The sequence below is a fragment of the Pieris brassicae genome, chromosome 11, assembly GCF_905147105.1.
Source record: "Pieris brassicae chromosome 11, ilPieBrab1.1, whole genome shotgun sequence".
NCBI lineage: Eukaryota > Metazoa > Arthropoda > Insecta > Lepidoptera > Pieridae > Pieris > Pieris brassicae.
Genome location: NC_059675.1, coordinates 7,507,963 through 7,651,212, shown reverse-complemented (window position 1 = coordinate 7,651,212; position 143,250 = coordinate 7,507,963). Strand labels below are relative to the sequence as shown.

Below are 143,250 nucleotides of genomic sequence, written 5' to 3'. Positions count from 1 at the left end.
TATTACGAGTAATGCTTCTTACTCTTGACCTACTTTATCTCCCCTAATAATTTTCCTACCGCAATTTAACGATTGTGTTACTGTTACGACAAGTACTCATTATTACGACGTAGCAAAAACCTAGACTTTAAAGGCGAAGCGCATAAAATATGTACTATTTATATATTAAAACATAGAGCTTACCTTATTATAAAAGAAATCACAAGATTCCAGTCTAACGTGCAACAAAACACATGTTCATAACACCCACACACTCCACTTTGAATAGAGATCTTGAGAATTGAATTAGAGCTGTTATACCAAAAACTCCCAATAGCATCTATTCAATCTGAACTTACGTAAGTTTCCCGTGTTTGAGTCGTTCGCGCGCGCAAGGCTCGCGGCCTAGCTTCGTGACGCTCTACGTCACTCTGAAACCCTGCTTCGGGCTATACTCCGCGCATGCCTCCCGCTGTATAAACCATTCTCACACTGTCTTAGATCCCTAGCTATCTATTTGTTATTGTTACACCTAAACAAAAACCGCGCGAATTTGCTATTTTATGTTTGCGTTGTTCTTATGAAGGAAGACACCTGAATGAAGGTGATTTAATTAAGGAATAGTTTGAAACAGCAACGTTTGGTATCGTTCATGAAATTGATCACATTTTTAAACTAATGGAGGTACGAATTATAGTATCTATTTAAGTTTATTATACCATTAAATGACCTAATGAAATTAAAAATAGATTGAAATTTGATACGGTTGTCTAACATCTTTTTATTTAGATTGTGCTGGCGCGAGATACATACGTGATCAGAATTGAAACACGATGGGCCCAAGTTTTTGCACGTAAATGATGTCACGAGCGAACTAAATGTTCATGTAAACACACCGCTTATTTCCTGCTGCTTTCATGGTACAATTTTACCTGAGGCCTTTCTTAATTAGTTAAAATAGTCAAAATAAACAATTTAAGGAGACGAGAACAGCTTTCACTGTTGACTCCACATCTCTATACGCCAAGGGATCAAGCCGCTCGGTATGGGATTGCTCTTCGACTATTCGAACCGTTCGTCGTTGATTACAGTCACGTGGAAGGGGCATGTGGGGCCGAATTTACGCTTTATATAGTTTCAAGCGACGGCCCGGAGTGAGGTACCGTTCTTGCCTTGCTAAGCACACCAAGCTTCTTGGAGGCTAATTTAGCCGTTTCGCTAGTTAGTTAGTTAGAACGTCACCAAGTATTCCGATGGAATGGAATGTGGAAAACGCGCAAACTGGTGTCTTTTTGGTATTATATTGGACTAGATTTAGTCGACCGGAGTTTGAGACTATACAAAACAGAGTTTCGACTTAAGACACAATTTTGTTCCGAAAAACACTTACACGGCCAGTGCATAGAGTATCTCCTGTGCTGTCCTCCGCATAGCAATTAATGTTGCTAAGTTGTAACATACCATTTATATGCAGAAGAAACACGGGTTTAATTAAGGTCGGATCATGCTTGATGAACTTTCCTAGAGAATAAATTACCTAGTATTTAATATTTAGCATTAAATTGTGGAGAAGACGGAGAGACAATTAGTTATTTTTCCCATATTCAACTGATGGTAAGGTAAGGTCGATACTAAAAAAGGTCACAATCTACAACAACGTACCTACGCAACCTGAGTGACTCAACGAAACCACACCAGTGGCGCTACAACTTTGTAGGTCTGGACTTTATGTATCTGTTTCGTGATCATTTGTTATTTTTAATAGGCAGGGAGGTGATCAGCCTAATGTGTCTGACACACGCCGACTTTTTGGGTCCAAGGCGTGACGGTTAACTTGAGATGTTTTCCTTCACCGTACGAGCGAGTGTTAAATGCTCACAGACAGAAAGGCAATTGGTACACAGACGTAGATCAGACCTAATGGTCGAGAGTCGTACGCTAAAGCCAGGCTAACACTGTTCTAAACGCATTTAACATCTGCTCTTAATATTTATATAAAAACGCGTTCAACTTTTGCCGACTTGCCGATTTTCTTAGGAATGTAAGAACTATATTGAAATCTAAGACCAACAATGGTTGAATGTTAAACAAGGCATTTTATACCTTCGATTCCTGACCAACCATACTTTTTTGAAATAGCTGTTAATTTTAATGTATTCATAGCCAAATCAAAGGTAGACCTATGCGGTCTAGACGTTGTAGGACAAAGTATATTATTAGAAGGAATGTGATAATTAATCCTCGGTAAACTAATCAGCCCTGATAAGTTCAAATCGGGATTGTAAGTAAGACATAATATGTCAATTGTTCCCACAAAAACCTCCAAGGCGGCGGTCGAGCGACCTAATTAATGAGGGCAAACCCCGGGGGCAGATTAATCCGCACATAAAACCTTGCCTCTGTCCATGACATATGCTCCTTGGCTGACCGCTACTCTGCTTTCTTTGCCAAAAAATCTTATTTTCCTAATCACCACCCATATACCTTATATGTGAATTTAAAATAGCTAGTATTACCGTTGATACCGTACGAAATGTATTTTTCAAAATGAACACTGAATATAATGATTTAGAAAAATCTATCTATTTATATATATATTAATGAATCCCTATTTCCCTTGCTCACAGCATCACGCGTGAATGGCTGGACCGATTTCACTAAATTCTTTCTTTGTTGTGATTGTTATTATCAGGAGAAGTCTTATGAAAGAAAAAAATGAGAAAATTACGCGGAAATTTGGAAAAATTAAGAATACTTAACCAGCATATTAAGTAATCCTGTCTTTTGTTACGATAGAAATTTTTTTTTCAGTGCAAGCTCTTCTACAATTCAAACCTTTTTTATGTAACCTTATGGCGTTTGACATAACATTGACAGAATGTAAATTGACGTGCTGCAAATATCGTTAAAGAGGATGTAAGAAAAATGAAACTCGTTAAAAATAAATGCTTCGATTGGAGTTATTATATTGATAAAATACATATAAAATAATTGCAGTCGCTAATTGTTTGTGGCATTAATCTTGAAAATCCATGTTTTTCACATGGTCAGTTATATGTCACCTATTCCAGTGTCGGAATTCCAACAAAACTATTTATATACGCACCAGAAGAACAAACAAAGAGTATGGTACATCATAAAGCATTAGAATAATAAACACTTTGTTTCTGAAATATTTTTTACATAATTATACCAATTAGCAATCAATATTCATTGTATAGGGTCCGCTAGTACTTTATAAAACTACTGTACTTTACAGAAATAGATGTTTTATACCAGGTAATTGTTTAATTCAGTTCTAATTATAATGTTATAAAGGAAAACTTGGCATTTCACACGTTGGCAAACAAAGAAAAATGTCCCTTATGCTTGAGTAATTGTTAATATTCACTACGGAAGGTCAAAATAACAGGGTGAACTTTACGAATTTCAATAGGTTTCACGGTTTGTAGAGGCACAAAGGATAATACGACCATCGCGGTCGTACATAAATATATTATACAAAGAAAACATAAGCCTCCGAGAATTTGAATACACTATAAAAAGACTTAGGCCGTAATGGGATGATCGGCTGGGTTTATTCACAAGGATAACGTGTACGAATCTCTTTTCCTACTCAAAGACATATGTTATTATAATACAATTTTATGTAATAGAAAACTGACAGGGACAAAAAAAAACGAAATACGAACGTACGAAAGCTGCTAAAGTCTTAATCAAATGCATACAACGTAAGTAACAATTGAAGTTAAATGTGTCATTTTACACATAAAAGGAAAACTAGTGTTGTCATCTATTTTATTCATCCCATGTTTCATGTTATTGTAGTGTCCGGCGAATATTTTTTGTTAAAATGCAATAAAATATTTTTATTTAAGTATATTTCAATTCGAGTGTTGTATTGTTGGTCGTTTTCCATGACAATCGCAAGGCTCATTAAAATGCAGTGAGTGAACGCGAACACTCCTCCTGCTGCATCTGTGAAATTTCCAAGCCCATACTCTTTACATACATGAGTGGCTAATATTGCACAAATTTCTTCAATTCTAAGGAGACTTTATAATTTACTTCGTACGTATAAAAGATATAAGAGTTTGATTACCAAGTGGCAGAGTCCTCTTAATGATGGCTACATTTCTGTCTACTTACCAGGCACCAAATTAAATATTTTATTAGCACCTACACACTGTATATAATACACAACTTGATAGTTAAATAAAAACGCCTTCGATTTTTGTATCAACAAAGGACGCGACTATATGTATATAATATTAAAAAATATATAAATATTACTTATTATAAATGCAAAGCTTTAATATCCTCTTCTTCTGTTTATTATTATTATTCTATATTTTCAAAATTCTTCTGAGAAATCAAGTACAGTAGTATGGTAGATATACCATAAAATACAAAAATAGACTGGTTACTAATGGGACCTTAAACTTCAGCCTTGATAAATATATAATCTTTTTTTAAAAGCTTCGAATATTAAAATCTAAACTGAATAACAAAATTCATAACCAAGTTAATAAATGAAGCGTAATAATGCTAGCATCACTTGTTTACGTAGTACATATTATTTATTATTTAATGTTGCGCAGGCTGCATACCAGCTAAACTTGCTGACTGGCAAACTCCTTATTATTCATTGCAACGACGGGTAACTGATAATAAAACTTTGCCGCTCGTCAATTTAAAGCAAGTAATTTATAGTTCCCGTTTGCTATTTCTCGAACACAATATATTCGGATTTTTAATTGAAATACGACGACGTTTCAGATATTGCTACTGAATCGAGCTATACAATTAGTTATTTGGCTACTCAATATTTTACATAACATACCTAATGTAAAGTATTATCTTTATATATACTCCATAGTTTCTCATGCTTTAATTTCGTCGTGGTGTGGTCCTTTAGAATAGAATAGAATATAGGTGTTCCTTTATAAATGATTTGCAATTATATGCTTTTACGTAAGTTTTATAAACCATATCTCACTTTGTGCCTTCCACGTATTAGGAAAAATGTAAATAGCGGCATCATAAACAACTTCCAGATAATCGTTATGTAAAAAAAATATTTATATTTCAATTCAAACTCGAAGTATTTTTCTTCTAAAGGTCTAATAATTTAACGTATTTTCGTGAGGCTAGGACGTGACGTATTGTCGCGGTAGGAACACTTAAGAAAGTAATAATACGCTATTAGGGGATGATGAATAAAAACGAGAGTAATTTCATCATTTGATGTGATAAGAGCTTTATTATAATCTGAATATCTTCGTCCATTATGTAGATAGTAGCTAGGATTTTTACCGCGAATATTAATCCAAGTAAAATGTCCGGGAGAGGTCTTTTATTTGTTCAATTAATTTAAGTCGATGTATTATTTTTATATTATAGCTTTCCGCATTATCTAGTCATACTTACATCTATTTTTGTTTCGTTTAATATTTTCATAATAAAACCTAAATTGAAACCCTGAATTAAAATAAAAGAGTTTTATGAACACTGTAAAATCGGTTAGTCGTAAAAGGAAAACGTGCGATATTTTAACTGGGAGTCATTAACATGACACATTAACCAGTGGCGTGCTCTACGACACAACGGAGGCTGCATTGCTTTGTGCCAACTAGCGAATTAACGGCTATTTGCTCCTCATTCATTAGTTTACTACTGAACTTTACACGCTCTATTACTAGGCTTAGTAGCTTTAAAACTACCTCAAAATATATTGTCCTTATAATTGCCGGAACATATATATTTATACGTGAATACGTATAGCGCAATATAATTATATTTAGTATTTCAACCCTGCTAAGGTAAAAACACAGCCGCATACTATCAGGAAATAAATAGTTACAATAGCAGAATCCAGATCGCTATCATTAAGGTTTTTACAGTGTGGTTTAAAAAGTCCAGTACTCGGAGGAACCGCAGATAAATTCTAGTACGATCGTATCTGGGAGAGCAATTAAGATAAGCGAACATTGTGCTGTCACGGCTCTCCGTACGTTTAGCGGACGTTCCCGATTTATGCTCGCTACGTATTCAACGTATCGCTAGAATATCGTAATTAATATGTTAATTACTAAGTAATAGTACAAATTATATAATCCCAATTAGGATATGTTAGAAAGTCACGCGTCTGCGTTGTTAAATATAAAAAGGATTTGTTGACACTTTCTCCGTAAAGATATTCTCCTTGATATTCAACATCTGTAAAATCAGGAATCTTACATGGTCGTGCGAGTATCTTATTTTTATAAGTTTGAGTTAGAGAATAGTGAAGGCCCGACCTCTGTTATTACGTAGAAAATATAAAAATCGCAATTTTGTAATGAAAATATGTAATAGACTAGTTTTAAGCACCTCTTGAAAAGGACCCAGCTTTTAATATGTTGAAAAAGAAATTAACACTTTACACGCTTAATATTAAGGTTCAAATTTTAAAAAAAATCTGTATCATTCACAATAGCAATTATCGTAGAATGCGCGTCATAAGAGGGCGTGTTAATGCATAGTTTGCACGCAATGTAGAAAATATGAAAAGTTAAAAAACTAATCAAGACCATAATTAAAAAGTCTATCAGAGCTCAGCAACCACCTTTTCATGTTATCTGATCTAATAAATCGGCAACACTGTTTATATACGAATAGAAACCAGGTTAAGTAACGTTTTATAGACATTTTTATCTATCGAAGTATTTTCCTTGAAAACAAAAATATTTTACTATTTTCTAGGGGTTACGGGAATTGTCAACGTAATATACACAATTACACAAAGCTGTATTAGTAGACAAATAGAACGGTTTGCGTAACTTACTTAGTAGTAGTATAATATGCGACAACTTGCGTTACGCGAGAGCAAAGTTCTAACTCAACATCGCTCTAGCTGCCTCCAATCATCGAGTCTGAGAAACAACAACTCGAAACGACCTCACTTCATTCGTGGCTTCACAACTTTGGAGAATAACTTACAAATTCAATTTACAGTGAGTGAACTGTGCAGGCCTGTTATGAGTTGACGTTTGTAAGATTCACTAAGAAATGTTTAGTGACACTGGGTTGTCTAATGACTTGTTTTAACGTAAAACAGAATTGCTTAAGACGAAACATGAATTTAGAATGCACCTTGCATTTACCTTGTATTGTAGCACAAAGGAATTTTTCTCAATACTTTATAAAGCTGTACAAAGGTAGACAAGCTTTTTGATTTTTTTTAATATTATATTTTTCCTTTTATAAATTCACGCCACAGGATTTATAGGAGGGAATTGTGTGGGGTGTTTATTGGGTTGTAAGAAGAAATCTATATAAAATTTAAAAATTACATTGTTATTTTTTGAAACCTCTGATTTTTCATCATATATATAGATCACGATACAACTAAGCAGATTAAGTTAAATAAAAACTTTGTTGTAAATTGAATTATTACCATTATTTATCTCAAACAGTCTGCTTGATAACTCAAATTAATAATTTTCAAACAGTATACAAAGGATACTTGAAAGATAAATAAATGTCAAAAAGGATTATTAATCGTATAATTCAGATAGTGAAGTACAATGAAAACAAAAGAATGTGATTAAAACTCTTATTAATTTACTGGGAATTGTAATATTAATTATCCGTTAGTCCTGTATATTTTTTATTGAAGAGAAGAATCTCTGAACATCAAAGACAAAAAGAAAATTGACTATATAATTATTATATATTATTAAATTAGTTCCAACATCTTTGTTTTAACCAGTAATATTGTTAAGAGTTTAGCATTTAAATCATATTAAGTATAAAATATATATGACAAAAAAATTGCAGCTGGAACACTGAGCTATGAGCACTATATGCTAAATAAATGTGGTTCAAGTTGATGTGAACAACGTTTTTAGACGTAAGACCTAGGAATCTGTAATGAAAACAAACAATTTACTTTAATTTATTTTACGTTTTCACAAATAGATATTTTATTAACTTTCGGTCTTAATTTAAATGCTTGTTGCTGTATTTTTGTAAGACATTAAACAAACTAAAGTAATTATTTTTTATGTTACGTAATTTAGACTCTATTTAAAATCTGCCAATTTCTTAATCTCTTTGATCAATTAATTACGCCGGGTGATTCTGATGAAAAGCAATATAATATTAAAATGAACTGTTTTCTTTAATACCGCCTACGTACTATTCTACGATATTGTTTTATCGGAAAACGTAGTAAGAAAGCTGTCTTACATTAGAGCTCAAGAATATTTATGTGCAAGACGTCGCTACATAAATTATTCAAAATGAACTTAGCCGGTAATTTGAATGGGGTTGAAAAATGTCTCTCACGGGGCACCCGTCCGTGGCCATCTTGAGCAATCTGTCTTGTTTGATGCGTCGTCGTCACAGCTTTGGCACATTGCTGATAATAATTTCCTTCCAATTCAAATTCTTTTCCATGAATTATGATTCAACCGACAAAACTAATTACGTCTCTATTTAACACATTTATATAAAAGTAATAGCAAGTACCTTTCGTAATGATTAGCTTTTAATCTAAACCTAATTTAATCAATATATTTTCTTTTATAAATAATGTATAACAGACAAAGTTATGTTACCGGCTCATATAAATGGAACTTGTTAACATAATAAAGCCTATTGTAGGCTCAAAGGCTGACACAATAGATTATTCTAAATAATTTTCATCTTTCAAAGCTTGGCATAAAAGAAATGATATTAATCTAGTGTTTGCGTAAATCACTCAATGTCGTTGCCATTTTCACGTATTGAGTGTGGGCTCAAGAATTGTGAGCGTTTTGACCCTCCCGTTACAATTTATTACTTCCCAAAGAAAATAATAAATCCGCTGTTTGTGATACACCTACTGCTTTCTTGATAACATAATATACTTCTAGTTGTAGTTGTAGTCTAATTGAATTTGAATCAACTCACTTACAAACAACCTCTTTCGATTTATAATATTAGTATAGATCATCTCCTAATTACAATAAAACATATTAAGTGCGTACAATAACAAAGCATTTTAAATTTTTACATGTATATTTTTACACATCACATTTATTTTGAACTGTAAAAAACCAAAACATATCGTCAAAATTTGTATGCATTACGCATATTTCACAGTCTTAGTCGGTCGAAAGTAGCAAAATAAGAATTCAAATGTTTTTTCTTAAGTTTCTATTATTAAATGACTTTATTTGAATTGCCAAGACAGTAAAATAAATAAGTCTCTGAATAAAGATTCTGTGCGCGCAAAATGTGTTTTCTATTTTTTGTGGACACAAATAAAAACAAAGCTGTAATGTGGAAAGTTGACTCGGGAAACGCTATAAATATTATTTTTCTTGCCCGTAATCGATATTGTCAGCTATTTGCGGAGTAAACCATTTGATGGATGCTATGTTGATGTTTAAGAGATTCGTTTTATATTTTCAGAGCTTCTTTTTACATTAACGTAATAAATATTTATTTTTTTGTTGTGAGAATCACCAAACCGATGGCAAGCTTCCTTCGCCGACTCGTAATAGTACATTTAAATATAAATCATTCACTTATACCTTTGCCTCACAAATTAAGTACTTATATACCGAACTAATTCAATTTCTTTGTAAAATTGCTTTCTTAATATAAATTATTTAATTTAAAAGAATTACTGACGGCGCGTTGTAAATTACGAAAATCGCAAACACACAAGCTTTAACACAGTCGCGATTTCAAACCAATTTCTTTGACAATATCTTTTCTAAATAAACGATTCTAATTTCCCTCGAGCCGTGGTTTATTGGGGCAACAATTTTGTGGCGGGCCTCATTATTACTTGAGGTTACGCTCGCTTCTTGCCAGGATAAAGGTAGCTACAGAAACCTACTAAGGTGATCTTTATGACAAAACTGACAAGTGCCAAAAAGGTAAACTTCAAGGAACTTTACCTGAAAATGTAATAGAGCGTTAAGTTATATACGTACCAACAAAACTCTTATGGTAATAAGTGTAACTTAATAAACTTATTCGGCATTTAATATGGCATCGGTAGTATCCATACTATTATAAAGAGTAAAGATTTGTACATTTGCAAAAACCTATTTAACAGATTCCATACATTCACAATTATAATACTACATTACCTCAAAGTAATAAGTTAGTAGTTTAATCATGTATTTACAAACGAATGCTCAGCCGTCCGGAACTAGAGGAAACGAGACAGGTCACTAGTTACTATAAGTTAATTTCATAGTAATTAATAATATTACCAATTTTAGTCTGTACTCCAAATGCGAAAAAAGAAATTTCCAAAGTAATTCATTTGTTTCTATGATGCTTTGTTACCAAGTAATAGTTCACATTCACTCTAATGTCAAAATGTAAGCTTAGCTTGAGTATAAGCAGTATCCTCAAACGTTAACGGTATGCTAACTTGAAAGTACATTACTCTAAAGGCTACATAACCATTAGCCGTATTACTTAGGGAAGTAGTACTATGGTTGGTTAGGTTCACAAGAAATCTATGCTAGTGCGATTCCCAAGAGTACAAAAGACCTGCTGTGAAAAACTGCCCACATCGCTCTAACACTTAGGATTTATTGTGGGAGTTACATGAGTATTACTTCTTTTGCGAATGCAGGTTAAACAAACAGCTTTTGATAAGTACAGTAATTCAAATCATATCGATTTATCAATGTAGTTACTAATGTTCATATAAAGATGAAAATATCGATTGAACATGTTAGTTTGAACGAATGTGAATTGTATTGTTTTGATACGGGTTCATACATTATTTTTCTGAAGAAATTATTGCAAAAATAATAGGTATAAATCTTGCATATAACATAATAACATACTATCTAAATAGATCTTGGTAATGATGATAACGACGGTTATTTCATTGGAAAGACAGGAGCAATTTATAAGCATAGTACGCGCAGTCTGATGAACTTTAATTACAATCCTGGCAACTAAGCTGGAAACAATTACCATTACTATTAGCATACTCATTAGTCTGCATTAATTAAATACCAGGTTTGATTTTTCAAATGCTAGAGTTTCTTTTGTTATTTTCCAATAATGTAATAGTACCTACTCGTATAATTACGACTGATTATTTATCCTTAGAGAAAGTTGAGACGTTTACCTTTTCAAATAAGCATCTTTAGCACTGATATTTTTTATTAAAGGGTTTTAGGGTAAACCCGAGTTCAAATTAGACATTATTGAAATTTGTTCGTTTTGATCATCTTCAGCAGAGCGTTATAATTTCGAAGTAGGCTTTCAAAATTATATACAAATAATTTCAAACAAATAATATACGATAGAAGTCCCCATAAACGTTAAGCATAATAATTTTCATTTAGAAATTAGATACTATATTAAAGAAAGTTTTAAAAAAATAGCAACGGTATACAGGAAATTTACTTTGTAAGATGAAAGCTAGCTATTGTATTAATAACGTCTTTCTCTGTATCATGTTATAACTTAGATAACTTTACAAGGTAGCAATCTTAAGGTTTAACCTTTATTTCCAATTATCATTTTCCAAAGTTTAATAAAGGCTATATGATAAAGTGAGAATTTATATTGAATTTTGGCCACAGTCACATGTTATGTCATGTCAATATTTCGATTGATACTAGTTATAATTTATTAAGTACGTATCGTATGTTTCCATACATTTTGTCAAACGTATTGCAAATTAAAAAAAACCTCGTCATAGCGCTTGTCTTGAATAAATCTTTAAACAGATTTGCATAAACGCTTTGAAAATTTTCTTCTGAAGTTAAATAAAAACATGCAGTCTGCATGCTGTTTATTTACATACATGCGGTTTAATCTCACATGATTGTCAACCGACTCAGCCAAATAACGTTTTTATGTCACCCTGTCTGCTGACTAGCTTTTCCACGTATTTTTTTGAGATAATCTTCAGCTGTATAATAGCCCATTTGTAGATAGAAATAAACTACATTAATCAATGATGGACCTCGAATCCTTACCGAGGTATCCGAATAGGTGTACCGAGTACAAAAAAATTAAACACAAATGACTGAGAAAATTTACAGAATAAACAGAATGTTGAATTTTGGTTTTATATATAAATAGTTATATTATTGCTATTTTAATGTAGTCTAAAATTACGTTGTGGTAAAATAAATGAGACCACATCGATTACACTGATATAGCACTGTAATTTTATTCAAACTAACTCACAAAGCGAACTCATTAAACTACGGATTGCCTGAGTCTTCGCCTAGAAACGGAAATAAAAAGTAGTCTATGTCACTGTTTAGTTCTCTCACAAGTTTCTCTTGGTTTTATGGCGAAAAATTTATCAAAAATATTTAATTGCAAGCATATGAACACGTTTTTTAATATATTATAGTGGTGTAGTGTTCCCCTATTCTATAGACTTCTCACATGTGTCACCTGCCGCCTTAACTCTCCAATATTAGCCTGCAATTTATAGCACTTGGACGCCGTCTTCGCTGCAATCTACCCCACATTTTATTCTTATCTCAATTCAGTAATACTTGTACCAAATATATCAAATAATGGGGTTAACGTTGCAATAGAGGCATGTACTGTACATTGTCATTGGCGACATTTCAAATAAATTGAGCCATTTAAAATACTTTTAAAAAGAGCATTTTTTTCAAAATGTATTATTTATTACTTCTGTGCATACAATATACAATAGATATTTTTTTTTGCTTAAAGAAGATTTAAACAACGGGTGGCCTTATTTTTCCTAAGCGATCTCTTTCAGACCACCCTAACTAGTAGTGTTTTTGCAGTTTCCTTACTCTTATGTTTCGTGAATAATATTACTAAGCTTATAACAATTCTATTCACGATGTACAAATAAAAATATTTTTTAGCTTTTTAATACTTAGTATTTAAAAAATATATGACAATAAGCTTAATGAAAAAGCCAAAAGGGTGGTCCGAGCTATCTTTTTTTAGCCGCCTGTGCCGACTACGAATAGCACGGATCAATACGACAAACGAAATCTATTTAGCTCGAGTGAATGCAACACATGAGCGGAATATGGTCAAACGTTTTTAAAGAAACAAACAACGTGAAAATTTATACCAAGAATCTGTATGGAAAGTGCGACATTCGAAATGCGAAATACATCTACAATCCGAAAAGATATTATAACCCTCAAATACTATCGCTTTAAATATGTACTTTGATAGCTTACAATCTTTATTTGTGGTATAAATAGGATGTAGGAGGAGGAAAATTATGTGGTATTATATATATATGGCGTTGCTCATAATATATGTAATAAAAATACTGCAAATAAACAATATTATATTTTAATGAATGTACCACATCGTAAGTTGTTTAGGAACAAATATCTATCATTACAAGAGATTACATATTAATTACACTTAAATATATTTAGCTTGGCAACAGGTAAAAAGAAATGTAATCCTTGTATAGTGATTTTATAAAGACATTAAGTAACATAAAGATCTCTATTAGAAAATTACGGGTTAACATGAGGCAAGTAATGCTATTAATTTGCGCTCGTATCAACACTGTATATGTGCTGTCTTAAATTAACGGTATACGGTACGCTATTGTCCTATACGTAATTACAGGTAAGTACATCAGTTTATTGAGGCAGCTCCGCTAACAGTCTCCCGGATGAGTTATTGTAAGCCGTCATGACGATCCCCTAGGTTGCCTCGTTACCTACAATGACAGGTTTTCTTGAGGATAAATTTGCACTCACATATTACTGTGTATTTATGTGAGCCGCTCGTCTTACAAATATTTCATTTAAAAAGATACGCTCTAATAAGGATTTTATAGAAGCTCACTCTTAGATAACGGACGACTGAATTTTCAAAACAGAACTTAAATTAACAAAAGTATAAATGGAAAGCTTCCACAGTGCTATTTATTCATGAAGAATAAAATCGTATTAAACTATTTTAAACTGGAGGTAGCTCAGAAGTTTTAAATGAAGATTTGAAAGTGTATCAGAATTCCATCAATATCCTGTATACTGCAAAGTTACATTGGCTATAGTTTTAAATTCAACGTAAATGAAATTTTATCCGCAGTATCACGTTTAAACATGGGCTATAAGATGTTATTTTAAAGAAATTAATAACTACAAGAATGAATCATTAATTTGTTAATAAACTTGGTATATTGGGCATTTGTTTCAAACAATCAGAAATTAATAAAATTAATCCAAGACAAATATAAAACAACTCAATGCTCAATGTTTTATGAGAAAATAGTCAGAATGGAATCAGATTTTTCTTATATTTTATTAGTATTTCAATATTTATAGGGGTGATAGTAATTGATCGATACAGTCTGGTGTATGCCTAGTCGAGGTAGAAGGCTATTTTCCGCTACGCTAGCTGTATCGCCCCTTGGCTTCTGATTACATATTTCACCGTATAGAACTTACTTTAGAGAAGGATTTTTATCCGAGCTCTTAAATTATTAAATAATACCAATTACAAGTCTCCTTTCTAGCATTTGTATACAATATGATGTATATTGTATGCGGTAACCTTTATTCTGGCGCGTTATATTCCATATCAGGCTCCGTATCAGATTACTACTGGCAAACCTTTAATGCATATTTAATAAAGTATGTAAATTTTTGGTAAGCAAAAAGTTGGTACGCTACGCATGATGTAATAAAATATTGACAGACGAGTTTTCATTAAGAATTAGCAGTTAGTTTAGCCTTTTAAGAATGTTACACTGTGCTACCTCAATCAAGCCGTAAGTTTTGTAGCAAATTTCAATTAGTAATCTACATCGTTGTCATCTTTTGATTTAACATATTATTCCGCATACAAAACATTGATTTTAATGCCGATGCCACATCACAACAGTAAGTACAAAGTTGAAGAGATCACCTCATTAAAAGTTGTGAAATTATTAAATTTTCGAATCCTACAATGGTCTGTGAGTCCACAGTAACAATCCTGTTAAAACAAGAGCTTTACCCACTGAATAATTTATAGCTACAGTAGAAACAGAATAATTAAAATGTAAACTTGCAAATGAATTATGGTAACGCAATAAATTCATTCATGTTACCCATTTTTTTCTAGATCTTCACTGACATAGTAACGTGTTTATAATAGTGTTTTATTGTAAATCATCAGTGTGTAGTGAAGGATACGTGGCCTTATAACCAAAAATTAAAGAGTTTTTATTAGTAAATACATTAAAAAGTTAGTTAATATGAACTAATATGAATAACATAGTGGCGTTATAACCCATTATGTGTTTTGGCCTCAGATTGCAACCTGATTGATTGATTGAATTTTCTTTTATCATTTTTATTTCATAGACAAGATGCCTTTCTTAGAATGCTTTCATAAAAGTCAGCCTTCTGTATGACACAAGGCGTCTTATTAAGGTAATAAATAATATTATTAACATTAATAGAAATAGAACAATAATATCAGATATTTTGTTCCGGCACCAAGGCCCTATAATCAAATAAACCGAGTACAAGGATCGGATTTACGACACCGAGATTTATTATGCCCTATAAAATACTGTATTTCAATCGGGTAGTATAATCCGTCATCACACTACTATCGTCACGTGTAAGGTTTTGGGATAATTTATATGTTGCAATGTTTTTATAACTGTTTTCACTATATAGCACCAGTAAATGTAATGGCCAAAAATCATGTCCATCACGATCTTACACATTTTTATTTTTAAACTTAAATACTACATATACTCAGTAATACTAATAATTAGACATATAAGCTAACTGTTAGGCAGCAACATAATAGCAGTGATTTCCCAGCGGCTTCACATTTTTAAGTGCGTATCTAAGACTTACGATCAAGGAAACCATCTTGAGGAAACCGGCATATATCAAATCCGGCGATGACAGGCGTCAGACAGAAGGCTGATTACCTACTTGTCTGTCAAATATAAATGTACAAAGAAACTTCAGCCAAGACCCCTTTGGGGTTGTATCGCCACAAAATTATATAAAATTATTTACACTATAGGAATCTCTATACATTCATTAAATCAATTTATTAAGTGTCAATTTTATAAACCTCACTAACAGCGTGCTTATGCTCTTGTGAAGTGCATCATGTCCTTGATAGAACATATTTTTAATTAATAACATGACTTGTTATTAATTAAAAATATATTGTAACTATATTATATTCATCGTTATATAACATGACAATGTATTTTGGTGTTTACATTGTGCATTCTCTGTGAATAAAAATGCCATGAAAGATGTGACAAAAAGCTTTAGATTTACCTTCAGGTTATCGTTATTCACTGGAGAGTTGAACATCTTTATTAAGATTTCTAAATCTCCCACTAGGGTATCTCCGCCTGTTTTCTCTAAATTGTATATATTAAAAAAACTAGGGGCGTTTTTCCAGGTCTTGGGCTTAGATGACTACGTGTGTTTCATGATCTGAATTATTTTATTATTTCATACATTTTTAATAGGCATGTAGGGGATCAGTTATTCTCCTCACGATATTTTCCTTCACAGTACGAGCAAGTGTTAAATGCACACAAAAATATCAATTGATGCCGTGACGAACGCGGGGTATCAAGCCAACACTGCTTATAAATCAAAACCATAAAATATTATGAGAAAACTAATTCAAATAAATGTCAAATATATAACATTCCACATTTGCAATACTCAGGTGTTGACATAGGTATAATAACGAAACCGTAACGACTAAATAACAAAATGCGCTTTCGCGTTAATAATATTAGTATGGATATTTCAATCTGCCGGGGTTTTAATGAAGCTCGGGGCCGTGAAATAGGCAGAAAAGCAGTCTAAAATTGTGATTGGTCCGTTGCATATTCAGAGCAGTTGTGCCTATTGCAAACTGAATACTCATTCAATACTAACCTGAATAGGTTCATTATAAAACAAACAGCAAGTCTATAAGAGGATTTTGCACAAAATGAAAATGAAAAATTACCCCAACGCATAATCTACATTCATCTAGATGTTCATATTAATTCTTGACACGTCCCAGCTGTAACTGAGTAAAATTTCCAATATCAGAATCAGACATCTATAATATATCTATATAAATTAATCCCTATTTCTCACGGCATCACGCGTGAACGGTTGGATCGATTTCGCATATTATTTTTTTGTTGTGTTTGTTATTGTCAAGAGAAGGTTCTTTTGAAATAAAAAAAAATAAGAATACTTAACCACCATATTAAGTAATCATAACTTTTGTTACGATAGCAATTTTTTTTTCACTCCATAGCGCTTTTACAAATCAAACTTTTTTCATGTAACGTTATGGCGTTTAACATTGACAGAATGCGTGCTGCAAATATCGTAAAAGAGGATGTAAGAAAAATTAATATAGTTTAAAACTAATACTTCCATCGGATTATTGATATTGAAAATAGATATAAAATAATTACAGTCGCTAATTGTTTGTGGTAATCTTGAACATTTATTTGTCACCTGTTCCCGTGTCGGAATACCAACAAAGCTATTTATATACGCGCCAGAAAAACAAACAAAGAATGTTGAATATCATAAAGCATTTTTAGTTAATTATACCAATTCAAAATCAATATTCATAGACAGGACAACGTCTGACCGCCAGTCATTTTATATTTTAAGTTAATGAAAGCAACTTATGTAATACTAGTACTAATAATGACCTTAAAATTCCGTAACCTCAGAATGGGACTGTTACATGGGTTCACGCTTCATGGATAATTTTTAAGGTAAGTTTTCTTTGTCCACTAACAGAAAACTTCTACTTCGCCGGAAATTGAAACTACACCGACGTCATAGAAACGCAGGAGATTTAATATATTGATATAGAATTACCTAAGTGAATATTATTCTATAAATAGGCGGTTCTTCAACTTTGAGGCGGTTTTTTACCACGACCTACATTATTGAAATTATTTAATAAGAATTTGAAATAATAAAAGCAATCACGTTATTGATCGACTATACAGTTATCTCGTTTGAAAGAATATCAGTAGCTATATAAAAATATTTTAATTGAAAGCAGTGAAAATTATTAACTTATATAGTAGTTTTTTAATACAGTAGTTGGTACTTTGAGTGGACACCGCGCTCATATGGCCAATAAACGTAACATTAAAACTTTTATGACTCTAATGTTATAAGCGCGTTATTTCTTTGAGTACCTATATTAGAGTTTCAGCTCACAACTATTTTATATGCAATAAAAATGATAAATAGACACTCTGCCGTTAAAATGATAAATAGATACAATCAATATAAAATTCTCGTGTCACAATGTTCGTTCCCATACTCCTCCGAAACGGCTCGACCGATTGTTTTGACATTTTTTATGCATATTCAGTAAGTCTGAAAATCGGCTACTATCTATCTTTCAAACCTCATAGTGCTAAGGGGAGTCCACCCCAAATTTTTTTTTTTAATAATCATTTTTTTATATTTTTTTTATGATACTGCATACAAAAATACATACAGCCTTTAATTTTCACCCCTCTACTAACAATCCCTATATTTTATTTGTTAATTTAAAACTTATGACTTGAACTCTGAGGTTTATATAGAGAAATATTCACAGAAAAACCTAAAAAGTTTTCATTCCGGAAAACCGAACAGTCTCTGGGGTAGCATAGGAAAATGTTCCATGTTGGTATGTACTTAGAAGATAGGCTAAGTAAAATCACATTAAAGAGAAACGAAGTTCGCGGGGACAGCTCGTGCTATATATAACCCTCTAAAATATCTTAAAACTTGGTTTTCGTGTGGTTAAAAGGTCAGCTCCACTCGCATTGGGATTATGAGTATACGTATATATTAAAATATTATACGATAATTTTGTTTAGCATTAGTCGTTACAATGATAAATTATTGTTGTCAACTCGATCGCGAAATCTTTTCATACAATTTGTATAGACTACACTAATGCGTTTTCAAATAGTTGTTCGTAATTTTGTTTAGTTTTAAATATGAACATGTAGCGCTAATCAAGTTTTTACACATAAAAATGTATTGTTACATTAAAAGTTTATTACGTTACTTCAATTGCATGTATTATTCTTCCCTAAGCCATTTGCCCTTATACATAATTTTAAATAGAAAAGAAGTTGGTGTGGTGGAAACACAAACTGGACACAGTTTTTCTGTCCACCGAGACGTCGAATATACTTAAATAATTAACTTATATACTAAGGCCAGTGACATCATAACAATTAAACCAATAAACATATACCTTTAAAATATATAATAACTTAAACCAAATTTAAAGTTTTTTCAAATATTTGTTTTCGCTTGATATATATTTGAGTAATTCGTGATCTAAAACGTGGAATAAAGATAAAAACTAATATAAAAAGTCGTAGTTGCCTCGGCACTTTAAAAAAGTTCCCAGCTCAATTGACTTTTGCTGTAAGAAGTGTCCGCATACTTCATTTACTGGTTTGACCTACTTTGGGCGACGAAATGTGGTCGAAACTTGGGTTTCGTTTAGGTCGAGTAACATCGATAATAATAATGGACAGTTAAAATATATTTTTCAAAGCGGTTAAAGAATCTTCTAAAAAACTCCTGCTATTCGCTGTATTGTTCTCTTTAAATTTAAATAAACAAATTTCGAATGTAAATGCTATTATTCTATTTAATTTAATGCATGCATTTAATGATGTTTTAGGATTTGCAATACCAAAATAAAATTATTAAAACCGTCTTATATTTTAATATGTTGTCCTAAGAAAAACACGTTACTTATAGCAACGAAACACAAATGAAATTTAACGAATTATCTTATAATAAAACATAAAAAAGTGATGCCTAGGAATATTTCTGGGTTCAGAAAGCCAGTTTTATCCCAGATACAAAGGCCTGTATCATGATTAATATTAAGAAAAAAAATACATTACTTACATATTTATTTAGTTTAAGTTAAGTTTTATATAATGGTCTATATTTTACTCTTGATTGCCATTGTACGTATTTAAAGGTGCATTTTACTTTAAATATCATCGCATTACCTTCCTGACTTAGCTAAGCTTTTTAAATACTGTCCGTGCACCAAAAGCATAGTGGGATTAAAGTGGAGAATGACGCATATTTATAATATAATTTATTAAAAGCTCAGGCTTTACGTGTCCCCGTTGTATGGCTTGAATAATGAATGCCGCACGAACTGGCAATATTGCCCGCTTTTTAATTTTCCATTACGTATGAATAAGTGAAACAAGATTTTCTGAGCGTTCAGAACTGTAATTAACTTGACCTTAGATATTCATAACGTGTCTAATTAAGCGATTTTTTTTGAGAATAACTAAAAGAGACATGACGAACTATAATTAAAAAAAGTGTATCAGTAAAGGTTGATTAGATTTTTTTGTTCAAATAAAAAAATAAAAGTGTTTTTTAATGATAGAAGGAACATACACCATTTTATTTTACACCTTAAACGTCGCACAATTCCACATTAAGATGGACTCTGATTTAGAATCTAATCCAACAATCAAAGGACAACGTCAATCATTATTATGTTTGTTTCTAAGTAATTAGGTTGAAAGTGGTTCAAGCTACGAGGAGTTTACGGAAGTGTTTTGAAATATTTATTAGTGTACCGTGTCGTCTTTCAAATAAATAAATAACATATACGATTTTTTATTTTGATTTCTTGATTAACAATTTTAATAACTCTATCAACTGTTAATTAAAAAATAATTATACTTTTTTTTAATATAAATTATTTTAAATCATTCCTTTGGTCCCTAGAATGTATTTCGTTGTTATTTTAGGATATTATGTGAAAACCCTGGAATAATGTATCTTTTTTGTAAATACTACATTTTAATAAATGTTGTTTTGAAAGATTTTCATCTTTATTTTTCTTAGTTTATTTTAAAATTTGTATTAAAAAAAATAACTGAAGAAGTTTCTTGGTTGCAAAATCTAATAAGATCTCACAAAAGGTAATAAAATTACTTCGAACAAGATATTAATAGATTTATTTTTACTTAATTTTTGTCAAAATGTCGACAAAACTTTTTTAAAACCGTTTCTCAGTTATAACTACTTGTATATATGTGTATTGCGCTGAAAGTTACTAAATTCTAACTCATTCGCCAGTTAAAAATCTTGCTAATCATCGACATACTTTTAATTACGACTTTTAAGCAACCTTTATATATAATAGCGTACATACAGTGAGAAGTTATGGCTCACCTCGGTCGGAAGTCATTCCTTCGTCGCACGTCGTTCCTGTGCGACGATATCCGGTGAAGCTCAATTTCCTGTTCCCTAGAACTTCTTTTTTATTTGCTTGATTCATTTATTCCTCGTCTTTTATGTCATGTTTTATCTGAGTATGTGCGCTTCAGCATTTTTGATTACGCCGAAACGTGTGCCTAAAATCCCCTTTCCTTTAGCTTCAGCACGAACTTTTAGCCTAATTAAATTTTCTGCAGAATAAACTTTTTATTAAGTAAATTATTTGAAGATTTACTTTACCTTGTTCTCGTTAAATACAATATCATTTTGCGTGTAAATGTACGGATGAAAAATGGAAGAAGATTGTGATGTAGAAATATTTCATTGAAGAACATCACGTCTTCAAATATCCGGCATATACTCACTTGATATTAACATATTTGTTTAGTAATTGTTTCTACACAAATATAAATTTATCATATACGTCCTTTGAGAAACTATTAAACATCGGAGAAGAAAAAAATTGAGCCTTCAAACAAACGTCAGTTCTATGTGTCAACTATTAAAATAATATTTTACGTCTACGTTTTACAAAGCATTAATAAAATCGTTTGATACTTTTGATTTACAATGCCTTGGGGTTGGGAATGTAGGGCGCGACTTGTTAAGCAATCGCCCAGTAAACCGACTGAGCGAAGGGGAAAGCGAGATCTCAAGAGTCCTGGGCCTCAACAATATGAAACGCCTCCAATATTCTGTAATATAATATCATGACTATTATTTTTATTAATTATACCTCAAATTTAAGATTTTTGTAGTAGTGTGCGTGGTGCAGTTTTTAGTAAATTAAGATCAATATTGTTAATACAATGAAATTTTCAATTTTAATGAGCTTAACTACGAGTGCATCTCAATAAAACGGTAGCGCGAATAATGCTTGAGCTTTTATGTATAACTTATATGAAGCCTTTCTAAAGTTGCCAAGTGCTTCAAGCGTTATAATAAACGTGTAATGTATTCTCGTGATCATAAGGTTAGAAAACATGGCTGCTTTTTATATATTATTTTAAGAAGATGATAATTTTGTAGTGTCGGCGTGGCGGCAAATTAGGCATCAACACTGTCAAACAAAACAGTAATTTAGCGCTATTGCGACTTAATTTCTTAAATCCTTCAATCCACACAGATTCTATATACATCAGAGGATAAAGGCAATAATTGTCACCTTTCGCTCTTCCTTTTAATATCGTCTTGAAATTATCTTTATCCTATGTTTTATTCAAATTAAAAATTGTTTTTCAATATAGCTTTATATTTAATCCTCGGCGTCTCCTTTCAAAGGAATAATGAATTCCTAAAAAACACTTAAGTTGAAGTTTGTAGGTGGCAAGGGTTACTCGAGGATACAGCGTGCTCCGGCGTATACTTTTGGTCACAAGACACCTGTAAACTTTAACAAACAGATTCTTACAGCGAAAGCGCCAGTTTTAGATATCTCGGGACATAGTAAAAAAGGTACTTTCATTCATGATGGAACTTAAAAGAGCAAGTGAACGTATCTATTACGAAACTGCCTCGTTTATAATAACATCACTGTTGTTCATATTGCACTCTATCTCTACTCCAATACTTAGTAGTAAATTTATTCGGGTATAGAAAAATTAATGAAGATTTTTACAGTCATTTTTAAGCTGATTATGATCGGCAACTTTGTGATTCAGCGATTTATTTTTAACTTATTTTTGTGAAAGCTGTAATTGGAAGTCAGCAAGCAGTGTAATATTTAATACCGATGAACAGGGTAGGGTCGGTAACAACGACGTACCGAATATCTTTAAAAGTTTAAGCCAGGATGCAACTTGAAGGCGTAACTACAATATTCTAAAATTAAATCAAACAAAGCCTTTAAGGTTATTTCAATTATTTATTAAACCAACTGTTTCAGGAACCTATAGAATACCTCTCGGTGTAGTTTCACCCAGATTAGATCCGATACAGTGTAAAGGTAAAACACCAGGCCCTGACAGATATGTTCCAAAAAGCCGAGTGATTTTTAAAAGACCTCCAGTGTACTCGATGCGCCTAGCCGCAAAGCCTCCATATCAACCTTGGGACATGTGGACCCCTCCCCCAAATATGTATTTGCCTACTATACATTTCAAGTAAGTAAATTAATAATTACTATTCAGATTTACTAATTATCATATCAAATAATAGGATGCACAATACTTCCGATGACAATATAGGGGAAGTGTCCAAAGAAAAAAAATAACTGCAATAGTTTCAATGCGTCCAGCCGTAGCTTAAAATGTATCCCTAATGAAATTATGTAATCCTTTGTCATATAGGAAGCCACCCGCGTATACACTCGGATATGCAGTACGAGAACTAACAGCACAAAATCTTCCCGGTCCCGGAGAACATGATCCCAACTTTGACTTTGTGAAGCTACGAAAGCCCGCATTTTCCTTTGGTGCGCCTTTCAAAAGCACACCGCCCAAAAAGACGCCACCTCCAAATACTTATTGCGAGAAAAAGGTTATTTAATCTCAACTAATACTAATTAAAAAAATACGCAGATGTGCTGTAAATTTAGAAAGATAAATTATTTAAACCATTCGAAATTAATAAATATAGTAATGAATGTGAATATTACAGTTTATGTATCCCAAACGTACTATACCAGCGCCAACCTTTGGGATTCGCCACTCGCCATACTTGGGGAAGCAAGAAGAATATCTTACCCCATCAAACTTATGTATCGTTGTTAGTGGTGAAGACTAGAACGTAGTTTTTTTGAAATTTTAGTTCTCAATTTGAATTAATAATTTATTATTATTTCCGAATTATATTACTACAGAATATATTAATTTTTTCATTTTTCACTTCCGGATTATTCCGTCATGTACAAGATTTCTTACTGAACTAAAATAAATATAAAAGTTATTAAATTATTCGTTATAAATGACAAACATACGTATATATAATCATAAAATAAAAAGTTATTCTTTATCCTGCACAAATTAACGGGTGTAAGTTAACATACAAATTATCATGACGTGACTCAAATGTAGACAATGAAGGCTATTCAATGTTTCACTAAATATCACGAATCAATGTTAATTCCAACAAGTTGTATTGGAAGTGGGCTAGTGTGCCGATTTGTATGCCACGAATGTGTTTCACCGACCACCGCGTCCCCAGTGCCACTTAAAAGTTTTCCTTTTTATGCATCCCGTATTGTTGTCAACATTTTCCATTACTCAAAGAGAATGAATACATATGCAAATTTAAAAATACAAAGATTCGCCTAATTTTTCTTTACTGTGCGCGCCTACATCTTGAGTCGTGCTCCACATTCAAAATGGTGCGCTTAATTTCTGTTAGAATTAATATTTTTCTTAAATTAACTATCATGTATACATATCAATCAATGAAATATCTAAAGCTCACCCTGCTCTATTTTTGTAGAAAGTAGCAGTTTTATTGTCTTGGACTTGTGTCAATGAACTGTAACCCACACTTTAATATTGAACCAATAAAATTAAATTAAATCATCTTCTTTCGTTTGGAGTTCAAACGAAATTTTGAAATTTTACTCCAGTCTTAGCTCAAACTAACACCAATTAGTTTATTTAAGCACACATGCAGTGCCATACATTACACTTGCTAAAAGTTTAAGCCGCAGCGTGAAAACAAACACAAGAGAGTTGGACGCTGCAAGGCAAACACATCGTGAAATGGCCAAGTCCGTCTGCTGTTGGTTTTCGATGATTGGGTTTACGTTCTCGATTGCTCCATTCATTTTCAAGAAAGTCAACTTTAACCATTCACGACGAGCTTCCAAGAATACTTATTTGCTCATTGAATCTTACTGTCTTTTGTTCCGGAGGTTCTAAAGTTTTGTTATACGATTGTGTAGTAAATTTTCTGTTTGTTTGCATAAGAGATGGGATAAAAACAGAACTAGTAAATTTATATAATATCGAGACCCTAAATTAAACTAAGTAAATAAAAATCTTTATGTTACTCTAACATCTGTTTCGATACTATAGCAATTTTTAATTGCTATTACATGCATTCAGTTATGCTGTTATAATTTGTCGCTAAGCGGGGCTGCCTCTAGTGCGTTAAATTAGTGTAGTGCCTATAAAGTAAGCTCGAAGTTTAGACCTCGGTACTTCGCCAACTTAATACTACCAACATTTAATACCTGTTTATGCGGATTGTTTAACGCGTAGATTCGTTTACGAAAATCCAAGTTATATATAGTTATATATATATTGATACGGAGATAACACCGCCGTATCTCATTTGTTGAGGAATTGGTTTATGCAAAACGTTTATATTTAAAGAAAGAAGTAAAATTTGCGCCATTTACATGAACTTTCTCATTAGTATATCAGCATTTCTCATTATCATCGAAATAGCAAGCTGAGAACTGATTAATGAGTTCTATTATAATAATTAACAAAAAGTAACAACCAAAAGTGATATCTTCTCATATTGTAAATAAATAATATATGAAGCAAAATAATCTCAACAGGATAAGCCAGTTTACCGAAACTAATGCCGCCGGAAGGGGGATACATTAATAAACTATTTATAACCAAACTCAGGTAATATGCAACATACTATTTCACACTATTGTAGTGCTTATTACAATTACATAAAATTGTTTATCGCATAATACATTAATAGTGGACAACGCTTTAATATTTTGGTGTAGAGTTAGGAATATAACGGGTATTTCGAATAAATAATAAAGGGTCCAAGGAGGTCGGTAATCTGGCTACATATTTATAATCTGCGTCGAATGTAAGTGCGGCAAGTTTAACACCTGTGCGACAATTTCTCTAGTTAGGTATTCTGAATTGTAAATAAACCTGAAAGAATAATCCAGATTAAGGAATACTCTTACTAGCACATATGTTTTGGATGTCTATGGCCAGCCAAGCCTTCGCCGCAAAATCGACAAATGAATATTTTATTATCTGTTTCATTATTTAGATAACATTATTAAAAACAAATTTTAATCCGGGTAAGCGAGGAAGACATTAATATTTTTGCTCAAACTTTCTATATGATTCTTTATAATTTACGAAAACAAATCAGACAACTTTAATAGACAATAGCATAACTTAATATTCTATTTTTTACTTACATATAAAATGTACACGTGCAAATTCGTGAGCAGAATATAGCATTTCCCAGTTGGATGAATTTATTTATCTTTCTTAAATTCTGATATTTTATTCAGAGCTCCTATTAATTATGAAGCCAATTGATCTTCTTTGAAATCAATCCCGTACAATCTTTGATAAAACAGAAGTGATCGGCTCTAACTCGGCACTCAGTAGAGTTTAAAGACAACACTGCTCATCATAAAATTGTACATAGACCAGTACCAGGTTTTCTGGTATGTAGGCGTATGTGTACGTGTATGTAGGCAATTTACACCACTTTTTCTATTTTTTTTAGATTTTTATTTAGTTTTACATTTAAACACGTTTTGGTACGGTAAACATATATTTACACAACACGATGGAGGCAGAACTATTTCATCAGGTTTTTATACGTTTTAATAAACTGTTATTCCTAACCAACTTATTCTGTTTTTACTAAATAGTAAAATCGAAGTACTATTCACTTTATTTCGATTTCCGCTGCTTACATTTGACATTTTCCGGAATGTGAGAAGTCCTTTTTGTGTAAGCCGGAAATTGGAATTTGACGAAATCTAATGTCATAGTCACGTACATTGCCAATGACTTACGATAAGGAAAAATTCTTAACGATAAATTTTTATGCGAAAAATATTATGTGAAGCCAAATTATATTATTTTAGAGGACTAAAAAATTACAAAAAAAATTATGAGAAATATGTAATTACAAAATTGTTTAGTTTACGCCTCGTAGTAAATAAAATAGTAATATTTTATTTACTACGAGGCTTCCCCAAGAATATTAAGTAATGTATCAGATCACACTACACACTGAACAGAAAAGAATAGCAATAAAATTCCTATTTATTTGAGAGCCAACAAGGCTCGCAATAATGAAATTCCTCGGAAAATATTAGCGTATATTTTTCCAACAAATCTCCTACTTATTATCATTGTGGTCTAGCATATTATTATCATCAAAAACACATTTATAAAAATTTTAATAGCCTTAATTTGAATCGAAAATAATGAAGTTTTTTAGGCAGAATAACAATCGCGAAAAGCTGCGCATTCGTACGCAAATGTACGTAAAATCCGTTCAGTAAACGTACAACATTTATTCATCGGAATCCCTACAAATTACACGGGATGTAACAACGTCGAAACAATCACAGCCGATGATCCCAGTCGTGCTATGCTAATCTAGGCTTTACGTCTAACAATTGATTGTTGTGTTCCGCCCTTCGTGCGAATTACACTGGCGCCTACCCGTCTTAACGGTTTGACTATAGCTGTGGGTAACTAAGTCGTCAGTTGATTCTTTCCAGAATAAAATCGAACGAAAAATACGATGGAAATTAATCGGTTATAAAGCCTTGTTTAAAAGTCGGTAAAATGTAGACATTCAAAATGGAGCCTGTATGGCGCGTGGATTCTTACAGCGACCTGGAGCCCCGCTAGCCAAGACAATACATGGCTGGTTGCAGGAATACTGCCGTTTATCTTTATTATGACCAACGACTATACATTATACACCACTTAGTTATATATACCTTAATATTCAGTCATCTAAATAAAGCATAATTTTAAACAGAACATAGTAACGAGTTTCCAATAGTCTTAAAAACCAGAGGCATATACATTTCACACAGAGTGCACACCAAACACGTCTACTATAAGAATACTCAATGGAGACGTTTTTCAAATATAAAACATTTCTCGCATTTAGAACATGACACAAATTGTTATATGCCTTCAACGCATCCGTAAAGGCTGCAAAAATCTAGATATAAGAGCATTTTTATTACTTTACTGAAGTCAGTCAGGTTTTTCCTTGTTTAGTTTTCCCAAGTTTGGTTTAAATAAATGTTTAGTTTTGTTATTTATATTAAAATTAAATCAGACAATTGACAGTCAATGTTTAATCTAAAACATAGTTTTAACTACAAAGGACTGTGCTAATCGGCCTTAGAATCTATAGGTAGTTAAGTAGTCTCAATTATTATTAATAGAAGCCAGACATAATTAAGCTTTGAAGCTTGTTATTGTTGTCATTTCAATGAAAAGAGACATTGAAATTACTTATTAAACATTAAGAAAAACGATGATTTAAAATGCGTCAATGTGTCAGTAAAAATGATGGTGCTTCATAAGCATTATTTCCTCAATTTACATACTCAGTTTTTGTCTATCAACATTATCATAATATTCCCGCATTACGATCCATTTTACACCTGTTTACGTAAACATGCTAAGCTTTGAGACAAGTTTAGGCGTACGGGGATCATTAAATGCTATTACAATAGTGTTTACAAAAGACCCTTCGTACATTAGAGATTACGACGCAGTAAGCTCTCATTTTATTAGCTATAATCAAATAAATGTACATTATTACGCATTTAGATTTTTGTCGTATCGTAGCTCCTTAAAAACAAAATAAAAATGAAAATTAGATTAGACTTGTTTAATAATGTAAGAGATATGCAAATAAGAGATATTTTTCATTAAAATAAATTAAATTAGATCTTCTTTTATATAACATAGGGCAAACGGGTAGGAGGCACCTGATGTTTAGTGATACGTTGACTCTCTAGAAGGCTCAAAAGTGCGTTACCGGACTTTAGGGGATTGGTACGCGCTTATCTAAGACTCAAAGTTGATTTGGTAATAGATAAACATATTTAATTAATTATCATTTCTTATTTCTCTACATAGATTATATAGTTTTTATATACCTCTACAAATACTAAAACCATAATTATGTATAGCCCAGCAAGAGGTATTGGTATGCAAATGCCCACATTGGCAAGCCGGTCATATTGACAGAATTCTCGTGAAATTGCTTATCATGAAATAACTATAAATACAACAGTAATAAACTGTCGGTCATTTATAATTAAAAATGATGACATTTTACCGGTTTAAATTGATATTTCTCCTCCTGGACTAAGTATAAAAAAGGCTAACATTTATAGTCATAAAATAAGTATTGGGATATACGAATCCTCAGCACATATAAAGTGTATTGTGTAGTCCAGTATTTGATAAAATCTATAATAAATTTTCTGAAACCTTTATATTGAATGAAGTGTTTACTGTTTTATTACAGTATTTCAATTATTAGCGTTGTGCCGTGACTACAGCTGCACTCCGCTAAATTGGTCTGACAGATATTTCGTCTCAAGTTTTTTCTCAAGAGCGAAGCTTCTCGTATCACGTATACTATAGAGTTGACGGCACACAGCGTACTTGTGATTTGTGGAAGAGTGACGAGCTCTTATGAGCTCTCTGGCAGGCGACCCTCAACACCCCATTGTTGACTTACGTACAATAGACGTAAGTAACATTACAAGTGTGTTTAGTGCACATCTTTTCTGTTCATAGGGGTTTATGTGTAAATACAGAAGTCAGGATTTGTAGGTATTGGTGTATTGAGATATGATTCTATACAATACTAACATTTTCACACACAAAACTTGGCAATTAACAGAGTGACGAACTAGTAGTATTATTATTACTTTATATCTTCCTTTTTTTAATAATGAAACACTTAGGGTTTGGATCACTATGATTGAACAAGTTTTGATATGCTCATTTCAATTCAATTAAATAGGTTTTAGTTATATTTAAAGAAATAAAATAATAATTAATAAAGTTTGAGAACACCTGGGCACCTATATCTAATTTAAAGTTTCTTCAGAAGTGTTAAGCTGAGCGGCCATCCGGACTGCTAGCGGAACTTTTGCGGATATTATTGTGATACGGTAAGCCAACTAAATCAACTGCAAAGCTCACGACTCTATAAGTTATGTGTTCAACTCACGCTGTTCAGACACAGAAGCCTTGTTATACTACTGTATTAACATTTATGCAAACCTTTGGTAGAAATGCGTTAACATTTATGACTTCAATCTGCACCAAATCATGACACTCACTAATCACTAAGTTTCAAACTCAAAATAACTTTATTAATACAGGTAACCGATAACAGTCAACAGAAAAGATGTTAAATTGTTTCTAAATTTTCATTTACTAACATTTCGCAAGTCAAAGTCGTAGAGTGGGCAAGAGGAACTGGCAAGAAACTCTCCGCCACTCCTTTTAATCGCCAAGTTTTGAGTCGTACATATTGTTTGTTAAGCAGAGCAGCCAGTAGCATATTCGAACTGGAGCAAATCAATTCCAACGATTAGGATCATTTAAATAATCGCCAAATTTATAAAAAGCTTTATTGATTAATTTACGTTTAACGAAAGTTTTGAATTTATTTAGTGGTCATTCTCTTATTTCGCTTGGGAGTTTGTTGTAAAAACGAATACAATATCCATATAAGAAGTGTTTTAGTAGTTGCATCTGGAGTCTGGTTGTTCGAACGCTTATTTTTGAGAGTGATTCACTAGCCATAAAAAGATCTCGCGTTTCAATCGACAACTCTTTACTAAACAAACGTTTTAACGCCTAAAATATAAAGTTTAAGAATAATTGATAGACTGTAACAGGATAACATTGAATAAGTTGCTAAAATGAAAAATATTGTGTAACTTTCAATTTTACAGAGAAAGATTTCTAAACCCATGTTTTCTCATCAGAGTCGTGGTCACATCTGCTACTGTCAATCAATAAAAGCTAATTGTTAGCTTATTGAAGAAAACTAGATAAAATATTAATCATATTATAAGTACTACACGTAGATTTAGCTTTAAAATTGAATATCGTTTACATTAATGAAAATGTTATATATGGGTATATTACACACAAATTACAGGTTAAGTATGCTTCAATATAAAACTATAATATTCCAACGAGCGTATTGACACGAGAGTACTTAATTTACGTAACCTGAATTTACTGCGAAAAGTTTTATTAAACATTTGTTGTCTTCTAATTTAAGGGTCAAAACAGGATGGAAAAAGTTATTGGTCAGTTTTCCTCGGCGCTTTGAAATACCTGCGTCACGTTAACTGCTCTCATAAATCTCTGAGAATTCCGAGGATATTTCTCCTCGGGACGCCTCTCAGAAACTTTTAGTATCTACGTGTGTTCCAGACACTGGCCTCATATTTTCAAGTACTAAGTATTTTCTTGAAATATAAACACATCTTTTGTGTATGTCTTTATATGTGTGTGTGTGGGGTGAATTCGCAGTTATTTTATAGTCTTTTATTTTGTGCAATAAATGACTTGAATATTGGGTTGTATCTTAACCAATAATAAGGTTCCCGAAAACGACAAACCATTCAATTTTAGCATGATTTTAGTGAAGCTGCCTTATCTAGCACGTATTTAACAAACAACAAAGCAGCTTCTAATCATATTTTTTTTAGTTTCTAGAAAAAAAGGTTTAATCTAGTTTCTAATGAAACCAAAGTTCAGATAATGTACTACAAATGCCATATTTGATCGTAAATAATTAAATTAATTCGTGTCAATATTTATTTTCCACAGAATAATATTCCGGCAACAAAATCTACACGCGTTTAGTATTCGACCTATTTACATTGTTAAACAACGCTTTCGAGATCTTTGTGATTTCAATATCAAAGGAAACAGGTAAGAGCGTGTGAACGCTATAGAATCTATTAATAAAGTTTATATACTATTAATCATTACCCCCTTTATAGAGTAAAGACAATAAACTACTTTTTTACTAAAGTGTATAGTATAGTACAATATATTTGTATCTATCCATCCAGTGATGCTACAAGACGTGGCCTCTGATTACTACACCTATTTCTGTGATTAATATTTTTACTATAGGCAAGTTTATCAGCTTTCTTTGGCTTTTCTTCTTTGTTCTTCGCTTCAATTTTCATTTTTCATTATCGGTGAAACCCTTCAGCGTAATAATAAGTCTAACTTTGCAAAAATATACTCGTAATACATTTGTACATAGACAAAATATAGAATATAATAGATATAATAGATAATAGAATTCAGTTTGAGGATTGAATCCTGAGGGCGGTAGAGTAATTCACTATCTGCAAAAAAGGCCATCCGTTAACTGAAGATGTTTACTTCATTTTCTCATTGGTCACCTCAGTTTTTTTTTATTTGCTACTATTTTATAGCGACACAATTATATATACGGGTTTAGGATTTCCTTCAACTATTTTATAAAATTCTTTACAATAGTTATCTAAATAGTAAAAGAAAAGAAAACAACAAATCCATAAAAAAATTGGATACGTTTTTTGCAATAAATACAGATCCTTATCGAAATAGCTATCCATTTTGTCTGATTGTCTAGGCTTAACGTTCCGTCTTCTGTGTCCGGAAAGAATTTATCTTAAGCTTCATTAGAATTGCGTGTTGGTGAAAATATTTTCGCTACTTATACATTTACATTATTTATAAATTTACTGAACATCATACTACGTTCTAAGTCTATTTTTATTTTACGAATAAAATAACATTCTAGTACTTCTACACTAGTTGGTTGTAAAATACAGTTATCTCATTTAATATACATTTAATTATTTCTATGCTTTAAACCTGAGCGCATATCAAACAAACTTATTCCGTCGTGTATATAATAGTTATGAATTTTTTGACACGTAACATATTAGAATAAAATATTTTTGTGAAGTTGGAAACAAAACTATTTGCAAACTTTTTATGTATTACGAATTTTCCTGCCCATTGCCGCCAAACATTTCCATTTGGTACATTGTTTGAAATTATTTCGAGATCATTACCCTTTAAGGACGCTGTCATAATGGAATACAGATAGTTTACGATGAAATAAAATATACATAGTTTGCGCGACTCTTGATGAAATAAAATTTCTTTGACGTAAATAAATTAATGTATAAATGAATTCGAGTTACATACTTAAAAGTAAACTATAGTATACCTTAAAAATAGAAATAAATTGTAGTTTTTCATCAGGCTTGGTGACGGCTCTTCACCTTTGTGATTAATTACAAACAAAACTTTTCCAATAAATCAGAAGAAATGTTAGGAATTCAAAGTTTTGCGTCCTATTTCCTGGTAGTAATCAACAAAGTTATACTTGTAGATTACTTTGTATTCGGTATGATTGCTTTTCTACCTATTCCAGAAACCGTACAACTCATTCTTCTTATATTCGAATTGCTGAAGCTGGTGAATTATAATCATAGATTCGCAGAATATTCCTTTAAGAACCACATTTTTACGGTGTGGTGCCGACTTATAGAATAGCACCTCCCCATCTCTACCCGTTGGTGTCGTATAAAGCGACTAAGGGTTATTAAGACATAGGAAAGTGACGACCCCATCGCCCTCTGGTGGGATAATTGAGCATTAACTATTTCTCCACCAGCGCAGTAAGTCCAACTAGTGGGAGTATTATGCTGCGTTAGCACACGAATTAGCCGACACCATCGGGGATCTACCACTTTCCCACTGAAAATAAGCGTTTAGTGTCCCACGCACGTGTGTCGCGTTTCGTTTAGTATGTATGGGACTCTGGAAAGTTCCTCGCCTTGCTGTCCAAATCATAGCAGCATGATTAAATAGAAAATGTTTACCCCAGGTTTACCTACAATTCTGCGTGCGCGGATTCTCCTAGAATCCGTCCTTGGGTGTGCTCCCTCAGGCTGTCCCGCGAATGGAGGGGACATAATACCGCTCAACTTCAGAGGCAAAATAAGAAATAAACTCACGGCAACACAATTTAACACAGACTTTACTAGCATTAGGACGCTTCACTCTAATATAGATATCGAGACGGATAAGCCGGCATTATTGTTTCTAACGGAGACCAAGATTCTTCTCTCATCTGTTGAACATTTGCACTACCCAGACTATTGTTTTGACCATAATTTTAAACGACCAGCCGGTGTATGTGTTTACATTCGTGAGGATATAAATTTCCATCGCCTCTCACATTTGGAAGAATCCGATCTTTCTACCTTATGAGTACGCGCAGAATGTGTTGACCACCTGCCCATCTACTGCTGCCTTTACATATCAAACAGCGGCAAGACCTAAGCTCGACTTATAGAACATGTCTAAACTGCAATCGATTCTCTTCTGCCTCTATCATCTGCTAAAGTACTTAATATTCGGTGTTTTCAATGCCCATCATTCGGAGTGGTTGAACTCTACTGACTATTCGGAAACAGGATTTCATGATTTTGCTCTTGAGTATGGTTTAACTCACAACACTACGCGAATACCAATGCATCAAGATCGTCATCGACGGAGCATGTTCCGACCTGAGAACGCAAGGGTGGGACCCTGGTGGTGGGATAGGACACAAGTCTGTGCCCTATCCCCAGTGCAATGAATGTTGCTAAGTTGCAACATATCATTGATATGTAGAAGAAACAGGATCGGGGATAGGATACATGGCCCCACATGGAGTACAGTTCTCAGCTCTGGGTGGGAGCTCCCCAGTACCAGCTCCATGCGCTTAAACGTATTCAACGAATAGCGGTTCGAATCGTCGCCGACTAATCCCTTTCCGATCGGCTTAACCCAGCTGCCCAGTGAAGTAATTCCGAACCAATTCGACCCCTACCTTCAAGAAAAGAGTGTACAAATTCTTAAAGGGCAGGCAACACGCTTGCGAGCCCTCTGGCATGGAAAGTGTCCATGAGCGACGGTATCACTTAACATCAGGCTAGCCTCCTGCCCGTTTGCCCCTGCTCTATAAATAGAAACCAGGCTGACCTGACCATCAGCCTTCACAGTCCGCTTTACAAGACTAGTTCTTTTGGGAAGTAGCTACTTGTGGAATCGGTTTCCGTTGTGGGTTTTCCCTGAGAGATATGACCTCCAACAGTTCAAAGTATGAGTATTCTCCTCCCTCAAAGCTCGGCAACGCACCCACTAAAACTGGGTATCCATGGCCTGCGATGACTGCCCTTTTTGAGTGTCCCGTAGGCTCGTAATCTATAAAAAAAATCACTAGAAGATTAAATAATTACACTTACAAATTAATGACATATGAATATGAATTCTTCGTCTTCATGGCATAGTCGACGCACATAATATATAGGTTGCCTAGTTTTGATTTGCGGCCAGACAGTAATTATTTCAGTTTGACAGACACATAAGCATGATCACATTTTTGGTGGAAAAATAATTAATGAAAGAGACACAAACAAGTTTTTTGTCCCTTTATTGCCCAATTAGTTAAGAGGACGGTTAAAGTTTTGATATAGTCATTTAACTCTATTTAAATTTGTCGTGTCGTATTTTCAATAAACTTATCGGCTTGATACCTTTATAAAACCAGCCCTGCGTGCAAACATAAATCTAGGAAATAGAATATCAGAAGCCTACAATTTAAATTTAGAGTATATTTGTGAAAAAGATCCAGACAGATGAAAATAGATTCGTATTAGAAAAGCTACATTATGTTAAAAGCGCTTAACGCCAAAATGCACTCAGTCTTCACGTCGTCCCAGTTTCACCTGTCCGATGGAGAGCTTTTAATGCAAATAATCTGTGACTTTATTCGTTCACCATTTTAAATGCTATAGAGGCTTTCATATATGGCCCGGGTAAAAAAATAAAAATAAAATAACTCAATGGCACTACAACCTTTTTAGGTCTGGGCCTATGATTTCTGCCGGCAAGCCGGTTTCCTCGCGATAAACTTTCGACTTTATCGACAAGCAAATGTTAATTGCGCATATAGAAAGAAAATCCATTGGTGCACAGCCGGGGATCGAACCTACGACCTCAGGCATGAGTGTCGCATGCTGAAGCCACTAGGCCAACACTGCTCTATATATATATAGCTCGGGTACCTCTAGGATTTTAGTAAATATATATATTTTATTTATTGATTATTTTCCTTTCTCATCAGCCTATTTCCCGCGATATTTCCCGAGGCTCTGTAAGCTACGCTGTTTATTTTATTTTTTAAAATTGAATTGGGATATAGATGTTTTAATATCTTTAAACAATACTTTTATTACTTATAATATAAAGTGCGTGGAAATACTGTCGTGTTTTTAAATTTTTTACAATACGCGTCCTATTTAAATCTCCAATGGTTCTATACAAATATATTGTTGTAACAATAATAACAGACTATTCCCGTTTTTATGAATCCAAATTTACTGTCGACAAAACATTTATTTCTCTTCGTTAAAATTCTATAACAACCTTTGCATTGAATTCAAAAAAGCTTCACAAATGTATATTGCTACACAATTTTTAAATAGGAAAAATATGCTCACTTGATTGCATTAATTATGTGAAAAGTTGTCGCGTTACATGAGTTATCGATTCATTTTATTTTTCAATCCAATAAATGGACTTAAACCCAAAAACCGGTCACCTACTTGCCAATTAGAAAAAACAAACAATCACGAAACAGATTCAGAAAGCTAAAAGATTGTCACACCCCTGTTTTTTTACTTCAATCGTTTTCTGGAATTCATATAACTGTGCATCTAAATGTAAAGAAATAATTAAATTTCTTAAATTAGGTTATTAATTATCTACTTTGTTAATACATATTATTATTTAATTTTGTTAGTTACTCTGTGGAGAAGACGCTTGTGTTGTTTGTCTATGTAAATGTTAGTCATTTTTAATTTGAATACGATGTTTTTCTTTATATTATAAAAGAAATAGGATAATAGTGATTTTCAACTGAATTAACAAACTCTATCTATAAAATATATTAGTAATTGTAATTAAAATATTTGATAAACATCAAGATTAGTAGCATTATCCCAGGATAACTACTAACAACAAACTTATATAATAACGCGGCATGTTAATAAAATCATTGCACAATGTCATTATCGTGGGGAAGTATCTTAAACCCAAAAAATATTCATATTATTAAGTATCTGACTTATAAATAAAAATATGTTGAAATGCATCACTTCTAATTAGTTACAGGAAGTCATAAAATATATATATTCAGTATACATTGCGGTAGAAAGACATCGGCGAGTTACGGAAGAGGTAAAATACATCATGACTGCATACAATATTGCTTACTTTCAAGGTGGCTAATTGTATTACGTAGAGTATATCACATATTCATTAGTGCACTTTAATTAGATACCTACATTCGCGTGGCATCGCACTCGGCACCTCTGTATTCTGCAACAGATAATAAACGCAAATATGTTAAAGACAAAGTAAAGCAGCTGTAGTTTGTGTTTTCATTTCCGTTTCTTTTATGTGCTAGTCTTTGATATATATTGTAAGCTAATTCTACAGAGAAAATAAATATTAAATGTTCATTGAAATTATTAGTGTAGTGTCGTAATCATATTAAAAACTGTGAACAAAGGAAATATTTATAATGTTCAATGATTGCAACAAAAACTAATATGACAATATTGGTAAAACTTGGTATATATTGGATTACAGATCCGGTGTCGTATTTCGATTATTGGATTTCACGATGTTGATTATTGAAATTTATTAGTTGATATTTAAATGTTTTAAGTAATACAACAAAGGTACAAATTAGGGTCATGAATGTAATTGAAATACACTCGAGAACAAAAAATCATAAATCCAACAGTATTGAAAGAATATAGGGTCGACTATCCTATTTGCTTAGAGACAGGGCGAACGTTTTCATTTATATATGTATATATATATATAATATAATGTAATATATATAAATATACTATAATAAAATCCTATGTTAATATATCAATAAGGGAGGCTTACAAGTTTGTCTCTAAACGTTTAGGAGATAATGGATATGAACAAAGTATTTATTACATCTAAAACGATAAGATCTGTACAGAATTATATCAAATGATGCAATAAATGAAAGTTTCGAATGGATTTCACGCCCTCTCCTATCTAGTGGGCCATAACGACCATATAAGGCCGATTGCTTTCTTAAACTTATCCCATTTGTACTCCAGCTAGACAGAATTGGAAGTTCTTTGTGCCAAAGTTACAACACTATTTCCATTTCTATTAAGTCAAAACTAATAAATTGTTCTGTCTTATCTAATCCGATCACAAAACTTAAAGTGATAAATGGTACCGAACTGCCTTTGGATGTCAGTAACTTCTAGCCTAAATAGTTTTTATTAAATCAAACTATCCTGACGTATACTTTATTTCCAAAGAGACAAGGGTCGTTGAAATGACTTTGTTCGGTAACCGATCGGCGTATCAACTGGCATATTACTTAAAACAACGCGTGAAGTGGTCCGCCCAGTATAAAGTTCATATTAACATAGTAAGGAACCCATTTCCATTATCATCCCCAATTTCGTGCTCGGGAGGCACTTAAATACTTAATGGATCTCGGCTCCCCGTAATTTACCGGGATGTTGGATTGAATAAAATCGTAAATCTTAACACCAGCAGACCAAAGATGCTATTATTAAAAATGATTTGTAATTATTCGTCTTTTAATGTAGGAAAGCTTTTTAATTACCTAATATACCGATACTAGGGGCTGGTTGAAGATTAAGTAAACGCTTACGTAATTCATCGTATTTTTGATTATATATTGAGGTGAAAGGGTGTCGCCTTATATAATATAATATTCTAAATTCTACGCGCTAGGAATAAACTGGATCAATATCGTGGCACGATACTACTTTATTATGCAAGTAATTTAGGTTATACTTGAAATAACCGCCGGAGTAGGTCACACCACATCAATAAGTCAGAACCGAGTAAGAAGTTAAATTATTAATTCTCAGAATTCGTTCATATGAAACACCAATTATTTAGCCAATATTCACAATAAATTAAAAAATTAAATATTTATTCTTCGACTTGACGCTGACGATGATTTGAAAGACGAAAACTGGAAACGCATCAGAGTAGCCTATACAGAGCTACAGATAGACCACCTCTTTCGTCTTAGGGCACATTAAGCACTCGATGACTGTATGTCGCAATCGAGCATCAGAGTGACAGAGATAGATTAGATAGACCTCTAAAAGCTTTCGATGCGCTAAGATGGAGCAGCATATTATGGTCGCGACTCTCTAACATTGGTGTCCGAGGCGATGACCTATGCCTGCTGAGTCACTCACATTCACGCATGGCCAAGGTCCGAGCAACCTTCGCACAACTTCGGCCTCTATGGCAGTCACATGCGTCGAATCAAGCTTAAAATATTCAGATCCAACGTCAAATATGTGCTGCTCTATGGGTGTGAAACGTGGAAGGTCACTAAATACATCTCCGCAGAATTTAAGTCTTCGTAACCTCCGTTTTCTGGGTATCTACTAGCCCGAGAAGATCTAAAACGACCAACTTTGGGAGCGCTACTGAGAAACGTCGTCCATGAGGCGACCATGCGTCGGGTTTTCTCTTTCCATAAAATATGGCGAGGGGGCCGATGGCTGGCCATGCGTGATACTCGTGAACGGGTGCTAATTGTGGTGACTGGTCGTACTTGAATTCGTGTATGCGGTGATGTTAGTGATTTTGACTATGTATTTGCGTGTTGTTCCCACGAGCATGTTAGCGCGTGCTCCTATTTCACCATGCCTTCTGCTGATAGAGGATCTTTGACAATCTGAGACAAAGCTTTGTTTTTAATTTATTTTAAAATATTATAAAAAGTGGAGCATGGAGTAATGGTTGCAGCTGCTTACAAACGTTGTGTAAAAAAAAACTTGGCAATTAAAAAGAGTGGCGGAGAGTTTATTGCCTGTTCTTCTCTTCCGATCCACGCCCTTGTTTTGAGAACTGGCAGTAAATGTAAAATTAGAAGCATTTAATGTATATTTCTTTTTTTGACGTTCATATTGTGTTACCTATATGAATAAATTATTTTTGACTTTGACTTTGAAACCCCGATTAGCCATCAGATCAAGCGACGCAAGTGACAATGGACACACCGAAAGAATTCCAATCATATCATCAAGCAGGCTTGATCGGAATCCGCAAGAAAAGCAGAATCGTAGTCGTTCCAAGCAAACCTAGTGTCGTACAGTTGCAGATGAGGCTAAGAGAGCCGGAAAGATTTGGAGCGAGGTGAAATATGAGGCTCAAGACCGAACTCTGCTCTAACTAGGGCACAGGACATTAAGTCATGTAAGTCATAATAAATTGCTGATAAAATATATAAAAGAAAATTGCAAATAAAAATTATACGCATGTAGCATGATTAAATAAATAAAATATAAAAGTAATACTATCACTTTATAATAGCTTGTTATACTGTGTCGTCGTCTATATCTATACCGGCCTCACGGACCTGTTTTCTATTGGTTGGTATCTTGGTTCTAGAACCTGAGCAAATGATACTAATTGTCGATTTCTTGTGTATTATTTTGTAGATACTGTATTAAACAAAAAAGAGGTTTTCTCACGCAACAAAGAATCACCACATAAGTCATTTCGCCCTCGAACGCGATAATGTTATGACTAGATTTCTGTGCCCTTTGGGAAATTCAAACTGTAATACAGCAGCCAATAAAACATTGTTCATGTGTTTGTATGTAAATCCCATAACGATACTTGATCTCAACTCCCCCGAGGCTTGTAGTTAGAGATTGGTTTCATGGATTTGAGATTATAATAACAGGCATTTGAACTAATTGGTTATTCAAATGCCTCAATATATTTTCATACATCTTTAACCGAATGATTTATGTGTACGCGACGCTTTTACACGATTAAACTCACAAAACTCTAACGCCTGATGGATTCGAGTCGCATATCTTTATAGGATAGAAAAAATAAATCGTAGTAAGGTAGCAGTAACCTACTTGTTGATAATCCATTAAAATTTCATATGTTCAAATGCAATCACATTACTTAAATATAACAACCGGATACTCTTGTTCTAACTCTATTAACCTTATATTACTGTACAGTATTATTACTCAATTACGCTAAATGTTCTTGATGTACTCCGAAAAATAAATTGATTAAATAAAAAAATAAATTCCCGTCTGATTTTGTGGAGATCGAAATAACGTCGAAAAGCATATTTCCGGAAATAATTAAATTTTTGCATCAGCGACCGTGTTACGTTCCCACGTTAATTTTTAACTAACTAGCTTTTTATAATATTTATTATATAACACATAAGAAGATTTCCCACCTCCGTGCTTAAGTTGGTTTTTATATGTATGTTTTTATAGTATAAAAGTTATTATTTTCAAACTTACAAAAAGAAATTTACTAATGTATAAACAATATTATATAAAAACTAGTTGCCCCCGCGAACTTCGTTTCTCCTTAATGTGATTTTACTTAGCCTACGTTTTTAGTACATACCAACATGGAACATTTTGCTATGTTACCCCTGTTCGGTTTTCCGAAACAATTTTTTTTTTGGTTTTTCTGTGAATATCGCTATATATATATAAAATTCTCGTTTCTCTATATAAACCTCAGAGTTCAAGTTATATTTTTTTGGTTGGGTCTTTAATGTAACAGGATTGGAAACCCATCTTAGCATCGACTTTTTCCATGTCAAGCGACATGCCAAATTTAGATTTTGTTCCTGAGCTGAAAAACGTTTGATATGTACGTTAGAGTGGGAAAATGCTGGTGTCCATTACTATTTTCTTTGAATGCATGGAGAATGTTTACCAGCGTATTGCTATGCATCGATCAACTTTCTCTAGTTTATTTGTGTCTTTGAACGAAATTCCCTAGCCAGTTTATTGTTTATTCCCTTGCCAGCTTAGTGAACACATTTAGGAATCTCGATTTAAAAAGTTTTGGTCTTCGTGTCCTACCTCCTTTTTGACCTCAATCTCTGTATTAGCCAAAATTCCAACAAATAGAAGGGTCTAGAAATATCTGCCACGCACTGGCGTAAATACCATTGGGGGCGCATTTTGGCCCGCCGCCGCACCAGATGAAGAGTTATAATTATACTTGCCGCAGTAAACGTGTTAAAAGACATGCAAATCATTAAAGTTTAAAAACGAAAAGATCGTAAAAACACTTCAGTCAAGCAATTTGCTAATCGTATTTCAGTTCGTGCTTGAAGGTTCTTCTGAGACCCGCACAAATTACACAACAAACTTTAAGTCAAAATCCAATAGCCCGGCTTAATGTTAATTGAATTTCAGATTTACGTCTAACGGAGCTAACGCTGCTTGGATTTCGACGTGGCGTGGACATATTATTTCAATTAATTATTTCATTAAGAACTTCACTTACTCTACTTTAATCTCAAATGTTAAATATTGGAATTTGTGTAAACCTTCCAATTCGATATTTCAATATTGATCAAATGTTTCTAATTTAACAAAATCGTGCTGTCGTTCTAACATAAAATATGTTCTTAATCAATTAAAAAAATATTTACAACAAAATGATAAATAAGGTCTAATTCAAATCTAAAAGGAAATGTGATTGAAAAATGTATGTTCGATATCTAAAAAGTCGAAATAAAATCGAATGAAATCTGGAGCTATCGTGTCATGTAATCGGATTACCTGAGTGCAGTCTGTAACCCAACAACACGCTCTAATGTCACCTTAATATAGAACATCAGGTATCAGAAACACATTGGCCCTGTGGGTCCAATCAGCTATATATTCTATAAACCAATATTGTCTAAGTAGACAGCACCCGATGTTGACTAGATTTATATACTAAAACAAAATCCATCTACACTAATTTTATTTTAAGATTTTAATATGATTTACGATCTTTTAATAAGTAATATAATAATATGCGAAAACGGAAGTATCTATCTACTTATCGTCCGTATATACTTAAAAAACCTATTCACTTCCGGCGCGAGTTAATTTCAAAATAATTATAAAATAAAATATGTGTTACCCTTATTAAAAAATACACAGTAACACCATGGATGTTTGTTCCAAAAATCCACATACAGTACTTATTTCTTTGTCTCCATTGGTTGTTACATATTCTAAGTGAAGGCAGTGTATTTTGTGATTACAAAAAGTTAATTCGAATAATTCACAAGTTTCCCGAAAAAAATCTGAAATTTATTTACGATGTTTATGCTTGGCAAAATAATGAGCAAAGCTGTACCGATTTTTTATAGGAAATGTAAGATGCTTAAGACTTAACAATACTTCAAGTTTTTATTATAAAAGGTAGTTTGAGCGCATAAGCATTGCTGACGGCAACTTGATAGCGTAGTGTTTTCTTTCTTTTGTTCCTTTGCTCTTTGCAGACCGCAAACTTTATAGCGAATATCGATTGAGCAAATTTCCATTGCATATTAACGTCTTTTGTGTCATGAAACGCTCAACCGGAAACTTACAGCCACATGAAGCGAAAGAAAATAAATATACCATAATCATTTAAAGATAATTTTTACTTATTGATATAAAATGTTTATTTTTACGGAAAAATAATTATATAGGTAGCAATCCAATATTTAACAGTCAATGTAGTTGAGGTTATAATTTTGTAACACAAGATGCGTTGTTTCCGAAACATATTCTAACGTTCTAGTATAATATTTACCTAAATTGCGAATATGTCGCTAATTTCGATTGTAGTCGCTACACGACAGCAGGTCGTAATTAGACATTCCACTGTTCACACGATTAGCAGTCCCGTTGTCCTATTATGGAATTAGATTACTATGTATTTACGGTTACTTAAGCGTAACTATTACCTTTAATAACTTACTAAATACCAAAATAGTCAATACATTTATTAAAATTATCAACTCGGAGCATCAGAGATTTATTAGCTTACTTTGTTTTCAGGTCCAAACTGCATTCAATATTTCTTAAAGTTTCTTTCTAAATGAACATTTCACATTGTTTGAAAGAAATATTTAATATATAATTCTATCATTTCTATCGATTTCGTTTTTAACTGGTTGTAATGTCAGATGAGAAAGAAAGAAAGAGAATTACAAAAAGAGTATTTTAACAATTAAATGTATTTTTGTTGGTAACTATTTTTAGGGAATATCCACCCGTTATAGGATCCATATTACAACTATAAATATCATCTTAGTATTGAAATGATTATAAAAAAAGTGATGTAAAAATAACATAAGCAAACATTCCTGTCGCTTATTAAATAATTCGCGTTATTCCAGATATTATGAGGAACTATCCTCATCTTTAATCATCAGTATGTTATAAGGCTTTGTACCGTGGATTTGGGCTAAAGGACCTAAGGGCCAAAATATTCAATTGGCGTATCGTAGTTTGGCGAGAGGCCAGGCGCCGCTGCATATTGATGTGCCAACTTTTCTGCCCGTTCAGCTCATTGATACGAACTTCACCGACCGCCTGCCAAACTGTATCCTTATGCACTGGTCATATGAATTTAATAGGACATCATATAGCTTGCATCTTTAACCTTCATGTAGATTTTATATTTCATATTCTTAATATGATTTTATTTACGTAGGCATTTACCATGGCAACGGTATTTTGATATAATAGGTTAAATAAATTCCTACGAATGATACAATTTAGGTCTCATGGATGAGCTTTACCAAAATAACTATCAATGAAGACTATTCAACAAAAATAATTTTTAACATGCCGTTATCAAATTTGAATTAAGGCTTCGGTGGGTATTCGATAAAATCACGCGAGCGCAGGAGAAACTAAAACTTTTCCCAATATTTGAAGAATATCCGTGGGTTTTAATACTTCGGTTTCCCGAACTGGTCGCGGGTAAAGTTTGATATATATTATCTCGTTATACAAAGGAGAGGAAACTGAACTTTTACGTTCACCTCGTTTAGTCGGCCCGCGGTTATCACGCCCCTGAGGCCTACCTCTTTCTTACGTCATGCTAAATTCATACATTCACTTCTTTCCCTTATTACAAAAAATATACCTTTATTGTTCCAAACTATTCTGGAAATTGAGATAATAAGAATAAATTGCTATTTCATGGCTTTTAATAATACTGAAAAAACGGTTTTCCTATCTTACCGTAACACTTACCATAAAACCTACAGAGGCGTTTCGACATCCATTTTCCGCTTAATATTTTCACTTTATATGTGACTGGTGTTAATCTAGTACGTTATTGGCTCTGAAAATGATATTTAAAGCGAAATATTTAAGTTTAGTTGCTCCAAAAAGCTTTTGAAATCCATTTCAAAATAAAATTTTATATCACTTTCCATGGAGCTTTAATCACATTGCATATTGGCTTTATCAATTAAAGAACGAACGTTGCCTAGGATATCTTAAAATAGAGTACCTAGAAAATTTGTATTTGCTGTAGACAGCTACATACCCTGAAATATACTACTTAATAAAGATCATTAATTACTCAGCAGAACATGAATGTACCTTTTTATATGGGTTAAAGCTCCTTTTATTCTGAGGGAATAAAACTAAATAAACACTATTTAAGGAAAACGGTACGTGAAGCGTGGAGAAGACCCTGGCTGATGGCCTGGACGTGGAGCATGCTTGCGCCATTCTATTTTGTTAATAACCACAATGACACTTAATAGAGCAATAAATATAACGAACAAAGGATAACTAAACGCGAATAGTTTGTTTTGTAAGCAATCAATTACATACACTGCTCCAGTTTCGATGGAGTGAAAACACGACGCTCTTTTGTACGGATGCTGTTGATCCATTGTTGTATGATAAAATATCTCCTTACTAATGCATCTGAATGATTGATGCGCTCAATAACAGCCTAGTGGCCGTATTTATTCTTAAATATTTCATAGTTAAGAATAAATAAATGAAACCAGTGAACACTCTGTAAAACATCCCAAACATAATAAATGCTAAATCTTTTCCAGATTTTGTATTAATTCTAATAATTTAATACTGGCATAGTAGTAAGTTTTACTAGATTTTATTTCAATAGTATTTATTTCAATAATATTAGCACATTTAATAAAAAACTAACGTATTCATCTTCTATTAATATAAAATGTACTGGGGATATAAATTAAATACTAATAAGTATTCAAGATACCTTCGACGAATTACGTATCCTTATCGTTTGAAGTTATGACAAGAATTCTCATCAAATACCATAGATTTAGCTTTACTTTAGATATGTGGTCTCGTTGGACATCACAGAAACTAATCCAAACGTCTTCACCAAACGTAATTAAAATTTTAATAAATCAGTGGCGCTACAAACTTTTAAGGTCTTGGCCTCAGATTTCTGTATCTGTTTCATGATCATTTGTAAATTGAATAGGCAAGTAGGTGATCAGCCTTCTGTGCCTGACGCACGCCGTCCAATTTTAGGCAAGTCGGTTTCCTCACTATGTTTTCCTTCACCGTTCGTGCGAATGTAAAATGCGCACATAGCAAGAAAGTCCATTGGTGCACAGTTGGGGATCGAACCTATGACCTCAAGGATGAGAATCGCACGCTGAAGCTACTAGGCCTACACTGCTCAAACATTAATTAAAAGCGAATACGATAACACTATAATGGTGAAATATTATGAATAAAAAAATGGCTTTGAATGTCTTAATAATTAAATGAATGTAGTTTGTCTTCAGAAATTATTTAAGGAACGGTAAATTTGCACAAGGTCGTTTTGGGGGAGCCAAGCGCGTAAACAAAGATCCTCATTGGTTTTATTTGAAAAGTTTTTATGGGTAACATTGAGGAGTCTGATCTGAGTCACCTCTGATCGACAACTGCCTAAGAAATATCCGGCCATTGTAAAAAGCTGTGCTGTCGTTCGTATAGCAATGAATGCTGCTATGTTGCACGGGTTTCGAGCCGTAACATGCTCCATTGATGATGACCTTAATGCTCAAATCACTGAGAAATCTGGAAATCCAGTTGCATAATTTCTCAGGGGACCCATAGCACTCGGGGAGTTTCGAGAAATGTGCCGGGGGCAACACCTGATCGGAGGCTTTCTCTATGTCCAAACTTAACGCCACTCCCTTAGACTTAATTGCCTTTGCCCACCTATACGTGAGGAAAACGAGAAGATCACCAGCCGAGCGATCACGATCATTATTCAGCTGGTGGCACTGTAGCTACCTCAGGAGCTCAGTATTTTGCAGAACAAGGAGGTAATAGCTATTGGGGGATTTATTTGGGAATCGGATGTATTGCGGTTTTGGTATGCCATTGTACCATTTTACCATGCCTCCTTCTGATAGAGGACAAATCTTTGTTTTTAATTTTTTTATTTTTATTAATTAGATATTAATTACTTAAGAAGTCATGTACAACTTGGTGTAATGGTTGCAGCTCCTTACCAACATTGTGTAAAACAAAAAAACTTGGCCGTTAAAAAACGTGATGGAGAGTTTATTGGCAGTTCTTCTCTTCCGTTCTACGTCCTCGATTTGAGAACTGGCAGTAAATGTAAAATTAGAATCATTTCATATGTATTTCTATTTTGACGTTCATATAGGTAACATAATGTACACTATATTGTGTTACCGCAGAACCATTTGTGTCAAATCACCAGTCGCAATATATGCTATAGTTTAAATGTGCTCGAAGAGTTGGGCAGTTTCAGCATTTCGGCAAACAACAAAGGCGTAGAATCGCAGTCTACACCCAGAACCTATCTGGGTTAACAGGAAGCCGAGAACAGAGATGCTCTGTGACGTACACCCAAACTCTCGCCCACGGTACAGAAGAATGTTTGTACCCCGAGTAGCAGAGGAAGAAAGTATCAACAGTGAGAAAGAGCAAAGCTGCCTTCGAAAATCTCACTCACCACACGAAAAGCGAGTACAACAGGGTAAACCTATTGCATCACATTACGCCGGTACCTGTGAAACTGGTACTGCACCGGTCTTGACTGATAAAACATATATATAATCGCTATAGACTTTTAAGACATAAAGAGTTGTAGCGCTGCTGTAGTATTATTGAATATTTTAAGGTTTATTGTGATTTAGAAATATTTCTTGCCTATATATTTAAAGTTACCTGAAAGAAATCATCCAAGGAATGTTTTTGTAACAAAACTTTTACTTTCAAACATTTTTTCTTAAGCTTTACCGAACCTCTGAACCTGTACTCATATGTATATAACACGAGACAAAAAAAACAAAGGAAATTGTCGAAAATGAATGTTAAAATTTAGTATGTTTATCAAATTTGGTTGTAAACACTCTACCTACTTTTTGATAATGGAACTGTACTCTTAAAGCGCCATAATGTTTTTATGTAAACTCCATAATCCGTTGATTCGAAGCGGACTGGTGAACCTTTTACTTTATACATATTTGCTTTATAAAACAAAGCATTTATACTCGCCTTACAACCTAAATGTAAAGAATTTAAAAGGGAAGCGTACGAACAAGTAGGTTGGGAAAAAACAGCATGGTAATACAAATCTGACATCAGATCATCACAATCACAAATTCGACGATCTTACGCACTAAATAATGAGCAATTCATTTCAGTGTAAAGTGAATGGACCATATTATGTTCCTAATGAAGATCTTGTCCCCGAAATTTATCAGTTACCAGAATTAGCTAAAATAATTACTAATATAATATACAAAACTAATACTAATATACGTATTTATGTATAAATTAGATAAGATTGCTTGAATAAGCTTGAATTAAATAAGTACCAAGGAATCCTCGGGAGCCCCGGACTCTTTGTGGTCTTATCCTGGTGCTGGAAGAAACGTATTCATAATGTGTATCAGTTCCATTTTATAGTAGATTTTCTAAACCATACGGTTTATCTTTAAGTCCGGTCTACCTATAAGAAAGTCTAAGAAATGGGATTGTTTTATAATTAAATGGCTCGCTCCCCAATAACCAATTTGGAAGCAACAACGCTGGGAGGTATCGCAGGAAAATTCGATTTGAAAATTCTAATTGCGAGAGTTCGTGCCACAACCACATAGAAATATTTCATTCGGCGTTTCGCCAATTTCGGATTTTAGTTTTTCACTCCATTTCACTATTAAATAACAAATCGTGTAAGCTTTCAACTTTGTTGCTCTATTTTCTGTCCATTTTTACATATTTACTTTAACACTGTGGTTTTAAACAATTAATAGATAAAATTCATGCCTGAATTATTTAATTAACTAAATGTAATTAGTTATTTAATTCATTTGAGGTTAGATAAAATCCCAATTGTATTTAACAATTAAATAATAAAAAAGAAGTTTTTAATTTTTAGGTATTATATAAAGTTATTCACATTTACTTTACACAGAATGGAAAATCTCATCTAGGTATACTAAAGTGGTTTACATACGAGTGTATCTAATTGGTATTTCGTGTTTCGTTTGTTTCAAGAACTCATACTCGGCATTACGGATACTGCATATCAGTATGATGTTGGCATATATTGAACCATATTGTACGTTTTATAGATAACTAGTTGAAGTCTTGTAAACTAGTAGGTGAAAGTTAAGCCCTACCATAAAACTACAGGCAATTTTCACCTCTAAAATAAAAATTACTTTAAGTAAATTACCATTTTTGGTAAACTCTTTATTTTATTAGTAACAAACAAGATTTAATCATATATTTTAATAATCTCTTTTATTGTAGAATTTTATAGAGATATATGGTCGTCAGTATGCAACTGAAGTTTTTCATAACCAGGCGAGGTGGAGCTCTGGCATCGAAGCGAATTGTAATTAAGTAAAGAGAATGAAATGGAAATAGCTTTTTTATTTTGGCTGACACTGTTTATTAAAACCAGGGCACTAAAGATTTAATTTCGTTAGCGATAAATTTTCTTTAAGTCTCATTTGTAGTCTAGGAATAAACAGATAAGAATATAAAATAAGGTAAATTCAAGCTAGAATCACAAGTTTAATGAACTCTAATACTAAGTTATCAATAAAGTCGGAGCACATGAAGTGCTTCTGTCTGAAACAGCTCTTAATCTATTTGATCAATATTGCCAGATAACATTCAGTCATTATTGAGCTGTAATAAATCTTTGTCATTGTTGCTCACGTTTCATTTGGTACCGCTGAGTAAGCGCCTACTCATTTCGCGTAGTTCACGTCAAAATACTTCAATTGACTTCTTAAACTTCGTAAACAATAAGGCGTTATAAGACCTTTTATATTAACTTTATTAAGCATTGACGGCAACAAGATTTCTTATCGATTAAATTTGTTTTATGTTGTATTATCTCTCAGAAGACAAATGTTGAAAGATTGATGACACAAAGCGTTACATGAATATACATAATATATATAATATACATATATATAAAAACTTGGTTTGTTTAAATACGTTTTTTAATTCATATCTTTTACAGTTATTTCTGAAATCTTTAATTATTGATTAGCAAGGATGGAATAAAGCATAGTCATATATCTCTTGTCTGAGCGAGATTAAAGGGGCGATGCCGATGTCATCCATCTCTGTAAAACGCTGTTTCGACGCTAGAGCCGCACTATTCACGCCTATAATGCCGTGTCCATATACATGTTAGTAATAAAAACTAGCTTCTCAAAAAGTGAATTAAGAAGCAACGGTGAAATTTCTTCTATTTCTTCGATTCTACTGTTATAGAAAAGACACTGTTAAGTTACGATGGTAATTGCGTGTCGATCGTATCATTGTCTTAGATAAGCTGCCCTTAGAGACATTTGAGCGGCCTAAAACATTTTAAAAACCTTCGAAATGCTGCATTTCGATTTTGCTATGTTATTATAAATATGTGACTACCATAATTATAATGAATCCGACATTACCAGAATACTAAACCTATATTTTGTTAAGTTACGTTAGGTTAGCAACCAGGCCATAAGCGGCTCAATACAAAAGAAGTTTGTATTCTACATTGCTTTTTAAGATTAATGATTTTAAGTCATATAGATTACTTTAAAGATTTATTATAAGTCAGAAATATGTTCGAAAATTTTATGAAGTCATATGTCACTTTTCTGTAATGTTTTGTATGCGCCCTAAGTGTTATAAACGTTCTGAAATGGCCTGATGCACGGCTGGCTTTTTCAAAAATAACTACAAAATTCAGGACGAATTTACGACAAAAAGTATGAAATTTAAGTATATAATCCTTTTGTAGTAGTAAATGTGGTTATGCAGCGCGTGTCCGATTACAATATTAAAAAACTCCATTTGAACAATCGTATGTTTTATTTTCTCACGTTATAAATAACATTTGTACGTTTCAGTCAAAATACACATTTGCTGCCATAAGCAATATTTCAATACAACAACAAACAAAAGTCTTTGTTTTAACACCACGGGTCTGACACTACGTAGGTTGTTGTTGGATAGTATGATCTGGAACAATCAAATATTATAAAACAAATGTAAAATATAGCATGCAAAACACCAATTTCACCTTCACCAAAATTAAAAGGTTTAGGAATACTTTTCTAGAAAAAAAATATACAAAATAATTACTTATTTAAAAAAATTTATTTTTAAAAGCAGATGCGATAAATGCTCAAGTTTGTCATTATTGGTATTTATCTTATTTATTAGTTTATCTATGTTATTAATAATATTTTAAAGTAATAAGTTTTGTATATCTATAATTTATTTTTATTTTATACATTGTAACGCTTCGAAATTTCTTACTATAGTATAAAGAAGAAAATAATAAAGTGTAGAAAATTAACAATAATTGACTTTGGACTTCAGTGTAACTTTAACAAACATAAATTATATGTACCTGTAACCTCCGTCATAACCGTGTCCGTAGCTGGGAGCATATCCTCCGTAACCATATCCGCCTCCGTATCCATGACCATAAATTCCATAACCACTGTAGCCTCCGTAACCGCCATACAATCCATGTCCCCCATAACCACTGTAGCCTCCATATCCTCCGTAGCCTCCGTAACTCCTGCCACGGAGAGCGGTTGCAGCGATGGCTCCACCCACCAAACCAGCCTTAGCTCCAATCACACCCGCTCCCAAACCTACTGCACCGGCTGCCAAACCTGCTCCAAGAAGACCAGCTCCAGCTCCTATAAGTTCCACGTAACATTAATTATATAGCCTTCTTTGATATTACATATACTACTCTATGTTAAATTAGTATTAATTTATATAACTAAAATAGTCTTCACTAAATAATAAATATATATTTTATGTTACAATAATAATAATTATAACACCAAAGTTTGAATATAATAAAAAATATGAAACAAATAATATTGCGAAGAAGGTGTCGTTAACCAAGGGAACGATTTTAAAAGTTTCAATGATACTCTTTAAATGTAAGTTAAGCCACAAAATAATCAAAGCAGCAACAAGAAGACCATCATAGTTTGTACTCTTAAATCATACGTATGAACGTTTCTTATATCAGAGCAAGAGGCTTACCCAATAAGGCGATGTGTCTTTTCGGCCTTTGGACAGGCTGTAGGGCAGTCATCAAGGGTCCATTTTCAACAGCTAGGGAAAATGCACACGCCACCAGCACAAAGAAAGCCACCAAGTAAAATCTCATTTTTATTCTGAAAATATATATCACAATTTCATTTTACAAAAAAAATATTATTATTATATTTTTTCAAAACAAAAATACATAAAAAAATAGGATATGGAAATTTAATAACAAATAACTAAATAAGTATGCAATAATTAAGAACTTATTACACGGTATCTTTAAAAATAGGATGTTTTCTTTTTTTGGTTATCAAAATAATTTTATTTTAAATATATCCAATAGCGCACCTTAATTTTTGTTACTATAGTTACAAGCGACCACTTAAAAGTATACTGTCCGCCGCGATCCTGGCACTGACTTTTATAGGATCAACGGACACATGGCAAGAAAATATGTCAGTGATCCATGCTGAATTCGCCACACCTTAAATATCTATAACCTTCGACTGTACCTAAAGTCTTATAAAATGAAGAGTTTTGTTTAATGGTTATTATATTTGTAAGAATTTTTTTATAATTATAGTATTTACAATGGTTTTTAATTTTATATTTCAATGATATCTAAGACTAGATACAAATTTATTAATTATATTTATCGTCACTAGTTTAATGTAACATAAAAGTTGAAAATTGTTCTCATAATTTATATAAACTTATTATACATAAGTTTTAAAAACATGCCTACGAGGATATAACCATGATTCGCTTATTTACACTTTTACACTACATGTTAATTCATGGTGATTAGACAGATCTTTCCATGGTAACATCTAAAATCTAGCCCGTTGTGTTATTTTTTTTTCAAACAAACAAATTATCGTTATATAAATTAAGATTTTCCTAACCCACATAGTAATAATAATTATGACGAATAGAAAACTAAATTTAAAGAGTTTAGTCCCTGTTGCAGGCAGTGTAGTTTTTATGCTGGAAGCATTGCGATATTTATTCGTTGAGCGAGGAAAGCATATGCTCTGGGAGTTGAAGGAAAGACTTTTATATTTTTGCCGTTTATTATTTTCCTATCGAACTAATTATATAATAGATCTGAATAATTCGATAGAGGCCATCAACGAAGTACTTAAGTTTGCTGAGTGGCAGGTGATAATCAGACGACGGTTAGATAGATTGGATAGATTTAGAAATAATACTAATATTAATATCTATATACTTCTAAGGTTTCTTTTAAAATCGGTGCCCCTAAGAGCTACAGTGATGTTTTATTAATTATTTTAATTATTGGGGCTTTATATATTAGTAATATTTTTTCGTCGGTGTCCAAATTCTCACCATGGATGGATCTCACAATCAACAAAATATTAAGTTACACCTATTTAATTAAAATACCATATAATCCTAAAATGACCTGAAAGATTTATTTAATTTAAATTTTGAATACAAGAATTTGTAGCGAGATTAAAAATAGCCTGCCCAAGAGGATCTCCTTGTTGACAACCAACTTCTGAAGAGAGTTCGTAACTTTTGTATGTTTATTTTGATGGCTCTGAGTAGCGCTGTAGAATATCCTACATCATATTTCTCGGCAAAGTATTTTATTAATAAGATTTTTTCTTCTTCCAAAAGACGAGCACCTGTTTCTCCAACACTGTGTGATGTTAAGTCTTTTAGATGTCGGAGTGACAGCGCCAGCCGGCTTAAAAGTATTTATGACGTTTCGTATTAATAACATCATATTTATTTTTTTATAATTACGACATAACTTTTTTGCTAAAGGGATAAATGATATTGTCAAAACATATTAAGTTAGTACAAAAACGATTTGTTACACTATATACGTGTACACTATCCTTGCTGCATGAGAAAGATCAGATATAAAAATCAGTGTTAAATGAACACACACAATTAATATCCTTTACCTGTACCTCTGTATTTAATAATCATAATAAGCCTTTTTTATGAACTTCTTATTTTAATAAAGATATTTTCATGTAAAAGATAATAAGCAGATTAAGGCTAGTTAGTAGAGACAATGATATAATTATACGACCTTTGCCAATTACTGTCATCTGGTAATAACAATATGGAATAATGACTAGGAAGTCATGAGCGAGTCTGCATTCCATAAAAGATGCGTCAAGTAAGGGTTTTTGTTGTTTTATTTTTGTACTAAAAATTTATAATGGATCCTCAATGGCCAATAATAACTACTTACTAGCTGACAGAAAAACACGATTAAGCCTTTATGAATACATAGTGAACACTCACTTATAGGGTTTAAACTAATCTCACGTCTGAATGGTAACTAAGCACCACACAAACGTAATCCAAATCATGTCAACAAAGTTTATGTTATTTTATAATTTCTATGTTCTAGTATGTTTGTAAAATTTGAAATGATATTGTTTTCGAGCTAATAAATATAAAATAATCGATACCTTGTGTTACAGCTAATAAATGTTTAAAAACCAAACCAAAAAATTTCCAAATAAGTAAGCAAAAAACAATGGAGGTCATATAAAGAAAATTTGTCGATAAAACTTCTTGCAATTGACATTGAATACCTGATATATTGAACTTACGCAACAGTGTTTAACTTACGTAATAACTTGTAAATAACGAAAATAAATAGTTTAGTTTTCTTTGTTGAAATAATAATATGATCGTAATACATCCTTTATAAAGATTCTATCACAATCTAAATGAATTCGTCGTTGTCAATACTTATTATGCATAGTCGACGACTCCAGCGAAAAACTTAATGAAAGTTTCAATTTCAATGCGAAAACAATTACGCTTCACGACACTGTTTCCGTATTTTATACGGATTATAAAGCAGTATAAAACAATATCTCAATGTTCATGGCGGAACCATATACGTTTTAATTGGTTTTGGGATTCACTCGTTTAAAATGGCTCCTTGGTATAAAACCACATTCATGAATATTGTACATAAGAAAACAATCATCACATATAACTTTTTATAGACAAAATATTAATGTTTTATTTCATGAACAATTCGTTTTAAAGGTTCATGACATATCAGAGAACTTATGTCTAGTTATTTCTAAGTTAACACATTTGTGTTCCTTAAAGATGTAAACGTCAGTAAATAAGTTAAAGCACAGATACTTTGATATTTATTAAGTCGTTAGGATAGTTCACACTTCATTGGCAATTGGTTTGGTCAAGTTCAGCTTATCTCCGAGTGAATGACCTGTCACGGCAACAAGGTTGAGAGCAGATTCGATTTGTACAAGGCCTTCGCGCATCCATAATGCAGTTCTGCTCAGTCAAGGGGCAATTAAAAATCACTCGGAATAAAGTCACCTATGGGCCAGAACAATATTTGCGTAAGTTTAAAATTATGATAGCTATGTCTGTAATGCTCGAGACACGAGCTCTTGCTAAACGATGTTTTCGTTCACCATTCAATTTTTAATTTACTCATAAAACCCATAGATACACAGCCGGGATTCGAACGCTCGACCTCATACCACTAACACTGACTATCGACATTGTTACGTAAATATTATAATAAAATTAATTCCATTGGTTTTTCAAATAAAAAGTCTAAATGATGCTGATATATGCAGAAGATATTCTTCATATGGCTTGTTTCCATTAATATGTAAATTTCAATTTAATGTTGTGTTATTTGATAAATATAAATTAATTATAATAAACAATATATATAAAGAGAACAGAAACATAAATTTGTTATACGTCATTCAGTAGATTATATAAACTGAAAGAAATAAGTTAAGTTTTAGTTTAATAACATGATATTTATAAAAGATTTGGGTTTATAATATTATGTATATTATATATAATATTATGTACTGTAGTAAGTAGATATTAGAAATAAATAAAATACCAACTTCTATCGCATTAAACAGGATCTTTTTTTTTTTATAAGTATTGTTTTCTACGTTGATATGAAATTTAAATTTAAAATATACGAGATATAAACTAATTAATAAAAGTTTGATGATCTCATGTTAAAAACTCGTTAGGTACATTAAATGTTTACATATCTTGTTATAACTGTATTAATATTTTATATGTATTTACTTATCTATATATTTGTTAAGTTAAAAAAATAATCGTATTCTTAATTTTTTTGTATTTGCTCCTTTGGAAGATGGGATTGGCTTTAGTATGAGATGCTACTTGTGTAGACACGTCTCACCTCTCTCGGACAAGCAAAAAAGACCGCAGAGTAGGCGGAAAATAATAAACGGCTGAAATATATGAGTATTTTCTCTAACTTCGACTTTGTTACCTTTGGAGTAGAAACTTTTGACCCGTGAGGCTCAAGTACACAGGCTCTAATTAAAAATTGAAGTTGTCGCCGGGTAGATAGTACCGGTGACCACAGAGCTGGTGCTTTCCTCGTTCAACGACTAAGTATCGCAATACAGCGAGGAAATGCTGCCAGCGTTAAAGGTACACTGCCACAGATTAAATTTGTTTTAATTTTCTTTTTATACTGTATATTTGATTGAAAAGTGATATGCCCCGAGCCTAAATTAAATAATAAATAGAATTGAAAATATAATTTACTTAAATTGCGCTAAAATTAGTGTCAGTCAAAGAGTGACAATTGACCCAGATTTTATATAGTGACTAAATACTTATTGATAATAATTTAGTTGAACTATACTTACCTAAGGTGTCCCATAAATCAATGTCAAGCCAAAATTGGGTGATAGATTCCCGACAATTAATAAAGAATACTACGTCGTGTAATAATTAAATTATTGACATTAATAAAAGTTAAATTAAAAAATATTACTATGACAATTGTTTTTAACTTTTCTAAAAACACGCGACTCTTACGTTAACGACAGACAGAAATTCATACTACAATGGCCTAATTTACACTTAAAGCCGAACCTTGTGCTCAAATTGATTATTACAACTATACGAATGAAAAAAATTTACTACATAATTTTGGTATGTGACATAGAAAGATGGCACTAGTCCAAATTCCTAAGTGGTATAATTATATTATAGGACACCTTGTATAATAAAATAATATATTGAAGTGCCTCTTTGAGATTGCGCACTTTTTTGTATCACAAAGTATTTTTGTGTAGGTCAGTTGCGTCGTTAAAATGTCTTGATGCTATATCCTATAAGCTGCCTATTTAAAGATGGAATTCATGATCCACCACTACTTATACGGACGAGTTATGGTCTTATAAGTCACTAATATAAACAAGATAGGGTGGTGGTGAGTTTATTTTTTCAATAAAAACTTCACATTTATAAAAAAACATTTATTAACAAACAGCACTCTAACACTTAACTCGAGTCTCCATTTGTTATAAATATTATAACAAATCATAGGCAATACTCTAAAAACATCCATATTTGTAGAACAGTATTACACAATATACAAAGAAAATTCGTGAAAGAAATCGACAAACAATAGCTATAACATGAAACTTCCAGTTTATTGTATAATAAATGTTCCTGATTTTATATATGGCAGCATCTATTACATAAGATCTTTATGGTTTCACAACCAGCACTAATCTAAGTTTTAACTAAAATACCCCTTGGTTTGAGCTCTTAAACAACATTTCTGGATAGTCACGCGAAGTCTTCATTTTCTGTAGTACTCAATGTACTATATAAGAAAAATGGAAAAGCGGTTAGCCCGACCAGCTGTAAAAAAATACCTATTAGTAATAATTTACACTTGACAAACAATGACATAAAAATTGTTTTCGATCCGCATTCCTTATTATAAATTCATACTGGTTTTCCCAAATATATAACTTGAAATGGGTAGAATTATAATCTATTTATTATTCATGGATCTCAGATTAAGCAAGACCAGTCAACTATCGTCATCTTTTCCCCCCGTGAGGATCTAACACAATTAGTGTTTGCTAAATTAGTCAATCAATAGTCATATTTGCACAGTTCTGTCCAAAGATTAAACTCGCGTTTATTTATTTCGTTCTATTTGCTCGTGCGATTGCGTAGCTGTGCATGACGGATCATTTTCCTGTATTTTAATATATGATTGTTACATACATCAGTTATGAAAAATAAATCAAATCAATTTTTTTACTAGCAAATATAAAATGTATATTAATGCGTCCGAAAAAATAACATACAGATATACTTCTATCAACAGGCTACTGTGATAGTGATTATTAATATTATACGTGATCATATTGCATGTCAAGAATAAATAAAATGCAGTAGCGATGATGAAGCTTTTCATGTCACAGTCAAAACGTTTTTCAACTTAAACTTACATACACAACTAAAATATTAAGTTATGTAAAGAATTTGTCATTCGTTTAAGCCATTTATGTTTTTCTAAAGAATAAAAACACTTCGTTTCGTCTTTTCATGTTCTTTCTTGTATAAAATATGTATGGAATTAAATGGAACCTACCTAAGGTACTATTTAGTAGTTAATATCACGTAAGTGTATTTCACACTTAATTAGAAATAAATAACTTAAACCGTTATGAGTGATAATGACGAAGGTTAGTTCAGGTGAGAAGAATATTGAAGCTGATGTTAGAACTTACCTATGAACTTCAACGACTGATGGAGAGTGGCTGCAATGCGGACAAACCAATTTTAAATAAAGCATATAAAATATAATATAAAGCTGGAATAATAACAGTACATAAATAATATGGCCGGTCGGCTATGCGTTTAATATATGCCTCCATTAGGTGAATAAACGTATTTAATTTATTACATTTAAATTATACGAAAATCAAATTACGGCGTTTAAAAGATACGGACACCTTCATTAATTATAAAACAACGGCGACTCGCGGTTTTTTATAACTTTAAAAAACGTATGGGCTTTCATAAATTCGCGTACCGGACAGACCAATAAATATTAAATATTACAAAATATTAATAAAATTGTAATATATCTTTTTTTATATAAAAGGGGTATAGTTTTAATAAAAAATGGGAATGATATATTAGTGGTTAGTACCCGTGATAATATTGAGGTCGTGAGTGTACTGACTGCTTTTTAAGTGCGATGGCACCAGCTACTCCAGCACCTACAGCGCCCACCTTCGCTGCTTTTAGTCCAAGGGCTCCTGTAATAATCGAAATATTACTATTTTCATAAAAATATTGCTGACACTGGCACAAGTCATCATACCAGCCAATCACTTACAGCCAAAGATAACGTACATAACATACAAAATGTTTAATATGTGTGAGAGTATGCTAAATCAAGCTATTTTTTACTACCTATAAGCCGACTCAACTCCCGAACAGTTCAAAAGATTAATTTATGTAAGTTTTAAACATCCACTTAATATGTAATTATAATCGTCCTAGACAACTCGCAACTCGCTCGCAACTGTTAAAATAAAATTATTTTAGTTCATAAAATCTTTACATATTGAATATATTTAGAATAAAATGTGCATGAATCAAACTTTAATGTGAATGAACAACATGTTGTCATTGAAAATCATAGGTCCCTACTTAAAATAGGTGAACATCACACTTTTGTATTCACCTTCGAACTATTTGTTTTACAATTTATTGGCCTATAACCTTGACTTGACCTTATGAAAATAATAAGATTGCTTCGATCCATATAATTTTACCGATTTGTAGTATTTTCGTTGTTTACCTTGAACGTAGATATTTTATTAACGTAATTCAAAATACCTTCAAAAATGTGTCATGATCATGTTTTTATTTTAAATATTTTTACGAAACAGATGCCTACTGCAGTGTGTAAGTTTTTTATACAAATTATTAGATACGTGTGATCAGCGCACTTACAGCGCAAGCGATACGCGACATAAGTAACACTATGATACGAACATCGAGATATAATCATCGACACAGTGAAATAATATTATATTTGCAATCTTTTGAATTAATAATATAATGCTATACCAAGTAGGAGTTTCTTCTTCAAAAGAAGTAAACCTCGCTTCGTTCTTGGACTGTTCTCGTGAACTGGTGTGTCATTGATTGATTCATAGACTTGGCCTTCCTGTAAGTTGGCGGAATCTTCGATGGGGTACTGGTATTGAGTGTTCGCTGCTACTACTGCCACTAGGCAAGCCAGAACAATCATTGTGGTGGGCTGCATATTTCTGGTTTCTCTGCAAGCAAAAACCGGCGTCAATATCTCAAACTAACACGTAATAAAAGACATCAAAACAAAGAGTTTTAAAACTATTGTATTGTAAAACGATTGAAAATACGTGTGATTCTCATTGTTATAAAACTTCTATGATTAATCATTTGCATTCAAAATACATTACACTAAACGTTTGCGATTGACCCTAATTAATATAATAATAACCAAGGACATTACGTAAGCTATTCTTTTAATCGTCACATTTAAATCAAGATCCTAGTGTAACACGTATGAAGAACATAAGGTTAGCAAGCATGACCAACCTCTGGCTTATTGTAATGTACACATACGTTGTTTGTCATCGCTTAACCTCTACAAAAGTTGACACTAATTTCGAAACTGATATGTATAGTCGATCTTCGCAACTCACTTCTACAGTTTAGACTATAGATATTAAAAATACAAAATATTTCAGATCATTGTCGATAGTAGATGATAGTGTGATGATAGAGCATGATCGTGTACTTGTTTTCTATCAAAAATTGTAAGTAGAAATGTGTCTGACTAAGATGTCACGTTATAAGTATAATTCCGATTCGAAATTGGAATTTTACCTATATATTAATTTAATTATATAAATTATTGTATGGCTGATGTATATAGTTGGCGTTACGAAAAGCCTATATTTAAATATCTAGTACAGGAATTGTCAAGAGGTATAATTATTTGTGAGGTTGTGTGAGAAAATTTTACGTAAATTTACGATGTTTTTCTTTATACCTACGATAGCAATCGATCGGGATTCTATTTTGTACGAATGCAGGTGGAAATAGAACATTTTTCGGTAAGAAATTTCAGTAAAAAGAGAATCTACGTTGCAAGGAAGCATTCCGACGGAAATTGAGACATTTCTATTTGGTTTTCGTTCACCATCTCAACCATGAAAGTTGCTATACAATTGTTTTGTTCCTATATAATAAAAGCTACTATAAAATGTTATCATTAACTTTATTCCTATATTTTTTTTATATATGTATCTAACTTATAAGTTCAAAGTATAAATAGATATATTTATTATTAGGGTTTTAATTGTTAATATAATAATTGCATTTTCAACAATTACCTTAGTGGTATGTAGGCACAACACAACACTTCTACAAACACTAACACACAGATGGCATTGGTGTAGTAAAGAATTCTTTTATAGACTGCATAGCGCAGTGGTAGGGTTGATGTTACACGTAATAGGGTTCAAGGAATTCAACACGAATTAATCGGCTCATCAAAAAAATACGTATTTAACAACCTTCAGTTCCTCAATGCAACTAAATATTTGCTTTCTATGGATATGTTATGGCTTCCCATGTCTACAAATGGACTTCCGAATTATTCGTAATGTTTTATTCACTTTTGCAACAACGTAACGAAAACGTACACAAATATTATAACGTTACCGGATTACAATGCGTTTGAACTAATATATTTACCAAAATTAAAATTATACAACGTAATTTTTTTTTATTTTATTAGTAAATTCTATTTAAAAAATATTTAACAATTGTGTTTAGGTAAGTTATTTATCATTGAAGAGAATTATAATCCTTATCCTAACATGTGCTTTTTTATTGCTGTTTTTATATAAATTAAAAAGTAAGTATGTTACTATGATCAGAAGCCATTAACTACGTCTACGTCTTCAAGAACATCACAATATGTAAAAAAAATTGCATTCGCAAGATTATTTAATTTTAGAATAAAGATCAAAACGCCATAGAATACTGAGATATAATCTTGACCGATTTTCCAATACATATATATCTATAGCGAACAAAGGTATTCATTGTACACTCCGAATATCCAATAACCAATTTCGAAACTAAAGGCTAAACGCGATTGACCAATATTAACTCATTAACTGCGTTCCTACATCTCACGGATAACGATTCGTAGCAGTTAAAAAAACTTTGCCTCCTTCTTCTTCTATGAAACACTTGTATTATTTTTTAAGCTAGTTTTTTTAGAACTGTGAAATATTTGTAATATCTTTTTAATATTTCCACTAAATTGATATATATAATATTGAATATTAGTAAATAACTTGGGCAGACATTTCTGTGTCTGTTTCTTTAAGTGTAATAATCCATAAGGAAGCCACTGGATTGTAACCATATATATGATTTTTTTTAACAACTAGCTGCCCCCGCGAACTTCGTTTCTTCTTAATATGATTTGTTTACTTGACAATCATATTGCTATGAATAAAAACCTAACCTACTAAATAAAACTAAATTATTTTAAAAAAGTTTTATTAACCTTCCATGCTCAAGGAATTAAATTTTAACAAATATTACTGGAATTGGTTTAGCCGTCTTCAAGATTTTCATTTTGCGATCCATTTTCCATTTTCCATTTAAAAACATTTCAAGTATGTACAAAAATATACATCTATTATGCAATATGGTATAAATTATCAACGAAATGTTATAACAAAATTAATTTACCGTTTTTTTAAATATAAATATTTGCTGTAAAAGGAAGCCGTAAGCCGTATTCACAGCTAATAATTAAATTAATGCATGCAAGCTGCATTTAATATTCGGTGAGTATGTGTATTTCGATGCATGTAAATGAGTGACGTCTAAAGCAAATATTCGGAATACAGCTTGTACGAATGCCTTGCTAAATAGGACTTACTGTCGAGTTCCATGTAAATATTCCACGTATCTACGAATACTTTACTCAATAGAAATAAGTATAGAATGCATAAGTACACTAAAAATATTGCATTCACTTCTTTTAAAGTAGGTTCCATCTACGTAACACAAATAAAGATGTCATTCCTGGATATGTAAGTAGAATTCAAATTCAGAATATGGAAATATTTTCATAATATATCTTAACTCAGGAACTGTTAATTAACTAGTCTTTCTCTAGCCCAAATTTGTTGAGCCGCTTTATCATTTACAATCGATAAACATTTATATGACCTTTTGCAATCGTAATATTGTTAAGGATGTCGCTTATTTGTAAAGATGAGAGATAATTTAAAATCTGATATAAGTTTTGACAAAAAAGTCGTTGGTCGCAAATCTTAGAGATTTTTTTTTTATTTCATGCGAAGATTTGAAATTGGAATCCTTCCCAGTGGGTAAATTTTTTGTAGTCGATCGTCGTTTTACGTTTACCTATGTATAGCAATTTATTGTTAAAAGAAGCATTAAATTACACAACGGCTCATCGATAACTTGAATGAATAAATAACCGAATGGTACCTACTTGTTCAGTTCGTGTTTGGTTCATGTAATTTCTAATTACGTCAAATTGCGTGGTTAATGTGACATAAGATTGTTACACTTTGCGCTTTAACAAACACCGCTCGTGCGTTGTGCTTGGAATGTAAATAAAGCACGAAACGATACGCTTCCCATACACAAATTGCGATTTCTATTTTTTCCCACATATATCACTACAATGCTGTATTACGTAGTGGATAAATGTACTTTAGATTTACTTCCACTGTTCGGGAGCAAGTAACATAGACTAATCTACATTTTTACGAATACTTAAAGTAAATTGAATATATAGAACACGTCGACTGGAATTTTAAATCAAATAAAACGCTCGCATAAAAATCACGATTCGGTGTCAATCATTGTTTAACACCATGGCCTCAGGGCCTCTACAATAATTCTTAAATACAATATTGTAATTGTACAAGTTTTGGAGTCATATGCGAATATTTATAACCATAAAAAATATATAGGGTGGTATCAACATATAAATGGAACGTAAAACAATGCCATCTATCGAGGTTTTTGTATGAGCACGTTCTACTTGAAATTAAAACTGTCACACCGTATTACTTATTTTATTACAGATGGCATAGTAAACATCTCATCAGTGTCAATATTAATTAACAGATGGCGGTAAAAATGATCTTATTTGTATCCCAGATAACAATTAATAGATGTCACTAGACAGTAAAGTAAAAATAGATGGTACTGCAACGAAGTACTTTTAGCATTTATGATTTCCATTTTTTTTACTACAATGCATTATAGACAGTATGGTTTAGTCATTCAATGAATTTGGTTATTATTCAATAACGATGGTAATGAGCGAAGAGTGATGATTTGCGATTAGTCAGTTCGGTGTTCATGTGTATTTTCCACATTCCTAGATCGTGATTGGTTTAAGATCTAATGCTAGTACAATACTCATCGTTCATACTTCACAGCTGTGATCCGTCATCAGTCATCATCTGTGGTTCAACGTTGAATTTCGTTCAAGTGTTTAGTGATTGTGTTGTGAAATTTCGATGGATTTTTCCGTGTAATTTTTATTAATCACTTTGGATTTTTTTTGTTCTTATCACAACTAAAATAAAAAGGTTAGTGGTATGGATTTGATTGTTTACACAAATGCTACAGTGACATTATGTCTACATAAATGTAGTCCATTCACAATAGAACATATTTTGTTTTACTAGCGCTTACAACAGAATACATAGAACGTGAGTAAATCATGTTTATATCGAATTTTAAAATCTGCAGAAACATACAAAGGTTATGGTGATCTAGTAAAGTTGATGTATCTAAGTTACAACCCAAAATCGATTGTTTTTATGGTAAAAAAAATGTAATTCTAATTTCTCGATCATTAAATATACCTTTAAACTTTGTTTACTTTCTAAAACAAAAATGTATATCTGGCCTTGTAGACACAATATGTTACTCTCAACATTTTCTTTATGCTTTAATGAGTATGATTGGCTATAAAAAGCTATTAGGTGGTAGAAGAAAAATTATTTGACCAAACAGCTTATTGTGTTTATAAGTAGAAAATAAGTGTGTGTTAAGAACAATTGGTCCACATTTGTGGATTTTATAAATTTTCCATAATCATTTAGCCAGTAGCAGCAGAAAAACAATATACATCCATTGTTCATGATTACAAATTACCTAGTCATAAAATACTGATCTTGTAATAAATTTATAAATATTCATTCTTAAGCTTTGTTTGATCGAAGTAAGCTTCTCTTTGATTTCTGATTAATACACAATCTGTGTTGATATTATTAAGCATCATTTACTAGTAAACATAACTTCAATTGAAACAATAATTGCAGTTATAAAATTAATATCTACCTGTTTAACACCTTTTTTTAATTGCTCTATGATCCCATCATCACATCCACCTAACTTTTAAAAAGGAAATCAGAACAAATCTAAATCAAATTTGTAGAATCCATTTAATTAATTTTAATCAACACTTGTTTTGTCTTACTGTGATAAAAGAAGGCTACCAAGATCTAATATAACATTAAATGGAAGAAAACATGTCCAATGTATTTTCAGTTAATGATTTCTAGGCTACAACAAAGCTGCAATTGTTCTTTAGTATCATGCAAACTCAATAATACTTCTGTGTTGTAGGTAACGATTATCCATATGCATTGTATGATTTAAATTTGCCAAAATAACTCTTATTTGATTAACTGTGATAAATCAATATATTAATAGTATATATGCAAGTAACTTATTCTTACATTTCCACTATATCATCAATTACATTTTTTTTTAAATTCTAGAAGTATTTTTTAGTCTGTAGAACACATGTACATTTAAATGAAATTTTTTGTAAAATTACTCGGCCATTTTTATTATAATGTAATTAACATAAACTTGGAGTTACAAACTTGTTATATAAATATTTTTAGTGTATTATTTTATTAAAATTTCCGTATAAACATTTCCGTGATAAAATTCGTCCTTATACTTTTTGTGATTAATATCAGATTTAAATTATCGAGAAACATGAATATTAATTATGATTTCAATTGAAAAATTATGCAAAAATTGTGTTTTTAGTCATGACATGTATGTAAAATCTGAGTACACAATAAAATGACATACCTACTTGTCCCTTGTGCCATTAAAATTCTAACAATGATCAGAGATGCATTGCACTTTCTATATTCAACAATGGATCCTTTGTATGCATTTCGCCTCGACTTATTTCTCTAGTTGTTCCCTATGTTTTCATTAACTATTTATTTAATGATCATATTTTTAGTCTTTGCTTTTTCGTAATTTTTTTATACCCAAGGCTGAATTAGTAGAATTTTATTCAAACAAAGTTTTAATTTCGCAAGGAATCGTTAGTTGAATTCACATCATTTCGTAGGCTAGGTAGGCAAGGGACATGTGACACGCCACCAATAGCATTCTTGATCAAATCAGTTGGGTCACGAGTTCTATGGTGTTAGAAATTCTGTATTATTTCCTTTTCCTTGCGATATTTAGAGCAAAGGGCGATTGCATTATTGTTGTTTTAGCAGCAATGGAGGTCAATTGGAACTGCGCTATCGCAGTTGCGAGCCGATGACCTTATCGTAGACGTGCCGTGCAGCGCAGCTGTTTAGCCGAATTTGCGTTTAACACAAATCATGACACAGTTCCGCAATACTTTGTTATAATTTCCTTTAAAACGATCAATATAATAAAGTGTTATAGGCACAGCCGAGCTGCAATGCAACAGCGCGTGGGCGCATGCATCTAGAACCATGTTGATTGGATTAAAATAATTAATGTTTTTGAGCTAATTGTGTTTATTTATTTATTTATTTGTTGTATGTATGAATGTAGTATCCTAGCCTAGATTTGATTTTATTCATAACAGTATAGGCATTATATATTTTGAATTTTCCTTGCGTTTTTTATTCTAACCTTCTATACATAATATAGATATATTTTAGTAGATTTATATCTAATAAAAACAATCTAATCGAAATAGGAACTGATTCATTTCTACTCTATTTTTAAAGTTGTCTTAAATTACAACACACAGTCATTACAGAGTTATGTGACATATTATTGCTCTTACACAATAACATACAACATCTACCTGCTATTTAAACGTTAGATTATATGAGAAACAAGAAATATATAATTGTTAATAATATATAATAATATTCAAAGCATGTAACTACCATAAAGAAAATCGTCTAAAGTAATGAAATGCCCAGAACTATTAAATTCAATTAAAATTAAACATTGTACCATTCTGGTTTATAAATTAGTTTTTCAAAAACCCGGTAACCATAAGATGAATCTGTACCTGACTCCGCTAGTGTTTCTCTGGCGATGACCCGGTGGACGGTCGCTCACCTCGTCAGCGTGTTTGATTCTAGAACTGTCCTATTGTAGACCTAATTATACCCTGCATAAATGTTAAACTAGTTCAAAAATAATATCGGTTATCACAGAGACTAACACGAAAGCTTTGCTGAAGAAAAAGACAGCTGTTATAATCGCCACATTAATGATTTAGTTTCATATCATAATGTTTACTTTTCCATACTGAAAAATATAACGCAAATTTTACGTCTCTGGATTTCATAGTCACGGCAATGACCACATAGTTTTATGGTAATAATAAAAAATCGAACAAGGATTCATTGTATGCTAAAGGTCGGTCAAATTATATTAACACAATTACATGTAGAGCTAATGGTTTATCAATGTGCCAGTGAAAAATAATAATACGAGATACTCGTAGATATTTGTCTGCTTACTATCTCGGTCCACGCAAGTCCTTGTCATCTTTACCCTTTCTTATCGGAGATATGTTAAGAGAACAGCCAAAATTTAGAGGTTTTCTTAAAGATAAAGTGGCCTCGTTTTACAATATATGATAAAACAATATTACAACCGCATCTTATGTAAAATATGCTTATATAAATAAATTTATATTTGATACCACAGACAAACAAACATTAAATTATATTATACTTGCTATTTCGTCTTAATAATAAATATATATAATCCATGGCTCAAGCTCAAATCACGTTTATAACTAGTATACATATTATATATAGTATAGTATAGTGCATTGGTTTATGTAATGCAACTATAAACAATATAAATATCCTTCCCAATTTTCATTAGTGGAAAATGGGAAATTCATGAGAATTTGTATGTTTAGCAAAATAATAATAATAAGAACTTGTTTTTTTGTTTAGTCAGTCGTCACGCTCATCAAAACCACTATAAAAATTTGATTAATATAATATCTACTCCATTATTTACAGAACATTTTTTTAAAATCACGGTTTGCTAAAGAATCGCAAACATATATGGAGTAATGATAAGACTGACGATGTTAAATACAGTTAATAAAATGTATAGTAATGTAAGTTAAGCTAAAAACAATAACAATGTTATCAGTTTCTTTGAATTTTAAAATTATGAGGCGCAATAAGGTGAAACGATGTGACATATTCTGTTAACAATTATGTTATATTACATTTATATTAATAAACTAGAACTATTTTGCTTGAATATCATTACTTCCGCTGGTTTATGAGTCAAGGTAAGATTAAAAGTGAGCTATGTGACATTACGCCATATTGCCGTGTTACTAAACAAAACGTGCCTGGATTCAAACAATAAATATAATTGTGTTTGAAACGTCACATCGTTACAATCTTATTTTCGACGGGAGTCCGGTGCATTACGTATCAAGTTATTTATTTATTTTCATCAAGGAGAACTGTCCGTACTGAAGATATTTTTTATTAAACGAATAATAAGAATATGTTTCTTCAATATAATTCGATGTTCAATGTGTTTCTTCAATATAATCAATTTCAGTCTAGAACTTTCTAAAATATTAATATTGAAAACACTATATTTACTTAAATAATATTTCGCTTAGCAAAAAGCACAACAGCGGTGACATCAAAAGTTACGAATACGGAGACCGTCTTTTATTAAAATGGTACCATTTTCAATATATGTAAGTCCATATCATAATATATTTACCCTATTAAAAGCAGTATGTTACGCATTAAAAAAATTGACAGTATACAATATCACGAGACAGACTTATGATATCAATATCGAATTAACGGTAGTATATATATATATAAATGTACGGAAATTACTGGAAATCTTCTATTTGAGATCACGTGCTAAATAAGCATTTTGAACTCACTCAAATCACGGCAAGCTGTACAATAATACGGCGAAACCTATGAAACCACTCCAAACAAACCCCTAATAATAGTTCATCTACTCAAGATCAGTTAATGTTGTAATGACATATTTCCCAGTAACACAAAAACCCATAAACAATTTCAAAATACAGTAATAATTTGTGTATTTCCGTTTTCGATTGCGGTATTCATAATCACGTTTTTCATATCTTAAAACCTAATGTTGTATTTTGTGAACGTCTTAAACGTATGAGGATTAATATGGCGTGATTTTCAACTAGCTCCTAATAGTTAACAGAGATATACATATATCGACCGGCAACGCATATTGGCTAAATTAACCTTGACAGCACACCCACTTTCACAGGTAGGAATGAGGTATATAACGTTGAAAGCGGTTAGGTCAAAACGCAAACTGTTTTCTTAATGACGGTCAACGGATTCCTCTATGTCCGTTTGGATTCTAAAGCAAGCCCGATATGAGCAATTACTATATGGAAATGTCTAATTATTATTTTGTGTTATGTTAAAGGACTGTGAATCTTAAGCTTTATCTAAATTGTCAATTGCGCTTACTGTTTTATCGTTTATGAATACATGCCTTGGGGCATTTTTGATTTTATTTTATTTTTGAGGTAATTAACAGACTACATATTCCTTAAACAATTATTAAAAGGTTTAAGGCAAGCCATGTGAACTGCTATAATATTGTCAAACATTAAATAAAATATGTTTTTGAAACGTCACATTGTTACAAACTTTCGATCGGTGTCCGTGACATTTATGAATAGTATGTAGTTCTAAATTTAAATTAAAACAGCGATCCAGCGTAGACTAGAGTAATCCCACTAAACAAGTTAAAGGTAGTTTTTAATTAAACAACTTTGTCAAATATTTTCATAATATTTACATATTGTTAGTCTATACAGAAGTATCCTTAGATTACCTACATTCCAGTGTTTGCTAAAGTCCATGATAACCTATGACCTTCAAATAGACATTCAGTTGTCCGTATCAATGTATTTCGCCATTCAATTTTTGGCATCTGCTCCGTTCCGCAATTTGTTATATAACATTGCAGGTACCGACTAGACAAGGTTTCAAAGTAACTTTGATCTATCAATCGACTGAAGTTAATAGATTAAAGTCTAATCGATTAATTGGTTTAATAATTAAAGTGACCTACAGTTATCCTTACTGGCTATACTTAATATACAAACATTTACATTCTTCATCAGACTATCTCAAAGATTCTGCAAGTATTCCAAAAATTCTTGAACTTGAATTTTTAAATAAACATTTGAATACCGACAGAAGTTGCCCTTATAATAAATCTTGCATGGTTACTATACGAGCCCCGATGTAAAATAGTTCGTCTAGTATGGAAAGTAGTGCAAAGCGTAAAATATTGGTAAAATAATTAAGAACGTTTAATAAAAAGTAAACCATAATGTGAGGAACATTTTAAAAAATATTCTAAAAAACATAATGCAAAAGTATTAGTCTACCTTTGTCTCGCAAAATATTTCGTCTACCACTTAGTTGTGTCGCAGCAGCACCTTTGCTCTCAATGACAGCTTTAATGCGAAGAGGCATGGTTGCAACCAACGCTGCATACTCCTCAGGCGTAATTGACTCCCAGACAGCCAAGAGTTTAGCCTTTAAGTCGCTCTTCGATCTTGATCGATTTTCATTTTCCACCATAGGATCAATGCTGCAAGGTATCAAGGTATAACCTTTTGGAAGAGAATTTACTGCCCTCTATTCCTTCACTTAAGCATCAAGATTCCTACATTTTTCAACAGGATGGTACTTCCTGCCATACTACAAGGACAACAAAGACGTGGCTACTGGCTAAAAGCATCCCTACAATTGAATGGCCCCACTGTCGCCGATCGAAACCCTATGGTGGAAAATGAAAATCCATCAAGATCGAAGAGCGACTTAAAGGCTAAACTCTTGGCTGTCTGTCTGTCGGGCATACTACACTGATTTCAATGGAGTCACCTCTCCGGGTAAGCAGGTGTCAATCGGCGTCCCTCAAGGCTCGACTCTCGGACCTTTCTTATTTCTGATTTACATAAACGACCTCCCATTCTTTGTCAACGGTGTTCATGAGATGGTATTGTTAGCTTATGTCGTATTATTGAACGATAAAAATTATTCTATGTCTCGTATAGTTAACTGGTTTAATGTAAATAACTAACTGCTTAATTAAAACAAAACAAAATGTATTAGATTTATAACTACGAGCGTAAAGCGGGATATTGGTAACCTGAAAGTTAAGGACAGTGAATTAAACTTTGTTGACAAAACTGTTTTTCTAGACATAACAATAGATAGTAAACTCCAGTGCGGCACACACATAGAGACTCGAATAGGCTGAGCTCTTCAGCATATTATGCAGTAAAGAAAATCCGACAGTTTACTAATAAGGACACGGCTACAATTGTATATCATAGCTACTTTCAAAGCGTTATGTCGTACGGTAGTCGTCGGTGGGGTGCTGTTGCAGAGGTTCAATCCATATTTGTGTTGCAGAAGTGGGCTGTTCGGGGTATTTGTTGTGTTTCCCAAGGGAGTCGGTACGGAATAAGTTTAAGGAATTAAATATTATGACTCTATCTGGTCAATATATTCTTGGAACCTTGTTGTATGTACAAAAAAGTATTTTACGATTATATTAACATTAAAAAAAAATGGTGACTTTCACCAATATGATACTCGAAACAGAACTAATCGTTTTTACAACAAACTCCCAAGCGATATTATAATTATCACTAAATTAATGCAAAGCCTTCGTTAAACGTATATTATACAATAAAGCTTTTTTATAAAATTGACGAATATTTAAATGATCCTAATCTTTGGAATTGATTTGCTCCAGTTCAAACAATTTGTATGACTCAAAACTTAGCGATTAAAAAGAGTGGCGGAAAGTTTCTTGCCAGTTCTTCTTGCCCGCTCTACACCCTTGACTAGCGAACTGGTAATAAATGTAAATTTACAATTAATTTAACTGCTTTTCTGACGTTCATAAGTGTACTTGTTTACCTATATGAATAAAGTTATTTTGAGTTTGAATGTGTTGGCAATCCCCGTGAAATAGCATTGTTTATTATCACTACCTTAAAGGAGAATCGGTACCCAGCATATCTTAATCTCTAGTCTTTGGTAACAAGAAACAATTCATTACGTAGTTCGTATGTTGTAATTTTACGACACTTCAGTCAATATTGAAATTCTAACGTTTACCTTGCACACCGTCGTGCTGACCGTTTTTAAACCAAATAACGGGTCGCATCTGGATTTATTTCTTGCTAGAATATCATAATGAGGAAATATTTATATGTTTGTTACGAGACAATGTAACACTTCATCGTTACAAACATAATATACTTAAATCATTCATATGCTATAATCATTTCCAAATATTAAAAGAATATATCTGGGGACAGACAGTCTTTAATTAAGTGCATATTATGCTAATACGATGTTAAAAACGTGCTGAACCAGTCCACTGCCATCTAATTCCATACTTATTTATATATTATTTAATTTTAATACAGTTATAACGCAACGAGCCTGCAATTTCGTAGTTTCAAAGTTATAATAAAGTCAATAATTTTGATCATATTAATGGATGAATATCCAATGGTATATTGGTATTACGTAAAATCAGCAATACTAGTGACTCACTGCCAAATATAGAGCATTGCTGGAGGCCAAAAGCAACACATGCAGGCATCATGCAGGAGATAACGGCTCTCTTTTAATACAACACGATAAAAGTAGATTTAAATGTCCATTGATAAACAAACCTTATGTTTCCCTGTGAAAGCTTTTTGTTAAAAAATAGTTTATTTAGAATTACACATATTTACATTTAAAAGTGTTTTATATTTTAAAATCAAGATTCTTATATCAATTTAGACAATTGTGTAGAATTGACATAAACTTCTTTCACAATTTCATGTTTTGCGCGTGCTTATTGCCTACTTAACTATTCCCATATTTTGATTTTGTTTTTATTGTCCTCAGGTGGAGCAGTGTGGGGCATATTGTTATGGGCGTGCGGTGAGAAGCAGAATATATCTACACAATGGAAGGAGAGAGACAGCAGAGTGCCGGTGGCGCAAACGCCGCGCCACAACACAGGAAGGGACACAGGTAAATGGATTGCTCAAGTACTCCTTTGTATGCAATTCTGAATGAATCTTATATGTAAAGAGCAGAAAGCTACTTATTCGCTGTCATGCCATTCACGTGACATTTTTCTGGCCGCTTGGGGCTGTCTCATAAAAACATCTCAATTCTTAAAATTATATTTACCAAAAATCGCTAATCATGGATCGTGGATTTAAATGCTTTAGGAATCAGTTTAAATTTAAGTAGTGTACGTATGCACTTTAGAGTTATGCAGGTTGTATAACCTTTTAAGTCTCAAATTCTGCAAAGTTTGCACAGGTTGGATTTTGATTACCGTATAACGCTCTAGCGATTGATTTTCCAATTTTCATGTTAATTGAGCTATGAATATGAAAGTGTCTGAATACGTTATCATCCCGTTCCTAGTGCTGGAATATTTGATTATATTTGGTTAATGTGACTAACTTTTTATATATGTCATTTTAGCTTATTTGTCATTATCTATTCGCACAAATTGCATCTGTGGTAAGTATTATTTATTTGCAACTTGTTATTTGTTGTTTAATATTTCGGTTATATTAGCAATTTAAATAAAAAAATACAAAGATTTACGATATTATGATCGTCAGCCATGTGTGCATATTATGAAATTATTTACTTAGAATGGTAAAGGCGAGCTACAGCTATAATACAAATATGATTCATTGAGGGAGTGAGTATAATAGATAACGGCAATTTTTAAGTAATTTTAACACCGTAATTCGATAAGATTTGATACACAGATATTGTATGGTTTGCGACACGCGTCCCACATTCACATCTAGGAGACTCACACCTATCATACACACAAAGCTTTAGTCATCACGTTTATCTCAGTACGCCATAAGAGCACGTTCCAAATACTCCGTTAAATGTGCGTACAGTTATAGTCGCCATCATTGTGTCGTGAGAAAGTGAAATCGCTAAATTGATAACGTCATCGCGGTCGCGAAAACTAACCGTGTTAGCATTGTTTTGTTTTAAGGAAGTTACGTTGTCTTGATTCGATATGACGGATTTATCAGAACAATTGAGATTTTTATTGCAAAGGTAGAAGAATTTTTCACACAACCACGACGTAAATTAAAAATTGCTCACACAACGTATTTTAAGTATGAGTTTCTAACTTAAATACCTGGTTTAAAAAGTATTTTTTGATGGTATTTTAGGAGACAAGAATCAATGTACGCAATGACAGGCTTATACGCGGAGTCTGGTTGCGCAGAGGGTCCTACCGACACAGCCGGTCCCAGCGCCCCACCATCACACCCCCCACGAGAATCTATCAAATGTCACAGCAGAAATCCATCAGCTGGATTATGCGACAGGTATGTACTAACTAATCACTTTATGTTTGAAGCCGAGAACTTTTAGCTGGACCGTATTATACCTTAGTGGCATATCATTTAGTATGAAAATCATATTTTAGGTTTAGCGTAAAAATAACTTATCAATATAAGTAAAATCGATATGATAAATAATTCAATCACAAATGTTAGATAAGCAAGTAACTAAAGTTGGAGCTTATTATCTATAAATAACAGTTTGGCGTTGCGGCTTATTTCATTTGAAAAATACAAATAATCTTTTCCAATACATTAAATCTTGTTTTACATAAGATACAATATAGTCACGGCTGAATGAATTAACGATTACAATTGAATCTTCGGACATATATTACAAATATAAAATAATAATTATTGAATGACGCTACAACCCTATATGGGTCTTGGCCTCAGATTGCATCCGTTTCGTTCATAATTTTTATTTCATAAACAAGTAGGTGGGTCAGCCTTCTATCTGACACGTGATACTTGGATTTGAGACATTCCGCTTTCAACACATTTTCCGTCGCCGTACGAGCGAATGTTAAATGCGCTCATAGACGAAGTCTATTGGTGCGCGGCCGAGCCTACGAACTCAGGGCTGACTCGCACGCTGAAGCCACTAGGCCAACACTGCTCTTACAAATTACACCTTTCATTAACAGTATAAATTATATTTTATTTATAATTTATAAATATAATAAATTTAATGTTGTTGCAGAGATCGGGAACGCGAGAAAGAGAAAGAGAAGCCTCATCAGTTGTTCCCAGAAATATTAGACATTCCTCATGACACACGAGACTGCGGTATTCTAGCGTGGAGGCCGTTATTTATACAGAGATTCTCTAGTATTAAAGTAAGAGAAATAACGATTTTTTTAAAATAATTAAATGTACAGTGGTTATATCACGGATGTTTTGCAGGTATTCGTATTTTTCCTTTCGTTCCTGGTGACGCTTCAACAGGCATTGAGCTCCGGATATATCAATTCTGTGATTACAACAATAGAGAAACGTTTCGAGATACCTTCCAGCCTCTCTGGGCTCATTGCGAGCAGCTACGAGATTGGCAACGTCATTACTGTAATTTTCGTGTCATATTTGGGCAGCAGACGACATATTCCAGTGTGGATTGCAGTTGGTGAGTCTTTTTTATTCATATATAATATTTTAACTGTTCTGTGATATTAAAGTATAGACCAAAACTACTGATTAATTTTAAGTCAGGCTAGATTTCTATATAGATAGATTAATGTCCAATGGTGACTCAGAAGTCTTTTAAATTAAAGTAATATAACATTATCACAAGTTTAACTTTGAAACGTTTTTCTTCCGAGATTCGTCATTTGTCAAGGTATTTACTTGGTATCTACATTTCTCTAGTCCTTTAATGTTTAAGAATATTGGGCGCGCTCGTTGAAACGCGTATACGTTCGTTAGTTATCAACATTATATTGAGAATCATCATCTTCAAGACGTTAGCAAACTTCTCAAAACTGTTCCCGTTATATCCTTATGATCTGACCATGAAAACATGTAAACAAGCCATGTGTTGTAGGTGCCGTTATAATGGGTATTGGATCGCTGGTGTTTGTCGTTCCGCACTTTATAGCGGAAGTGAACAGCGAAATGCTGTCGAACAACAAATCAGAGGAAAACATCTGTCGGCCTGCCTTCCTGGAACAGGATATGGGGGGACTGGGAAGGTTGTCGCAAGGGCTGAGACCCAGCAATTTGAGACCCGACAATTGTATTAAGGTAAGTTTTATTTTCATGTATGAAGGATACCTACAGATGTTCTTGCTTACATTATTTTAACAGCTTTTGTTATTTAGAAGGATTTAAACTTTGTAAGATTAAGTTAACGAAAACTATTACTATAGTTAAAACAAATCAATTTCACTTTAAGTTACCTACTCTGAACTAAATTAATGTTAAAATACAAAGGTTAACCAATCTTAAAAACTTTTAGATTTTACGTTTCGAGTTATTTTGCTGTTATAAAGTGTGTTTTATCAATTTGTGACATATTATTGTCATATTCACTAGGGTTCAATAGTGACAATGCGATTTATTCTCTTTGGAAAGAAAAAACATAATACAGGCAGGCATATCCCATTTGTTTTATAAAAAAAGAAGGCATTTGCTTGTGTGGAACGTGTTCTTAAAATGGTTAAAATTTAGGTAGTACAATTTCTGCCTGAAAATTTTTACTACGGCGCTGGTAGATCAAGATTTGAGAGGTTCCTGCTTCTCCATATAAGGCAGTTATGCGTCGGTATGTTGAGTTCTATATAGTAGTAACAAAAATAACAGAAACAGAAATAATTTGTTTTGGCAATTATATACATGTTGTCGTTATTTAATATAATGTTTCGTATTACTTTGTTGTAAACAAAGAAAAGTCTCTTCTTCGTGACATCAATGGACAAATATATACATTAATTGCTGTATAGTAAAACGAGTAAAGAGCAAAGCGTAGTTCAAAAAAGCTCAGCGCACAGGCGGCGGGTGCGGATTTGTTTTATATATTTAAATATTCCACTTGTATCACTCCCAATGACCGCATTAAAATACGTTTCGTTTAAATAATTTAAGGAGGTGGCCATTGTATATTGGAATTGATTTACAATTCAATACAATAGACAAATCAATACAAAGTAAAAAAAAAACAATGTGTAGTAATAGTAGTAGGTAAAACTCTTTTTGTGTCACAGAGTGAGTGAAATAAAAACATTTCACATATTATTTTTGTCATGAGTTTGCTAATCTTTCCTAAACCGCGTACAAATTATTTGAAGAGGTTTATTAAGTATGATGTTGTGCGAATATTTTACCGTCTAAAATTAGAAATATTAGCGTTTTTAATCAATTTAGAAGGGCATTAAAGATACACATCAGAATGAGCTAAGATGTCTGACAGTGACGTGCCTTTCGTTCGTATTATAATATAAAGTTTCTTATGTAAACACAATATAATGTTGTAATGAGGAATAAAGTTCTTTAAACGTTATGTATGTGAGATATGCAGTGCACGGTTCACAACAGAGCACGCCATTATTAAATTATTTTAAAAGTCTAGTCGTAATAGTATCGAGTAGTGTTCGTCTAGTGGCTTCAGCGTGTGACTTTCATTCCTGAGGTAGTAGGTTCAACCGGCTGTGCATCAAGTGTATCAAGTTCATTAACTTTCTGTCTGTGTGTGCATTTAAACATCGCTCGTACGGTGAAGGAATACATCGTGAGTAAAGCGCCTTAGACGGCGTGTGTCAGGCAAGAACGACTGGTCTACTTGAATATATACAAAATTAAATATGTAATTTGTTTCTTTAAATACACTAAATAATTAACCGATTGATTGCTACGTGTTATGACTTAATCGATTTTTTTAATTATTACGTAGGAAGAGTAAAAAGAATTTGCATTTAATTACTAAATTAAGTAATTTATGTTACTCGTAAAATACCAATTATTGCTACTATACGATTTTCATTTTGGGATAAGATTATCATCATATATTTCATGTTATCTTACTAAATCAATTATATGCATATATATGATGGGTGGATCTTCCACCGCTCTTATTAATTACTACTAAATCAGTCCCATTAAACCGTTTTAAAAGAGCACCTATCTATCTCTTTTCATCACAGTGTTAATGCAATTTGACGGTAAGAGACAGTACGTTAGTAACCGTGCACTAACCCCGATAGAGCTATTTAATGAGAGCGATATAAAACTGCACCTGCAAAAAGTCTCCTATGACCGCCAAAACAGACTGTTAATTTTAAGTATGTGTATTGTAAAATATATATCAGAGAACGGTCATTTAATGATACTTGTACAAATAGTGGTCCTGGAATAGGAGCTTATTGAATCGTAAACGAGAACCAGCCTTTAAATTGCAGAAGCATTTTAAAACGTAACCATAATTACTTTTGGAAAGGAATAACTGTATGTAAATTAGTAATTTAAACTCAGTCTACACCATGGTGAATAGTAACTTAGTACTCTACATTCCTTTACTGAAATTTCAATTCATGACACCTATGTCCCTTAGGTGGGGCAGAGGGCAAAGCTGAATGTTTACGTTGACCTTTTTATCCAAGTATAAAATTTCACGATACTTTGTGATGTACGCACAAAATATAAAGAAAATCACGTAATTCTTAGGCTTACATATTATGTTTTTATTATAAGCAAAACGTTTTATATTTTTTAAATTAAATTATGTTTGACAGAGTTCACCAAGCACGTTCGGACCGGTGATGGTGTTCATCGTTGCACAAGTGTTATTGGGATGTGGGGGTTCACCCCTTCTCACACTCGGCACCACGTATGTGGACGATCACGTAAGACCAGAGTCCTCCAGTATGTATATAGGTAAGTTTAATATGTAGGAATTGTAAAATTGTTTGATAATTGTTGAGTAAATGTATTGTTATTCGGCGTTCAAACTCCAGTTGTGTTCTTTATGCGCGAATAACACTAGCTCGTACGGTGGAGACGTAAGAAATCTGAGATCCAAACCGATGAAGTGTTACGTGAGGCTCAAACAATTGCAATCTAACACACATACAGTGTTGTGCCGCCAAAGCATTATTATTGTTCTATATCCAAAATTCAAATTGTTACTACGATTCCTATAGGAATTATCCGTATAATTATGAATCGTATTTTTACATAGTACACGAAAAAGTAAGGAAGACGTATCACATTCCATCCCCAAAAAGAAGATGTATTTTCATCTCATGAGTTTTAATAGTTTATTACTGGCCTTTTTATTAGCCTGCCATAAATATATTGTAAATTTACTTTAGAAAGTATATGTGCAATATATACTTATTATATTTTATACGAAAACTACAGACATTTTAACATAGATGCTAAATTGTCAGTCGTGCAATATTCATTTATTTTATTATACATCACCGTGACTCGCAATTAGCATTTATCCATAGGAAGCTGTAATTGTTTTGGTATAACAAAGCAATGACCTCTCAATACTGATCCCGTTTTAATGTTTGTTTCATCAGTAAATTATATTTTTAGACACTATCTATACTATTATTGAAAATAAACGAAGAAATATATTTTTGTGTAGGTAATATGTAAGGCGTAAAGTCTAAAACGGAAGATTAAATAGGCATATTTATTTCCAAAAATTCAAATAAATGTATTGTATTTTACGCTAATATAAGAACAGTGATGAACAATCATGAAATAAAGAGTATGTGAGTAATAAACGCTGTATTCATTATCGATAAAAAATTATATAAATAATGCATCAATAAATGTATATTTCACGCTTATAGAAACAGGTTTCCTTCAAAATCTCATTAAAGTCGATGTAACTCCATCAAAACGTAATCACACATAGCATTGAATAAAAACATGTAGGTTTAATCGTAATTTTATTTCGCTTTGGTATTCGAACGAACCTTTATACAGTAATCCAAATATTCCTTTTCGTATATTACGTATGAATTTCGTTATCATTTCAGAAAGGTAAATATTTTGCCAAGCCCACGTCTAAGCTCATTTATGGCTTTAATAGGCTTCTCTCACTTATGGCCATGAAAAGGTTTATTATAATTCTTCAACGTAAACCATTTTCTTAACATGAAAAATAAATTCTATAATAGTCTTGCTTACACATGACCCGTCACAGTTTCAACAAAGAAAGTGCTTATTTTATACCCTCAATTGCTCTTATCGAAAATGGCACTATTCAGGGGTTATACCAAACGTTTGTTAAGCTTTTAATAGTATTTAGCTAAACCTTTGTTTTATGACAGTTAATGCCTCCATCGACCTACCCATAAATATTTATTGTAATATCGAACGGTGCGTTGTAACCACACAATGTCTCATGAGTGTGGTGTTCGGCTTAGTTCATCGAACCCTACACCCAGACGTGACTTTGCTCTGTTACCGTTTTTATTACCAAGTACAATTCCCATCTAAATAAATGGCTGAAACGTTGTACTTTCCTCGAGTAATAATATTTTTAATTAAAAGTAAACAGTAATCTCCTGATAATTTTGAGATTTTATAAAAATGAACCCGTTGCTGTGACAAATTATGATGTACTTTTTTTTACACAAATATATTAAATAAAAAACAAAAACCGGTTCACGCCTGCAAAACACCCATATATCATTTTTCGGCTCCAAAACTTGTTATTGATAACGCAATTTTGGTTAATGGGATAAATATCGGCCGTGCCATCGTTCATATAGGAAAAGCCATGAAACTAATTGCGCATTCGTATACAGTCTAGGAATTTCCGAATGCAATGGTAACAAAAATAGATCAATAGCGCATGATTGATTGTAATAGTCGCGAACCGAAATGTCTTTAAATGTAATATACCAATACATATATGTTTTCCTGATATATTGAAACACTGTTGTCATGACATTATAATATTAAAATTACTTCGCTAATTGAATTATTTTGAAATTGATGTAATAGTTCATACATCATGTGCTTCTCCATTTTATTTTTATAATAAGTTGAAAAAATATGGTTTTCTCAAGTTCAAGATTCTCTTTATGGCTAAATTTTGAGTATAGATTCAAATTCGTATAGATTTTGGAGCTCACATGTAATACCCAAGTTATGTCGCAGTACTCCTCGAACAGTCCAACCCCAGGTTTCGGTTGGAAAACCTTGACCCGCCACTACAGGGTAAGTGGCAGGGTATTTGAAAAGTAAAATTTCGGACATTGTGGACATATTTTGCTTATGTAATTCGTCATTGACTTGCGATGTTTGTGTTTACAAGAGGTCTTCTATTTCATTATGCTCTATGTGCAGCTACGCACTTTATTGATGGCATTGCGACGTGTAACCCAACCGATGTGGCATATTGATATGAATAGGATTTTCTTTATAAATCTAGAATATAAGATTAATAACCCGTATTATGATACAAGTTTCATCATGGCTTAAACATTATACATGGCATTGTGCAGACGCAAAGAGCTAATGCTCGTTTTTTACTTATATAGTTATAATTTTGGGCTCATGTTTCGAAAAAAAAACTTTATAAAAGCCTCAAAGGATGAATCATCTCCAATAACAGTATTGAAGTGCTTTAAAAAATATTTTATCCAACATCTTGATCAAATGACCCTACGTAGTAACTCAAGTATATTTCTCGTTGGTAACTTATATCGCGAGAGCCTCTCATATAGCCTTCAGACGTAACCACTCTCTTTGCTTCCATAATTTAATGTCAAGTATTACTAGAATGACATTTGATTCGGAGACCTTCTCGAAATAAAGTCGCTTGAGACTTATTAAAGGTTAAATTTTTTCATACCTAAAATTTTTTTCATATAGGAGATACATAATAACACCTAATATAAGTGAAAATTTTACGAAGCAGGACCGTGAAACGAAGAATGACCTAGTTTTGAACCGCAATGACGGCGCGATGCGTCGAGACATGTACCGACTGTGCCCTTATTATTCCAAAGTAAACACAAGCCATGCTTTTGCTTAACGTTTCTGTTTTGATTTTTTTTTCTGCAATAAACATTAAAATTTAAATTTATAATATTTTCGAATGTATATGTCTTTTCGAAAATGTGCCTTGTAATCCTTTGGGAGATGGGAATAATGTTTTTTCTTTATGGACATAAGTGATAAGTCCTTTGATGCGGCCGAAACCAACCAACCAACTGTTGGATTGAACGCTTAAAAATTAAAGAGGAAATTCATTTTACTTGTAAGTGATCATCTGGCATTTAGCTTATAATCCATTCAAATGAATGAATGTCAAACAATCTCAATATCAAATAAATGATCTGCACTATACATAACGTAACAATTACGTCAACTCCTTACGTAAGCGAATATTGTGAAACGTACTAATCCGGGTTATATTCTAATTAAATATGTATAACATAAGAAATCTCTCTTAAAGATTATGTATTTCGTTTTCAAGAAACTAAGCCAACGATGCGAAAAGTAGGTGCCATTTTAATATGCAAGCACTTATTCGGAAATACAAGTTTGTTTTTATGGAAGTACAAGGCTTTAGAATATTGTTAATTGAGCCATTTTTTTCATATCAAGCTGACATTAAGATAAATTAAGGTAAAACGAGTTATAGATGTGGTAAGAAGTCGTTCTAATCTAAGCATTGTTTTGAAGTTTTATTGTGTTTTCAGGTTGTATGTACAGTATGGGCGCCTTTGGACCGGTCTTGGGCTTTTTACTTGGTGCTTATCTTCTTTCTTTTCACATGGACTCCCTCTCTGGTGGACCTACAATAGGTAAGATAAATATTGTGCTAGTATGAATATTAAAATGAGAATATGTTTGCCCGTACCATCATTATCACAGAATTCGGGATAATTGCACGATGTTGCTTTCAAATGGTCTAAATAAAGCAAAAATAAATCGGTTTAAATGTTGGTGTCATGCCAAATGTCAAATGCTTTATTTGATTTTTCTGTCAATTGTATTGGATTTGATGTTTCGTTCCTGTGTCCTGATGTCTTTTAAATAAAATTCTACCTTATTATAGCCTTGAAATATTTATTAACTAACAGGAACTCCAAAACTATCTTTATACGGTCGCGTGACACACGCTTTTAATTAATTATAAACAATACCATTATTTAAATTACATTCATATATATTCTTAAAGCATACAATTCAAAATTAGTATAAGTTATAGAATATTCTCATATCCGTCTTATTGATTTCACGTTTTATATGGGCAATTAAGATATGATTATATTCGCATGCTAAACAAATCATCATAAGTGCATCGGCGCGTCTTAGATCCAAAATCCGACGTCAGCACCTGCCTCTAGGATCAAACGTTTGCCAATATTAATTTAATAATATATTTAATTGACGCAAGTACTTAAAAACATTTTTAGAGGGTAAAACCTGTAATTTATACTTTTTTGCAAACGTTCACGCGTGAGGCTGGTGTTACAAGACGAGTTATTATTATAACTGAAGCCTTTGGAAATGTTGCAATTATATTGAAACAGTAACGCTGCTTAATATTGCTATTGCTGTGAATGTGATATTTGTCAATCGGATAATAGTTTTGTATTAATTTCAGATCCCACTGACCATAGATGGGTAGGAATGTGGTGGGGTGGATTTCTACTCGGAGGTCTTTTACTTATCCTTATAGCTATACCATTCTTCTCCTTCCCCAAAGTGTTGGTACATGAAAAAGAGAAAATAAGACTGGTAGAAAAAGCAGCTGCCGCCAGTGGGTCCGGTACATCTAAACCGCCACCTAAACCTCAGAGTGGTATCAAGGATTCTGGATATGGGAAAGATATAAAAGGTAATTATAAGAAATATTTGTAGATATTCAAGTAATTAAATATTATAAATATCATAAAAGGAAAAATGTGTCTGACCCATACCGCAATTGAAGATTATAAGTACTTAAACATATTTGCTCATATCAGTTTTCCTTGTTCCATTATTTACATTTATCAAAATAATATAGACTATAAGAATATTTTCAATAATTTTAAAATCTCTGAAATATATTACTTTAATAAAATGTATATATTATATTACCTGTTAAAAATCTGTCATGTTGTAAATTTTATAAAATATATGACATTTATTATCGGTGATCTATACGCATGACTGGTTTATAGAATTACAATGTTTCACTGGCACTCGCCACTAACACTTTTTGTATACGTTTTTATTAACTTTTTTTTAACCGTAAACGACTGTGAACATTGTTGATCCTAATTCTTGTGTAAATTGAGTTCTATTGATTTCTAAATAAAGTAGCAACTACATGCCAATTAAATTAATATTATTCCTGGTTATTTTAAGTTTATAGCGGATTACGGTTAAAATCTCGTCTCATTAGAATTAAAATAATTGAGCTATGATTCTTTCTGTCCATGTGACTCTATCTGGTCTTCCAAGCATGATATTGCAAATCTATATAAAGCTTTTAACGTTTATAAGGCTTTTTAAGAGCTTCGCTGCGCTTTCTTTTTTAATATTGAACTAGTACGCTTTTTCTCATTAGATATTCCTGTCTCGATGTGGCGTCTACTCAAGAATCCCGTCTACGTGGTGACGTGTTTAGGCGCCTGCATGGAGCTGATGATTGTATCTGGATTTGTCGTATTTCTGCCCAAGTATTTGGAAACTCAGTTCAGTCTGGGAAAGAGTCAAGCCAGCATGTTCACAGGTAAATTAAATATAAATCTGAGTTCTTGATCAATCAAAATATAATCAAAGAAAAAAGAATTGTATAACTACTACTATGTTATAATGCTCTGTGCTTGAACAACTGTCATTTTAATGGACGCTTTTAAACTCAAATAATTACAAGCAATGCATGTCATTGTAATTATTTGAGTTTAATTCTCATTTTAGAATATTGGTCTAAAATATTATTGGAGTACATAAATTTCATTAAAATTATACCTAGGAAAAAGCATATAAAAATACGCGAGATGTAGGACTTTATTCTTGAATTATTGACGTTATTATAAAATGTTTAATCGGAATATTTTCATGAATTTTATTTTATTATGTTAGGGAAAGAAACAAATATTTATGATATAATGACCATTCATTTGATCTGTGGCAGTTTTTAGTTTTAGATTTTTTATACATTAACGCCAAGAAGGCCTTTTTTGGTAGAGGATTTAATTTATTCAATATGTTTGAACCCCTCTGAAGTCCAAACTTTTTTGTAACCCGCTTTCACAATAACAAACTGTATGGAGTTGATGTTAGACTTTGTCTAGATTTTGAATACTGATGGTAGTTTAAAAAGTCGTTTATCGTTGCCAAAACAGTTGTTTAAATTATATGCGTGTTATCCAACAGGATCTGTGGCCATCCCAGGAGCCTGTATCGGCATCTTTATGGGAGGTTGCCTTCTCAAACGTCTGGAGCTTCGACCGAAGGGTGCCGTTCAATTCGTCCTGATATCAAACACTATATGTCTCTCGTGCTATGCTTTATTATTCTTTCTGGGATGCGATAACATCAAGATGGCTGGAACAACTATACCTTATACGAACCATAGGTAAGTTATTTGTTGTTATTGTCCTCTAGTGTTTATTGTATTCATTACATTGATATTGTTATAAAAATTCGATAGATTGAGGCTTTAAGTTTGAGTATTCACTAGACAGACTAGAGGCTGAGTCTATGTGAGATAATCGTTCGATGATATGAGAAAAAAAAATTGGCTGGCTCTTTATAAAAAATGGGGGCCACGACTGCACTAAGTTTTTAATATATTTAAGAAATTATAGCCGTATGTTCTATTGTACTATGTAGCATTCTAATTGTGAAAGCATTTCAAAGCAAGCAAATCGTTCCATTTGTTTTCAGTCTGTTTGTTACAAAAATACAAATATTTCTTGCTCATAATTCAGAAATATATATATTTCTCTTGCAGCAATCTAGAGCCGTTTAAAGTGAATCTGACGGCTGCGTGCAACTTCAACTGTTTGTGTACGGAAACTGACATGGAGCCAGTGTGTGGCAACAACGGGCTAACATACTTCTCCCCTTGTCACGCCGGATGTGCCGCTTTCTCTTCGTCGAGATCTAACTTTACAAACTGCGCTTGTGAGTTAAATATTTTATAGAAAATAAAGTGTAATTTTTTTATTTTAATATAATAAGGTCATTTTAGGGCCGTAAACAAGTTAAACCTCTGTTTTAAATTTTGTCAGATAGTTTGTTAAATATTAGTAATATAAAGACACTGATTTACATCAGGTGTACATGAGAACAGTCGGGATGCAATGGGCGTGGCCTCTGTAGTGGGCGGGGCATCCGCCGCGGCCTTAACCGCGGGTGCGCACGAGTACAGCGAGGTCACGGTGGTACCTGTCGCCACGGCTGGCGCTTGCAATCCGCCTTGCACCACCATATTTCCCTTCTTGGTGCTGCTCTTCTTCATGACTTTTGTGGTCGCTGTCACGCAGATGCCACTGCTTATGATCGTGCTAAGGTAAGCTGCTTTTGCGTTAAATCATTTTTTTTATCAAAATAGGTAGCATACGGGCTGGAAACTCACCTGATAAGTGATACCGCTGCCCACAGAAACTCACTTTCACACAACTCCACAGAACTCCAGCTGCGTTTTAGGAATTAGTACGCACTTCTCTTGAAGGATCTTGAGTCGTATCGTAAATTTTTATATAAGTATTATTTATTTTTAAAATGCGAATGAAATATAAATAAGCTATTACCATTCAAAATAATGTAACTTGCTTTCGAGTCCTGTGACTTGTGTTTGTGACTTTCAACCTGGTGTATATGGAAAGAAACGTTTCGTTTGGACAACAAAACAAACCTTCCTAAGTAGTAATAACAGTGTCATTTCCATATCCACAGATCAGTAAGCGAGGAAGAGCGTTCGTTCGCGCTGGGCATGCAGTTTGTGATATTCCGTGTGTTCGGTTACATCCCGGCACCTATAGTGTTCGGTAACCTTATTGACTCAACGTGTCTTCTCTGGAAGCAAACCTGCAGTGGCGTCAACGGAGGCCGTTGTCTTCTATATGACATCGAACAGTTTCGATACAGGTATTCTTTAGTCATTGTATAAAATAATTTGTCGACTAACTTTTGCGTGTATACTTACTTGCTTTATCTTTTTGATAAAGAAGATTAATTTAAGAAAAACCCTTTTTGAACGGATTAAAGCTATGTATTATTATTAAAACTTATAGTTATTTACATAATTCTAAATTTTCTGGTGTCCTTTTGGACACCGTGAATCATTTTTGCAAAAACCCGTCATCTTTTAATCGATACCAACTTCGGGGCAATAAATACAAATAAAACAACTTTCTCTGCAGCTGTGATACTTTTGACATTTAACACCTTTTGTCTTCAGTCACCGTGACTACGCACGCTGAAAAGCACGCGAAACGTCGGAAAATATTTAAAATTTAGAATTATGTAAATAACTATAAGTTTGAATAATAATACATAGCTTTAATCCATTCAAAAAGTGTTTTTCTTAATGTGTAAAAGCTATATTAACAAAAGACAATAAGATGAATTTAATTCAGAAAAGAGAAGAAAATATATCGAGTTTCGCGCTAATCACTATAAACTCTCAAAATGAGAGTCAGACCCAACTATTTAATAGCGTACCTGTGGATTACAAGTCCCATCGCAGTTGGCGCATTTGAGACGTTTGGCGTTCTCTATGCCTGACAATAAGTAAAAGATTTGTGTGTTATTTGTTAAATAAATAGAAAATGAAACAAATTTAAAAAGTTTTGATCCCTGTGGCAATGTACCTTCTATTCTGGCAGCATTTCATCGCTGTATTGCGATAATTATTCGTTGAGCGAGGAAAGCCACAGCTCTGTGGTCACGTGTATTATTTACCAGGAGCCAACTTAAATCTTTAATTAGTGCCTAATAGGTTATAGTGCTTTAAGTGCACACACTTAAAGCATTCTGTAACCATAAATGTCCAATTTGTGGACAAATCGGTTCACGATTCGTGTTTTATGAAAATAAGTAAACTTATTTTGAAGAAAAACACTTTTTGAACGAATTAAAGCTATGTTTTATTATTTAAAACTTATAATGTGGTCACCGTGACCACGCAACCTGAAAAGCACGCGAAACGTCGGAAAATTTTTAAAATTTAGAATAATGTAAGTAATTATAAGTTTTTAATAATAATACATCTTTAATCCGTTCAAAAAGTGTTTTTCTTAATGTGTAAAAGCTATTTTAACAAAAGACAAACTTATTTTTTCTTTACAGCTTATATGATTGTCCTGGCCTAAATGCGTTGTGTATAATATAGATAAAATGTGAATTACAGATACGTAGGCCTCTGCGGAGGCATCAAGATAGTGGCGTTGGGGATATTTATGGTAGACTGGTGGCTGGTCAGACGCCGCCGGCATCTTGAGAATGTCCCACCCCTTGACCACAAGGACATTGCTGGCTCCATCATCAGCCTCGACAAATGTGAGTCTCATCGAAATCATTTCTTTATTATCGTTTCGTGTCGTTACACAAATAGAAATCATGATCCAATAGCACAGAATAAATACTAAAAAAAATGGTTTCTATCTGGTAAGAATTCCTCCTTTAATTATTTTTGTGTAAAGGTTCTAATTATACTAGACTAGACTAGTGTTTAAAAATTCCAAATTTAGAAGTTCACTATATGTGTAAAATAGTTCTCCAGAGAGTTACATAAGGCCAATCTTAATAAAATTATCCAATCCAATTTTTAGTGTTCGAAGAACTGCCATCAGCTGACAACGCAAGTGGCTTCAGGTCTGGGTTGACCACCGGCCCTAGTTCCGCGATCACATCTCCAATGGACCCAGATGTTCAACCAGAACATCACGGCACCAAACTACAGCGAACAGATTCCCAGTACTCGCAGGATTCCCAACCTCGTACGATCGGAAAGAACTCTAGAGTTCTGGTAGCTTCGCGTCATCTGCGAAACGACTCCAAAACTATACAGCTGGAGCCCCGCGGGAGGCAGCACTCCTTGGAGGAACCTGAACGATCTCGCCCCGTCAGAAGTGACTCGAGACATTCTCGAGATGCTTTCCCGCGCTCAACCTCGCGTGACTTAAGCGGACACTCGAGAAACAGCTCCCGTGACTTCAAAGTCCACTCCCGAGGCGACTCCCGAGATCTAAGCCTCGAACAGCTCAAGCAGCTAGCCCTTAAGAGCATGGAGAGCCTCGACCTGACTGTCCTGCCGCTGAACAAATGTACAGATGAAGAGAGCAAACGCCTCATTGAAAGTGCGGGTGTTCTGCGCCATAGAAGGACCAACTCGAAAGATTTGAAACCACCAGAGACGAAACACAAGCGGACTTCGTCCCATCACATCACAATGGAGCCCAACGAGCTCAGTCTTCAGATACAAAAAGGTCGTAGTGCCGATCAGCTCTCGGTGCCATCCGATCCGCAAGTTTGAGATGTCCTTAGCTATAAGAAAGTGATAGGCTAATGTGCAGCGTGAAAAGTATCCGCTCTAACCTCAATAGGGAATCTCAAGAAAACGGAGTATTTTCGTGGCGACAAAGAACTTTAGTGAAATTTTAAAGACTAAATTCGAACGTGAGTGATAACTAGAGTAAATAATTTCTATATTCTTCACTATTACGTTGTTAATTGATGAATAAATGAGAAGACTGTACAAATTATTTCTTCTATTAGCTTAAACAATGCAAGTGATTGAAAACCATATCTTAGTAGATATTAGGCTTACCATTGAAACTTGCTTCTGGCAGTCCGTGTAGTGCCGAGTGTAGGTACATTTAATCTAAAACATCTTTTATTTTGTATTCACTTTAGAAAAAATTTAGTGCAATCTTTGAAGATGTAAATTTCATAATGGTAAAGATTATTATTTCTGATAAAGTAGAAATTTAATAGATAATGTTATTACATTCAAAATTATTATTTGTACTTAAATTGTCTTAACCAATAATTTCATTTTAGACTGATGTCAGAGGTATATATTTTGACATGTCCCAGAAAATTATTCACAAATTAAATATTTACACTATAACAGAAATATAATTAACACAAGGCCTTAAAAAACGAAGATATTCAAAATGTTGGATGCCCTTAAAATATCTTGTTCAATTAAAATCTTAGAAAGTACAAAGTAAAGTAATTATGTCAAATTCTTAAGATAATGTTGTGTTTATTTTTTTTATAGATTCTGTTAAAATAGGCAATTTAATTATAAGCAAGAATATAATATGTAAGTGCATCCAACAACTCGGGCTCACTTTTATTATACACTAATGATAAACCTTTTAGTACATAATATCCTGCACAAAATAAGACCTTTTCAATAGTAGATAGTAAATGTTTTGATTTTTAGACATTCCTATAAAATCTATTTCCTTAGTACTAGTGATCAATAATTCAAAATACTAGAATAGCATATAGAATGCAGATACTATTTTTTTGGATTTCAAATTATCTAAGTGACTGAAAATATTTACTTCTTACTTCTGTAGAAATTGTTTAAAATTTTGTTTCAATTACTACAAAACTGAAGAAAGTTAAATGTAAATTCAAAAATGTAGGTAGTTCAAATCACAATTAAGATAATCACTTCTAATTCATAACATCTTTGAGTGATTCATAGTATTCTTTTATTGATAGTGATCTCAACATGTTGATAAGTGAGAAAGAAAATTTTAGTTTGTCATACCTGAAAATCAGACTTGCACTTTTCTGTCGTTATATATTACAAATACCAACTTTAAGTCTAAATTTACTTAATTTTTCAACACTTTGGAACAATAAAAAAAATTAAATCTATAGTAATTTTTGTTACATATATTCGTTTAGTTATTATTTACTTATTGAAATTCAGAATTATCTGTCAATTCTTGGGCTGCAATTTAAAATTATAGACTTTAATTACAATCAGTGATACACATTATTTAAGTATATTTTTTTAATGTATCACAGAGATTAGTGAAAAGACAATTGTGTATCTGTGTGAATTTTGTCTTAGTGTAATTATTAATTTAAGAGAGTCATAGTTTGATATGAATAATGTGTTTATCTAAAAATGCCTTACAATAGCCTTAAGACTTGATACTGATTTAGCTGTACTGTTGTCACATCAATCACCAACATTATTGTTTGGTATTGATATCTAAACTTATTTGTTGCATTTAGTGATAAATAAAAATTGCATACATATTTTAAACTGGATTTTTATTTTCAATTATTATGGTATGTCAATTAAATTCTTACTCTGGATTCAGCTCTTCATCCATATCACCTATGGAATACTCAAACTTAATTATGATGAAATGATAACAAAATGATAGCAAATAATCTAATTAATAAAAGCATGAACTGACAGCTGTAAAACCCTAAAATGACCAGCAATTACATTAACCTATTACAAGTTAATACATAAACTCTCTCACCTTACAAAATTTTGCCAAGATCCACACATGATTTTTATGTGAAAACTAAAAACTATTTAAAACATATATGGATGTTATAGATTTTTCAACTAGTAAGGTAACTCAATTCTATAAGGGTTCTATCAATAAAAGATTTTATATTGAATTTAGACTTTACTAACTACTATACAATTTACATTTACAAAACAATATAATAATGATTAATATATAACACTAATTCTTAAATCTACACTATAGTCAAAATTAAACTAATCTAACTCACCACATTCCGCAATAACCACTTTTTTAGAGGGTTTTCCATTCTTGGAACCCAAACCTTCCATTTTTCTCACAACATCCATTCCTTCAACTACTGAACCAAAAACGACATGTTTCCTGTCAAGCCATGGTGTAGCATCAGTAGTAATAAAGAACTGCGATCCATTAGTGTTGGGGCCAGCATTAGCCATTGATAGAATTCCAGGACCAGTGTGTTTCAGTTTGAAGTTCTCATCGGGAAACATCCGGCCGTAAATAGATTTTCCTCCAGTGCCATTATGGTTAGTAAAATCTCCACCTTGACACATGAACGCAGGAATAATTCTGTGAAATGAAGATCCTTTATAACCAAACCCTTTTTCACCAGTACACAATGCTCTGAAGTTTTCAGCAGTTTTAGGAACTTCATCAGAATTTAGTTTCATAACTATTCGGCCTAACGATTCACCATCCGCTGTAACATCGAAATATACATTTTTATCCGGTTGTGTTGAAGCCATACGCATTGCAGCCGCTGAATACACGGTTCCATTTATAAAAGTTCTGCGTAACATTGCAGAGACTGACATTTTGTCTCTTTTGGTACTAACTACTAGTACCAAAAATTCAATATGAGACAAGTGGCTCTAGCTCTACTCGTATTTGTAAAATATGAGCTAAGGAGCTAAGCTAATTGTAACCTCAAAATTATCGCGATGCGATGACCCAGTACCAGTGTTGCCCAGTGCTGCCAGATGGTCTCAACGACGTACCCCTAGACTAATTTGAGTTCCCCTCAGAAATCCCCTTGGATGCCCTCACCAAGCGGATGGTAGATAAGGCGATGGCGCGATACTTTAAAACGGTGGTCACGTTGGGATTGTTGGGAAATGAAAGGCATTATGCAAAGTATCTATAATAAAATAATTATCTATAAAATATATCATCATATAATAGTATCTATAAAAATGGATTGATAACGTTTAACTTTTATTCGGTTTTGGCGATTGCGACCATTTTTACTATGTGTTCGTACTATAATTTAGTTCTAAAATCAGGAACGTGATATACAATAGCAAAAAACTCTATTTGGCGTGTTTTTGAAATTGCCCCTAAAAAACCCAAATATTCTTTCCCCCTATTCCACCCTTAACTCGGTTGAGACACCCCTAAATCTAGGGGGAAACCCTCTGATCTGGCAACACTGGTATTTTATGACCTATTTACAACCTTAAAATATCACATAGTTTGATGTAGTCCTTTTCATGACTCGCGTCACATAATGTTGCCATTCATGAGTAAAAAAATTACCTATTTTACATTTGGCATATGTAATTTACCTATATATAATTATGGTATGAAAAAAGTTATTTTTATTTACTTAAATTAGCGGTGTTCTACCTACTTACAGGGAAAAGATGAGAAGATAGGATAAAGTAAAGCATACAATTTTTTATTCAGAGATTTATTGAATAATTGTGATCAGCGGATGTAGAACCATCACTGTCTGAAGAGTGGATGGAAACTCAAAATTTTCAACTTGCGTGCACTGAGCCACTGTGTACTCAAAGGCCTCATCAGTTAGTTCCATCACGTTAAGTATTTGTTCAATTTTGTTGCAAAAATGAATTAATAAAATAAAAGTCCCATCAATTCAGCAAAAAATTATTATATGGCAAGTGGCAACTCTAAAAAATACCGATTATGGCGGCGACTCTATTACAAATATTGTTTAGTGGTATTAAAACACCTTGATTCTTTTGTTCCGCTGCACAGAACTTTTCAATATCATTTTTCGAGCCGAACTTTTTACAACTCTGGGCATTGTAAACAATCTTTAAATAGCACTAAGCTAGTTAAACCTCATAAAAATGTACCACAACAAACGAACTTGATAACACCGACGAATGACAACATTGCCCATCTGTCAAATTTAGTTCCAAAAATCACCGCGGGACTTCTTTCATAAAAATTATATATATATAGTATACTGTAATCTGTATAGTATAAATCCATCATTCCCATTTTTCAACGTTGCCGCTCATTTTTCTGAATGTTTATTTAAAATAAAACGTATATAATTTAATATACAAATATTTTTATTAAGTTATAAATATATTTCTTATAGTATCATCATGTATTGGGTAAAATCTTTAGTTACTCATGTAGCACACAGGAACTTAAAAAACCTTATGATAAAACCTAGAGTTATAAAACGAAACTTTATGAAAATATCTAGAGGCTACTCATCAAAACTTGCTAAAGATGAGGATGAGACAGGTCTAATATTTGTTTTTCTAATGTTAAATGTCCATTTTGCTGTTCCGTTTTAGTAATTCAAGTTTAACCTTACTTTCCCTACTTTTTCAGAAAATATTGTTAATGATATATGTAAAGAGGACCCTGAAAAAGAGAAAAAATTAAGAGTGTTGATGTTGGAAGTTGAAGTCATGCGGCAAGATGGAAGAACAGCCCCAGAGAGAATGAATACTTCTAATTGGGAACATTTATTAGAACTGAAGTCTCGTAATCAAAGAGCTAGCTATCTGAGTTACTTATGGAAAAATGAAATGTCAAAAATAAATCAGAAAGTAAGATTATTGATTTTTACATTATATATATTATAGCAAATTTATTGTTCATATTTATATTTGATTTTTATGACTTTATAAAACATTTTAGGCCAGGAAAGAAGCCAAAAGAAGAGAGTTGGATGAAATGGATGAGGAAGAAGCTAAAGAATTCCCAGATGATTTATTGTATGGTATAAAACATGTATCACTTTTTCTACGCATTCGAGACCAATCAATAAATAATTTTGATAATTATAGGTAAAGAATGCTTTAATTGTTATTTTAAGTAATTAATACATAAATTAAAAACCATCTGTGGAACTGCCATCATAGGGTTATTAGTGTCACATCGGGTGGTGGTTATATAAATATATATTGAAAAAAAAAAAACAATCTTTTTCATTACTGTTCAAGGGATTATGAGGAGTGTAAATAAATGGAGTGTTTAACTTGTCTTTTATATGATTTATTGTATTAAGTTTCATATTTATCATGAATAATATAAAATTTTTATTCCAGAGCTCTTCAAGCATTGACATATGGTCAATCCGTAATAATTGATTGTTCTTATGAAGAGCACATGGTTAATAGAGAAATATTAAATGCTGCCAAACAATTAACTTATGTATTTGGTGATAATAGGTTGCATAAAGAACCCTTTAATTTACTTTTATGCAATGTTAATAAAGCAGGAAAATTTATGGAACAATTTAAGAAAAATGTTCCTTCATTGGAAGAACCCTGGTTTCCGTTAAATATTCATACTAAATCTTATTTGGACTTATTTCCAAAAGACAAATTAGTTTACCTGACACCACACTGCAGAGAAGAATTAACATATTTTGATCATGATGCTATATACATAGTTGGTTGTATGGTGGATAAGGTACGTAAATTTTTATTACTGCTTATTACAATGAGTTAAGTATTTAAAATACATTAGGAATAAGTTTTCATGTATTAATTTCAGATGAATAATGAACCTCATTCTTTAGCAAAAGCAAAGAGAGATGGAATCAGAATGGCTAAACTCCCTCTCGATAGATACTTAGAATGGGCACCAGGTTCCAAAAAGAATTTAAATATTAATCATATGATCCCAATACTTTTGGATTTGAAGTCAACAGGAGACTGGGAATACTCATTGAGACATATACCTAGACGAAAATTAATGGAAACAAAAATAAAGGCTTTTCAAAACAAATTCGAAAATTCAGGAAAGATAAAAGATATGAAAAAATACATGAACTTGCGTGTGAGCAATAAAAGTGTTTTCCTGGATAAAAGAAATACATCCAGGAAGTCACTTTATGATGATGAAAATATATAAGTTGTATTCTTAAATCTTTATTTTTTCACGACATAATAAACCTTATGATTAAATTATAATTTTTAAGTAAAAATATTTATTCTAAATTTTGTACAAGAAAACAATTGATACAAACTTACATTTAAAATGTATATATTGATTATATACATACTTTCCTAATGCATTATTTTATCACTCAAGTCAACCGATTGAAAAACCAATTTATCACTAAAATTGAGAACATCCAAATATTTGCTTATTGCACATAAAACTGACAAAAATGCTATGCATCTATTACTTTTTATTTGCATAATATTATTATTTTAAAATTAAGACAACATTAAACATACTTGTGTGATCCCTCTAAGCTATTATAATCTACACTGGTTTCGAATTAAAATGTGAACATGCAAGACCAGCCAATGCCCAAGATGTCTGAATAAACATGGTTTTATCCATGTCACGAGAATAGCTCAAATATTTTAAACTAAATCTTCTTAATAATCTTGAGAATCCTATAGTCTTAGGGTATGTTCGTGCGCATATCGACGTCTGCGGCGCTTTCCGAGCGCTGTTTGATTGTGGCAAGTATCTCTTGAAGGTTTGAAGGCAGCGCGATATCTGCTAACGGAACACCTCGAGGGGCAGGCGACAATGGGCGTGACGGTGAATAAGCTTCATTCTGAAATTATATAACTTTTTTAAATACTAATGAGAAAGGGACATCAGATTTAGACCAAAAGAATGTGTAAATGCAAAAAGATTAGTGCAAATATAATTAGATTAACGGATCCAATTACATCCGAATGTTGTTAGAGTATCTGAGGAAAGAAAACCGTCGTTTTATTTGGGGTAGCTCCATTGCTAAATTACCCGTTTGGTTATGTTTATGACACCGTTACGTCGATTTTCATTCCTCAGAGTATACAAAAATTTTGCAACACCAAAAATATTAATATATACACACATCAGCACTCTGAACTGAGGAGTCTGCTTGAGCCATTTTGAAGATTTGCTGCTTCTGTTCCTCTATCTGTCTGTTGAGCTCTTCCATTTTGTTACGAAGGTTGTGCGTGGGAAGGGCTGATGTCGCTCCAATGCTGCTATTTGATGAACCAGGACTGTAAGGCTCATCATCATCGACCGCTGTTTAAAATAATTTTTTTTGTTGCTATTAATTCGCCTAGTATCTCATATATCATATTTATTGTTGTATATTATTTATACTAAAAAATAAATTATTTTGTATTATCTATTAAATCATACCTAATGAAGCAGCAATTTTATCCTTCACTGTTGAAGAGAGCAACGAAGAAGTGTAAGGCAAATTCATCGGCCGGTTGCGAGGTGACAAAGGCGGCGTGTATGACTTTTTGCGAGATTCTCGTGCCAACTGGATAAAGTAAAGTTTGCAATATATATCTAATTAATAATAATATAACGCCTAGTATTTAACGTATACACCTGTTGTTGAGGTTATAGGTACGATCTGACAGTAATTACTACGGTATGGAGGCTACATGAGACGTATAAAGGAAGATGGTGAATGAAAACAAATGCATTGTGTTATGTAACAATATGATTTGTTAGTCGATTCATCACTAATTCTTATAGAAAAAATAAGATTATAAGGAGAAATATATAGTTTCCAAAATACTGTATTATAGTAGTTATTATTAGGCAATTTAATGTTACATATCACAAATGGAATCTGAGCAGAAACTGATGTGGCCATTATGGCTAGAAACTTTGCTAATAATTTCATGTATCTCATAAATAGAATACTTTTACGTAGCTTAACATACTAAAGTATAGTTTTATATTATTAGCAAATTTTGATATGGTTTAAGATTAATTTCATGGGACATATGAAATTATTGTGATATATATATATGTGATAAATAAATAAGGGGTTGAACGTTTTCGCTATTCTTAATATATCACTGACAAAGGAGGCATATGGTTTTAGTAGACTACTAGATATTTTAAGAAATATTTATAAAGTATCACATGCTCTACACAGATTGTATTAAGGCAAAAAATAACTTCAAAACAATACAATATCCGCCCAATCGCCCAACTTTTTAATATAAATTCTAGCGATTAAGATTGGCGTATAAAATAACTTTTTTTTACAAATAAAATGAACAACAATAAATAACGTCTTTATTTACAATACCCTATTTAACACCATTCGGTGTTAACTGACCTTAGCTGGTATTAAATCTTTGGGAATGTGAGTAGGCGGTCGTTTCTTCCTTTGTCTTATAATAATTGCGATTAAAAGGTGTGTCTTGACGTCACCGATGCCGGGCCCGTCTAGTGGGAGTAGAACGGGCGGTAGAGCCTTATTTGCCGACAAAGGAAGAATATAAAAGTCCTTCACGGTGGCTGTATTCGTTACCTTCACCACACCCAGTCTGTCAAACAATAGCATTTCGATTATAACAATCCATAGATCTTTTTCATATACATTTGTTATCCAAAGAATGTTAGAAATGATCATGTTAAAAATCAATATTTTAATTACACACCTATTTCGACTACTTAAATAGCTATAGAGAGCGATGTATTGCATTCTCTCCTCATCATTGGCTGCTTGAAGGCGCAAAATGACTATATCCTTATTGCTGGTGCGCTTCATTTTTCCGATATAATCCCACACTGTGTCCGGGTTTATTCTGCCCACTATATCCAGCTCTGCTGATAAGTCATCTTCTAGGTCTACTGCGTTACCGGATACCTGGACACAAATATATTTTAACCGTCAGCAAAAAAGAGGTTATCCGTTTGACTGGTGTCTTATTAGGAAGTATTTGAGTATCACGAGCTATTTACGCTTCTAAGCATCAATTTCTCGAAAACTAAGTTTTATCGAGACGATGCTTTTATTAAAATCAGGTACACCTTAGGAAAAGTTAAAGAGGCTCACTTTGAGCTGATGAAGTTAAGTGATACCGCCGCCCATGGACACTCAATGCCAGAGGGCTCGCGAGTGCGATGCCGGCCCTTTAAGAATTGGTACGCTCTTTTCTTGAAAGACTTTGAATCGAATTGATTCGGAAATACCTGAGGTATGCAGCATGACATGAGTTTAATCGGAATAGTAAATCATAGTTTTTGTTACCTCATGCGCAGCAACGTAAAACCGCGCGACATCCACCATATTGATACAACCATTCCAAACGGTCACTGTGGCATTATCCACTGTGCTACTGGGCTCTTGGTCACTCTCTACTTCCGCTGAAATTACAATCAAAATTATAGTCAAAAGTCAAAGCGCTCAATTAACTTCAAAACGATTAATGATAAAAAAAACTCACCCGCAGGCTTCTCCTTGTACACAGGTGGAGGCAAAGGAATATCAGATTCCACGGCGAAGGATTTCATAGAACTTACATCTACATTGCCATATTCGCTGATCTCATTCTTATAGGACTCCTCGTCGGTGTCTTCGCGTGACTTATGAAGATCATCCTCAGAAAATGCAGACGTTATCATTGGCTCATGAGGATCATATTCCGGGTGTACTTCCTTCATCATTGCCGACTTTGGACGTTCTATCGAGTCTGAATCTGTCGAACTGCGTCCATAATTTTAGTAATATATTCAATTAGGTGTAGATAGATAGGCAAAAGTTGAACGGAACATGGGTTTATCATAAAGGTTTAATGTGTGTGGAACACAATTTTATTATTGTTACCAATTTTTATCTTAAATTGTAATCTTCCAGCTAGATGAGTGATTTTAATTACATACTTACATTTAAATAAATTAATAACATATTATATATTTAATAAAAAATATTTATTTCAAACGTAAAAAAAGCCCCAATTTAATCCCATTGACACTTACTCATTCTTATGTGTAACATTGTCTTGAGATCGTGAGCGATGTTTGTCTTCAGCGATACTCTTGCGAGTGGATCGTGAGCGGCGACGGCGTTTTGTGCTATCCCGAGATGCGGAGCGTTCTCTATCCCGCTCTCGCCCGCGGGACTCAGATCTCGAACGATCCCGAGATCGCTTTTTAGTTTTGGACACACGCGATCGAGACCTCCGCCTTTCTGAGTCTCTCTCTTTCTCCAGTTTACGCTCTTTGGACTCCGATCGAGCAGATCTTGACTTCTTAGATCGTCTCGTTCTATGCTCCCTTTCGACTTCAGAGCGAGAGGATCTCGATTTCCTCTTTTCCGAGTCCCGCTTTGTCTCACGGTCCTTCTTGGAATGACTGGACTTCTTATTTTTAACCTTTTTACGGCTATTGCTGGATTTTATATTTTCCTTCGTCTTAGACCTAAAAGAATATTAGCATTAATAAAAAAAGCACCTATAATTTTTTTTTCATACATTTCAGTATAGCATTACTCACCCTTCAGCGTTATCAACCGGAGGAGGTGGACCGTCTCCAACGGCGACGTTTAATGCAGTTACTATTTCTTCAACCGGAACATTGGGATCTAATTCTGTTTGAACCGACTCTTTTTTCTCCATAACCTGAAAGATTTTCAAAGTCAAATTAATGAAATGAAGTAAATTAATTACAATAAACAGTGTCAAGCCATTTTAGTCTTCTACCTCTTCTCCTTTGTGCGTCTTTAATACATAAGTTTTGCTAGCAGCTAAAAGATCAATTTCAGATTTTTTAATCAATTCCAACTGGTGTTTAGACTCCTCCTCTCTCCATTGAGCGAGCTCTTGGCTGGCCAATTCTTCCGGGGAAAGCCGCACCTGAATACATCATTTAATGAATTAACAATAATATTGTCATAACAAATATCTCTTGGCATCTTGCCACTTACCAGTTCACCAGGTTTTAATTTCTTTTCGCATATTTTTCTCCATAACGATAAGTTCTTACGATCCTTGATATTGAACATCAAAGAACGATATTTAGCCTTGTACTTCATTCCTACGTCATGGTTAAAAAGCTCAAATAATTCAATTTCGGTATCAGCTGCATACTCTTGTATATCATCTTCAGTCAACTTGTTTCCTTCATTTTCAGTCATTCGTAAACTGATCTGCTCTTGTAAAGATTTCTTTACATTTTCACGTATTTCCTCTTCCGAGTCCATTTTCTTTTTGTCTTGCGGATCTTTGCGGCGCGATGCCGGCTGTGATACTGCGCTGGCCTATAGAGGAATGATTATCGTAAACACGTAAATTTTAACTTGTAATCAAAGAGCAAACAAATCAAGGTCAGTGACATTATATAAGGATGTATATATCACAGTAAATTATCCCGCCTCCAATGACTCGTTACGCACAATACAATACTTACTTGTTATTGTTGTATGCACGTGGAGGGTGTACCTACTGCATTTTAGGAGTGAAAGACATTTATAGACCCTAAAAATTATCTCATTTTACGACTTTTTATGACAATCCTATACGTATATCTTTTACGTGTAATCCAACAAGCAAAATGTATGATATAATTAAGAACGAAATTTAATTCATTTTTTATTTTAAATAATATAATGATACTACAGTTAACACAATAGTCCTATTTTAATTACGTCATTCCTAGCAAAGGCTTGTGAATAATAAATTACTATGGACGCGGAAGATTTCAGTCATAAATACGAAGTATTTAAATTCAAGGCAACTCATTCAAAAATTATCCTGTTACGTCATGTTTGTATAACATTTTTAATAGCTTTATTTTATTAGTCCACATCCTCGTAAGCGTTAGAGATTATAGATTCTCATAATTTAATCCATTCATTCACGTTGCCATTGAAATAATAAATAATTTAAAACTACCCGGCGCCCGCGATATACATTAACGCAGAAGTATTGTAAATTTTTTTATCTCAACCCAAAAAATAAGAAAACTTATATACTTTGAATAAACCATTATTTTTGATATTAGTAGCCAATTATTGGCACTTCGTCCGCACATTATTTTTAAAATCTTATTTAGTGTAAAAAACAATTTTTGGTGAAAGATTCAAAACCAAACTCTATGGTTATCAAATTAATTGATAGAAAATTAGCATTACTTACCTTTTCAACAGATAACTGCGACCGATTCAACGCCCTCTTCTTAACCTCGTTTGAGCTTTTAAGAGAGCTCTTAGGTGTTTCTGTCAAATTCTGATTAGGTTTTGGTGTTGTTGGCGTTTTCGGTTGGGAGGTCTTCGGCTCCTCTCGAGTAGTTATTAATTTCAAGGTTCCCCTCGGCGTAACAGCTAGTTTTGTTTGCTCTCGCGGCGACGAAAGTGATTTGGACTTTGTCTGTTTCAATTCCAAATTGTCTTTGTGTTCTGTATTAATAATTTTAGGCGTCGGCGTTTCCTTTTTTGGTACTTTAGAAAAGTTTAGCGTAGTCTGAATTTTGTTTGAAACCTCAAGTGACTTTTTTCGCACAGCATTGGGTTTTATAGAACTGAGCGTGCCAGGGCGCACAACTTCGAATGTTGGGTTCTTTTGTAACCAGCTCTTCAAGTTTTCAGCGGTTGGTGCATTCGGACCTGCTAATAACCTACCTGATTTTCTTTCATAGACGATTACCTAGAATTTACATGTCAGGATAAGACGTGTCCAATTCTTGCAGTCTTAAGGAAGCAAGAATTACACAAAAAAACACTCCTACGAAACTAATAGTCACTACGGTATCTGCGACGAAAGTTATAGAGGTAGAATTTTTAAGGTTTATTTAATAGGACCTCTGCGAAAATTTATTTAAACATTTTGCTTTTAAATTTAAAAAAATCAGTTGCATTATTATTTTTTTGTACATTACAATAAATAGGCTATTTGAGACCTATTGTATTGCGATGCTGTGATCATAAAAAGAAAAAATGTTATATAATGTATACTTTTTCATCGGTTTTTAAAAATGGCAAAAAAACTGTGCCATGGACATAATCGAGCGCGTCATGTGTCCACGTCCTTCGATAGCATCCACGTCCTTCCTAATTTTTAATACGTTAATCTAATTGTTTGCAAGATGGGGGTGTACGTACGTAAAGGTAAAAATGAGAAGAAGAAAAATGATCGAGCGGATTTTATGTGAACCCAAGAAAAAGATCTTAACTCATAATCTGAGGATTTGGATGTAACGCAAACTCACGGAAAATAAAACAAAATTAGCCGCGCTCGTTAGACTTTTTTTTTACAACTTTGCAGACTTCCCCTTTATTCACGTCACTTGCAAATTGTCAGATTAGTGTCACACTACCTTAATCGACTCGAGTTTCTAATGATTTTTTTTTACTAATCTGACCCCTTACACGTGACGGGCGGCTATTTATATGGGGCTCATATTTGATGGAGGTAATTAACCGAGTACAAAGTATCCTCCTGAATATTAATCTGCCATGCTGTAGTAAATCCCGAAATCCCCCTTTGTAGGAGCCTACTATTATTTCCGTTTTCAAATGTCAATTAACGCAGATTGGTTTTGATCTAAATATATCTTAAGAATAACACTGTTCTTGTTGTCTTGTTAACAGAGATGGCACGTCATCTGGTGCGACGCCATTTTGCCTAATGAGGTTTTGGCGGGTTCTCGAAATTATGAATGTTTAATTTGAATTTTTTTAAGCCAAAATTTATTTATATAATATTTGAATAAAAAAAACCATTTGTATAGATTCTATTATCAATAATAAATAAGAAGTAGTTTTTGAAAACTTGTTAATTAGCGCGTAACAAAATAATATTATAAAACTTACCCTGGACTCGGAGGTTTTATCCGTAGGTTTACCCGGGACATCAATTTTGGTGCCAAGCGAATCCTGCGCATGTTTTAGAATACATGAATCGCTACAATAGATGCTGCTTGCGCGGGCAGGTTTCTTGCACACGATACATCCAGCCTTCATTGTTTCTTTCATTCCTTGGGACATATCTAACTTTCTTTGGAGTGGCATCTGTGTGGTGTTAAATTATATATAAAAAATAAGATTCAATTTGAAAGACTTGAAAATATATTTTAATAAAAATTACGTTGTTATTTATATGGTCATAACAATGGATGTAACTAAATACTTTTTTGTTTTTGAATATACCAACAAAATAGAAAAATAGATCCAATGTTCATGTCTCCAGATGCGTTTATAAAATAAGTTCATTAACCGACTTCAAAAATAGAAGCTTATCAGTTTGACCTGTGTGATATTGTTGAAAGTGGATACTATAATGATCCTTTTTTAGCTTCCAAGCATGTGTGTTCAATGTCGTAAGTGTATGTATGTCCAGAAATTTCTCGGTTTTAAATTAGGTCAAAAGTTTCAAAAGGGTTCATTAGTTTTAGCAATATCCATGTACTGTTCATCGGGTTTGCTATGAGTATGAGAATACAAGTATTTGAGGTTGGTTAAGATTATCAACATACCTTGGCACCCTTGGGTGTATTCTTGACACACTTGGGACATCTCCACTCAATGCCCTGTTCCTCCATCTGCTGACCCATCGCTTTAGTGATATTCACACACTTCCCATGGAACCAATCTTCGCAGCCGTCACAGCATATCATAAATCGGTTATTGTGTGGCTGTTTGCATATACACCAAAGCCTGAGAATTTGTTTGGATTTTACAAATGTGTTTAAAAAACTACCAGAAATTGATGTCTGAGAATGAGACGTTCATATTTTTAACAACAAAGATATAAGAACACGATAGTTTCATAAAGAGATTTTCACTTTGATATCTTTAATTTAAATTATCTTACTAATAATCTTATGTTTTGAATGTATAAAATTTTGTATTACTTTCCAATTATGGTAAAATAATTTTAAATTTTATGTTTACCTATTAGGGTCATCTTCGGAATTCCAGCTCTCTTGCGATTCACCAGATTTCTCAATCACTGGAGAGCTTACAGGTTGATCTATTTTCTTCACCAATTTCTTATTGCTGTATTGTTTTGACACTGGTGCCTGATGAAGAACAGGCTCTGGCGTCATAGGCACTTGCTGAACAGTTGAGGAGAGCACTTCAGGCCCAACCGTTGGCTCCCCTTGGGTTTTCCTCTTTGAAGATCTGGTTGCTGGTGCTTCAATTGGTGGCAAAGTTATCACCCTGCCATCCTTTCTCACAATTTCTATAGGATCCTTCTTAGGTAATAGGCACTTTGCTTTTGTTGGGCTTTGAGGATATACCTGTGATTGCATCTGCAAGTGTATTTGTTGAGCTTGGGGTTGTGTCACCTGTGGATTAAACGGCTGGACTGGTTGATGAACTTTAGGTATTGAATCAACCTTTCCAAGCACCTGTTTGTCCAATACCTCCTGTAAATTTTCAGAACTTTCAACCAATTGTGCCACATGCATTAGAATGTCCTCTGTCAAGCCATCTTCCTCTGGCTGTAGTCCAACCAACAGATCTAGGGTCGGTGAGAGGGGACCCACTAATCCTGGACTGTTAATAACATTAGCAGCAGTAATACTGGCATTTACTTTGTTAGTAGTTGTATCTTGAAGAATCTGAGCCAGACTTGCGTCATCCAGTTGAGGTATTAGATCATAAGCCTTTACCTTATCAGTGATATTTGCAATCTTCTTTATAAAAGGTTTTGGAGTTTTACTTTCCATGTTTTCAAGTGGTTTGGCTACTTCCATTGTTCTATCAGTGCTGGTTTCAAGAGACCTAAACTCATTCTGTTTTTTATTAACAGGGCTAGTTTCCTTTACAGGAATCTTATTCTCAGTAGAGACTCTTCGAATGACGTCCGGTGTGGAAAACAATGATGTCATATCCGATAGTAGTGCTGATACATGAGCAGGGGTTTTCTTTTCCCTTTTAATAACTTTTGGATTTGGTTTAGGTGTGCCTTTCATCGGTTCTGTTATTATTTGTGATGGTGGTGTAGATGGAATGATTTCTTTAGGACCAAGAATTTCTGCATCATGTTGTTTCTTTGGCAAAATAAGGCTCCTACTTAGATTTTTCTCTTTAATTTCTTTTTTGAGCATAGTTTTGTTGGCCCTAAACCTTGATGCTATTTTTGACTCCAATTTATTTCCTTTAGACAACTGAGCACTTTTTAAAATTCTTGGTTTTATTTTAGGTTTTCGCATTTTCTGGGGTATTGATCTGTCTTTTGATTCTTTATAATCTGAATCAGAGTCCCTATCTGGAGCACTATCATCAGACGAACTTTGTGAAGAGGAATCACTTTCGTCATCCGACTTTGCAGGCTCTAACTTCTTTACAATTGGTGAAAGGGTCTTAGCTTTTGAATGGACAGGCAATGATTTATTTAGAGCATCTTTGCCTTTGATGACCACAGAGGGTTCAGCAGGAGTAAGAATTATCTTTTTACCTTTAGGCAATATTTTTTGATCCAATATTGAAATTTTCTTTGGAGTAGTTGCTGGTTTCGGAGGGGGTTGGTGTGTTATTTCAATTATGGGATCATCAAATGTTGCAAATGATTCACTCTTCTGTGGTAATATTTGACTTGGTGAAGTAAGTGGAGTATAACAATGATCATTATGAAAGCCGATAAGACTGTTCTCTCTTGTTTCAATCCGTAATGATTGCAACATTTCAGCCCCACTATCTGAAATATATTTATATGATATGTATAATCTTGACCATGGCCACCAAAATTACGATCAAAGTTTTGGTATTTCTAATAGCACTGCATTAGACTAATGAAAAAACAGCTTGTGCCACAAATATAGGTGTTGTAAGTAGTTGTGACATTGGTTCATTGATAAATTAAGAAAAATAATCTATAAAAAATATTTAGGTATAAATATTTATGAAATTTGACAGTACAATTTCAGTATATTCTTTGATTGTTCATAATGGCCCATAATTTGTGCAATCCTAAAGATACTTTTTAATTTGGTAAATCATTTTTAAGGATTAATCATCTTGAACTTTATCATCAATTACTTTTTATAGAAAGAAACAGGAGCAAATGTCAAATTAAAAGCTAAATATATTGAATTCTAAGAGTGATCATAATATTACCATATTTAATTATACTGTCTGGTTCATCATAGTAGCTGTCTACAGATAATGTAACATGTGGAACTTTATCATCTTCATTTTCAGAGTCAGTTGCATCATCAGGCCTGCCTTCATGACCAACTCTTACTACACTTATACCTGCAGCTTGGGAACCATCACTCCCTGAAAATGTTTCAAAATGTCCATACACTAATTATGTAAACATGTAATTTTTTAAGGGATCTATCTTATTAACAACTCTATTGTCACAATTATTACTTTTATTCTGCTAGGAGGGCATACATTTTGAAGTTTGTTATTAGAAAGTCGAACACTGGACAAAATTTGTAAATAACAAGCATATTAGCTGCAGTTACTAGACATGTCTAATTATTTCCCGCCAAAAAGTGATTTTATTTTTGACAGTGAAAGACAAATGCATTTGTTATACAAAACGTTCGCGATAATATGAAGAGGAATGTCATGATATGTTAATAACTATCGATAAAGATGCCATAACTTAAATTTACCTTTAAACACTTTTACACTAAGATTAAGATATGGGGACTGAGTTGATATTTAATTAATTATGCATTTTTATGAAAATATATTTATAAAAATATGTATCGGTACTTGTAATAAGTACAAGCCACGAAATTGAATTGAATCTTACCCATTAATGTTCCAAGTAATTTTTGATCTACTGATAGAGATCCATCCTTATTTACAATAACAACCACCGAATTGTCAGTTTTTGTAGATGGTCCATTTAAGTCCGTGTAGTTTGTAATAACAGTGTTAGACATTTTGATAAACTATTTAATACACATTTAATAAGGCATATAAACTCTCTCTTTAGCCCATTTTCGCATTATTAGATGCATCGCGTCTTTCTATAAAAACATTAGACGCCATTTTGCGCCATCCAAATATGAGAATTTATGAAATGTTATACAAAATGTATCTTGACGACAGTAATCAACCAAATAATACAATACAAATTAAACACTTTTGGTATGGAGCAACTAAACAATTTCTAATAATTACTTTTTAAATTTTAAAAATCGCGAATTCTCATAAGCACACTACGCATTCGACACCATAACACACAGTTTAGCCAACATAAGGAGTAAGACGTAAGTATTACGTACTAATAAAGCAAAGAGCCTACAGAGTAGAAATCGTATAATATCTGCGGTAGAGACTATAGAGATCAGAGTAAATTTATTGTAGAGACTGCACTCCGTGTTACTGTCTATAGTTTAATGTAGAGGATTATCATCCAAAAAGTTATTAAAATTTCTGACGTCTATCTTTATCTACCCAAATGGTTATAATTTCGGTAACTAAGGTACATACGATATTGACGTTTATTTCATAAAATAAACGAAGAATTTAATTTATTAACATGTTTTTGTCGACGGAAGCGGTCGATTAAATAATAATATATATACTTTATGTAACCCAACTTAATTGTTATATAAATAAATGTACTATGTACTATTATTTACTGTACAATGTAAACAATGTAAACTTAATATATACAAAAAAACCCATTATTATTATAAATATTGAAACACTTGACAATTATGCAACTTGTCACCATGATGACATGACTATCAAAGATTATACTATAGTCGACGCATTTTAAGCTGAGTCGTCGTGCAATAATTGTCACTAACAGTAGGAATGTGCACGCAATGACACCCATTATCGATACTTACCTACCTGCGCACGCGGGGTCGATACATCATCATGATCTTCATTATCACTGATTTGGCGATACTAGATTTTTTGTTCTGACACTCATTGCATTACTTACTCTTTGTTACGCAATACGTTCAATGGAGAGCCATTCATTTTAGAGCCACATAACCATCTATACAGTTTCTATATGGTTAAATCATTAAAAACTTTTTTAGGTAGTAGATAGTAGAAAAACTATTCATATTAATACTTAACATTATTATCGAGCTTTGTCCTTAAGATTAGTATAGATCATATGTAGTAATACATATCGTGTAGCCGTTCTGTCTACCCGCACTGTGGTTGAGGGTAGATAATTGATTACACACCTATTCTAACAAATTTTTAAAAAATGAAGATAAGGTTGAAATTTTCCAATCGTTTGCCTATCTTACCGACGATATTTCACATTTTAGTGCTCCGCCATGTCGGAAGTTCCGCCACTGCAGCCGTCATGAAACAAATCGTCGTCACCGTCGCCGGAACCCAAGTCGCCTGGCTCGTCGTGCTTCAGAGCCTTCTCGTCAGAGTGGTTGTGAGACGCCACTGACGTAGTCAAGGTTGGCCGGTCTCTCAACTCGTGGTAGTGGGAAGTCTAGTAAGTCGGACTACAGATGATTTTGTTATCATAAAAGTTTTATTTTACTTAGTTTTTAATTACCTCGTTTCAGATTATTAGACACACACTTCATTTCTATATTCATAATCTAATCAATATACCTACAGATTTTACATTATAATGAACATATATCCAATACATTTTTAAATTCATAACATCATAGTATTGTCTTTTGTTAACGTGGCGTTTACATATTAAAAAAACACTTTTTAAACGGATTCAGTCACCGTGACCACGCACGCTGTAAAGCACGCGAAACATCGTACAATTTTAAAATTAAAATTATGTAAATAATTATAAGTTTATAATAATAATACAGAGCTTCAATCCGTTTGAAGTGTTTTCCTAATTCATAACATCATTTATGTAGAATGTCTGACATTAGTAAATTTAAAAACAGTCCATGAGTATTGAAAAAATCTTAATCATCATCAACTTCTATACTCGATTCTTTTCAATCCCAAAACACCTTCTTATCTCAAAAATCACTTCAAATTCTTAGGTCCTTCGAACTATATGTTTTGCTCTTTCAATAGATGTTTATTGAAAATTCCATCCCACAGCTCATCCTTCATAGGCAATTCATTATGGATCTCCGCCATCAAGTGGAATAGGCTGCCTGACTCCATACGATTGTCTGCCTCTCTATCATCTTTTAAAACTGTTCTGTATAAACACTTCTTAACCGTATCCTATATTATTATTATAAATTGTTAAAAATAAAACAAAAATTCAAAATGCAAAACGTTCTTCTATATTAGAGAAGAGATTTATTTGTAGAACTTCAGTACCTTCCCTATACAGAACTTTGATAAAGATTGCCAATGGGTAATTAATTATTTTTGTATCAATATGTATAAAAAAAATGTTTGTCTACATAATGTTTTCGTTTTATAATAGTTTCCACAGCTCACGTAATGTCAGATTTTTTTATGGACAATTTTTTCACATCTTGGGTTATATTATTAATTAGGAATCCCTATTTTTTTGTAATATTTTAAATGTAATAATATAGCCCATGTTAGTTAGTAAAAATGCAGCCTTCTAATGGTGAAATAATTTTTAAATGAGGTGAAGTAGTTTTTGTGTGAAAATATTACAAACATACCAACATTAACATAAATGTTTCCTCTTTATAACATTAGTACTATAGGTACCCTTATATATAGATGAACTTACAAAAAAGATCTAAAATAATAACTTCAAGCGACATAGTAACTATTCAACTCTATTCTAAATCTAAACTATTCAATGTCAAAACAATTATCGACCCTCAACTACAGTATGGAATGGCGACACGATATGTATTACTATATGTGATCTATGCTAATCTCTTCGACAAAGCTCTTCGTATTATTATGACAGAAGTTCAATAATTTAGCATATAGATCGTACCTACTCCGTTATCAATATGCACCTCTACAATTCTTACGCACATCACTACACCTCTCCATAAGACCTGTAAGTGCGAGCGAGACTGGCGGATCGGCCTCGGTTCATAATGCGTCGACTATAGTAGAATGTTTATAGGTATATATATAAAATTATATATAAATTATCTCCATGATACAAGATCAATACCAACACATACGAAATATTGTTTTATAATAATTTATAGTAAAATTTGTGGTTTGTACTATATTTTTAAACTTTTAAAATTCGTTTGTTATATTGACATCACTTTTACGTCATTTAAGTTTGACGGTATTTATACTCAATACAGAGTTACAAGTAAATATTTTATGTGAACACATGAAATGATGCATCGCAAATAATAATTAAATTAGTTTATATAACTTCCGCGCTGGTCCTCTTTCCACACACACTCTGCATTTCTACAGCTAATTCTTATTTTTAAAATCACTTTCATTCGATTTCATAGCTGTCCACAGTCTACAGTCATAATTGACTTTCTGTTTGACAATACTCAATTTTCGTTTTATAATTTTAGTCTGTTTTTATTTTTTTTATTTCTCGCCTTTCGGCTCTCGACGTTTTCAACACGAGAGCATTTTTGGTTAACAAGTTGATAAAGTATTAAAAAATAAACATGAGTTACTCCAAGTTTGACCTTACCTTTAAAATAGGTCAATATCTAGATCGGCATCTAGTTTTTCCTCTACTAGAGTTCTTAGCAGCAAAAGAGGTATATATATATTACTAGGCGTCTCTGATGATTTTCGCATGCCAGATGCTTAACTGTAATTCACTGCAATCTAATTTTTTTTTGTAGACATATGATCAGTCTGAGCTACTACAGGCTAAGTTGGAAATCCTAAGTAAAACCAACATGATAGATTATGTGATTGATATAAGAAAAATGTTGTATCCTGATGAAGACACACCTGAGGTAATTTAGAAATTTACTTTTTGAATGTACGACACCTGTATAAGTATTTTTTTATCTGAATCTAGGAAATTAAGTCACGCAGAGGTGTTGTTTTGTCACAATTGCAAGAATTACAAGATGCCGTAGAGCCAGTACTTCGGTTAATGCAAAGAGATGATGTCATGAAGACAGTTGAGACCATGAGGGATCCCAAAACCCTTATAAATTACTTGACAACTAATAAGGAGTTTGAGGTAATTACTTTATCATACTAATGTTATACAACTCAACAAAAAGTTTAGTAACTATTGACAATGTTTGCTAACCAGTACCAGCTGTACTTAGACTTACCGCTATGTACAGCTGCTTGTCTAAGATTGGAAACATAGGATTTTGATATGTGGGATGTAAATATACCACATATCATCACAGGTTAAAGACTCAATTTTTCAACTGTGCCAAGAACAGGATATCTGTATCTTGTCATGAAGATAAATTAAGTATATGGATTATTCATTGTGGATTCCTTACTAAGAATATTCTCTTACGAAATTATGGTTTATAATTAGATAAAATCTTGTGGCATAAAAAAAACATAACTTTTTAAAAGGATAATATAATGTTATTTAATTACAGTTCAGAATTGATATGATTGACAGTATGTATCGCTTGGCCAAATACAGATATGAATGTGGTAATTATGTGGAGTCTGCATCATACCTATATTTTTGCCAATTGGTGATGTCCCCTACGGAAAAGGTATTAACTCTTGACTACTTTGTTTCACAATAATATTATAATTATATATAACTTTATTCATATCTACAATAAAAGACTGGTGGTATTATTTTAAAATGTTTTGGCGAGGGAATTTAGAAAACAGGTGTTCCAAATGTAATAAAAATGAGAACAAGATAAAATTTATTTATTGTGTAATAAAATTTATTAATAAAATATTTTTTTATGGTTGTATCTTATATACCTTAGTTATAATGGACTTGAGGATTGAAACCAGCCATGAATCTGGTGTCTGTGTGTTGTTAGTTGTAAATTTTCTTGAAAACATTGACCACAAGATTCACATTGATGCACCATTAAATTTGGATTTTTGTCGCTGCAAAATTTAGTAATAAAGTGACCCATCTTGTACCTAAAAATCATTATCATAGCATAATTTTTTTAACACTAAATTAATTTATATCAATCTTTAGTGATAGGTACCTGTGATTATATAGGTGATCATAAGTTTTGAACTTGCGATCACAAGTATTGCAAAGTAACATTTTTGGCAATGAAAACTTATAACACATTACCAGCCAAGGACACAAAATCCAATGTTGCATAGCTATTTTATAATTATCAAATGATATTTTGCATGCATTACATTCATAGTTTTTTTTAGTTAAATGTGTTTTAGAATGTTTGAGAAGTCTTGGTATACTTGTGTAGACTTTTTCACAAAATTCACACTGTAGTAGTAGTGACGTTTTTATTTCTCTAATGCAGTCTTTGTTTTCTGTGTTACAACAAAATTTGGAATGCTGTAATGCTAGTTCTTGATGAGGCCAAACTTGAAAACATTCTGTACAAGTCCAAACAATTTGCCAGCGCGGCTGTTTTTCAAGGGTGCCATGTCTCATAATATAATGTCGTCTCAATCCAGTTTCATAAACAAAAGAAGTCCCACAGATTTCACAGGGATATGATCGCAGGGTTTTGGTGGATGAAATGTCAAACATTTCCTTTTTCTTTGTATAGTTTAAGGTTCTGTTAAGTTTATGAATATTTTCCATAATTCTTGCATTGTTTTCTTTTACTCTTTCAAGACTATACTCCAGGGGATTGATATCTTGCATATCTTTAGGTAACATATTTACCAACTGGCAGTCTCCTGTAGAAGAGATTTTTATGTTTGGGCACATATTTTTTGTTTCGGGTTTAACTTTCCATTCTTGAGGTATACAGATACCTTTGAAGCTGGAACTAATTTCTTTGGCACAGAACTTTAAATCAAGATTATTCATATCTTCTTCTAAAGCCTTTTTTACTATCATTTGCGATTGTTCTATATCTTTTTTCTTCATGTCCACAATCCCATCCATCCACTTACCAAATGTGCATTTATCATTTTCAAAAACAATACATAATGATTTTGAATTAATTCCTTCTTCATTTTTCTGTATTATTAATTTGCTCAACATTTAATTTTTTTCAATTTACTATATTGAAATGAAGGAAAGTCTCTTTAAATATTTGACATGTATGTCATGCCACTGTAATATGTTAAATTAATTATCATATAAAAACTTTTCTGGGATGTAAAGTTTTACCATATACTTTATTTCCAATTTTAATAGAAACCTCTTTTATATGAAAATAATATATTATAAATGTCTTAGTAATATGGTTTTTGTAGAATTACTTACCTGTACTTTGGGGGAAGTTGGCTAGTGAAATTCTAGTCCAAAACTGGGATGGAGCTTTAGATGATTTGAACAAGCTTCGTGAATTCATCGATAATGGTGCGGGAGGCGCCACTGCTACGAATATGCAAGCATTGCAACAACGCACCTGGTTGGTCCACTGGTCACTATTTGTGTTCTTCAATCATGCCAAGGGACGTGACCTCATTATTGAAACTTTCTTATACAGACCCTTGTGAGTTTACGGTATCCTTCTTAATTATCTTTAAAAACTAATTAAGGTTACAGAAAACACGGACTAAATTATTAAGTGCTGTAATGGCACTCTGAATTTATTAATTGGTACTATCTAGGTACTGGAACACTGAATTTATTTATTGGTATTTTCTAGGTACTTGAACGCTATTCAAACAATGTGCCCTCACATTCTTCGTTATTTAGCAACAGCAGTCATTATCAATCGTTCACGAAGAAACGCTCTTAAGGATCTTGTTAAGGTCATCCAACAGGAAGCCTACACATACAGGTAGACTTCAATTTAACATTGCTTATTATAAATATGAAATAAAAATAATTTGGTTTTGCTGTAATATATATAGCTATGCAATTATTCACTTCTATTCTGATTGTTAGCGTTATGTATTTGGTAATTAAAATTGTTTTAGGGATCCTATCACTGAGTTTATTGAACATCTGTATGTGAATTTCGATTTTGAAGCAGCTCGCAGGAAGTTAAATCAATGCCAAGCTGTACTATCAACAGATTTCTTCCTTATTGCTTGTCTGGAGGAATTTGTTGAGAACGCCAGATTGATGATTTTTGAAACTTTCTGCCGCATCCATCAAGTTATCAGTATAGGGTAAGACTTTGTTGTTGTAGAAATAAATTAGTTAGGGTTAGTCTTGGATTGCAAAAAGGTTGGGCAGGTAGTGGGAACTTTTAACTGGAAAGGTAAGAAATACTTGTATTCTATTTTACGTCATGACTTATCTTTATTATTTTCAGTATGTTAGCAGAAAACTTGAGTATGCAGCCAGAGGAAGCCGAATGTTGGATCGTGAACCTGATTCGTAACGCGCGTTTGGACGCCAAGATAGATTCGAAATTAGGTCATGTGGTGATGGGGGCTCAACCACTCTCTCCATACCAGCAGCTTGTTGAACGTATTGATTCTCTTTCTGTACGCTCAGAAGCTCTAACATCCTTGGTTGAAAGAAAGCAGAAAGTGCGCACAGATGTGAGTTCTACCGTATTACATTTTTATACATATGGTTTAATTTGATACAAGATTTGATGTTGCTGTGAAATTACATATTATACTTTGATCAAGTACACTTATTAATAGTTAAGAAATTAAAACAAGTAATGTGACCAAAGTAATTAATTTCTTGCAGTAGGTTTTTTACGGTTCTGAGGGATGTTAATAAAATGTATTTATACTAAAGTAGAATGCTCCCATCTTGGGATATTTGTAGTAGTTTGTTATTTTGTTTTCAACCCAAAAATATCTTTATCTTTAGTTCTAATGATAATAACAATTAATAATTAAATAAACACTGTATGAATTTGTAATGACAATTGTCTCAAATTTCAGATACGTTGGGGAGGTCAAGAGTTCTAACTTCAAGTATATGTCGCAAATATTTATCTTTATAAATGAAGGACTTTTATAAAATATAGATATTCACACAAATGCATTGTTTTTTTTAAGACTACCAAAATCTTATAGTTAAAATAAATAACTGTACATATATAATATGTACCAATCAATATATTCTTTATTGTATATATTATGGCATTTCTAATTATTTTTCTATGGGTTTTATAGTAACAAATCTAGATAAAATAAAGGCAACCAAAAATGTAGACATCACAAAAAGTACAACAAATATATAGAAAGTATCTTCTGAAAAGACATCAGTAAATGCTGGAATTTGATTATATAGTTCTTCTACAACATTTAGGTTTCCTTTTTTACGCATTATTTTATTTTTTCTTTCCTTTCTTTTTCTCTAATTTAGTTGGTGTTACAATTTGTTCTGGGGGTGCTAATGATGAAATGTGTTTGTTAAGCAGTTGTAACAACTCCAAACATGTTAAGTTGCCACTCTTTAATGTGACACTTTTCAAAGTTGCAGATTCTGAAAGAATGTGTACATAATGAAATTTTAAGTTTCTTAAATAAATTTGATAAATCTATTTACTGTACCTGTTATTGATGGTAAAATGCTTATATCCACTGTAGGTTCACTTCTATCACAGACAACTTCTGTTTTTAAAACACAATTGGGATTTGTCAATGCTATCTTTGGTGAACTAATATAGTGCAAGAAATTCCTAAAATAAAAAAATTATAACATTATTGTCATCATCATCATTCATTAGGTTAAAACCTAGATATGAACAATGATTTTTATTGGATTTAGTCCAGAAGGTATGGGGTGACAAAGCTTTACCATATCCGTACAAAGATCCTTGGTTAAAATTAATTAGACCCATTTTTATACATCCGATCGAAACAACATTCTTACACATGATAATAAATACGAAAATATTACAGTGTATCGAATAAAATCAATAATATTGGGGCGCACATCTAACCCTTAAATTGTATGTAGGTACCTCGTATGAGTTACGTTCTCACTAAAAGGATCAAATTTGACTGTGATTCTCCTAGCAGCTTTTAGATTAACAGCTTTTAATTGTTTTCCAATCGCAGAAACTACACCTCCGGATCTCCTGAAAGTTCCACTGTAGGGGATGGACATTTTCAGTATTTCTACGATTCTCAAACTGTTCTCAAAATATCAAGTGTAGACTGTCGTCACCCGACTCTCAACAATTTTCCGTGGATCGAGGCACCCGGCACAGATAAGGTAATATAGCAACTAGTCTCTAAGTGAGTATGTATTGATCAAATCTATTATTTTGTATTATATATATATATATACGAGAATTTTAAATATATATATTTAAAATTCTCGTCTCATAATGCTTGAAACCCACCACGTCCAAAACGGCTTTGTGTATCTTCGGTAGTTAGGTAGAATACCGTGAACTAATTTTTATGCCCCTAAGAGATGTTGGCTAAGACAATTTGGGTGGCAAAGAAACAAAAGCTGACAGATAGACCACAGATTTTCTAAGAGGACATTAATTAAAGAAAAACTATTATTACTCTTTTGACGATACTAGCCCGAAAGACAACTAATGTCAATATATGTAAAATTAATCACGACAAGCATTGTTTTAATTACACATTATGATGTCCTTAGAAAAAACGACCAACATATTATAGCTTCATTTGCATTAGCGCTCTAGATGTTCCAATTCCTTTTCTATGGTTCGGTCATGTTTTGTTGTCTGTCACCACCTGTAACTGATGGCAGATACATGTGGCCTTAGCATGTGGTATCGGAAAAAAGTTTGTAGATATACATTCTTATCTGTTATAATTTTGAGGACATTTTTCGAGGTGATATTTATGGTTATAATGATGGAGTAACATCTCGAATGAATGGCTGGCCCAAAAATATAATCAGTAAGTAACTTAAATATCTATCGCATAAATTATATTAAAACTTAAAAAAAACTAATACGTCTGTTGTAAGAACTGTTGATATTAAATAGCTTTATAATCTTACAGAATTGAGCAATAATTTCTTGATTAACATATAAATACGATTAGATTCGAATAAACGTATATACGTCAAGCTATTTCAAACATATAAAGGTTTTGTCTTAACTACGTCTTAGTTGTTGTTATTGTATATAGATTAGACAAAAAATTTACTATTGTGCACTTACCTGTGGTAACACAATTTTCACAGTTCAGAGTTCTCACTATGGTTAATAAATGTCAATTGTCAAACTAATTTTAAGAATTAGGTAGTAAATTACAGTAACTGGTAGTTCCGAGGCACTTATTTTAATGAATTCTTGAAAATTTCAAACGTACTACTTGTATAAACTTTATTTTACACATTTTGATTTATACAAACATATTTCAAGATGTACCCCGTTGGTCAACGTAAGTAATTTCACATCATGTATATATGACCACGAGTTAGGAAGAAAGCTTCTTTGTTTGGTTGTCCTAAATAGAATTAAATAGGTTCTTGTGTTTTAACTGTCATAGAATTTTGTGTGATATGAACAAAAGAGTATAAGTAAGACGTGATTCATAATGTCTTCTAGCTCCAGCGGGGGAGGCGAGTGCAGGGGCGGTAGGAGTTACAGGTGTTGCGAGTGCTACACCTGGAGCAACTGCGACTAGTCCTGGTGCTGCCAGCGTAGCTGCTACAACTGGAGCGGTTCCTGCTGGCGTGGCCACGGCGACTGGAGGCTTATCACTCGTTTCGCCTGTCGCCCCGACACCAGACATGCCAGATGTTCTTACCTGTCCACGGCGACCTAACTTGGGTCATGAAGGCCGTCCTATTATGCTTCGTGCCAATCATTTTCAAATATCCATGCCTAGAGGATTTGTACATCATTATGATGTTAATATACAACCAGATAAATGTCCAAGAAAGGTAATGTAAAATACCTTGTATGTTTAGAATATTTCACCGTAATTAATTGGGTAGAGTTAACCTTTTCTAAACATATATTTTACAGGTCAATAGAGACATTGTTGATACAATGGTACATTGCTATAATAAAATATTTGGTACTTTAAAACCAGTTTTTGATGGTAGAAACAATTTATACACTAGAGACCCTCTGCCAATTGGTAATGATAGAGTTGAATTAGAAGTCATTTTACCAGGAGAAGGTAAAGATAGAGTGTTTCGAGTGACTATTAAATGGGTTGCACAGGTTTGTATTACTTTAAGACATTTATGATACTAATAATTTAACCTTTGCTGATGCTACTTTACTTAAAGCCTGTTTTCATTATAGGTGTCATTATTTGCATTAGAAGAGGCACTAGAAGGTCGGACAAGACAGATACCTTATGATGCAATTCTTGCTTTGGATGTTGTGATGAGGCATTTACCCTCCATGATGTACACACCTGTAGGAAGATCATTTTTTTCATCACCAGAAGGATACTATCATCCACTTGGTGGAGGTCGTGAAGTATGGTTTGGTTTCCACCAGTCTGTTAGACCCAGTCAATGGAAAATGATGTTGAATATTGATGGTATAAATATTATTTACTTCATATTTTATTTTTGTTAAGGAAAACTGTAATAATATTTTTTTTCCTAGTGTCGGCAACTGCATTTTACAAAGCTCAGCCAGTTATAGAATTTATGTGTGAAGTGTTGGATATAAGAGATATTAATGACCAAAGAAAACCATTGACAGACTCTCAAAGAGTTAAGTTTACAAAAGAAATAAAAGGCCTCAAGATTGAAATTACTCATTGTGGTACAATGAAACGAAAGTACAGAGTTTGTAATGTGACAAGAAGACCTGCTCAAATGCAATCGTATGTCTATTTGTTCTTAAATCTTATGAGATTATGACTGTGTAAATTTTATGTTTTTGTATTGTTATAAGTTAATATGATAGCTATGATAATGATATACAGATTTAGAGTTGTACTAGTTTTTGTTACTAAAGTTGCGACAACAGCACTATGGATATTGAGATAACTACATTAAATTGCATTTCAAAACAATGTAATTATTATTGCTATCACTATTGGATGTTGTAAGAGTAGCAGTTGTGTAAAATCATAGCAATCAATCTGATTATTACTTGAAAATCAGTTTACAGTACCAACACATCATATGAAACAATTTCTGTAATACACAGTACATTTATATAATTTATTGACAAAAGTACAATACCATTTCTTCTTAGTAAAATTTCGTATTTGTAGTTAAAGTTGTCTTTAAATAGTGGAAATAATTTGTTATGGAAATAACCTATTTATTTCCAATTAACTAGTACTACCGTATTTTTATTGTTGTTGGACATTCATAACAAAGTTTTACTTAAAGTTCAATATATATTTTTTTATATCACAGATTTCCATTACAATTAGAAAATGGACAAACAGTTGAATGTACTGTTGCTAAATACTTCCTAGATAAATATAAAATGAAGCTAAGATATCCACATTTGCCGTGTCTACAAGTCGGACAGGAACACAAACACACATACTTACCCTTAGAAGTATGTAATATTGTGCCTGGCCAAAGATGTATTAAGAAACTGACTGACATGCAGACATCCACCATGATCAAGGCCACAGCTCGTTCAGCTCCTGACAGGTACATATTTTAAAAGTTATTAAGTAAATAAAAGTTTTATTTACTTAATAACACTTAACACAAAAACCTTAGATATTTAAATTTTTAATATATACTAAGTTTAAATATTATTTACAATGTGAAAGTGCAACTGCAAATATAGCTCTTATTCTAATTATACTATATCCAGACCAACTCCTCATCCACTTGCTAAGTGGCAAAGGCCCCACTCTTCTCCATTCTCTTTCATTGACCGCGATGCGACGGCGTAAATTTCTCTCCATGTTTGTAAATATGTCGTCCGATCAAATATGTGGCCCTCCTCTACCGAGCTATTCGTAACCTGGACACCATTCTGTGAGCGTACTCGACTATTTCTCCTTACCTCCTACTTCCTAACGACTTTTAAGAAAAATGCGAATGTGAACTAGCTTTCATTATTTCATTTATTCTGAAAAATATTATACTTTTATTTTTTTGTAATAATACTGTCGAACTATAATGACGAAATAGCACTATTCTTTTAAAGGTCAATTGACATTGCAAAAAAAGTCATGGCTAGTTTTGTAGAATAGTTTATCGACTTGTTATAATCTTTTAGAGAGCGTGAGATTAACAATTTGGTTCGACGTGCGAACTTCAACACAGACCTTTACGTGAAAGAGTTTGGACTGACAATATCGAATAACATGATGGAAGTACGAGGGCGCGTGTTGCCCTCGCCCAAATTGCAATATGGAGGGCGTGTGTCGTCTCTGGGAGGACAAGTAATGTTTCATTATATTTATTTATACTAATATTATAAAGCTGTAGTTCATTTGGTTGAAGTGACGAAGTAGAATGTAGAATGTTGAGAAAGTGGAAAAAGAATATTTTGAGACCTTCCTTTGCAAGAGCGTGCAAGACGGAAAAGTCTAAAAAGTCTATGCCAACATCTAAGGTTGACTCGATATAAAATAATTATTTTCAAAGCAAGTTTTATAAATAAAATAATTCCCTATCCAAATACATACATTTTTCTGCTTTGTCTTTGATATTACATATTTGATTTCAAGAGACATAACAGTATTTATAAAACCGGAAGAAAAAATGGTGAAATTCAATGCCTGCATTTATAAGATGTCATCAGATCTTAAACGAAGGGTAAAACCACAGGGAACCAAGTTTTACTAATAATATCTAATTTGCAATTATTTTAATTTAATTTTATATATGTCCCAACTTATACAGGCCTTGGCCAAGCAATTTGATACTCTTAGACTCTAGACTAATCCGACAATATGCTTAGAATACTTCCAATAGTCGCTTGGAATAGTAAATGCATTATTTGATTCCAACAGCAGTTTATTTATTACAAACAACATCATAATTTTTTCTGTTATATGATCTTACATCAGTAACATATCTGACAGCATTAATGATTTTGATACTGGGAATGTTTTGGGTCTGTGCATAACGGTGACCTGAAAAGGACTGCAATTATTAAAACAAACAAAATTACTTTTATACCAACAACACTTTAATATTACTAAATGTTATGTCCCATGTTGCAGCAAGCATTGCCAAACCAAGGTGTTTGGGATATGCGAGGCAAACAGTTCTTTATGGGTGTCGAGATACGGGTCTGGGCGATTGCTTGTTTCGCACCGCAGAGAACTGTGCGTGAGGATGCACTAAAGTAAGTACTTTTTAAGGGATATAAAATATTTGTTTGGAATTTTGGAACTCGTAATGTTTATTATAATATTTATTTTATTGATTGTAACGTTAAGTACACTCAGGTACAACAAAACTCGAACTCAAATATTCTCTTATCAATAACATTAATTTAAAATTAACACTTTAGATGACTTGTGGTTTGAACGTTCTATATATATATCCGGTATATATTCCGCATACCAATACCGCCTAGAAAAATTTATAATCATGAAAGAGATATAGTAATCTGTGGCCCAGACCGAAAAGGTTGTACGCCACGTTTTTTTTATGACCATAAAGAACATAAAAAGAATTATCGTAATATGCAGTCACTTTATCGATTCGTTTATATATAATTATCTTAAATAAATATATATATATATAAATAGATACCATTTCAACCGTCCATTATAACTAAAAATTAAATTATCAAAAAGTAAATTTGTCATTTCAGGAACTTCACTCAACAGCTACAGAGGATATCAAATGATGCAGGAATGCCTATAATAGGCCAACCGTGTTTCTGCAAGTATGCAACGGGTCCTGACCAAGTGGAACCCATGTTCAAATACCTTAAGTCGACATTTGTTCAATTACAGCTGGTTGTTGTAGTGTTGCCAGGCAAAACACCCGTTTACGGTAAGTTTATTATAGAATTTAACATACAACAATCCCTATTTAAGCTGTGACATGTTTAAGCTATCCCGGAATATGTTTGAGTATGGTGAATATCCATAGCGCTAATTAACCTGCATCATGAGCACACTCCACGTAGTTTCACACCATCACAACACAACACAGCCGAATTAGGAAACTAAGTTAAAATGTATTTAATACTTTTTATTAATTGTTCGTTTCGTAAATATTTGAACTTTTTTCTATGTATGTATTCAATCCTTGGCTATATTTTTAATGTTGTTGTTTGTTTTTTATATAATTTATCTATGGGATAACGAAATAAATAAACATATATGTGTTCAAGTGCGGAGTGAGGACGCCGTCGCCTTAGTTATTTTTTGTGTTGTTATAAGAATACTCAAAGTTCTCAAAACTCTTTAACGCGTTTAATTTTAATATAATTATTTTGTAATTTTTAAAACGGGTCATATGTTGCTCGTGCTTTACAGAAAACATGCGTTGCAACACTTACCGGTAGTTCTGTACTTAACTTAGCGCGTACATTACTACTACTATACACCGATACAAAGTAATTATATGTTATGTAATGTTTTAGCCGAAGTGAAGCGAGTCGGTGATACAGTACTGGGAATGGCCACTCAATGCGTTCAAGCTAAGAACGTGAACAAAACCTCTCCACAGACATTAAGCAATCTTTGTCTCAAGATCAACGTTAAACTTGGTGGCATAAACTCCATATTAGTGCCTTCCATACGTCCTAAAGTATGTATTTTAATATATAATATTTTTACATTACAAAGCAGGTACCAATTCTAAAAAAGCCGGCAAAGCACTTGCGTATTTTCTGAAAGTGTGAGTGTGTCCATGGGCGGCGGTATCAATTAATATCAGGTGAGCCTCCTGTCATTGCCATCTTTTAAAAGGCAATACTAAAAGACAACGACTGTAAATGAACGTTTTTACTGCTAACGGCAGTTTCTTCAGAGAACTCAGTCGTTAAAAAGATAACATTTCAAATAATAATACTATACCAAATTTAAAACTAAACAGGGTTTAATAGTATGCTCGTGCCGGTACCCGCAATGCCTTTGACACATAGAGTTGATGGCGTATGTCAAGCACAGAATCTGATCACCTACTTGCCTATTAAATAATAAATAAATATGTTTATTATGGAACCTAAGATACAAGTATCACTTAGTCCACGTCATTAAATTTAAATAGGTAGACATCCCTCCTCATCGGCAAAGAAGACAGAGGATGTAGGCCGAGAGAAAAAGCCGGCGTAAAAAAACTCTCGGTACTCTTTTAAAACGGCAAATCATCATACAAAATGGCAAACAACACTTATTGTAAAACATATATAGAAAATTTATTAGAAGTAGCCTGTCTAGCACTAGTCCCAGGCCCTTATATCAACTTATTACAATATTCCCAGACATTTCTTTATTGGTAAAAGTAAGTAAAACTATTTTCTACGCCAATTTGTATGTTGTTGGAAATTTTAGGTATTCAACGAGCCGGTAATATTCCTTGGGGTAGATGTGACACATCCACCGGCCGGTGATAATAAGAAGCCGTCCATTGCGGCAGTAGTGGGTTCAATGGATGCCCATCCCTCGAGATACGCGGCAACTGTACGAGTGCAACAACACAGGTAAATATTGATTTTGAATGATTTGCTAGAAGAATGATCCCCCCTTTAGAAGACCCCACTAACGTAACTTCCTATTGCATATTAAGTTTTCTTTTACGTAATCCATTTTCAATATACGCTACGGATATTGAGTGAACTATGTCGAAAATTATTTAAAACATTGGAACTTAATGCCAGCCAATTTTAGTTTCTCTAGTTTATAGGGCTGGTATAATAATCTGGTTTCCCTATTTTATGTATTTTTGAAACACATAAGAGTGCCAAGACCTCATATTAAGTGATACTATCGCCCATGTACTGCAGGTTCGCAAGTGCTTTAACGACCTTTAAGGCGTTCATATTTGCATATACGTCATTCGTGACGTAGTGAACCGTAAATCTTTGAATTTCTAAATTGTTTTATGGTAATTTTTTTTAAACTTAAACAAGGATAAAAGGCAGGCTATTCTTTTAATTAAAGAACAAACAAAGAAGATCTCTTAAAAAGCTAAAGTATGTTTTACATATCTATATGTAAATGTATATAAATATAATTAAAAGACAATGTGTAATATTTAATAATTAATTGTGTATTTTGTCATATCAAGGTGCCTTGGATTCAGAATGGAAAAAAGTATTCTTTGAAGAGACACTAAACGTGTACCAATCATATAAAAGTTTATGTTTTCTTTGTCAATTTTTTGTGAAGTTATCCTTTTTTTGGCGCGTTACCGAAGAATGATGAGAGTAAATTTTTACGATGCGCGCGTCACAAAGAAACGACTATGAAGTTAGCAAAGTCAACATTTTCTTTAATTATGTAGAATTTTTTTTTGTGATATTTATATTCACTTTATTTAACTAGACTAGATAGTTACGCCAAAGAAGTATAACTTCTAACGCGTGTACATAAGTACACACGCATGTTTTTTTTTCCAGAATATATTGATAGTATTTTTAATGAAATTCGGACACACATTTGATCAAGGACATCTGTTGATCTGTTTATTTTTATGAAGATTTGCCAATTATCATTTAGTTATAGTTTAGAATAAGAATCTCATTCCCTATATTGTTTCATTGCATTAGTGACTGGACGTCCATGCACCTCAATTGCACTAATATTATAATTAAATTTCCATTAATATTATAATATAGCAGTAATCACGAAATAATTTCTCAATTAAGGTGTGATAGACAGTCCGGTATTGTTAAACGTCCTAGAACTCCCCCCCCCGTCCCTAGTTTTAAGCGGGCAATGCCCTTTCCAAAATCGTGGTGTATTATGGCAGCAACGGGTAACCATCGATTAATTCAGTGAGAATGACAGGCAGGAAATCGTACACGAGCTGAGCAGCATGGTACAAGAATTGCTGTTAATGTTTTACAAGAGCACCGGTGGTTTCAAGCCTCATAGGATCATTATGTACCGAGACGGGATATCTGAGGGACAATTCATACATGTACTCCAGCATGAGCTTACGGCTGTGAGAGAGGCTTGTATCAAGGTGAGCAATATTGTATTCTCGACTCTGATATTGTAGTTTATGCTTAAGTCAGTGGCGCTACAATCTTTGTGGTGGAGGGCCTATGATTTCTGTATCTGTTTCCAGATCATTCGTTTCTTTTAATATGCAAGTAAATGATCTGCCTTTTGTGTGTACACGACGTCGACTACTTTGAGACTATGGCATGCAGGTTTCCTTAGAATGTTTTCCTTTACCGTACGAGCGAGTGTTTAATGTGTAAATAGAAAGTCATATGACATTAAAGATGGGAGTGGATAAAATTACATTTCTAACTTAAGTTCTCTTCTCCCTTCATCTCAATATTTAAATTGACTACAATTGAATGTAATGTGTATTATACGCTTGTTTTATTACATATAGAATTTCAATGAAGATACGTCAGGAGCGTAAAAAATAAAGAAATTTTAAGAATACCAACTTAATGAAAAGAGCATTCTTGTGCGGTAGTTAATGTAAATCACCCCCGTACACATATGTAACTAGACTCGGTGGGCGGTCACTTTTGGTCACTAACAGTAAATGATGTACTATCTTTTTCACAGCTGGAGGCGGAATATAAGCCTGGTATCACATTCATAGTCGTACAGAAGCGTCACCATACGCGTCTGTTTTGTGCGGATAAGCGAGAGCAGTCCGGCAAATCCGGAAACATTCCGGCCGGGACCACCGTCGACCTGGGCATCACACACCCTACCGAGTTCGACTTTTATCTATGCAGTCACCAGGGCATACAGGTATATAAATCTGAATTAATTTAAATGTTGGTGTTGCGAGATATTTTTGTATAATACTACACGAACTAAGACTGGATCAATATAAGCTCATGAATTGGTCAATGATGCGATTTGTTTTTAATTGAAATTTCAATTCATTGTAAATATTTACGCATAACATTTCATAATTAGTTCTGCCGTCTAGCGTTTACTTTCAAAGTGTCGATATGAAAGACAGAAGACACTAAATAGAGGAATATCTTCTATATTCTTAATTATTAAAAAGACGTCCCCCATTGTAGTCAATACAGAACATCACGTTGAATATTAATAAAAACTTCAGGGCACATCTCGTCCATCCCACTACCACGTGCTATGGGACGACAACCACTTCGGTTCTGACGAGCTGCAGTGCCTGACGTACCAATTGTGCCACACGTACGTGCGTTGTACGCGCTCCGTGTCGATCCCTGCGCCCGCGTACTACGCACATCTCGTCGCCTTCCGCGCCCGATACCACTTGGTCGAGAAGGAACACGATTCGGGTGAAGGCAGTCACCAATCCGCCTGTAGCGAGGATAGGACCCCCGGAGCCATGGCGAGAGCTATTACCGTACACGCGGCTACCAAGAAGGTCATGTACTTCGCTTAGTATGTTAAGTCATACGGGGGATTGCGGCCGCTACAAACATATATCGGAAATGTAAACAGCGAAAATGCTTTAAAGTTAACATGTCTGTTTATAATGAGAACTAAGTAAGCAATTGTGTAAAATCAACGTCAATAGTTAGTATAAAAATTAGTTTAGCGCATCACCACCAGAGGCGCTGTAAGATTTGTGTGTGAAGATTGCATTGCCTCTTGTTCAGGCAGACGTGTTTTGTGTTTACGTTTAGTACGTCTCTCTAGAATGGTAATACTTGGTACTATTTCAAACGTCATACTGTAGTAACGTTTTTTAGAATTTCAGTTTTTATTGTTTAAGCGTGCAGTACTCAGCTCTCTCATGTTATAAAATGAGACAAAACACCCATCAACGTACGTTTATGAATAGGGCCGTATTTTAGATGTACGACGTATGAACAAAGCACGCGATAGCCTTATATTAAATGTAAAAAATAAAAGAAATGAAATGTTTTGCTTTATTGTGCTAAATGTGTGGTAGCAATTAAAGGTGTTGTATAAAATTATAAATATTTTGGGATTTTAACATATTTTCGAAGATATACTGAGTGGTATATCGTCTTAATAGAATGTTTTAATTTGTTTTTAGCAAGGGTGACATGTTCAAGTGCACCAAAAGAATAAAACTAGTTTCAAAGAGCTGAACCGATACCCTAGTTAAAACAACATTAATATTTTTTATGAAAACAAATAATCTGTTTAAATACATTTACGATTACTAAGAACCTTCTGTAAGAGGTTTGTTCTCATCTGAAATTTTGAAATGCCTTAACTAATTCTGGTGTAGTGAAGATAACGTCAGACAAAACGTGTCTTAGTATGTCTTTGTTACCGTGGTTACAATTTTTATTACATGGAACTTCGTAACCATGGCAACAAACAGATTTTATTCCATATTTTATAATAGTCGGAGTAAGTTTATTATGTAGGTTAAACGATATAGATATTTCTTCGATTGTTAAAAAATAATTGTTAAAGTACTTTTTAAGATTGACTTACAGTACCAAAACCAATAACCATATTTTCGAGCTGTATTGCCACCCGAGGAGCACCCCGGCTGAGCACCAATGTACTTTCTGTCTATGTTCACATTTAATACGCGCACGTTAAGAAAAACAATTGAACACAAAACAGATACAGATATGAGGGCCTGACCTAAAAGGATCTAAAAGAAGCACCATTGGCTTTTTTTAACCATATTTTGTTGAATTTTTAATTGAATTTAATTTTACGTTGTGTCGTTGAATTCATTTTTGTCTCTAGCCGTCAGCAATGTTTCGTACAAAACAGGCATAACGTTCTACCTAAAATGGTAGACATTGAAAAAATCGAAATCATTTCTTAGCATTCTTAGGTTTTCCAGCTTAAAGAGGTAGCTTCTCAACTATTATGGTTGCTAAGAATGCATCTAAAATGGCGGATCTTTCTAAAATATATAAGATATTTGCAATAATATAAGCGGAGTATATATTACATAGTGTATATTTTACAATTGTAATAAATTAATAACAACGCAGCCTTTACGTTAAAATGATGTAATGTATTACCTTAAGCGTTAAGTAACGATTACTTAAACAAATATTAAGTAATACAATTTATTAATATTTTAGGAAATAATCTCCTTGCGAATAGAATGAGTACGATGAATATTAATGTGCATTTTATGAAAATTGTTTTGGTAAGGATTATCCATTTTATCTATTTTCAATTATGAAACCCGTTCTTAGGTTTGTGTTCCCGAATATATATTAAAATCAAATCGAGTTTCGGGATATCAATTATTATTTCTGTAGTTTCAGGTTTCTGAGATCCAGTAATTGACATTTCATTTTACGTGAAGTGACAAGAACACTTGAACGACCGAAGATACAATGTTATGTTCTTGCACATACTCTCGACACCAATTATGTTCCAGATAATTAGTTTAATGCAGATTAAACAATTTAATCGAATTTTGTCATCTGGATCTTTTAATTGCTATACAAAAAATAACACGAACGTGACAAGATGTCGTGGGAAAACTCGTTTTGTTACGAATACATTTTTTAAAACTATGAATCGCGTTTAACATTAGACGTAAAATTAAGCACAAGACATCGGTCTTAAGTTGTATTCATAAAGCCAACTATGTCTTAAAATATAAAGATATTTTGATCTCCAGATAATATTTCATGTGCCACGTAATATATTAGAAGATCGTTCTGGAGGTCGTTTCGATACCGAGGATTAGTTCTAGCAATAAGTAATTTAAATAAAGCCTATTCTTAAGTAGCGTAAGTGTTAGATGATTAGTAAAATATGCAATATTACACTTATTTCAAGACCACTCCCCCTCCATACCAAAAGTAAGGTACTCTACCGCCTTTAGTCGTAAGTGATATTTTTTTTTTATTTTAGCTATCTATGGATTTAATATTTTGTAATAACTGATATGAAATATCGATAGATTTATTTTATGGCATGTAGTCAAATTTATAATCGACTCAAAAATTCGATCTAGTAAACTCTATATAGCGACGCTAAAGGTATTTTCTGGCGATATAAAAAGTATATGGAAAGAATCATTAGTGTATGGACCTGGCAACCCCACAAAAGTCGAGCAATTTCGGCGTTTTTGGGAGTCAAGCGACGACGTTATATGGAGTTTGCGCTGTATTTTAATCAATTTTTTGCTCTTCGTCACCACATCAATAAACTAAAATTATATTGTGTTCAAAATCATGTATTCATTTAAGTAACACAATGTACGCTTATGAACGTCATTAAGAAATAACATTTGGATAAGGCTTCGTGCGTCGTAGAGTATGTGTAGTAGGTAGAAGATATTTTTTATATTGCACTTTATTGTGTAAACGTTTAAGATTTCAGCAAATAAGATTTTGATATAGATAATAATAGATTCCAAATTTCTTCGTGCAGGGTATTTCGTTGAAATAACGGTCCTTATTCGAAAGAGACTACTGTCTTCATATTTAAATGTAGCACTCCAAACGTGTATTGATATACTATTGTTATAAATTTCAATTACATTTTGTAGTTGCGCTTAAATTATTATAATATAAAGTTTAGATAATATTCTTTATAAGCATCGCGCAAAGGAAAGTTATTAAATTAATAATAATAATCATTAATATGTAATGAACTTTGGTTGTATTTTTACAAGGGCTTTGTTAAATGTAAGAATTGTTTTTAAATTCTAATATACATATTTTGGTAATGTCAGCATATCAAAGCATAACAAACATTGTCATGAATTACAGTTGTGATATAAATGCAGTTGTTTCTCAATGTCAAACCGATATCTAAAATGTTCTTAGGCTATTATTCAAGACGTTAGTTCTCATGACAACAGGACAGCAAAATAATGAAAAGTTCGGACATGTCTTTGAATCTTAGGCTCGGAAATGCGAGCGTAATTTAAGAATATACATTTTTAAGTATCAAGATGGTCATGGTTATTTCGAAAAAAATCCTAATATTAGGGAAGTTTCATTTACTATCCATGTTGAGGCAAATAAATTATTATGAAATAATATTTTTTTTAAATGGTCGCCAATAAGAAATAACAAAAAACCAACAATGTCCCAATAGATTTTTAATGTTTGCTACAAATAAAACAATCATCATAGTTTTGTTTTTCATTGTACGATTAGCTGTCATTTAAGAACTTGATTTATTTGTTATTAATAAAAATTCGATGTTTATTTATAAGCGTGTATATTTCTTAAGAGTTCAATAAATTACAGTTGAATTTGTAATTATAATTAGGCAACACGAATGAAAAGTATTCATTAGTTTGCAAAGACCCAAATGCACATCGTACGTAACGATTCTGAAATTATTACGCAGTTAAAAATTTAGCTTTTATAAATATATTAAGTCTCGATTAATCAATTGACATGGAACAAAAATTGTTTATAAACGTTTGTAACGGAGAATATATCACCGTTTTAATTTCACGAATTGAAAATTTTTATAGTTAAAATTACAATAAGCTCAAATCTTAAATGCGTTTTGAAATCAACTTTACCTCAAGGATTTCTATTGTATGGACAAGTAAAGTTGTACAATATTACACCTAAAACTGTGGTAGACGCATTTAAGTTTTAGGAATATTGTGCAGTTACTAATCATGTTCTTTAATTTTTTTTATTGCGCTCTCAACTCTTGCTTTGCTTATGAAAGGTAATAATTATGTATAAATAACTCGTAGCTCACGATGGACATATTATATGTAATAGGATAAAATTAAATCTGTTTCTTTTATTCATTTTCTAATATTATGGAGGTAAGTTTTATTTTTCTATGTCAACTAACTAATTAAAAATTCTTCCGCCTATAGACAGCTATTCCTATAGTTAAAAGTTAGAAATACCCACTAAAATGCTTTTTATGTTGAAGATGTCCAAAGGACAACAAATTTTGTTAAAGCTGTAGGTAAAATAAATTGTGTAATTAAAAGCCAGTATCCTTTTAATACATAACTTTATTTTTCATTTAAAATGTATGTAAATAATGGAAACACTTATACGGAAAGCTAAGCATCTTATAAAAATATCTTTTTGAACTGCTCTTAACATCGGACAAGTACATAGACATTGACTCCAACAAGTATAATTGTGTATATAAAATTCTTTGCAAAGCTAATAATTGGTACAACGTGCCCCATCATATTTTTCCATTTATATTCATTTAATTTTTGTGTTGGAATGCAAATATACGCCAAGAGACCATTTACCAAATTCATTTATTGCTAAGCCCACACCGCAGTCACATAAGACCCTGAACACAATAATCTTAACTCTAGCATAATTATTGTGGGGTTTACAGTGTTCAATAGGTGAAGTAAAATCTCCTGTTAATCTTAAATGTTTTCCAATCATGCAGAAATGCAAGATTAATTATTTAAATGTCGATGTCCTCAAAATAGTAATAGTAATACTTTTGTTATTAAGTACGAGTACCTTTAGAGATTTCAGGCCAATTTAAATATTGATAAAATTCATATAACATATTTCAACTCATAAAAATTTTGTACTGGAAAACATTAAGATGAGGATTGCTACTAACGAGTGTGTAATTGACATGGCTCATAAATTTTAGGTCGGTAGAAACACTTGTCAGTCATGTCATGAAAAAGCGGCGTGGGTGGTCATAGGAGACATTAAGGCAAAGCTTTGTTTTCGGGGATTGTCGGTGATGTGGCGCCACTGGCGCTACGGCTAGCATCACGAAGCGCTTCATCAAAGCTCTGGGTCGAATTCGACCTGGACGATACTTTACCCTGGAAATATGTTTATATTAATGGAAACTACAGCAAGGCAACCCAGTTTTAGATCAGACAAGTCCGCTAATATAAAACTGACAAATAGAAGTATAGTAATCTAAGTTTTAATTTAAAAAAAATATATATGCTTATGATTAATCTAGAAAGTGTTAAACATTGATAAATTATAGAATATTTGTTTCAATATTGGCCTATATAGGTTCAAATTTTTTCTGTTGGTTGAAAATACTTATCTTAATTGCTGCTTTATATGTTATGTATATACATACCATTTATATGAAATAATTGCTACTATTGTGTTGCTAAAAGATTTACAAGACAGAACATAAATACCACTACAATACCACGTATTTGATCATTATTTTCATGTCCCAAGATATTATCATATCATTTCAAGTATAATATTGATTAGTATCGTCTTTATCAAATCAATTCGGAAATAATATTTTAAAACTATGATAAGTGTGATGAGTCAACCTTATGATAGACATATGCCTTTACGGAAATGATGACACGTGATTTTTGCATGCGCCGTATGCCTACGTGGGCTTTTCTAATTCTAACGGTAGGGTATAAAAATCTTCAACGACTCAATGTAATCATGTATTAATAATTACCTTAACATTCTCATAAGCGAACCCAACACGTTCCTCTATCGAGCGGAAGGAATCAGAGTTCCTCATTTGCCCAATTTTATGTGTGACGCCAGCTGTTAGGCCTCCCAGGATTGAGGTAGTCTTTTCCGCCGTCGATTTTATCACAGATTCAGTTTTTTGGTATCTGAAAATAATATTTAAAGTATATTGTTATACAACAAAATATATGTTATCATTAAAATCTCCATAGTATTAACTACTAGTCTAATATTTTTTGTAGATACCAACATGACTCATAGACGATCGCTTCGTTTACTAATAATGAGTTCAATTGACTACTACGCATCAGATAATACAATAACAATAATTGTATTTGTATAATCTTGTTATATTTGATTGCATAATTGTTAAAGCTGTAAGAAATTTGGTAAGTCTACGAATTCTCTAGCGACAAAAGTATAGTAGTATTTCTTGAAGGTCAAAGAAGGTTATTTACCAGATGAACGCATAATAGCTCCAATAACAAATGATTTAGAAACTAGGTACGATATGTGAACTACGTCAAAAGACTTCGGTTTCTAAAATATGAGAAATTATCTTTAAAGATTAATGTTTGGTTTAAGGACCGACTCTTAATAACAGAGACTCCGGAAAAAAACAAAATTTGTTATCAACAAGTAAATACTAAATACTTGTACCTAGTCTTCATACATGCCTATTTACAATACTATTGGTACAACAATGGGTACTGATGGTGAACAACCAAAGTTAAAATTAACTTACACTTGGCTTTCCTTTACGTTTTTCAATCCTTGATTAACATCTTCAGTAATCTCTTTCCACACAGTAATACCAAGTTTGCGTTTTAGTTCAGAACTCTGCCGAATCTGAAAAAATAAATTATTATTATATTTCTGGCTAAGATGGCTAATTTAAGTTAGTAAAAGTACTTTTGAGTACAATTTTATTTAAGGATTTGAGAATACCACATTGGTATACCACATTCAATTTTTTTTGTAGAAATACTTTCATTAGTAGTTACAAACATACTAAAACCCATGTCTCGCTTTATACCATTGCGTAGATTTGCTTTTATTTGACTTTTATGAAAATATGATAAAAAATACATTATGCATTAACCTTTGATGATAAAATGAACAAATTTTGACCTTATCAAACTTACATTGCAATATTGATCTAAACTATTGAGTTTTGACACAATTATGACAATGGTAATACATTGTTAAGTTTATTATATCACTGTCAATGTACACAATTTTCCAGTTTTGCGAAAGTAATGGAATTTAATATTTTATTTAATTTTCTCCAACGATATCTACACAATTATTAAATAAAAAAGGTTTTTTGTTTAACACTATTACATATTTATCTAAAAAACTAGGGTAATTTTTAATTCTTTCGCTTAGAACCTTTTTCAGAACTTATTGACATAAGCTATATTAACTAAATATTTAACGCACGAAAAAATATGCTCTTTCAAAGTCAAAGTCAAAAAAATATACATTAAATGCTTCTAATTTTACATTTACTGCCAGGTCTCAAATTAAGGGCGTAGAAAGGAAGAGAAGAACTGGCAATAAACTCTCCGCCACTCTTTTTAATCGCCAAGTTTTTTGTTTTACACAACGTTTGTAAGGAGCTGCAACCATTACACTATGTTCCACATGACATATTAAGTAATAAATAATAATAAAATAAATTAAAAACAAAGATTTGTCTCAAATTGTCAAAGATCCTCTATCAGCAGGAGACATGGTGAAATAGGAGCACCCACTTTGTACCAATACGAATTACATTCATTGGTTATATGTATTTCTTGCTAGTATCGAATTAAAATAGAATTTAATTTAAATTTGATATTTTGAAATAATAGATTGCTATCTACATTTAGAAAGGAGTAAACGCTAAGGTTTCGAAATTGATTTGACCTACGCTAGTTAATGGCAATACATTTTAACTGGGTTATTATATTCTTTATGATTTTTACTAGCGTTTGTGGTCGGCTAGCTCTTATAAAGTGAACGCAGGTATTCAGAGGTCCTTGACCTAGAAGGCAAGGCGATGTTCAATATATGTTCATAAACTATGCTTTATCCGCACTAAAAGTCTATAGAGAAAAATACGCGGTTTTAAAAAACTGTCATATTAGAAATTACAATTATGCTAATGTACCTAGGCCCTAAAAGTTAGGTAAGTTTGTACTTTTAAAAAATACTTTATTTTTGATTTAATGGAAACCCGTTAACACAAAATGTTTACTAACTTTGCTCTGCAACACGGTGCGCAGCGTAGCAATTTCATCTTCGACCCTTGCAAGTTCCCGACTCCACTCAGCTTTGAGTTGTTCTGCTTGCTCCGGGGTCAGACCAGCAAGCTCGTCCACAATATGAGCGTCTCCGGCGCCGGCGCCGGCCATTGCTTCTTCGGCTGGAGACAAAAAAACACTATAAATTTCCATAATCTGCGAACTTTTGAGTCGAAGGCGAGTTGTTAAGTATTCATTAAAAACTATAATAATTGTATAATTTCGCATTTTTTACGAGCCGCAATTTTACATTTTTTTTGTAGAAACTCAATTCCAAACTACCCAAGCGGTGTCGGAGCTCGTGTTCTAATTTTGCTTTTTTTTATATACCATATATAATAATTGAAACAATTAATCATTGAAATAAATTGTCGTAAACCATCTATCAATAAAAAGCCTCGATGTTTAATGATGCAGTAAACAAACCTATAAAAAGTGCATTGAATGTCATTATAACGTCTTCATTCTCCACAAATCATAATAAAAACAAAAGTCATCTTTTAACAAATATGAATTGTAAATATTGCACATTTCATATTCAAATGCTTCCGTAATGTTACTTATTGATGTTACACCAGCGAACGTAAATTCACTGCGTTACACCGATGACGATGTTCAGGTTCCACTTAAGAGCATATTGCCAACATTACAATAATTCACACATATTATTACATATATCTATAGTATTATATATATTACGGATAAAGCCTCCATAACAACACTTGATACTATAGAATCGTTAGCTTAAAAAGATACATACGGTTTTTAAAATTTGAAGTCATAGCCACAATATGGTCGTAGGAAAACATCGTTTTAGTTTATGTACAAATAACCAGTTTTCGGAACCTAAGCCATAACGAGTTTTGCCACTACTCCGACTGGGTATAAGTGACGTGAGTCTAATTATGAATAGCCAACGACAGTAAGTCTTCTGTATCTGTGGCCAATTTATTACAAGGATTTTATACAGACGAGAAGATTTTGTCTTACTCTGGTTACTAACCTCCAGGTGTAATTCCTAGAAACTTTTTATAATTTGTATGGCTCGAAACTTTAGCAAGATACGGCTTAGTCAAATCTTGAAATGTGACTCTAACTTCACGCATCTTTTTTTTAAATATACGTAGTCGTCGACGACGATTGTCCATATAAAATTCAGTTTCGATGCATAGAGCAGATTCGGATAGTTCCGGTAAAGAGCGCCATTCCGTCTCCGTATCTTCATGGGGCCAATTTACAATATCTTCTAATTCATCTAATTCATCGACGGCGACATCAAAGCTTGGAGTAGAATCATCATCCGGTGGCACAAAGTAAGGATCCTCCATATACTCCAGGCTAGCTGGCTCTGCACTTGTCTCACCACGACCTGCCATTCCATTAGCTATCTACCGCGCCTTCCACAACAATAAACCATATTTTCATTTAAAAGTTTAATCTTCAAGGTCCTTAAAGAGTAAACGCACATTGGCAAAAAATAACTAACACTTATTTCGCGATGAACATATTAATCAACACTGAAGCGACCACTAGGTAGGCGTCATATTGACATTGTTCACTTTATAGTAACCGAAAATATAGTAAACATTTCAGTTTTAATAATAAAGCAAACAATATGTTTGCTTTCTTCCGCCACGTTGGGAACCGTTAGCGCAATCGCCCGCGTTCGTCTCGCGCCGCTGCCTGAGTGCTCGTATTTGCCACTTTCACAACTGCGCGAGTTGTACCTCTACATTTTTTAATAAATTTTCATTATCACGACCCTAAGAGGATGATAATATTTTCAGGATTAAATTTTTAGGCAAAGATCAACAACAAATTATAAACTATCAGAAATTTTATAAAATTTGTCTAATATAAAAACCATAAGGCATACAATAAAGTTTAAGTTAAATGCGAAGGTGCGCTTGCGCTGGACCACGAAGGCTGCGTCGTTAGCACAAGAAAAGATTACGTCATCTGACTATCATTTTTGATTTGGCCAATGTTGCTTCAAATTTTTTACAGTGTAGAAATCAGTTTTAATTAAAAAAAATGTCTTAACTTCCTTGTTTCAAGGAATTATTTTTGTCAGGTATAATTATATGAAATAGTTTCTTAAATAGATCACTCTCCAGTTCAACAGTGTAACACATTGATTAAGCAGAATGAACTTATTATTGTTTGTATATAAATTTATTTATCTGATGAAATAATATCACCTACAATTTCCAATTATAGTGGACACAGTATATCGGTGTATCTCATTTAGTATACCTTGTAATCTGACATGCCCGACATTGTTGTACTAATGTAGGTAAAGACAAATCTTCACTACTGTAGGTATTGCATGTTTGTCAGACAACTAGATACAGCTTTTAAAAAAGATCTGCCATAGAATTTGACAAAAATTCTGATACTATTCAACACTGCCCTGCAAGGTATTTCCCAGGCAACAAATTTAACTATTTCTAAAAAAAATATATACTTTTACTAGAATGAAACATTTAGAGAAGTAGTGTTGTTTTTTAAATTTCAACAAATTCCAACACAATTATTTATCATAGTAAATGCAATGTAAAATAAGTAGTAAAACTTTATAAATACTCAAATTAAAACACAAATATTTAAAACTAAGTATATGACAGATTTAAGTAAATAGAAGTAAATTTATTGAGTATTAGCAAGACACATTTTTCAAATAAATGCTCCTCACAGTAATTACACACTCAAAAATGAGAATATAAAAAAAACTATTTTATGAGATAAATGGTATATTAGATCAATTTAATTGTTAAATGTGCGTTTTTGGGTATATATGTACAATATTTGGTCTTCATTAAAACCAGTGCAGTCGTGAAAGCTTATAAACATTTATGATACATGTTGACTGGATATATACAGTACAGTACAACAGACCGTCATCTGAGTCATCCAGAAATACATTTGTGTGTGCCACGAAACAACAATGTGAAAGATATGTAGGCCAAATGATAAAGATATTCGTCGTTAATCAACATACACAATCTTATAGAAACTTTTATAAAAATTTGCCTAACGGCAGTGTTTATAAATGTTGCTTAATCTCGGATCAGTATAACTCACCAGTCTGGATGCCGCTCATCTTTTTAAATAAGAATAAGTTTTCTACAAACGCAAAGGAGGACGTGCGAATAAAAGTAGGGGTATATTAAGGTATAATTAAAATTATTAAGGGTATCACGCAATGCGCAATCAGTATTATAAAATTCCCGAAAAATAAAATCAACAGTAATTAGCAAATACTGAAATCGGCAAAAACTAAGCAAAAGCAGAAAGACAGATTCTTAGCACAGAATATTTATGAAAATTAAAACTTGAAAACTTTCGTCTGTTGACTGTTAATGACTTTGATAGTATACCAAAGCTACTGTATCCACAGCTTAGACAGACTTTGAAATATCTCATTATCGTAAATCAAGTCTATATAGAAAATCATGATCTGTACCAAGGACTATAGAGAAAAGTATCAAATCACAAGTATTATAATTTTTATTCTATGAATTGTGATTCTATTTTAAAATATTTTGTCCAGTCATTACCATTTACTATAGTACGATTGTCTTTTAGATTTTTAATTCTATTCTACAATTTTGTTCAGTTGTTGTTCCGACAGTCATAAATAGTAAGTGGATTAATAGTATAAGTATCCGCGTGAAGGCTTAAATAATTTAGCAATTGTTTAACCTAAAATTGTATAGTTAATTTGACTTTGTTTTACAATTTACAGTAAAACAATGTCTGCTACGGCTTTATTTGGTAATACTTCGGGTCTTGGTGGTAGCTCAGGAGGTAATAAACATTTAGTCGAATTTCGTGCTGGGAGGATGACACTGAAAGGACGTATGGTACACCCAGATAAGAGGAAAGGGCTATTGTATGTGTACCAAGGAGAGGATTCCTTAATGCATTTCTGTTGGAAAGATCGTTCAACTGGAGAAGTAGAAGATGATCTTTTAATTTTTCCTGATGATTGTGAATTTGCACGAGTTAATGAATGTACAACAGGAAGGGTCTATGTACTTAAATTCAAGTCTTTTGCCAAAAAGTACTTCTTTTGGATGCAGGTACTAAATTATAACTTAATAATTAATAGTACTAATATTGACTAGTATGTATTAATAGTACTTTTTATTCAAATAATTATATCTGGATTTATTAGGAGCCAAAAACTGATAAGGATGAAGAATTATGCCGCCGTATTAATGAGGCCCTAAACAACCCTCCTACTTCTGGGGGAAGAGGTGGAAGTGGTAGTGGGGCTCAGGATGGAGAGCTTCAGAATTTGCTGAACAACATGTCCCAACAACAGTTGATGCAGTTGTTTGGTGGTGTTGGCCAGATTGGTGGACTGTCTTCATTACTTGGAACTATGGGGTTTGTTATTAAATTTTCATAGTATGCTTTAAAATCTTTATAGAATTTGCTAAGCGTATTACTCCATAGTATGAGATGTCAAAAGTGAATTCTACATAACCATTTGCATGATACTTTTCACTGACAGGGTCAAATACCTACCACACTTGTCTTTGTGTGTGATGTCTTTTAGTCTACCTTATTGTATTCGGAGTTATCAGAACAACTACATTCTAGATTTCATAGTGGATCCTCATTGACTTATTTTCTAAATATTTAAAATGGTTCTAATATGATAAAAGTGTCTTAAAACATTTTGACCATTGGCCTATAAGATTCTGGTTTTATTGTTTTAAGAAAAATTATTAGAAGTATTTAATGAAGACATCTACAATTTACAATTAATTGTATAATATATATAATTAATTATATGAAGAAAACCATTTAAAAACAACTCAATTTCCTCAAAAAAAAACATTCTAATTATTTATTTTTCTACAAGCTCAAGGTAAGATTGGAACATGTTGTGCAAAATAAGTGACTTTTTTGTAATTTGATGTGAGTAATGTGATAACAAAGAGTTAAATATTACATGATATCATAATAGAATGAATCTTAGAATGGCATTTAGTTAGAGTTTTTTAGGCAATCAACTTGCAATAAAATACAATGAATAATCAGAACTATATGAAATTTTTAAATTGACAATATTATATCCAACATCTACTAAAGAGAAAAAAAACAGAAAGTTAATGATTATTTTTGTTAACCCACATTTTTCAAGTTCACTGGTCTGATTCAGTTGTCCTTTAACAGGATATACCTTTTGATGACATGTGTGTGGTCCTTTGATGAGGTCATTTGAATGGTGTTTGAATGCCTTAAATAAATTTTAATGTTGCAGGAATAATAGCAGCAGCAACTCAAGCAGCCGTCCAACTACTGGAAGCAACAGTAGCTCTCGTGGAGGTAGTGCCCCACGGACAACTGCTACTACGGAAGCACCTGTTACTAGGACTCCAGCACGAGCAAGAGATGTACCTGCTCCAACTGCCACACCACCCAATACTGCTACTGCCACTCAGCCGCAAAGTAAATACATAAAACATATATATATACTACTTTAATTTTATGATAATGGCTCTTTATCATTAAAGGAAAGCTTCTGACTTTCTGGATTTCTAGAAAACATTTATTTATTTAGAAAAACATATTTTAATGCAAATTACTTTAAAAAATATCATTTACCAAGTCTTTTAACCATGAAAATTATTGATAAACATTACTATTTCATAATCAGTAAGCATTTATGTGCTATGATTGCTGTGGCAGTGATTTAGCATGCTAAATGGACACAATAGATTCTCATCTATTACAGTTAATTGTTGCATTGTTTTTTCTAATAAGGGTGCATAAATTGATTAGTTTGAATTTAGCTGCTTATGTATATAATAAATCTGAGCCTTTGAGAATCCTATATTATATCTTTACCACATATAATCTACAAATTATTGTGTTTTGATAATTGTATATATGTTTTCAGATCTACATTAATTCTATTTTCAGGGGACATTCTAATGTGGAATTAGATAGGAACTTGTTGAATTAAAAAAATCTCTTCTAATATTAAATTAATAATTTACTTACTTAACTAAACAGAAAGTTTTAATAAAACACAGTTGTGATAGAGATAAATAACACAACTCTAGAATTAAAAAATATAAATATTTTAGGTGGTCAAGTGTTTCTATCGGACTTGCAACGTTACTTCTCCGGTGTAGGCACCGCGCCAGAGGGCGAAGCCGCCGGCTCCGGCGCCGCGCGGGTGGACCTGGCAGCCGCCCTCAGTACACCAGAAGTGGTGACATCGGCCAGTGAGCCGAACAACGCGCAACGCCTCGCGCCTCATTTGCCTCAGACAGTGCCACAGGACGATGTAAGGACCACCCTGCTCTCACCGCAATTCGCTCAGGTGAAACCCCACGTGTTGCGATCCCGCCCTAACAGGCCAAACGCTTGAGCGCTACACGCATGCCTCGGGGTCGGCCTTCACCTGCTTTAACCTGCTTTGATGATATTGTTTAATAATTAAAAAATACCTTTACTTATATCTTTGGACTTAAAATTTATTAATTATATATTAATGTCTTAAGGTGATTAATGAATTCACGGACATATTTTAAAATGTGAATCATGCTCAAAATGTAAGTTTGAGACCTGTTTACCCATTTTTATGTTACATTTCTCACGAGCAAAGGCGATTGTTATTTGAAAATCATAACGTAATATGGGGTTAGAATATTATAAAACCTTATATCATCAAATGAGATTACAGCATATCCATTTGCTAGGTCCTTGTTTTCATTTTGTTGTGGGCATGCACTCCTGTGTTACTCCTTCCATTTCTAATTATTTAACGGGATCTCGGCCAATGCTCAAAAGGGAAGTACGATTTTTATGATGATTATTGCATGTTTTTATTTTATTATAGGATAAGAATATTAATAATACAAATATGCTACAGAGTTAACTGAAACTCATTTTGCTTGTAAACCTTGATGTTAAAACTTTCGTTTAATAAAAGTCAGGTGTGTATTTCATAGTGAAGTACATATATATATATATTTTACAGGCTGCAAATCAATTTTCGTCGGCGCTTTCTTCTGGACAAATGGGACCGGTTATTTCACAGTTTGGTTTGCCGTCTGAAGTGACATCTGCCGCAAATACTGGTGACGTGCAAGCTTTCTTCAAGGCTCTCGAAAATTCCTCTAATTCGGATAGTGCCAAGAGTCAAGAAGATGATAAAAAGAAGGACAAGCCGCAAGACAAGAATGATAAGAAGGACGGCGATGCTGGCATGTCATTAGACTAATTTCAATATGATATTTTTTATCATGACTATTTGTATTTAGGGCTCCATATCGTACTTTTAAATATGTTTTAAGTATGTTCTTTAATAAATTGTATGTCAAATTATCTATTTATTATTTCCTTTCACAACGCGTTATTGACCTCAATGTACCGAATATATTATGTAGTGTGACAAAAATGTAAGCCCAAATTGTTATGTTAAATGTGGAGTGATGGTGGTTGGGCATGGCAATGACGCCGCGGGGCGGGGAGCGCTGGGGAATCCTGGCGCCAGACTGGCATAGCCGTCTGTCCCCGCGCGCCGCGCACCGACCCACTCGAAATAGATGCGGTGATTTACGCCTCCGATGTATGAGTAAATACTAAATATGCTCGCTCGCCTGCCTTGGCATGTCCGCCCGCCCGCGCATTCCGCGACCCTCCGTCCCCTCGCGATTGTAGAACGCGAAGTAGGTAGTTATCACGAAACGCGACCACG

The 143,250-nt window shown here is 32.8% G+C and overlaps 14 protein-coding genes across 27 annotated transcripts; 6 read left to right on the top strand and 8 right to left on the bottom strand.

Moving 5' to 3' along the window:
- The first annotated feature begins 21,728 nt into the window (after positions 1–21,728).
- On the top strand, positions 21,729–24,039 carry LOC123716281 (outer dense fiber protein 3-like protein 2). Of its 3 annotated transcripts, none has more exons than XM_045671942.1 (5): positions 21,729–21,936; positions 22,563–22,694; positions 23,125–23,341; positions 23,528–23,717; positions 23,838–24,039. In XM_045671942.1, exons 1-5 carry the CDS (start codon positions 21,810–21,812, stop codon positions 23,961–23,963), a joined length of 792 nt encoding a protein of 263 aa, XP_045527898.1. In that variant the 5' UTR covers positions 21,729–21,809; the 3' UTR covers positions 23,964–24,039. The 3 variants fall into 3 exon arrangements, with proteins under 3 accessions (XP_045527898.1, XP_045527900.1, XP_045527899.1); XM_045671944.1 differs by having other exon boundaries at positions 21,764–21,936; positions 22,556–22,694; XM_045671943.1 differs by lacking the exon at positions 21,729–21,936 and adding an exon at positions 21,945–22,212 and having other exon boundaries at positions 22,556–22,694.
- A 27,209-nt stretch (positions 24,040–51,248) lies between these two features.
- Positions 51,249–52,902, bottom strand: LOC123716278 (acanthoscurrin-2-like). 2 transcript variants are annotated; one of them, XM_045671940.1, is made up of 5 exons: positions 52,822–52,902; positions 52,468–52,601; positions 51,948–52,109; positions 51,812–51,902; positions 51,249–51,417 (listed from the first exon to the last, which is right to left on the bottom strand). In XM_045671940.1, exons 2-5 carry the CDS (start codon positions 52,592–52,594, stop codon positions 51,369–51,371), a joined length of 429 nt encoding a protein of 142 aa, XP_045527896.1. In that variant the 5' UTR covers positions 52,595–52,601; positions 52,822–52,902; the 3' UTR covers positions 51,249–51,368. The 2 variants fall into 2 exon arrangements, with proteins under 2 accessions (XP_045527896.1, XP_045527895.1); XM_045671939.1 differs by having other exon boundaries at positions 51,812–52,109.
- A 4,870-nt stretch (positions 52,903–57,772) lies between these two features.
- LOC123716210 lies at positions 57,773–61,758 on the bottom strand. 3 transcript variants are annotated; one of them, XM_045671836.1, is made up of 5 exons: positions 61,719–61,758; positions 60,406–60,617; positions 59,477–59,585; positions 59,052–59,081; positions 57,773–58,167 (listed from the first exon to the last, which is right to left on the bottom strand). In XM_045671836.1, exons 2-5 carry the CDS (start codon positions 60,602–60,604, stop codon positions 58,155–58,157), a joined length of 351 nt encoding a protein of 116 aa, XP_045527792.1. In that variant the 5' UTR covers positions 60,605–60,617; positions 61,719–61,758; the 3' UTR covers positions 57,773–58,154. The 3 variants fall into 3 exon arrangements, with proteins under 3 accessions (XP_045527792.1, XP_045527793.1, XP_045527794.1); XM_045671837.1 differs by having other exon boundaries at positions 59,510–59,585; XM_045671838.1 differs by lacking the exon at positions 59,052–59,081 and having other exon boundaries at positions 59,510–59,585.
- A 3,071-nt stretch (positions 61,759–64,829) lies between these two features.
- On the top strand, positions 64,830–91,829 carry LOC123715880 (solute carrier organic anion transporter family member 5A1). Its single transcript, XM_045671224.1, has 16 exons — positions 64,830–64,985; positions 73,635–73,763; positions 74,951–75,109; positions 75,828–75,963; positions 76,031–76,247; positions 76,665–76,864; positions 79,348–79,489; positions 83,290–83,394; positions 84,201–84,434; positions 85,149–85,313; positions 85,961–86,162; positions 86,541–86,713; positions 86,867–87,101; positions 87,488–87,679; positions 88,944–89,092; positions 89,365–91,829. The coding sequence occupies exons 2-16, from the start codon at positions 73,696–73,698 to the stop codon at positions 90,066–90,068; spliced, it is 3,081 nt and encodes a 1,026-aa protein (XP_045527180.1). The 5' UTR covers positions 64,830–64,985; positions 73,635–73,695; the 3' UTR covers positions 90,069–91,829.
- On the bottom strand, positions 91,821–93,112 carry LOC123715881 (peptidyl-prolyl cis-trans isomerase-like). Its single transcript, XM_045671225.1, has 2 exons — positions 92,318–93,112; positions 91,821–91,904 (listed from the first exon to the last, which is right to left on the bottom strand). Exons 1-2 carry the CDS (start codon positions 92,880–92,882, stop codon positions 91,873–91,875), a joined length of 597 nt encoding a protein of 198 aa, XP_045527181.1. The 5' UTR covers positions 92,883–93,112; the 3' UTR covers positions 91,821–91,872.
- Positions 93,113–93,945: 833 nt separating this feature from the next.
- LOC123716625 (mitochondrial ribonuclease P protein 1 homolog) lies at positions 93,946–96,209 on the top strand. Its single transcript, XM_045672464.1, has 5 exons — positions 93,946–94,572; positions 94,663–94,883; positions 94,975–95,123; positions 95,385–95,751; positions 95,836–96,209. The coding sequence occupies exons 1-5, from the start codon at positions 94,428–94,430 to the stop codon at positions 96,193–96,195; spliced, it is 1,242 nt and encodes a 413-aa protein (XP_045528420.1). The 5' UTR covers positions 93,946–94,427; the 3' UTR covers positions 96,196–96,209.
- LOC123716624 (death-inducer obliterator 1) lies at positions 96,203–108,200 on the bottom strand. Its single transcript, XM_045672463.1, has 17 exons — positions 107,763–108,200; positions 107,111–107,272; positions 104,939–106,691; positions 104,521–104,701; positions 103,859–104,056; positions 102,186–102,692; positions 100,976–101,308; positions 100,752–100,904; positions 100,546–100,670; positions 100,030–100,470; positions 99,498–99,757; positions 99,302–99,417; positions 98,709–98,917; positions 98,384–98,594; positions 97,441–97,567; positions 97,142–97,320; positions 96,203–96,856 (listed from the first exon to the last, which is right to left on the bottom strand). Exons 1-17 carry the CDS (start codon positions 107,893–107,895, stop codon positions 96,698–96,700), a joined length of 5,247 nt encoding a protein of 1,748 aa, XP_045528419.1. The 5' UTR covers positions 107,896–108,200; the 3' UTR covers positions 96,203–96,697.
- Positions 108,201–111,419: 3,219 nt separating this feature from the next.
- Positions 111,420–115,925, top strand: LOC123716114 (eukaryotic translation initiation factor 3 subunit E). Its single transcript, XM_045671678.1, has 9 exons — positions 111,420–111,600; positions 111,688–111,804; positions 111,870–112,037; positions 112,420–112,542; positions 114,200–114,441; positions 114,598–114,732; positions 114,872–115,066; positions 115,213–115,444; positions 115,802–115,925. The coding sequence occupies exons 1-9, from the start codon at positions 111,505–111,507 to the stop codon at positions 115,826–115,828; spliced, it is 1,335 nt and encodes a 444-aa protein (XP_045527634.1). The 5' UTR covers positions 111,420–111,504; the 3' UTR covers positions 115,829–115,925.
- On the bottom strand, positions 112,744–113,999 carry LOC123716115 (zinc finger protein 90-like). 2 transcript variants are annotated; one of them, XM_045671679.1, is made up of 2 exons: positions 113,005–113,999; positions 112,744–112,933 (listed from the first exon to the last, which is right to left on the bottom strand). In XM_045671679.1, exons 1-2 carry the CDS (start codon positions 113,982–113,984, stop codon positions 112,771–112,773), a joined length of 1,143 nt encoding a protein of 380 aa, XP_045527635.1. In that variant the 5' UTR covers positions 113,985–113,999; the 3' UTR covers positions 112,744–112,770. The 2 variants fall into 2 exon arrangements, with proteins under 2 accessions (XP_045527635.1, XP_045527636.1); XM_045671680.1 differs by having other exon boundaries at positions 112,746–112,897.
- Positions 115,926–115,958: 33 nt separating the features above from the next.
- On the bottom strand, positions 115,959–116,189 carry LOC123716117. The gene has a single exon (XM_045671682.1). It carries the CDS (start codon positions 116,187–116,189, stop codon positions 116,013–116,015), a length of 177 nt encoding a protein of 58 aa, XP_045527638.1. The 3' UTR covers positions 115,959–116,012.
- On the bottom strand, positions 115,959–117,064 carry LOC123716116 (39S ribosomal protein L53, mitochondrial). Its single transcript, XM_045671681.1, has 3 exons — positions 116,830–117,064; positions 116,417–116,544; positions 115,959–116,348 (listed from the first exon to the last, which is right to left on the bottom strand). Exons 1-3 carry the CDS (start codon positions 116,973–116,975, stop codon positions 116,194–116,196), a joined length of 429 nt encoding a protein of 142 aa, XP_045527637.1. The 5' UTR covers positions 116,976–117,064; the 3' UTR covers positions 115,959–116,193.
- Positions 117,065–117,572: 508 nt separating this feature from the next.
- Positions 117,573–132,439, top strand: LOC123716362 (protein argonaute-2). Of its 4 annotated transcripts, none has more exons than XM_045672068.1 (14): positions 117,573–117,748; positions 118,405–118,742; positions 118,828–119,028; positions 119,113–119,356; positions 119,425–119,647; positions 120,192–120,437; positions 121,018–121,183; positions 121,970–122,094; positions 122,569–122,753; positions 123,349–123,515; positions 124,262–124,410; positions 125,720–125,897; positions 126,461–126,652; positions 126,975–132,439. In XM_045672068.1, the coding sequence occupies exons 1-14, from the start codon at positions 117,721–117,723 to the stop codon at positions 127,281–127,283; spliced, it is 2,751 nt and encodes a 916-aa protein (XP_045528024.1). In that variant the 5' UTR covers positions 117,573–117,720; the 3' UTR covers positions 127,284–132,439. The 4 variants fall into 4 exon arrangements, with proteins under 4 accessions (XP_045528024.1, XP_045528022.1, XP_045528025.1 ...); XM_045672066.1 differs by having other exon boundaries at positions 117,574–117,748; positions 125,708–125,897; XM_045672069.1 differs by lacking the exon at positions 117,573–117,748 and adding an exon at positions 118,107–118,237.
- Positions 131,784–138,843, bottom strand: LOC123716363 (tumor protein D52). Of its 4 annotated transcripts, none has more exons than XM_045672073.1 (5): positions 138,609–138,843; positions 135,483–135,646; positions 133,982–134,085; positions 133,220–133,382; positions 131,784–132,599 (listed from the first exon to the last, which is right to left on the bottom strand). In XM_045672073.1, exons 1-5 carry the CDS (start codon positions 138,625–138,627, stop codon positions 132,480–132,482), a joined length of 570 nt encoding a protein of 189 aa, XP_045528029.1. In that variant the 5' UTR covers positions 138,628–138,843; the 3' UTR covers positions 131,784–132,479. The 4 variants fall into 4 exon arrangements, with proteins under 4 accessions (XP_045528029.1, XP_045528026.1, XP_045528027.1 ...); XM_045672070.1 differs by lacking the exon at positions 138,609–138,843 and adding an exon at positions 136,528–137,215; XM_045672071.1 differs by lacking the exon at positions 138,609–138,843 and adding an exon at positions 136,285–136,393.
- A 185-nt stretch (positions 138,844–139,028) lies between these two features.
- On the top strand, positions 139,029–142,877 carry LOC123716069 (proteasomal ubiquitin receptor ADRM1). Of its 2 annotated transcripts, none has more exons than XM_045671591.1 (6): positions 139,029–139,167; positions 139,273–139,609; positions 139,705–139,919; positions 140,803–140,990; positions 141,632–141,834; positions 142,531–142,877. In XM_045671591.1, the coding sequence occupies exons 2-6, from the start codon at positions 139,280–139,282 to the stop codon at positions 142,771–142,773; spliced, it is 1,179 nt and encodes a 392-aa protein (XP_045527547.1). In that variant the 5' UTR covers positions 139,029–139,167; positions 139,273–139,279; the 3' UTR covers positions 142,774–142,877. The 2 variants fall into 2 exon arrangements, with proteins under 2 accessions (XP_045527547.1, XP_045527546.1); XM_045671590.1 differs by having other exon boundaries at positions 141,632–141,870.
- The last annotated feature ends 373 nt before the right edge of the window (positions 142,878–143,250 follow it).

What these genes read in the sequence shown, in the direction of transcription:
- LOC123716281 (XM_045671942.1), top strand. Translation starts at nt 21,810, where the DNA reads ATGCCTTGGGGTTGGGAATGTAGGGCGCGACTTGTTAAGCAATCGCCC. An exon ending in CTCGGGACATAGTAAAAAAG is followed by an intron (nt 22,695 to 23,124) that starts GTACTTTCATTC and finishes CAACTGTTTCAG; the next exon opens with GAACCTATAGAATACCTCTC. An exon ending in ATACTTATTGCGAGAAAAAG is followed by an intron (nt 23,718 to 23,837) that starts GTTATTTAATCT and finishes TGAATATTACAG; the next exon opens with TTTATGTATCCCAAACGTAC.
- LOC123716116 (XM_045671681.1), bottom strand. Translation starts at nt 116,975, where the DNA reads ATGTCCATCCCCTACAGTGGAACTTTCAGGAGATCCGGAGGTGTAGTT. An exon ending in GAGAACGTAACTCATACGAG is followed by an intron (nt 116,545 to 116,829) that starts GTACCTACATAC and finishes TTTTTATTTTAG; the next exon opens with GAATTTCTTGCACTATATTA. An exon ending in CATTTTACCATCAATAACAG is followed by an intron (nt 116,349 to 116,416) that starts GTACAGTAAATA and finishes ACATTCTTTCAG; the next exon opens with AATCTGCAACTTTGAAAAGT.
- LOC123716114 (XM_045671678.1), top strand. Translation starts at nt 111,505, where the DNA reads ATGAGTTACTCCAAGTTTGACCTTACCTTTAAAATAGGTCAATATCTA. An exon ending in AGTTCTTAGCAGCAAAAGAG is followed by an intron (nt 111,601 to 111,687) that starts GTATATATATAT and finishes TTTTTTTTGTAG; the next exon opens with ACATATGATCAGTCTGAGCT. An exon ending in ACTTTCTTATACAGACCCTT is followed by an intron (nt 114,442 to 114,597) that starts GTGAGTTTACGG and finishes GGTATTTTCTAG; the next exon opens with GTACTTGAACGCTATTCAAA.
- LOC123715881 (XM_045671225.1), bottom strand. Translation starts at nt 92,882, where the DNA reads ATGTCAGTCTCTGCAATGTTACGCAGAACTTTTATAAATGGAACCGTG. An exon ending in AGTGGTTATTGCGGAATGTG is followed by an intron (nt 91,905 to 92,317) that starts GTGAGTTAGATT and finishes AGTATTCCATAG; the next exon opens with GTGATATGGATGAAGAGCTG.
- LOC123716278 (XM_045671939.1), bottom strand. Translation starts at nt 52,594, where the DNA reads ATGAGATTTTACTTGGTGGCTTTCTTTGTGCTGGTGGCGTGTGCATTT. An exon ending in AAGACACATCGCCTTATTGG is followed by an intron (nt 52,110 to 52,467) that starts GTAAGCCTCTTG and finishes TGGAACTTATAG; the next exon opens with GAGCTGGAGCTGGTCTTCTT. An exon ending in GGTTATGACGGAGGTTACAG is followed by an intron (nt 51,418 to 51,811) that starts GTACATATAATT and finishes TGATTGTTCCAG; the next exon opens with ATCATACTATCCAACAACAA.
- LOC123716362 (XM_045672066.1), top strand. Translation starts at nt 117,721, where the DNA reads ATGAATGGCTGGCCCAAAAATATAATCA. An exon ending in CAGATAAATGTCCAAGAAAG is followed by an intron (nt 118,743 to 118,827) that starts GTAATGTAAAAT and finishes TATATTTTACAG; the next exon opens with GTCAATAGAGACATTGTTGA. An exon ending in GCTCGTTCAGCTCCTGACAG is followed by an intron (nt 120,438 to 121,017) that starts GTACATATTTTA and finishes ATAATCTTTTAG; the next exon opens with AGAGCGTGAGATTAACAATT.
- LOC123716624 (XM_045672463.1), bottom strand. Translation starts at nt 107,895, where the DNA reads ATGTCTAACACTGTTATTACAAACTACACGGACTTAAATGGACCATCT. An exon ending in TCCGAAGATGACCCTAATAG is followed by an intron (nt 104,702 to 104,938) that starts GTAAACATAAAA and finishes ACAAATTCTCAG; the next exon opens with GCTTTGGTGTATATGCAAAC. An exon ending in GTACAAGGAGAAGCCTGCGG is followed by an intron (nt 99,418 to 99,497) that starts GTGAGTTTTTTT and finishes TTGTAATTTCAG; the next exon opens with CGGAAGTAGAGAGTGACCAA.
- LOC123716210 (XM_045671836.1), bottom strand. Translation starts at nt 60,604, where the DNA reads ATGCAGCCCACCACAATGATTGTTCTGGCTTGCCTAGTGGCAGTAGTA. An exon ending in GAAGAAGAAACTCCTACTTG is followed by an intron (nt 59,586 to 60,405) that starts GTATAGCATTAT and finishes CGATTATTACAG; the next exon opens with GAGCCCTTGGACTAAAAGCA. An exon ending in CGACCTCAATATTATCACGG is followed by an intron (nt 59,082 to 59,476) that starts GTACTAACCACT and finishes TCCGCATTGCAG; the next exon opens with CCACTCTCCATCAGTCGTTG.
- LOC123716363 (XM_045672070.1), bottom strand. Translation starts at nt 136,900, where the DNA reads ATGGCAGGTCGTGGTGAGACAAGTGCAGAGCCAGCTAGCCTGGAGTAT. An exon ending in TCTAGGAATTACACCTGGAG is followed by an intron (nt 135,647 to 136,527) that starts GTTAGTAACCAG and finishes TTTTGTCTCCAG; the next exon opens with CCGAAGAAGCAATGGCCGGC. An exon ending in GCACCGTGTTGCAGAGCAAA is followed by an intron (nt 134,086 to 135,482) that starts GTTAGTAAACAT and finishes TTATTTTTTCAG; the next exon opens with ATTCGGCAGAGTTCTGAACT.
- LOC123716625 (XM_045672464.1), top strand. Translation starts at nt 94,428, where the DNA reads ATGTATTGGGTAAAATCTTTAGTTACTCATGTAGCACACAGGAACTTA. An exon ending in TGTCAAAAATAAATCAGAAA is followed by an intron (nt 94,884 to 94,974) that starts GTAAGATTATTG and finishes AAAACATTTTAG; the next exon opens with GCCAGGAAAGAAGCCAAAAG. An exon ending in AATAATTTTGATAATTATAG is followed by an intron (nt 95,124 to 95,384) that starts GTAAAGAATGCT and finishes TTTTTATTCCAG; the next exon opens with AGCTCTTCAAGCATTGACAT.
- LOC123715880 (XM_045671224.1), top strand. Translation starts at nt 73,696, where the DNA reads ATGGAAGGAGAGAGACAGCAGAGTGCCGGTGGCGCAAACGCCGCGCCA. An exon ending in AGAGATTCTCTAGTATTAAA is followed by an intron (nt 75,964 to 76,030) that starts GTAAGAGAAATA and finishes GATGTTTTGCAG; the next exon opens with GTATTCGTATTTTTCCTTTC. An exon ending in CTCTGGTGGACCTACAATAG is followed by an intron (nt 83,395 to 84,200) that starts GTAAGATAAATA and finishes TATTAATTTCAG; the next exon opens with ATCCCACTGACCATAGATGG.
- LOC123716069 (XM_045671590.1), top strand. Translation starts at nt 139,280, where the DNA reads ATGTCTGCTACGGCTTTATTTGGTAATACTTCGGGTCTTGGTGGTAGC. An exon ending in TACTGCCACTCAGCCGCAAA is followed by an intron (nt 140,991 to 141,631) that starts GTAAATACATAA and finishes TAAATATTTTAG; the next exon opens with GTGGTCAAGTGTTTCTATCG. An exon ending in TCTCACCGCAATTCGCTCAG is followed by an intron (nt 141,871 to 142,530) that starts GTGAAACCCCAC and finishes TATATTTTACAG; the next exon opens with GCTGCAAATCAATTTTCGTC.
- LOC123716117 (XM_045671682.1), bottom strand. Translation starts at nt 116,189, where the DNA reads ATGCGTAAAAAAGGAAACCTAAATGTTGTAGAAGAACTATATAATCAA.
- LOC123716115 (XM_045671679.1), bottom strand. Translation starts at nt 113,984, where the DNA reads ATGTTGAGCAAATTAATAATACAGAAAAATGAAGAAGGAATTAATTCA. An exon ending in GATCACCTATATAATCACAG is followed by an intron (nt 112,934 to 113,004) that starts GTACCTATCACT and finishes AATGATTTTTAG; the next exon opens with GTACAAGATGGGTCACTTTA.